The 142,795-nt window shown below is 42.2% G+C and overlaps 4 protein-coding genes and 1 long non-coding RNA gene across 16 annotated transcripts; 3 read left to right on the forward strand and 2 right to left on the reverse strand.

Moving 5' to 3' along the window:
- Positions 1–16,223: 16,223 nt before the first annotated feature.
- On the forward strand, positions 16,224–62,085 carry MYH15 (myosin heavy chain 15; the record flags this gene model as incomplete). 6 transcript variants are annotated; one of them, XM_082304112.1, is made up of 42 exons in its annotated part: positions 16,224–16,314; positions 17,409–17,512; positions 18,043–18,186; positions 19,923–20,079; positions 21,544–21,571; positions 22,452–22,545; positions 23,935–23,955; positions 24,557–24,649; positions 25,749–25,812; positions 25,906–26,004; positions 27,927–28,030; positions 28,465–28,603; positions 29,185–29,303; positions 30,387–30,536; positions 31,581–31,751; positions 32,780–32,959; positions 34,251–34,383; positions 36,201–36,268; positions 37,688–37,775; positions 38,006–38,123; positions 38,415–38,538; positions 39,226–39,362; positions 39,730–39,985; positions 40,349–40,591; positions 41,194–41,370; positions 41,898–42,043; positions 42,649–42,739; positions 43,716–44,105; positions 45,092–45,218; positions 46,334–46,452; positions 46,900–47,096; positions 48,091–48,440; positions 49,004–49,128; positions 51,463–51,578; positions 53,297–53,489; positions 54,204–54,407; positions 55,903–56,028; positions 57,445–57,615; positions 58,122–58,226; positions 59,343–59,438; positions 59,965–60,102; positions 62,068–62,085. In XM_082304112.1, the coding sequence occupies 42 exons, from the start codon at positions 16,224–16,226 to the stop codon at positions 62,083–62,085; spliced, it is 5,814 nt and encodes a 1,937-aa protein (XP_082160238.1). The 6 variants fall into 6 exon arrangements, with proteins under 6 accessions (XP_082160238.1, XP_082160239.1, XP_082160234.1 ...); XM_082304113.1 differs by having other exon boundaries at positions 23,938–23,955; XM_082304108.1 differs by lacking the exon at positions 62,068–62,085 and having other exon boundaries at positions 22,452–22,548; positions 59,965–60,141.
- On the reverse strand, positions 60,322–75,673 carry HHLA2 (HHLA2 member of B7 family). Of its 4 annotated transcripts, none has more exons than XM_082304115.1 (8): positions 74,316–75,673; positions 72,905–72,995; positions 71,439–71,535; positions 69,953–70,273; positions 69,227–69,487; positions 67,058–67,348; positions 64,374–64,456; positions 60,325–63,084 (listed from the first exon to the last, which is right to left on the reverse strand). In XM_082304115.1, the coding sequence occupies exons 3-8, from the start codon at positions 71,500–71,502 to the stop codon at positions 63,058–63,060; spliced, it is 1,047 nt and encodes a 348-aa protein (XP_082160241.1). In that variant the 5' UTR covers positions 71,503–71,535; positions 72,905–72,995; positions 74,316–75,673; the 3' UTR covers positions 60,325–63,057. The 4 variants fall into 4 exon arrangements, 1 of the variants encoding a protein (XP_082160241.1); XR_014227426.1 differs by having other exon boundaries at positions 63,073–63,084; positions 66,940–67,348; XR_014227424.1 differs by having other exon boundaries at positions 60,322–63,084; positions 64,374–67,348.
- A 220-nt stretch (positions 75,674–75,893) lies between these two features.
- IFT57 (intraflagellar transport 57) lies at positions 75,894–105,499 on the forward strand. 4 transcript variants are annotated; one of them, XR_014227456.1, is made up of 13 exons: positions 75,894–76,114; positions 79,373–79,535; positions 80,622–80,740; positions 81,693–81,783; positions 85,147–85,215; positions 85,766–85,888; positions 89,970–90,041; positions 90,653–90,784; positions 91,725–91,787; positions 93,640–93,706; positions 94,915–95,078; positions 104,601–104,839; positions 104,953–105,498. XR_014227456.1 is itself a non-coding variant. In XM_082304456.1 (13 exons), exons 1-12 carry the CDS (start codon positions 75,900–75,902, stop codon positions 104,751–104,753), a joined length of 1,431 nt encoding a protein of 476 aa, XP_082160582.1. In that variant the 5' UTR covers positions 75,894–75,899; the 3' UTR covers positions 104,754–104,785; positions 104,953–105,499. The 4 variants fall into 4 exon arrangements, 3 of the variants coding, with proteins under 3 accessions (XP_082160582.1, XP_082160581.1, XP_082160583.1); XM_082304456.1 differs by having other exon boundaries at positions 104,601–104,785; positions 104,953–105,499; XM_082304455.1 differs by having other exon boundaries at positions 104,601–105,499.
- LOC309586853 lies at positions 99,541–104,573 on the reverse strand. Its single transcript, XR_014227457.1, has 3 exons — positions 102,720–104,573; positions 100,011–100,229; positions 99,541–99,659 (listed from the first exon to the last, which is right to left on the reverse strand). It is a non-coding gene; the product is annotated as an uncharacterized lncRNA (long non-coding RNA).
- Positions 105,500–112,743: 7,244 nt separating the features above from the next.
- CD47 (CD47 molecule) lies at positions 112,744–136,457 on the forward strand. Its single transcript, XM_082331807.1, is given in 12 exon segments — positions 112,744–112,889; positions 116,436–116,786; positions 118,147–118,194; positions 120,473–120,562; positions 123,823–123,924; positions 124,317–124,409; positions 124,971–125,066; positions 126,875–126,967; positions 128,486–128,517; positions 130,874–130,898; positions 134,054–134,079; positions 134,081–136,457. Coding segments are annotated over 12 exon segments (1,035 nt in total). The 5' UTR covers positions 112,744–112,843; the 3' UTR covers positions 134,114–136,457.
- Positions 136,458–142,795: the final 6,338 nt, after the last annotated feature.

A 142,795-nucleotide genomic window follows, 5' to 3' on the forward strand; every position in this document is an offset into this window, starting at 1 on the left:
AAAAGGATATTTTGTTGTTGTTGTTGTTGTTGGATAGTTACACTGATGCCTTACAACTTAGGGATAAGCTAAGGGGTTCAGTGGGCTACTGATGCCAGTCGGGTTCTGGTAACTTCTGCACTTGTGCATAGCCGAAGGTAAAGTTAAGCTCAGCAATTTAGGTCAAACCTGTTTTACTGCTGTCCAAAATAAGTTGCTTTCCACAGTTCATGCACATGGCCAGCTTCCCTTTCATTCGATAAGGTACTGTGTAACAATTAAAATTATCGTGATAGCTTTGAGCTTTTTCTTAGTCCCTACGTATTATTCCTCTGTGCAAAGGTCTCTGTAATCTCTGTAGCACTTTCTGGGGAAGGAGGCAGGATTTTCCCTTCTTCCAGGAGTAGTCTAAGCTACCATCTGAATCATTAATTTTATAGATAAACACCACTATTTATTATAAAGGGCTCAACAACTAAGGTAGTACTTGCTGCATGCCCTTTTGGGGTAATCTTTGCCGCTCAGCTCAGTTCTTCACAGTACACGTATACTTCCTTCTTTACCTTCTTTCTTTGTTTTCGTCTCCATAAAGGGCAAGAAAGGATGTGTTTATTTTTACCCATTTAGAAAGGGATAAATCTTAGGTCAGGGCTGGGACTTGAGTTCAGCACTTGGGTAGCAACACTTACAAAGGCTGATCCAGACACGTGAAATTGGATTTTGTTATCTTGTGTTAAAGGCTCTGGCATGCTTGTATCTTTAAAACATTGAAAGCTAGATGTCCTCAGATTCAAGATCCTTTAGGCAGGCAAAATGCTGACGTGAATGCTGGCTACAAACTTATTTTGCTGTGGAACTCCATGAACTCATTGAAAATGGTTTTCCAACACCTTAAAACTATTAGTACTTTGACTGGGAAATTTGTTTGGAGGTATTACTGCACATTGATGTTGCATTTTTTAGCAAAGAGAATATTGGCTGGTTTATACAGACTCAAGTGGGTCGATAAGTGGGTAACAGATGCATGTGACATGCTGGAAAACCACTTACAGAACAATAGCCAAGGTCACTCCATGTCACTTCTGCAGCGTGTGGCAGAACTGCGGAGCCAGGTCTCCCTCACCTACTCTTCCAACCAGGAGAAATGTAAACTCCTCTTCACAGATCCCTGCATAAATAGACTGACTTCAGAAGAGAAGGAAAGCTCAGTGGCAGGAGCTGGTTACTATGGCTATATGCATTACTCACTCTAAATGGAGAAATCAAGCCAACAATCGCTGTATACATTAACTATATTTGTATATGAAGGAAGCTCGTTGCCAGCAGCTGTGTGAAGGTGTCATGCTGAAAATCCAACTTTGTTCATGCCAGTCAAGGACTTAATGACTTTCATGCATTTAAAGCAGCGCATACTGAAAGCAGCAAAATTTATGCACTGTGGGATCGGGTCATTTGGCCTCCTTAAGCCCTTCTTTTGCTCTATGCAAAAGTGACCTCAGTTTCCTCGCCTCTGTGCCCCTAGTGATCACAGAACAGCTCAGGCTGGAAGGGACCTCAAAAGATCATCTGGTCCAACATTTTGTGGGAAAGGGAGCCTAGATAAGATTATCTAGCACCCTGTCCAATTGCATCTTGAAACCCTCCAGTGATGGGGGCTCTACCCTGTCCCTGGGGACGTTGTTTCCCTAGGGTGGAAACAGCACATCATGATGCTGGCTTGGAAATTATGGAGGTGCTAGTTGGCCCAGGCTCTGGTGTACAGAATATGAGAAAAACAACTTCTGCCCATGTTGGCTTCAGAGTCCAGCTTCTGGCCAGCTACTGACTTGTAGGACTGTCACCAGAGTCACTTTTCCTTTGTCAAATGTTATTGGAATTGATCAGTGAGGACAAAAGTAACTGTGGGTGTGGAGAGATCTATAACACAGCCACATGCCCTATTTTCATTGGCTACAAACTTAAAGTAAAATATTTTATCTTTCCTTTTTAAAGTTATCCACTGAAGCTAGTGTTTCTGGGGGCTACCTAGCAAATACAGTTCCTTTATTTTGTTGCAAGGTGGCTGTCAGTGCTGGGCGTTGGTTTCCCCCTTTATACAATGCCGCGCAAACAGGTAAGTGTTTAGTGGGCGAGGAGGATTAAGCCAAGGCTGTTACCACCAAAGGCTCTGGCTAAAGCTCTTGTTTCTGTCTCCAGTGCCTAGATTTTCATGCAAGTGGGAGCAGTGGACTTGGGTATTCTCAAGAGACAATTTGTAGCTTAGAGCCCAAACTGACGGAGCACTTCTATTACCTGCTGTCAGTTGCGGTTCCACTGTTAAAGCTGAAGAGGTTTTTACACTTAAATTAGGGGCTGAATCTTTAATCTGAACAGAAAATTGAGCATGTTTTCTGCAGACGTAAAGGCTTGCCTTTTGAAAACGGACTAGATTGTTGCAATCTGCAAATCTTTTAATTAGCCTGAGTTCAAACTAATTAAAAACTGTCACTTAAAATAACTAAGCATTTGCAGGTTTTACTGAGTTCTGAATGGTCTTAATAGAATAAAATGGACACTTGGAACTTTCCATATAATTAAAAATAATTGAAATCTTTTGCCTGCATGTATATGAAGAAATCAGCTAATAATTAAGCCAAGTTTTTAGCAATGGCTGTATTTAATGCTACATATAGAGTACAGCCAGGCTAAAAATTCTTAAATAGGTCCACCGTGATATCAGAGATAATGCAACTTATTACCAGTCTTCTGCAGATAATTCACAGGCAAGCACTTTGCTGGCTGAAATGCCACTCTTACGGGGGAGACAGGGCACACGCAGAGTTTCACTGGTGGATTAAGCGTGCCACTTAGCTTTAGTCTTTAAAGGTTGAATGACTTAATGGTTGAGTGGCTTGCATATTTCTGCTTGAAATGTCCCCCATACCACTGAAACCTTGCCTGCTGGTGGGGATGAGGGAGAACCACAGAGAACACCAGAAGTCTGGTGCTGGCAGGACTCGGAAAGTAGGGTCTTCACACCATTTCTTTGTGGGTCTCTTCACTTAAAAAAAAAAAAAAAAGCCCCAAGCCAGTTCTACTGCAAATCAAAAGCCAAACCTGTGAGTGGAATGTGCTGCTCCAGTCGTGCAAAATAGGTGCAAGCCTCTTCAGAGGACTGACAACCACTGGTTGTCTTATGCTTCTCCAGTAGCTCTGCCCTTAAAAATAGCACTCTGCTCTTTGGCACTCTGCTCCTCCAGAAGGCCAGAAATCTTGTGCGGGAGCCCCAGCTGGTGCTCCTCGCTCAGTCTCCACGTAGTCATTTTGAGTTGGGAACTTCCTGAAGGGGAGAAAAGAAAAAAAGCCGGATAAAATGAATGAATGCTAGTGATTACTCATTCAATGAATTCAGAAAGGTGGAATCAGCTTTAAAAAAAGCTTGTAGGAATACAAACACTCAGATGCCTTAGTCACAGTCTGTCCGCACTACACAGCAACATGAAGACTTTTTGAACTCCCTAAGTATATGTGTCATATTTTAATTTAGTTGTGTTTCTTTTCTTCTAATCTCTTAATTTCCTGGATCAGTGATGCTTGGTTGGAGGCTAATGGCAGCATCATTGTCATTCCTAACTGTAATTCTGTCCTTAATATGTATTTTTCTTTAAATCGAATACATAAGTACTGGGCTGGATTTACTTAGACTGGTGGATCAGAAACACTGTTGGTGCAGGAGGATGGTATATCTTCTGTGTATTTGCATTTTTAATACTAATGATCTGTTCCTATCATCAGTGTATGCAGAATTTTCAGCTTTTTCAGCTTTTCTTTTATTTAAGAACCCTAATCCTTTGTGGCTAGGAAGAGACTCTCTTAGAAAGTGCTGGATTCCTTTTTTGGTATTTCAGATCTCTAAAGAAATTCTGATAGACACGACAAGTGCGGAATCTTGAGAATGATGAATGAGATGTCAGCGCTTAATGTGTTTTGTCAGGTTGTAAAAACATCCAAGGTGATGCGTCCATCCTGTTGTTTCAAGGAGGGGTTCATTTTGGGGAGGAAGGGGCTGTCTTTGAAAACAGTAATGAATAAAGGAGGAGTAAGATTGAAACAATATCTGCTAATTATTCGTTCTTGCTTATATATGGTTGTCTTTTGTTTTGTAAATGCAGAGCCACAAGCGATGAGCTCTCCAGATGCTCTTCTGCCATGCGCTTCCCCCAAGTCCAAAAAGAGAATGGTGTGGAGGGAGATTGCAGGCCGGCTGCTAGCTCATCTTGTCCGTAGTCGAGGGCAGGGAGAGAAAGGAGGTGATGCTAAGGAAAACTAAATGATATGAGTATGTTAAGGCATGGTTGAATGATTGTCTTTTGACTTGCTCCTTGAATGCGCGCCGTTACAAGCAGCCTTCACGGCTGGCTGAGGTCCTTACACTTGCCCTCGCACACATGCACTCTCCTCGCTCAGCCCGTCGCTGCTGAGCTGGACAGTGGAATTCGGACACAAACCCTATCCAGTGCAAAAATACCTTTCCTTTGCTAGTGCCTTTTCACTTCTGGTTCTGATAAGAGCGGTGGGAGACACTTAATGGAGATAGCTGGATTAAGGCGGGCATTGCTGACTCCCAGAGCTTGGCTATTGTGAAGGGACTTGGAGGGCCCTTTTTCCATGTTATAACTTTATCAGTGATGTGGTGTCAGAGGCCTGGAGCTCAGCTCAGCAGAGCCCCGTGTGACATGTCACACATTGTTACTGCTAACAAACAGGCTGTGGTATGGGGAACAGGAAGAGAGTGGAAGTTTTCATTTCATTAGTCCTTTTGCAACCTCCTTTCCATAATCTGTACAAAAGCACTCATTCATACTTTTTTTTAACGCTCACTAAAACACATCTTGAAGCTGTAGTCTGAAGGACCGTGTCCTTTCTGGTTAAGGGAGTATTGGGTGGGTTTTTTTCTTTGAACTTTATGCATACACTGTCATCAAAGCAGTAAGACTTGTCTGCATTGCATGGGTATGGGATAGAATTGGTGCCTGCTGTTGGATTCAGTCTTAAATGGTGTTTGGTTTATTATTTCTGGGGAATGGATCTATACGTCTGCTTTCCAATTCTTTCTCTCATTGAAATAAATTCTACTGACTGGTCTCGTACTCCAGTTTGCATGCTTTTTTCATGCCAAGGCACAGACTCTCTGTAGAAAACTGTTAGTAGTTCAGGTGTATTCAGGAGAGTTTTCTGATTGCTGGAAGTAGCTAAAATTCAAGTCTGTGTGTCCAATGAAGAGTAAGCCAAATTTCTCTGAGATGTAACTTGAAACAAAATGGGTATTGCTATTATCTTTTAATGTATCTACCCATTCTGTTTTGAACAATAGTGCCACTTAGTGCTATTGCTCCTTACACTTTCAGTATCCAAAGTCTGCCCCTCTTGTTCTTGATTCAGAATAAACTGATCAGGCAAGAACAACTTGCCGTTAGTTTTTACACGGGTAAACTTCCTGCTTTTTAAACCCAGTAAACATGAAAGAGATGACTCATCTGGTGAGAAACCCATCTCCCTATGGAGAAGAGTGGGACTTGCTTCGAGGGTACTGTCAAATTCTTACAGCCCTATTGCCCGGTGTTTTTTCCTGGTGCAAGAGCATGATCATGAACAGACTGCTTAGTCTCTCTGCTTTGAAGGTAATCAGCTTTGTAACTCCACACAGAGAAAGCAGTGGGAATTAAATGCCTCACTGTTTATATGGGTTGCCTCAATCAACTTCCCTTTCCTACAAAGGTGTCAGTGATTTCTGTATCATCACAGTGATTTTTTTAATTTCGATATTTTTTTTTTTTTTTTTCCTGAGGATGGATACATTGCAGATATTGAAGTATGAAGGGGTGTCAGTAATGGATGAATGTAGATATCCAGACCATGCTGGCAACGCAATGGAAATCATCTGCACTTAAGCTCTGCAATTCCTTCTCTGTGGTTCTGGTGCACATTTGGGTGTTGATGGGAGGGGAGATTTTTCTGCTCCGGAAAATCCCTGTTCATCAGCTGCAATACAAGAAGGAGGACCAGAGTTTCCACCAGGACCAGTATATCTTGAAAGGCAAGAGGCAGAATAATCCAACTTAAAAAATAAAGCTTCCTTTTCTTTTTTTCCATAGCATATTTTCATACCCCAAAACAGCCCATATTTTTGTCAAAGTTCTGTGTTAAATTTTGCAGCTAAGCCTTCTGCTGTAATTTGGATTCTCTGAAAAACACCAGTGATGACTTAAAAAAAAATGGTATACATCTTTCTATAGCTATATAAATAAAAATGTTATTTTGTTGTCCTGCAGGAGTTATTGTTAGGATCCCATTCCCTCCTCTAGCAGAGGCAAGGCACAGGCACCGGACCTGCAGAACAGCATCTAGAGAGGTGAGATGAATAACCATCTGCATCCACAGGGCAGTACAGCAACGGCTCTTCAATCAAGGCTATTCCAAAATGCTCTTTTGGTGAATAGGTCTGAACAGATGGAGCTGCTGGTGAGAAGTTCCTGTGGGACAGGCTGGATAGATCAGAACCTGAGGTTCTCTGTTGGGTGAGTTTTGATGAAAATTTAACAAGTTACTCAACTGGGCTGGTGGTCCTGTCAAATGAGCTGTTTGGTATTTTCATGCCACTAAGCTACTGGGATTTAAAGTGAGGCTTCAGAGGCCCCCACTGAGGTAGGGCATATTTCCCGTTCTTGCTCAGTGTTTCTAGAGCAATCTAGCTTTGCGTCATCATACCAGGTGCGTTGTTGCTTTACTTCTTTCCCTTTTCTTTTCTAGACCATTATGTGAGGCCGAAGTGCCTAAGACTGTGTATGTGGCAGGTACTTTGGCTTTGCGCAATAAGCCTCAAGCATATAATCAGATTTTTTTTCTCCCCATTTCCTTAATTTTTTTTCTGTAAAGACAAAATGTGTATTTCAATTACAAAAATAAAAAAGATATTTAAAATCAATTCTGTTACAACAGGATTAGCTGCTGCTGGGGAGCTGGTGTGACTCTAAAGGGAGTTATGCGTGTAACCTCACTGGAAATCTCAGCTGCTGTGTGCTGTTGTGGCAAAGCCGGTCCTCCTCTGCAAAGGCAATGCCCAGCTGATCTCGGTGGTGGTCTCTCAGTGGGTTTTGGTCTAGACGCAAAGTGCAGCTTCTCCCCAAAGGGTTCTCTGGGTTTTTCTGGGTGGCCCAGCATGGCCTTTTCTCATGTGGCCTCCCTGACCCTCTCTCCTGTAACTCTTGGTATCTCAGCACTCCCGCCTCTGCCCTTCCCAAACAGTGCTGAAGCAGTGGGACTCTGCAGCATCCCGCCGTGCTGCAGCTCACCCCTTTCCGATACCGCCCTGCCATGCCTTCTCAGAAACTAATCTGGGGTTAGACATGATGTGCTCATTAAGCAAAATAGAAATGCACTGTGCAGAAAAGAGGCTGAGCCTAAAGTGCTGCAGGGGTTTTGCTGGTGGCAGGATTTCAGCTCTAGCGTCAGCCTCTGTGTCTTGCTGGTGCTGAGCCTGGGTAGCTGGAGCCTGGCGTAGTGAAAGGGGGGAGTGCAGCGGTGGTGGAGTCCACCATGGTTTGGCTGTGGTACAGAGCCAATTCGCAGGATCAGTTCAGCAGGTCTCCGAGGGAAAAAGTTCATTTTAGCTTGTATTAAGCTGTAAGCATGGAGCATCATAGCTGGGAAGAGAGAGGTTGGAAAATAAATTTGTTTTCACATATATAAATCTATATATATGTGTATGTATATATATGTGTTTAGATATAAACACAGACATATAAATATATATGTGTGTGTTTGCATATATATATATATATACATACACTTATATGCACACACCAGCCAGTTGCTCCAGAACATTGCTGCTGGAGAGAAGGATGTCATGTCCATTTTTGGAGGTGTTTAAATTCAACTGACAAGAAGCATCAAGTCATTAGACCATGTGAGAAGCACAGGCTTGTGCTTTTTCGGGCTCATGGCAGAAAGTTATACCTCTGGAAACAGATCCATCCCCTCCATCCCCCCCCCCCCCCCCCCCCCCCCCCCAAAAAAAAAAAAAAAAACGGGGTTTTTATTTTCAAAGAGCTTCGCTGATTGAGTTTTCTGGTGGAGGTCACCAGCTCGGCGTAGCCATGCTTGGAAAGAAACAGCGTCTTGTCTTTGCTTACGGAATGTAAATGCTGAAAAACTCATACAGTCTGCTTCGTGCAGTGCCTTCTTGCTATTTAGCATCGTGCCAATCACATCAGGTTTATTCTGTTGGCACTTGCAATGTTAATAAAGCATCCCCATGTGGCAATTATTTCACCAATTAAACTGTTGCTGCATTATTTAGCATAGTTTGCAGTTGGCATAAAGTAAATGCAAGATAGCAAACAGTCCTTGACAGAAAGTCGAGTTATGACTCAGAGTTACAGAAGAAAAGATTGAAAAATCACTTGTGTCTAAAAAGGCATGAGTATTTTCCTTCCTTTCCCCCTCACTTCCTCAGAAAATAAACCTCCACAGCAGCAAAACCAGGCCATCAGCAAGGGCTGTACCCACCTCTGCCCGTACCTGAAAGGCAGGCTCTGAATCCTTGAAGCTGAAATGTAAAAAAGGCAAAGAAAGGCAAGTCGTCTTGCAGGAGCTTGGCACCGGGAGCTTGAATACGTTGTGGCTGAAGGCCTAGGAGTATTTTAGGGCAGTGCTGCCTATTGAAATGGAAATGTGGTTTTTAGGCTGCTTGAGCAGAGAGAGTGCATCATAGTCACAGGCTGAAGTAGGGGTAATGAAGTACCCTGCCTTTGAAGCCAGATTGTGTAATACGAACCCTAGAGAGACGTTTTCGGGATTTTTTTTTTTTTTTTTTTTCTTCTCTGCATTGATCAGGGCTAAAATACTTCTGACTATTAGCTTCAGAAGGGCATAATAGAATTGGTGAATGGGCTGTGGTAATTCTAATGATGTGCTGTGCAAATAAATGCTTAGTTAATGAATACTGAAAAGATTAACCTGAACTACTTACATGCATTATTAGGGCTTTTAACTCCCTGCCTTCACCCAGTGGTTATGGATAATGTAGAGCAATTGGGGGGGAGGGGGGGGGGAACCCAAAACTTGCTAATGGCAATTAGGATATGTGAAAGCTGGGAAAAGGATGCACAGCAATTCTGAAACCATGCCATTACATACTCTCTGACCTGACGGGTAGGGTGGGATGCTCCAGATTATTGGAGACTGAAAAGTTTTCACAGAGGGAATGGGGGAATGTCAGCTTTTGGAGAGAGAAGAGTGAGAAGGCACATGACAAAAACCTTCTTTCCCTTCCCCGGTACATCTCCAGAGCTGAAAAGCTAAGACCATTTATTTAATTAGGCTCACTTTTTACTGTTGAAAACAGTGAAACCTTCCTATTTTTCTTAGGGCTGTGAGTCGTTTGAGATAGATTGATTTATCAGCGCTGTTAATCTGCTCTCAAAACGCTGTCAGTCTCGCTCCCAGAAGCCGAGCTCTCACATTAAAACTCTGACCTATTTAAACGTTCTTAAGATACCATAATGATCGAATGTCAGCAGGGGAGAGGCAGCAATGACAGCTCTGAAATGTTTATTATCCTAGCCCAGGTTAGGAGGGGAGCGTGCCGAGGCAGCCCGGAGCTCCGTGCTTGGCATGGGATGAGAGGCAGGGGCCTGCTGGCAGCCTGGCTGAGGGACGGACGCTGCTGTGCGCTACCGAGCTAGGAAGATTGGCTACTCTCTCTTGTGGTTTCGTGCGTTAATTCTCTGTAGTCACTGGTGATTTCAAGCTGTTCAAAGCGGGAAGAGGTATTGTGTTTCAGGGGTCTGCATACTGATAGTAACAGATCATGGATTTCAGTGGCTTAAAAAGCACTTAAAACATTTTTGGTGGCTTAGAAATTATTTCCCCAGGCATGTTTGGATGAAAGCAGATGCTTTCCATAGAGAAATTTAAATTTCCTTTATACTATCACACCACACGGTACCTATCAGCAAAGAATTAATTGGAGGAAACGATGTAAAATGATGATTCTGAAAGGAGCGTGAACAGAAGCTCCCGATACCTCTTCAGGTTGAAGATGCTTGTGTCTGCTGCCTGGCCGTGTGCACTGCAGCAGGGGGAGCACAAAGGCTTGCAGAAACCTGCAAATCTCCAGTTCTAATAATGTGAACCTAGCTGTCATAAACACGCTTTAAATGTACTGGTTAGTGCCAATTTTCTCATCCTTTAGAGATGTAGCAGAGTACAACTATTTTTAAAGCTAAGCTTCTCTCCCCCTCGAATTTCTCTTTGGGGCATCAACGGCTTGAAGAATTAAACCATAATTCTTCACAAGAGAAAATACATCCACTCATACAGAACGGGCCTGGATTTGCTGCTGGGTATGATGTTAGCATTTTTCTTCTGCTGAAACTATTCCCACGTGGATGACCTGTTTCTTTCAAAGAGCATCCGACTAGATCATTTTGGCTCTTTCCCATTTGTCCTTTAAACGGAGACTGCAACAGCAGCAAGGACCAGTGACCAAAAAAACCCCGAGGTAAATAATAGATTCTTAATCTCTTTAGATATAGTCACTTAGATGCATCTCGCAGAGGGATAGTCTTTCTGCTTGCTTATGGAGCAGTCCAGACGACTCGGAAGACGCTTTCTCCAAGCATCTGTATCTTGAACTAGTGGCCTTCTATCTCATCGATTTTGCTTTTCGGGAGTGCCAGGTTACTACATTTTATTAAGAGTAGTCTAAAGGTCAGCTTTTGTCAAAACACAGCTGGCTGGTCGATCTTTTTTTCTAAGAAAATAGAGAGGGTTCATAACTGGGCTTTTACGGATCCCAGATGCCAACTTTTCTATATAAGACCACAATATTGACGCTATCTGTGTCTAGAGCTGATAAACGTTATTGCATTCCTTTCCAATATGTAATGTTATTAAAAATAGGTTAGTCACAAGGGCTTCTTATCAAAGTCCCTTGTTTCCCTAGAAACAGTGACCAGCATTAACCTTTCTAAAAGTAGCCCCTGCAAGAGACAAATGTCTTCGGTTGCCACTGTTGTTACAAATTTAATCTAGGGGAAATGTACTGCAAATCCTGGTTCATATTAAGACAAAGCAAATAGACCCCAGAAAGGCAGGAATAACATGTGCAATACCAATGCACATCAGGCTAGCAAGGAAAATAAATTGATCATGTTTGAACCAGTGCTGGCTGTGTCTCTTTCTAAGTGACACAAGCACTGAAATTGCATTTGCATCAGCTACGGAAACAGTTGTTTGCAGCCCCAAAAAAGAAAAGGGAGGCGTGGGAGCAAGATTTTAGTGTTCGTGCAGGACTGATGAAAGCTGAATGTTTGCAGAACAGAAAAAATGTAAGTGATAACAGAGTATTTGTAAAAAGATGCCTTCCAAGCAAAGTAAGTGGTAATGGGAATATTGTGTTTAGAAGTAAAGCTACTGGCAATGTGAGAAAGGAGCAGGAGGGAGAGAGTATCAGTGCATTATACCCTCATGGCATGAAATAATCATAGTCTCAGTCTTCACAGCAGATTGACAGCATCCATAACTGCTGTTAATCTGATACATAACTGATGCATGCAATTTACCTTGTTTCAAATTACGTGATCAGGAGCATCTGCTTCAGCTTTACACAATCACTCACTGTTCAACTAAGCAGCTGAGATCACTAGCTCTATTTTCTTTTTTGCCAAATGTAAAGCAAAAAGGTGATGAGTTAGATCTGACTTCACATACATCCATGTTGCGGGGCACCAAGCACCTCTGAAGCAGCAGGCTGGAAGGGGTGGAAAGCGATTCTGGTTTAAGGAAAGAAGTGAGAAGAGCCAGTCAAGTGCTGGAGCGTGACACACACTACTCATTTTCAGCTCAGGCGCAGGCTCCTTTCACAGATGTATCCAGACCAGGACTGAAAGCCTCACCCCTAGCTTTAGCAGAGGGCCCTCTCCTCAATTTAAGCCTATCTGGAGGTGGGCATGTCTCTAGCAAAGCAGTAGTGATTCTCTGTCTCTTGGTTGCATTCCGCAAATGCTAAAAATACCAGGTCACTAAAGCACTTGGATCCTCAGAGCTGCCACATCAATCTCCTGTCTTTGAGCCTATTACTTCCATAAATTCCTCCATTTCTTAAAAACCTACTTTTGTCTGTACAACCTGTCACTGTCCAGTCATCAGGACTGGACATCAGTCTGCTTTAAAAATAGCAGACTCAGTATGCAAACATTTTTCTTCTTGCCTGGTCACAAACCAAACCACTTGCTCCTGCGGGTATCTAAGAATTCGATGAAGCTGTGGATAAACTCCCTCCTTGATCCCCCTTGTTTCCTTGGAATTGAGTTTTCTAAAGCCCTAATATATTGTCTTCCCTTGTTGCCAACAAGCATTATCCACAATATTTATTTTCCTTTGTGCTTTTATATTCAGTTTATGCTAGAACCGAAGGAAACCTATATATTTACCCATGCTGGTAAAAGCAAGTCAATCTGGATGTGTCAGTTGTTCTGCTATTATGGGTTGAAGTGAAATGAGACCGGAGTTACTTATGGCACTTGTTTTATAGGAAAAATTAGTTTACAATAAGAAGGCCAAACATTGCCTAAACTTGGTCTCATAAATGGGTTTTCTGAAGCAAAGCACTCACTAAAATTGATGCCTACTTTGTTCATTATCTGTGATTCACTTTCCAGGCAGAATCAATATGTTCAATTTCTTCACTGTCTTGCCTTGCTCATAAACTGGGGAATAAATACCTGTGTATCCCAAGCCTGAGCCTATAGGCTTGTCTTTTACCCTCTGGGGCCCAAGAAAGGGATTTAAGGTGCTTGACTGGGATGTGAGAAGTCACATCCTAGCTTCGTTGCTTGAAGGCAAGTTGGTTCACATAACCAAATTCACTTTAAAATCACTTGTACCTTGCGCAAGAAGCTTTGATTTTTACCTTCTAGGGGAGTTACATCTGAATAGTCTTAATTTCCACCTCACCCCCCACAAGCCCATGCTAATTAAGTTCTGAGGCACTTGGAAAAGCAATGCTTGTCCCTGTGAAAACACAGAGGCAGGAAAAGCTTCTTCCATGAAGTCATGGAGCAAGAATGGTGTGGCGAGGGGCGGCTGGCGAGGAGAGCCGCTCCCCGCTGACATTCCTGCCCCCCCTTCGCCAGGGCGCAGCCACACGTGTCCCCTCATTGTCTCCTCACCAGGGATCTGGCAGACAAATATAGGCATGGAGGAAAACTGCTGATGCCTTTAAACAGTTATCACCAGTGACCTTGAGATAGGGGCATATAAAGTCTGGACTAGGCGGAGTCGTGACACTTTCTGTGTGCTCTGCAGGGTGAGTACCAACCTCTCTCACTTCTAAATGCGGGTAGCCAGCTGTGCTCTAACACTGTGCCGTGGTTTTGATGTGACTAAGGTTTTCATGTGGCTTAAGGTTTTAGCAGTAATATCACTAAACATACAGCATTATGTTAGTCATCCTAGGATGCTGCTTGAATGCTGGACGGCAAATACATATTTCTTCTCTAACATCAGCGCATTCATTTAGCCAGCTAGAATAACCACTTAGGAAACCGTCAGGTCCCTTGTAATTATGTGTCTGGGTGGACTGATTAGCCAGTACCTGCAAGTCATATTTTCTGTCTTCTCTATCATCTGCAAGAGGTGATGACTTATATAATTTGCAATTTTAAGCAGCTTGTTGGTCCAAGGAGTTCTTCAGTCCAACCTGAGTTACAACCCTTGGAGAATTTCTGGGTTCCCTTTCAAAGACAGGCGATGCCTGCTGTCGTTGCTGTTGTGGACGGGCTGTTAGCACTACAGTAGCTCTTCCAACAATATTGGCTTTCTACAGGGTGTAGGTGTTTTCAAGGATCTTCCAAAGTTCATATACAAGGGCCACCTCTTTTTGTTGTTAGCTAGAACGGACTGAAAGGAAAGCAAACATCTTTAGCTCTGTCATGTCTTTCCTCACTATACTGCCTTTTAAAAATAATCCTATGACCATAAACCAAACAACATTTCCAATTTCTCACAGCTGGCAACGGATTTGCCCGAGTTCTCTGCACCCACAAGGTGTGCACTGCCTGGGCTCCAACCTCTGTCGTAACTCCAAGCACATGAGACTGCTGAAGAAAAAGGGATACTCTCCCAGCTGCTGTAGTGCTTCTTTACACCATAACATGTTTGCCATAGTGGCTGGCCCTGAGTATATATGAAAAAAATAAAATGAGAAGGTGATAGCTGAGCGACTGTCCCTAAGAGGTCTGCAAATGGAGCTAGGTTGCACAGAAGTGGTTTAGATTACCTTAGTGTATATTAGGACTTGTGAGAATCTGTCCTGAGTCCTAGAGATTAACACTGGAGTGGCTCCTCTGGCATTTGCATGTTTAATGTGAAATGACACTTACATGCTCTAACGCTGTTCTGTTTAAATGTATGAACTGATGTAATTTCATTGCTCCACTAGAGCTAAGATACACTCCCCATGGGAGAGAGACTTTGCCATGCTGGTTTTGAGTTGTGCCTCCAGTTGGGAACTTTGATCAGCTCAGACAATGTTAAAATAATTGGTGATAGTTGTGCTTATGTAGGCCCTTAATCTTTAAAAGGAAAAAAGTTAAGGCTAGTTCTGAGGAAGAAAGTTTTTGCTCTACAGCAACAAGACAGAAGGTCTCAAGCTTGTACTGCAGCAGCGGGAGAGGGCTGAATGTAAAACGTTTGGCAGCTCTGCTGTCTTAGGGCTTTACATTCCCTGGGAGGAATGTGTTGAAAAAAAAAAAACACTGCCTTGGTTGATGAAGAGTTTTTATCCCTATCAGATTTTGTTAGAAAGAAATTGAATTAAATTTTGAAAGACTACAGTGTCTGTCTTGATAGAGCTCTTGAAAATTTGTCCAGCTGCTCCAGATATTGCACAGTAAATAAAATAAGGGAAGAGGTAATATCTGAGGGTTACTTGTACAGCTTCAAATAATAATCAAATGGTGTCTTGACTTCAAAGAAAAAAAAAAATCTGAAATTCTTAAATTGTGTGTGTGTTTGTGTGTACACCTTTTAGCAGTGGAACTTCTTTTAGATGTTCTCTGGACAGCACCCTGAGTATTTTACACACATATGTGTCTGTGTGTAAGTATTTGTGTGTGTGTATAAAAAAAATTAAATAAAAACATATCTGTACAATCACTTTAGAGAGTACCTAACAATCAAATTAATTGCTTGGCAGTACAAACCCAGCAAATTGGTCTCACTTACACCCATGTCCCCTGCCCTTTCTTTCATGATAAAAGGCTTCTAAACACCGTGGCCTTGTCATTTGAGAAAATAAGTGTATGTATTAAGGTGGACTAATAAGCTCAAATCAGTCTAAAAAACTGTGAAGCCCTTGCACCAATACTGCAGATAGATACACTTGCCCTCTGCTGTGCCTTGCAGCAGGGGGATACCCAAGCTGATGAAATTGGAGGTACCAGCAACTTGGGAACCTGCACCAGCACAGGACCTCCCCGTGCCGTGTTAGTCCTGGTTTTTCTAACATGCTAACTTGTGCGATCAGAGGAGCGTGCTGCAGGTCGCAGAGCTGTTTTCAGCTCCAGTGCTGGCTTTCTCCAGCATGAGCGTGGGCATACATCCCCGGAGCTGCACCAAGCGTGTAACGCACACCCTTGCAGCAGTTCTCAGTTGGCAGCAGTGAAGTCTTGCTCCATGATTCCCAGAAAACGCCTGCCTGAGACGATGCTTGAAGTGGCCGAGTGGCACAGCCCCTGGCAGATGTGCTGGAGAGCATGCGCCTGCTCCAGGCAAATTTGAAAGGGGCCAGACCAGGCCTCTGCTAAGTGGTTTTTAAAATCGCAGCTTCAAGTGGTACGTTTTATCTCCTGCTCTTAAGCACCATTTGTGCCACAAAGAAGAGATTAAATTCTCCTGTGGAGATAACTGTGACCCACGTGGAGGTTTTGAACCACACAGGATCTGGCTGGCTTTAAATGAGCTGAGCCAGCGAAGTATTTAACTAAGGGTGCAGTATAGCCCCAAATCTGTGTTAGGTATTTGTGTTTCAAATTAATCATCACTTTGAGCAGCCACCTGCCACATTGTGCTGAGTGTTTTGTATTGCCTCAGATCATCTGCAAAATATTTTTTTTTCTCTCCCCCGCCCCCGCTTCTTTGGTAGACCAGGTCCCTTTTTTTCCCCTCTTTGAACTGTGCCACCTTGAACCCTTGCCAAGATGATGGACATGTCGGAATTCGGGGAGGCTGCTCCCTTCCTCCGAAAGAGCGAGAAGGAGTTGATGATGGCACAGACCGTCGCCTTCGATGGTGAGTTGCAGTACCCTTTATGCTGCCAGTGGCCAGTTAAGAGGGATAAGGGTTACATCCAAGTGTAGTTTTGGGAATGCAGAACAAAGCAGGATGCAAAGCCTCCGTTGCTGCTGCTGTTTGAGGTAGCTGGTTCAACCAAGTTCTGGTTTCTTTATTCTGCAAAGCTGTTAAAAACCCAAAGGTAATACTAAATAGAAATAATCTATCAATTTACGGTAAGTAAATAATTAAATGGATTTAGAAGCAAAGTGTATTTGTACTGCTCTGCTAAAGGGGGGGAATCACTTCTTTGTCCGTTTGAAAGAAAAACACCACACATTGATATTCCTGCGATGACAGAGATTCTGCGGCGTGATTTAATGTCTCATTATGTTGTACCTGTACGTCTGTTTGATTTGCAGGCTGTATGGCAATCTAATGTTAGCTTTTAGTTTCCCATAAATTTTTTTCTCATGAAATGGATTTATATGAGCCCTGAGGCGTAGTAGTAAGTATAAACACACCAATAACCACAGCATTTCGCTATTCAGAACAGTTGCTGTAACTGAAGACCTAGTCTAGTGCAGCTACTCCAAACTCTAAAAAGCTGCATACATAACTCAATGTGAGTTATTAATATTGCTGTTTTTCAAGACAAACCTCAGAAGAATGTGCAGGAATAAGGTTAAATCTGATAGCTGGCAGGCAAATAATGTGGGCTGAATTCCTCGCTCAGATCGCAATTTTCTGTGTGACTTTTTAGCAAACGCCTTAATTTGGGCTTGGATCTCAGTTCCTCCATCTGCATACTGGTCATAATGATTATGGATTTCCCGTGGAGGCTGAGGCTTAGCCAGCATTTGTGGAATATTTTGACACCTTGTGCTGGAAGGATCTAGAGGAAGCCAAGTGGTAGTTTCAAAGGGGAGACAACATTTGGGAGCCCTACACCTTCTGCTTTGGCAGGCAGCTCTCCAGCATTGCCATCTGCTGCGGTCCCAGAGGTTTTGTGTCACTTGTGCAGAAAAAGTAACCCAGCAATCTTGCTTAGCTAGGCATGGTGTTACTCTTCAATGCAAGGCTGTGAACCCTCAGTCTCCTTAATTTCACAGGGAAGAAGAAATGTTGGGTTCCCGATGAAAAGAAAGCTTACGTTGAAGCTGAAATTACAGAAACCAGCGGTGGCAAAGTGACCGTGGAGACAACAGATGGAAGGGTACAAAACTGGTTTTGTCTGATCCATGACTAACAAGGCTGGAGCAGCAAGCTCCAGAAATTACCTGTCCTAGTTTAAGCTCAGTTGCCTGTTTCATGAAATGGGCTGCGAATGAGAAGCCCTAGTAACTGATGTCATATCAGAATGACACATGAAAAACCACCAAGGGAAAAACAGCAATGCGGTGGTGGGCGAGCGACCATCAGCCACTGCACAGCAGCGGGCCGTCTGTGAGCAGAGGAGTGCATCCAGCCAGTTCTGGTTTGGAGCCCAGAGGTAAAAGTCCAGGCCGTAGCAAAATCCCATGGCTCCTTTCGCAGCCCTACCACAGCGCTCCTTTCTTTTATCATCTCAGCCTTCCCCCGTTCTTCTGATACCTGTGAAAACAAACAGTATTATGCACATAGGCTGGGTTTGAGCTGAAGGACTTCTCTCTTCGAGGGAAAAAAAATATGTTCTCCTATAAGGTGTGTGAAGCAACAGAAAATCCCAGTGTTTTCCAGTGTTGCCATACTTATTTGTCTTTGCAGACCATGACTATAAAAGAAGATGACGTGCAGTCAATGAACCCTCCCAAATTTGACATGATCGAGGACATGGCCATGCTGACCCATCTGAATGAGGCATCTGTGTTGTACAATCTGAGAAAGCGCTACAGCAACTGGATGATCTATGTAAGGGTCATTCCAAGGGTATATTTAGATATCAGCATTTCAAGTGCAGATTTCATGTTTGAACATGTTGTGTTCTTCATATTCAGTTTACATCTTCAATAGTCACAAAACTGAGGGTCTTGCTCATCTCTTCAGAAAAGAAGTTGCTTGGAGCTGGCTTGTGTCTGAATACAGACAAAACTGAATGAATAAGATGATAGTGTCTAGTTCTTTGGTTTTGCTTGCTTGCTTGCCTAGGAGAGGGGTGTCACGGGATGTATTTTCAGCAATCAAGGCATTGGGGAGACCTAGTTTATTTTTCCTCTTCTAATATTAATCCATGTCAATGCTAGCCATGGAGATTTCCTTGTTAAGAAACGATGCCTCAAGCTTAGAGCACACACATAACTTCTCTTAAGTATGAGCCTTTCTATCTTTAGTTCAGTAATTTTATTCCCTTCATTTTCAGTGATGACATCTGCCTTGTTTCGCTCTGGCCTTTTCCCTTGCTCTGTATCTTCCCCATGACATCATTAACATAATTTCTGTCAGCACCAGAACAAGCTGCAGTAGCATCTAATTTTATGAAGCCAAACTTTTGCTCTCAGTTTGCTGCATTCAGTTGTGTCTGAAATCAGTCAGGGGAATCTATACATTTTCTAGCCAATCCCTGTTCTGGTTTGTGGTGTTCATCAGAGGATCGAATCCTACTTTTTCCCATTTAAATTCTGATTGTTAAACATTTTCTGCATTTCTCTAATAACCCCTGTATGGACATGTATGGCCTAAAGCATAGCTTTGCTTGCAGATCAGTATAGGTAGAAAATTAAATTTGTCATCTTGACTTAATCCATTTACTGGTTGGGGTTTTTCTTTTCCTTGTAGAAAATAGGACTGAGGACTCATGCCAAGGCCATTCTGGAACAGGTCCTAATGCTATTTTTAGGGAAAGACACCTGGATTTCACCTGAAACTTTTAGAATGTAATTGAGCTCATTAATCTAGGTGCACATAGAGCTTGTGCCCGTATAACAACTGGATTTCTTTGAAGATTTTTGCTTCAACCTGGACTAAGTACCTGAAGAGTTACCAGCTAACACCACTTCCCTGGGGTTACAAGTGAAAACTCATTCTTCCTCAGAACGATCAGGCCCCAGCTAACTGATGTAGATAGCCCAAAGAGCTACTATAAAGATAGATTTTTACCAACTGTGTTTCTCCAAAAGCTGAAAAAAGCTCCACAGCTTTGGGGAATAACACTATGAAGTTGTTTTTTCTTTGATCACCCATCAGAAATTGCCCCAAGGTGCTCACATCAAATTAATAATGGGAGATTGTTTCTCCTCCTAAGAATGGAGTTCGAACAGGAAAGCTGTAACTTCTTTCCTTCGTAATGAATGTTTTCAAGAGGAAACAACTCTCGTGGGGTAGCAAGGCAGAAAATCAGACGTAGGTCTATTTGCTGCTCCTTCGTTTTGCTGAAGGGACTGTTCCTGTTTCTGGTTGTCATCTTGAAAATACTTTTCCCCCTTTGGAAAACTGTTTAATATCTGTAGTTTTGATATCAATTGTGAATAGGAAGTCACTTAGCAGACCAGTAGCTTTAGAAATTCAGATCAAAGGCTGAAATTCAAGTCAGAATTCAAACTCAAATCAGAAGCTGGCAACCCCAGGTCCTGCTTGATTAACTAGGACTTTTTTTTTTTTTTCTTATTTCTTGAGTGGTTTTTTCACTCTTGTTTTGTGTTCTTCTCTAGACCTATTCTGGTTTATTCTGTGTGACCATAAATCCCTACAAGTGGTTGCCTGTCTACAAGTCAGAGGTCGTTGCTGCATACAAAGGCAAAAGGCGCTCAGAGGCTCCTCCTCACATCTTCTCGATTGCTGATAACGCGTACCACGACATGCTGCGTAGTAAGTGGCACTGTTTGCTTTCAAATTTGGTTTTGCTTTTTTTAGCCAATATGACTGGTATCAGGTGGAAGTTTGTGAGAGCTTTTGTAGTGTGCAACAAATATGCAAATACTCTACAAGCAACAGGGGCTTGGCAGTCTGCGTCAATGTTTGGGGGGTTTTTTGTTTGTTTTCGTTTGTTTTGTTTGTTTTTTTTTAAACTCCCCTGACTGTCCCTGTGGTACTTCTGGGAAGAGTAAGCTCTGTATATGGGTTATCTGTAAGGTACACAAATTTAGCTGTCTGAACTGGGTGAATCCGCCAGTTTGTAACAGAAATGGGGCCATCCCCCAAAGGTCTGTAAGTATTTTCCCAACCTCAAAAATAAACTTACTGTCAGTTTATGCTCAGTATTCTAACCCTTACAAGATGTATGCACTCAAAGGTTAGTGAAGGCCAGCTATCTAGGGTGCTGTGTGCACATCACTTGCACAAACCTGCCGTGGGTCAGTGTTGCACTGACTGCCGCGGGTCTGGATGCCAACCCTGCGGCAACAAACTCCAGATTTTCCTGTGAAATTTTCTCACCCTGACCCTCAAATTACCAGAAAAAAAGAGTTTATCAGCAGAGGGCAGCAGGGATGTGCTCACACCAGGTCCTGCGAGGTGGCAGGGTAAATCCCAAAGAGACTTGGTGGGAACACATCCTGCCGTAACTAGTTTTAATAAAATGGAAAGTGCCACAGCTGTGAGGGGACGGAAGGTGCTGGGCAGAGGGGATGTGTGTGTGGCTTCAAAGAGATGCTCTTTTATCAGGTAAGAGTGAAATACGTCAAGGCTGCCCAATATGTAGGCTGTCGTGATGACTGGAATTAAAAAAGAAAAGAGGAATTTAGGCTCAACGACTTGGGAAGCTGCTATGATTTAGCATTTGCTGCTTGGTTAATAACATATTAAGGTTGCAAAGTGTTCTAATAAATGCTTATTTCTGGTCAGACCATTAACAGTGGGGACGCTATAAAACTTCATTCCAGCAGCACGGCCAACAGAAGAAGAGTGCATAAGCATAGTAAGGAACAGCCTGTGAACAAACAGCAGAATTACTTGCATTGGTCTAGTATTTCAAGAGCAGAAGAGTCAGATGTGAGCAAAGACGTACTCAGGAGTAAGAAAAGAAACATTTTGATAACAAGAAATTACTTTCTTTATTATAGTTTCCCAGACACAGGGGAATGTGCATAACTGACAGGTCTTTAATATCGACTTGAACAAAACACGAGAGGAAGATTCAGGGCAGGGCTAGAACCTGCACTGCTGGAGGTCAGAGTAGGGGATACTAGTTTTTATCTTTCCATCTCTGCTTCATGTGATTCTCTCCTGTCCTTGCAGGACTGATTCTGGAATAGTTGGTACTCATTTGCAATTATAATAAGTAATTTGTACAGCCTACTAAGTTTGTCTCTCTTCCTCCCCACCCCCCCACAGATCGGGAGAATCAGTCTATGCTGATCACGTAAGTGCTTCTTTTTTAACTAATTTGAGACTCTGTTGCTGTGAAAAACTTAGAAGAACAAAATCCTACTGAAATACAAGTTGACCCTTGAAAGCTCAGCTAAATTGCCTGGAACTTGATCCAAGCCAAGTAATTGGGAATTTGGCCATCTGATGGCTGCCTTGAACCCCACGGGAAAGGAGTAGCTAAGGGTTTGATGGAGGCTGGCCTATTTCTGATCCCCATCTGGTGTTCATTCCAAGTAGGCATGAAAACAACTCAGCAGGCAGTTGAAGAAGCTTCTTCTGGGGTTAGCCTTACTGTGGCTGCCCTCTTTGGACACAGAAGACTCCTTCTTTTTAATGTGGTTGCTCTTGCTGCAAATTATATTTAAGAATGCTGTGTAGACACATCGAAAGGGAGGGAAATGACCAAGGCAGAAAAGAAGAGGCATGTCATTTACTGGCAAGCATGAAAGATGGAGAGTTGGGTGTCTCTCTACACAGTTCACATGCACTCCTGCGTAATGCTGGCAAATTACTGCAGCTTTTCTGTACGCTTTCTAACTCATTAGCTGTATATAGGTATACCTCTGATCCTCAGTCTGGATGTTTGTAATAAAACTTCATGCCCCTAAGGAAGCTCAGTGTACCGTGGGTTTGTACTAGATTTCTGAGCCCAGTCACATGAAGAATTAGTTGCTGCTATCATTGGCATTCACCTCTTCATTCAGTCAATTTAATGTGATTTCCACTGAAATGGCCAAACAACAGCAGAAATCAGAGTCAGTGATTCTGAGAACAGCCTGTGTGCTGGGGGGAGCTGGCAGGACAGGAGGAGGGTGAAAGGACGAGTTACAGCTGTTTGAGCAATACCTATGCTATCTTCCTCCTTCCTTTAGCGGAGAATCCGGTGCTGGCAAGACTGTCAACACGAAACGTGTCATCCAGTACTTTGCCACAGTGGCAGCCCTGGGGGAACCTGGTAAAAAGAGCGTAAGTCTGCTGGTGGCTGTTTCATTTCAGGCTCCCAAGGTTTTTCTGCTGTGTACAACTAACCTCACAAGTCTGCATCCCGAACACTAGACCATGTGCTAGACCTCAACAGGCATAGTTAAGAAAAGAAACTGCTGGGAAAAGATACTGATGCTTCTACATGGCGTCACTGAGAGCATGCTGTTCTGAAGGTGGAAAGGCAATGCTCACCTGAACTTGCCATGCTCCAGATGGAGCAGCAAAACCACTCCTGGTTCTGAACAGCTGCTTGTTGCTGCTGCTTTTTTCTAGGAGTTTGTTTTCATGTGTGTTAAAGACATTTCTGATCATGTAAAAGCTGGTCAAAAGACGGGGAGACTGTGAAGATTAAGAAATTTGATATTTTTTTTTCCCCATGGAAAATAGTCTTCAAAGGGGCTAGGATTGTAATTTCTCATCAAAACGTCTATTTTGTTGAAAGCTTTTTTGTCCACAAAAAAGGAATGTTTTGACAAAAGATTTTTTCAATCAGCTTTTCTGTATTTCTCTTTGGATAAGTGCTGTTCTGCTTATAAGTGCTCTCTAAGGTTGCAGTGAATACTGTATTCATGCTGCTTTTTATCTTGTGTTGCTATGAGCTTATTCACTACAAGCTTCATTGCACTTGAAGACTCAACACTCTTCTGTGGTGAATTAACTGATTCCTATGAACTGTATTTATAAGGTCAAAATTTCAGCTAGGCTTGGATTCTGTACACATAACTCACGTCACCAAAATCTAACATACATTCACCTGAGGCCTGCAAGGCTCTCTTAACAAATGATTGAGTAGTCCAGAGCCAGCTTTCTGCCTGCAATAAGCTTGGTGCTCATAGTGGCATCTGAAATCTGGTGTGCTCATGGAACAATTGTGCAAATAACAAATATTGCAGCTGCAAGATATTCCACATAATTTATCAACTCAGGCTGCATTTTATTTTCATTATTATCACCCCTTCTTTTCAAATAATCCAAGAGTTCAAGTGCAGCACGATCTAATTGTCTAAAACTTGTCTGTTTACATTTACATCCTTTTATTCTAACCACCTGGCAATAGTCTTCTCTGTCCAGTTAGTTAGCCTTTTAGTTCATTGTGGAACATCTACAGAGCAAAACCAGGTAGATGTTTGGAGCGGGGGTTAAAACAAGAAGCTGGGTAGGAACAGCACTTGGCTATTTTGTGATGTATGGTGAACACAAAGTAACGGTCACACGTGGTTTTTGAAGGAAGGCTTCAAAAAGTCCTGCTTGTGTGTTGGTGCCCACTAGACATCTAACCTTGCTAATCTTTATCTTTTGTGATGTTCTTCCTGTTAGTACTCACATTGTCTCTTTTTTTTTTTTCCCTCCATTGTGTTTCTCTTTTGACAGCAACCAGCTACCAAAACTGGGGTAAGTCATCAGCTTTGCTATTTTCTTTTCCACATAAAAATGGTACTGGGCTCTATCAGTCTGTGTCACGAGCCTCCGCATTTCACTTTGCATGGTTCCCCCAGTGAAGGATCCCTAGAGCCCAGGCAGTTAAAGTAGTTTGTTTCAGCAAACTGAAATTCGTGGAGTGACAGTTTATGCTTTTCTCATCTCCAAAAATCCCAAATATTACAAGCTCCGAGTGCTTTCAAATCTAATGCATTTTAGTTCTTGTCACTGTCTTCAATAGTCCCTCTCCTACATTCACTTGGATGTCCCCACATGCTTCACAGTGCATGGGAAGAAATGGTGATTTCTTTCGTATGTAGATGGCATAAAATATCAAATCTACAAAGCAAAACAGTAGAGAGCAGCAGAATGTTTGAAGCCTTTTAAGCACTCACAATTGACTGACGATCTTGCTGTTATGCCATTCACACTGTGCCACCCCTAGGGTGGAGCTAAATCACTTTGCTATGGAGGCTTCTCTCTATAAGTGAATGCATGGCTGAGTTATATTTGACAGCTGAGTTTGGTTTGTGGCCTGTAGGTTTCTCAATAGTATTTCAACCTTGATTTCCAGGGTACCTTGGAGGATCAAATCATTCAAGCAAATCCAGCCCTAGAAGCTTTTGGAAATGCCAAAACCCTGAGAAACGACAACTCCTCACGTTTTGTAAGTCTGTAACATAACGTAATGATGTCCTCTTCAACAACGGCCAGTTAATAACATCTCTGTAATAATCCCTTCATAAGTTGCTTCTTATTTTGTCCACTAAAATGGTTGGATTTCCACACAGTGGAAGAATAACAAAGTAGGATATAACCAGGAAAAACTACTGGAAGGACTAAAGATGAACAGAAACAAAGAAAGATCCACCCTGAATAATTGTTTCTGCAGAGCCACACATGCAGCAGTACTCCTACCTTTGACCCATACTGTCTACCTTTTTGGCTGAGTAAGCTGCCCCTGCTTGTCCCTCAGTGCTGACATGACCGTGGGCCTCTCCTCATTTCCATTAGGTTTACAGGAGAGCAATCCCCTTTGGAGCTCTGCCCCTGCCACATCTGGTTGATGTTGTCTCAGAGTTCCAAAAGGAATAACACGAGGATGACAGCCTGAGTCTATAGCCCATGCTTCCCTAACAAATCCAGTTAAAAATGAAATTGGAAGGGGTGGAGAGGGTCAGAGGTTGTAAGTATCTGTGGAAAGCTGCACAATTGTATAAGGAGTTTGTCAGCTGGAATGGAAATTAATCATTTTAAAAAGTGGATGTGTTTGAATATGATAAATTAAATGAAAACTACTCAATTTTTATGAATTTTGGGGGATGAATATGCAAATTTAATGGACAAAACAGTGTAAAATCACAGCACCCTTCTGACATAGGTAGTTGCATATAAGTTAGGACTGCAAATGAGGAGTCAAAAAAGAAGCCTGTGTGTCTTATGCGCAAGCTTATTGCTCTGAATCCTGCATTACAGTAAACCTGCATCATGAAACTGGAAACTACGCGCATTCCCGTATCTTAGCCTGGCAGATAAATACACTGTTATCCTTTCCCCACAAGCTGATTACATAGCTGTAAGTAATTTAGGCTTGGAAAAGTGTAATATCATTGTTTGGTATTTCTCATTGAAAATCTGCCTGTGCAAAGCCAAGGAGTTAGCATAAACTGATTCTTTGGGCCAAATGATTGCCTTCAAACAGCATCCTTTGTTTCTCTCTGTGTATACCATATGCACTAATTAGAATATTCTTCTGTGTGAATTAGGGTAAATTTATCCGAATCCATTTTGGAACCACAGGCAAGCTGTCATCTGCTGATATTGAGATTTGTAAGCAGCAAACTCTCTCCTTTTAAAAAAATACAATTGCTCATCTGAAAGCTTGGAGAGCCTTTCTCACTATATTTTCCTTTGTGCGACCAGATTTATTGGAGAAATCTCGAGTGATTTTCCAGCAACCAGGCGAAAGAGACTATCACATCTTCTACCAAATCCTGTCAGGAAAGAAACCAGAGTTACTGGGTAAGCATTACGTGAATCCACAGCTTTTAAGAACCACCCTTCAGCTGAGTAGACAGTGGCTGTGGAGGGGGCAAACCCATGTGCAGAAAGGCCCTTACGCTTCCACTTGATGAAACTGAACTTCCACTGTAAAATACACTCTTTTAAAGATGACGTTCCAATGGCAGCAACAGAGACCATTTTTCCGTCATATACTGATGCAGGTACCCTATAAAGTGAAGTGATATTACAGATTAATCTACAAGGAATGAGACTCAGACAGGACTTTTAAAATGTAGCGTTATAAAGGCAAAAAATGTCACATTGAATTTGTGTAATCCAAAGTCTCAAAACATCTGGAAAATGCTATGCCTCCAAAAGCATTTGTGGTGATAAAACTTTAATTATCCAGATTTTCACATATGAGATTTGCTTATAAGTCCATGAAGAAAAGCTAGTTTCCTCTTTCTGCCCCAAGTGCCAAAACTGGCATCCTAGCATGTTGTGTAGCAAGAGAGAATATGCAAAGCTGCCTGCTGCTGATTATATGGCAATTGCCCCTTCCAAGCTTCCCCTGGGTGAATGTGGTCCCATAGACCTGCTAGAGAAGAGCGGAGAGCAGATGAGGTGTCTCTGCTCCCATCTCCTCACGCTTTGAATAAAACCTTTACTAGTTATTTAAGTGATATGGTTTGCTGACTTTAATTTGTGCTCTGAAGGAACACATTTTATAAAATAAATTGAAAAGTCACTTTATTGCTCCACTAAACTCCTACTAAGCCATAGCAATCATAATCTGTTTTGAAGTCTTATTATCCTGACAGTGCGTGGTCAAGTCCCTAACCCTCTTAGCTTTTACGTGGCCTAATTAATGATGATTACGGGAAAGATTTCAAGGAAGCATTGCACGGAGATTACTGTGTGAATCCCTGTGCTGGGAAAATATGGTCTTTCTCATAAACTGTCTGTCTGTGTACTCTACAACAGCACACGCCTTTCTGGCCAGCAGGAGCATGTCTGCAGGCTCTTGAAGAGGCTGAAACCAGTGGGGAGTTCTGTTTTGTAGACAAGGAATGTATGCATTTGTATATAAACACATACATATCTAAATATAGATAAGTACAAATATAGATAAGTATAAATATAGAAAAATACAAATGTAGTTAAATGAATACATAACATAGTGACTACATAGCAAAGTGATAGACTTATAGAAAATATGATTTTTTTATACACATATATTGATAGATGTATATATATTTACATACGCACATATTTAGACATGTAGGTGTGTATGTATATAAAAGATTGAAATCTAGACCAAACCTTGGTCTGCTGCATGTGGGTGAAACTTTCTGTTGATATGGGGAAGCAGGACTCTCCCTGTAGTTCTGGAGACAGCTAGTTTTCTAGAAAACAACTCTATATTTTTGGGTTTTGATGTGAAGGAAAAGGAAAGAGGAGAGAAAAAAATAGCCATATTCAGACTTTTGAGCCAAGTGTCTTCTGCAAAGAGTCCTGGAAGTCACTATTTTGTGAGTCTGTTATAAAAGAGGGGAACCATGCCCATTGTCCCTGTCTTAGACCATACTAAAATCTTTTTCTCCTCTGTACTTAGATGGGATTTTTACACCTACAGGCATGCAAGACAGAAAGTAGGGCTATACGGGAAATTATGAATTCAGTATACTGCAAAACATGCTTAATAGAGTGTATGGAGTATTCCCATATTCTTTTTATTCAGACTTTCTCTAAATCTTGATCTTCAGACTGGAATAGTAGAATGAAAGCATTGGTTGCTGCCCTGCAGTTGTAAAAAAACAGAAAACAACTTTATACACAGTTGTGCAGAGACAAATGTATGTCAGAGTCGATCTTTCGATCTCTATTTTTTTGGGATATCTGAATGGATGGCAGTTTTGACCTTGGCAGTTCTTTTACAGATATGCTACTGGTATCTACCAACCCATATGACTACCACTTTTGCTCACAAGGAGTAGTTACAGTGGACAACTTGGATGATGGAGAAGAATTGATGGCAACAGATGTAAGCCTGTATTGATTTGACTTTGTGCTTCATAGATTAGGTGCATGTGGGGAGGAAAAGTGCTGGCAGGAGCCTAACTTCAGTCACTGAAACTATTGGACTAAAGTGAAAGCAGTAATGGGTCTTAATTGCATTCATATTATGAAGCATGAGGCCTGATAAACTATTATACTTTTGAATCTGGCCTTGCTCCATGTAATGCCCATGGGCACAATGTTCTTATAATTTTGATATATATAATGCTAGATAAAGGGAGCTCTCCTCCTGCTCCCCAGCCACTGCTGGGTCTTCAGGGTGTTCCAGTGGCTGCTTTGTGAGATAACACTCCTTGGCAGGTTAGTAATATCTGCCATGCAAAGGTAGATTGCGGGGCTGCAAAATGCCATTGCTTTTGAATAGGGAAGTGAAAAAATATCTGTGTTTCCTTTTTACAGCAAGCCATGGACATCTTGGGATTTGTGCCCGATGAGAAATATGGTTCCTACAAGCTCACAGGTGCCATCATGCACTTTGGGAACATGAAATTCAAACAAAGACCCAGAGAAGAGCAGGCAGAGGCTGATGGCACTGAAAGTAAGAATAACACCTAAAATTACTCCTTACTTTCAAAAGTCTGGCATGTATCATGCACTGTGTTGAGAAAGAAGCAGCCTGTTTGCTTTGATCTTGCACACTTGCAGCTCCTGCTCAGCCAAGAGTGCTCTGCTTTATTTGTAGCAGTGGCTTGTTCAGTGGTGGGTAACCTTACTTAGTAGAAGGTGAACAGACACAGTCAGAGTAACCCAATGAAATTTGAACAAAATGGTTGTAAAAAGTTGTTGGCTTAGCTTTCTATTTCATGTCTTCAGGTCTTGCTTCTTTACTTCCTCTTGCACCTGAAACTGTCTATAACCAGTGTGGAGATATGTTCTTTTCCCTATACCTGAAGAGTTTCTCAAGTGTGATTCTTGCAGCAATCAGGGTCTAAGGTAGTTAGATGACCTTCTCCACCACAAGGGAGAGTACAGGCACACCTAACACAAAACATTAAAAGAGCAAGGTCTTTATCCAGTTTCTCTTTGGAAGTGGATGTACTTAATACTTTTTTTTTCTTGGCTAGACATGTTTCCATGTAGAAGTTCAAAGCCAATTGAAACCTTTTTTCTCTTGATCAGGTGCTGACAAAGCTGCCTACCTAATGGGAATCAACTCCTCCGATTTGGTTAAGGGTTTATTGCACCCTAGAGTCAAAGTTGGCAATGAGTATGTGACCAAAGGTCAAAGTGTTGAACAGGTAAGGAGAAGCTTTCAGGGTATTTGGATACCTGTCCCACAAGCCTTGAGGATTCATCTGTAACATCCCAGGGAGACAGCTGCTAGAAATATTAACATGTTCCTCTAGTACCTGTTCTCATTTTATATTCCCAAACTTGGGGGACTAGACAGTGAAAGTGCAGGAAACTCGTGAAGAGATGGACAAAGGAATAGTGGCTGGCACTGCCTTTGATAGGATTGTTTTTCTGATGTGTTAGTAGCAGCCACTCAAGGAAACCAGGTGCAGTAAAAACACATGGGGATTGATATCTAATTCTGGATGAGAATAGTTATCTAGAAGAGTTGAGCCATGGATTATTTATTCACTCATCACTCATTCATTATTCATGTAATTGTAAGCTCTGTGTGACCTCAATCAGCTAAAGGCAATATCCACTTAAAGGTATCTCTTAATTTAGCAAACAAAAGTCCTTGGGTTAGCACTGCTGCAGCTGTCGCAGTATTGTAGAAGATGCTGCAGCATTTTGGCTACAATGAAAATTGTTATTTGAAGGCAGGCTGTGGTACAGGCTCAGAAACTAGAAAACTGCTGGAAAGAGGTCTGTCCTATCAGTGTAGTTGCACATAGGCTAAAGAAGAGACTCGACAGACTTCTCCTATCACTTGCTTATGCCATAGCATTTCTCAAAAATTAGAAGTAAATGGCAATGAGAAACTTGAGCACAGACTTCCCTTATTCTAGCAGTAGCTCTGGACATCATGGCTGGCATCCAGCCCATGAGCTTTCTCGTTCCTAACTTCCACAGCAATGTAAGGGATTAAAACTTTTGCAATTTGCTGTCCAGCTGTTTCCCCAAGAGGTACTTTACTAGCACTTTATGTACGTGTTAGTATACATACATAACAATGATTTGAAGAAAAGTCAGCATAGATAATGGGAGAAACTGTGTATTGTATTAAGTATGCCTTGGCGATTATAAGAACCATTGTGAAATTTCCTTTAAACTGTAAGTAGGGATTGAAACAGGCTACTGCACTGAAACCCTTGTGTTCCACAGTGAATTCTGTTCCACACAGTGGTATTCTGAAACATATATTTTAGGTTTTGTATGCTGTTGGAGCCTTATCTAAGGCAGTGTATGATCGAATGTTCAAATGGCTGGTGGTCCGTATCAACAAGACCTTGGACACTAAGCTGCCAAGACAGTTCTTCATTGGAGTTCTGGATATTGCCGGGTTTGAAATCTTTGATGTGAGTATTAATGTGTGAGGACTTGGTGGAAGGACATAAAAGACACCGAGTGATAGCTCTTGGGTGGGCATTTCTTTTTCTAAGTGAACAGAAGGCAAAGTGCTGAGAAAGCCATCAAGCAAATAGTGTATATGATTTTACAAGGTTTTTCCATAAATAGATATAGAAAACACTCAGCATTTAGCACAGCTGGACATGGTGGTAGTTCCTGGGGAGGAAGAGGGTGGCAACCTTTAGCAAAGACAACATCTCACGTGCTTTGGGCTGTGTTTTAGGAGAATGTATTGTTACCACTCTTTCTCTTTGAGAGAAAGCATCTTTTATAGGGTATGATATTTCTTTGTCGTTGTACCTCAATATAAGAAATATATCTTCATCTCGATATAAGAAAGAAATTTTTTTACAGTGAGAACAATCATTCACTGGAGCAACCTCCCCACGGACTTGGTAGAGTCCCCATCACTGGAGGTTTTCAAGATGTGATTGGGCAGGGTGCTAGACAATCTCATCTAGGCTCCCTCTCCCACAAAAGGTTGGACCAGCTGATCTTGTGAGGTCCCTTCCAACCTGGGCTGTTCTGTGATTCTATCATCGTTGTAAACAAGTGTATGTGAGAAAAGCACGTCACAACTTCTGTTTCTCATAATCCATTCCTGAAGATGAGTGCTTAATGCTGTTGCTGCTATGTGTTGCTCTCCATACGCAGCAGAGCAAAGAGCTCATTGACTCTGTTTTATGGGACTGGTGTGGCATGCTGCTGAAGGAAAAGCACATGCATGCTGAGAGACCTGCACAAGTCTGGGCATCCTCACTCTCCGGAGGACAGCACATTCCAGCTCAAACCATTCTATGATTCTATGAGGCAGCCAGCAGCTTGCTACAGAACTCCCCCCTCCTTTGCCTTCGGTGTTATGCTCAGTAGTTTCTTGAGCAGTTACTGTTTAGAAGGGTTTAGATATAAACAGTTTCCTCCTTGCTGTTCCACCAAGCCCTTACCATAGTTAACTGTGGTGCAAATGCTTCTTTTTTTATCTCCTTCTGCAGTTTAACAGCTTTGAGCAACTCTGCATCAATTACACTAATGAGAAACTGCAACAGTTTTTCAATCATCACATGTTTGTCCTGGAGCAAGAAGAGTATAAGAAGGAAGGCATTGAATGGGTATTCATTGATTTTGGCATGGACCTGCAGGCCTGCATTGATCTAATTGAGAAGGTATGTACAGGAGTGCTAAGGCGTATTTACTGAATTGGTTTTATTCATGATGCTCCCCTGGAGACATCCTCAAGTCCCAGTGAACAGAGTAGGATAAGCAGCAAGACAAATTTCTTGCCTTTCTACATGCAATACAGAATTAAAGAAAAATTAATATTTGCAGCATTTGTGGCTACTTGGCCTGACCTCCGTAAGTTTGCCGTACAGAGGCAACAGTAACCACAAGCTGTAACTGTTAATTTGTATGGCTGTATAATCTTCCTTCGTTTTTACTTTTGTCCTTCTCTGTCCCTACTGTTCTTCCATTTACTTTGTTCCACATATGCTTAACATCAAACATACTTGTCAGCTTTTCAGTGCAAATGTTATGCCTCAGCTGCGTGCCCTGTACCTCTCCCTGTGAGGCTCCTGTTTCTTACATTACATGTTCCCTCTCACCGCTTCCCCAGCATGGGATGCACCTTTCCTTTTCTCTTCTTTGTGAGTATAATGTGGTCCTGGTGGGGACAGCTGTCCCTTGCTGTATCTCTCTTTCTGCCATGTCTTATGGCATGGCATCTAACCCTGCTGATCTGTGAGGAAAAATGAAATTTTGAGTTTGCATTAGCAGGACCTTTGGAACAGCTGGAGTAGAAAGGCTGATTATTAAGTGCTTTTCTACTTGATCACTTTCTTCTCCAGGGGTAGGATATCTGCACACGATCCTAGTCCCTCAAACGATCTGTCCAGCGCTAGGAAGTTAGTTCATCTTTTCCTGAGACATGAATAATAAAATGCTAGTTGGTCCAACTGCCTTGAAACGTAAATCAAACCCTTTCTGGAAGCCATCATAAAGCCTCCTAAGGCAGAAGTGACATATTGAATAGTCAAAGGTGTGGTTACTATTTTAACAGAACAAAGGCTTCCTCCTCAGAACAAGAAGAAATTTTGCAGGCTTAAAATTCCATCAGATCAAACTTAAAGGCTGCACAGCTACTGAAAGCAGGCAGCCTAAGCGCTTTCCAACAAAGATGTTCTTAAATCCACAGCCACTGGGAATCCTGTCCATCCTTGAAGAAGAATGTATGTTCCCAAAAGCTACGGATATGACATTTAAAGCCAAACTCTATGACAATCATCTTGGCAAGTCACCTAACTTCCAGAAGCCCAGGCCTGATAAGAAAAGGAAATATGAAGCTCACTTTGAACTTCTTCATTATGCCGGTGCAGTAAGTTCCTCTGCTGGCGGGTAGACTTCGTTTTAAAGGTCTTCCTGGTGGGGTTCGGCCCACAGCGCACAGCAAGGGAGGGTGGGAAGGATGAAGAGGGGAAGAAAGGAACAGTGAGGAGTAAAAGCAGACATCTACTCTCTCTGCACAGGTATTGCAACACAGTAAGATGCCACCAGGCTCCAAGACATCTGGTCCTTGGATACACAAATAAAACAAAACAAACTGAGGAAGGCTAACAGTGCTTTTGCTGAAAATATGCCTTGCCTTGCCTTTGTCACTTTTCCTAAAATCAGATTCGGACTCGTGATTAAACAGCAGCAGCATCTAACTTTCCATCTTGGTTCCCCATACAAATGAACTGAAGAATTTCTGCCTAACTTCAGGGATGCTTAAAAAAAAAAGATTTAACATCACTTTTTACTCACATTAGAACCAGTGTGTCAAAGTAGCCAAGGGCAATGTGGTTAATTCTGTGAAAGTTGAGTTAACAGGTCCGCTGATGATGGAGTGAACTGGAATACAGTCCAGTACTGTGATACCTGAGCCAAAACTTGTCCAGTTTCAAAGCTCTGTTTTCAGACCAGACGGGCAAAAAGAATTTGAGAGGGACACAGGAAATTTTTTATCAAACTAGAGTTGATATGAAGCCTCAGCACAGCAGAGCTGGAACCTACCTGATGCTGTTAATTTCAAATTACAATTTAACATTAAGCTAATTTTCTATTTATTAAGAGAAATAATGTCCATCTTGCTCTTTATGTGTAGTTGTTAATGTATTCAGCAAAGTAAATTAGAATTTCTATCCCCTTGTGGTACGAATAATGGAACATATTTTTCCACTAAACAGAGCTGTAGCAAAGACCAAGAGTTAGATTTTTAATCATTAAATTTCTGTTAGAAAATCTTGGTTATTCCAGTGTAGCATTTTGTTGTGAAGTGAAATTATTATTTGCGCATTTTATAGTTGAGCAGTTAATAGTAGGGTTCCTGGAACACTGATGATGTGGCATCTCTACAGCCAGCCGCATGGAGTCCATGAGAAGATGTAGGGACCAGATAGTTTGGAAGGGGTATGTGGGATTCAGATGGTTATCATTAGAAAGAGAGATCTGGGAATTAGGAAGCAGAGAATTGGAGGGAAAGTGATGAAAAATTGGGTGGCTGGTACTGCTCTGAGAGCAGCACTTCACAAAAGGTCATTGGTTTCAAGCCAAACCATAAAGAACTACTGGCTGCTCTGAAGGGGAACATTTGCAACCTCTGGTTTGTTTTCAATGTCTTGCTGTAGGTTCCCTATAACATTATTGGGTGGCTTGAGAAGAACAAAGACCCACTTAATGAAACTGTAGTAGGTATTTTCCAAAAATCATCCAACAAACTCCTGGCAAGCTTGTTTGAAAGCTACGTTGGTGCTGACAGCGGTAAGCAGAATCAGTTTAACATGGGTTTTCTTTCATTGCTGGGATGTATGCTTGGGAACGAATTTAAGAAACAAACCAATTCTCTCAACTGCAATTGACTCAATGCTAAATGGGGCAGTGACTAATTATTTAGATGCACACAGCATCTGTAGGAGTTTGCCGGTTATACCAAGGAGGCCATTAACTCAGCTAGTTTGAATGTGTAATACCTCTGAGCAATTTTGGCAAGGAAATCTGTGTGTTGTGAACACTCCAGTGGGATTTTGAGCATGCAAGTGTTCAGATATGCAAGCAAGTGTTGCATAAAAAATTTTGTACATAAATGCCTATGAACAAGAACAGCTCGCTCTTCCCACGCTGTAGTCCTCCTTGCTAGCCACCCTGAATTAAATAATACAAAGTTTAAGAGAGTGTTTTGGAATATTTTGTTGGATTAGTGGCAAGTAGACACTGAAGCTTCCTGAACACCATTCCACATTGGCCAAAGTAGAAGATTTTGCCAATGCATCTTGCTTTTTGGTTGCTGTTGGGTTTTTTGTTTGACAAGACTAATGTATGTCTGGGAACATATTTAAGCTGTATGCATTACACAGAATTCTCTTATTTGTAAGAAGACAAGTAGCGAGCATCCAAAAAATTGATCGTAAGTAAATACGACTGGCATTCATTACAAAGATGTAGCTCTTATGTCCTGAAGTTGCAATCACTTACAGCCTATTTATTAGTAACCTAATTTCTACAGATGTTGTCATGAATCATAAGACACTTTCTGAGGAAGCGAGCAGGCTGCAGGCTTCATAATGTGAATAAGAGACGGAGCTGAATGTAAATAACAAAAATCCTGCCACTAGCAAATTCTTGCAAGTTACTAACTGCCTGTTTGCCTGTGGATATTCCTCTCTGTCAGAACACTACCTTGCTTTTCCTCAGTGTCAGGAGAGAAGAACAGCCTGTCCAGATTAGCCTCTTCCATTCTCAGCAGTGTCACTTTCAAAAGGGGGAAAGGCTGTGGATAATAGCATCAAGCACATTGCACTCTTCACTTCTCCTTTTATGTTGACTGTTGTTGACAGGTGACAGAATGCCAGACCTCCTGGGAATGATCTAATGGTCCAGTGTCTAGAAAGCTACAGCAATTGATGTACATTTTTGGGTCATGTTTGGCTCTTGTGAAACTTCCTAAAGGTCATGTCGGAAACTAGCGATCCTTTGGAGTATCTGAGTGATTTTGACTCTGAAGCTTTAAGCAAAATTCAGGGGATGCGAAGCTACTATATCTAAAATTACAAATATTCATTTCCCTCTATTCTAGACAAAAGTTACTTGCACAAGTTCAGTGTCTGCATAGCAGACACGTGAGAATCAGTGTTTATACAGTACAATATGCGGTATAAATTTTCCATAAGCATTACTTTTCTTTAGCTTTTTCTTTTTCTACATTGTCTCACCCTATAGGCTTTTTAATGAACTACAAACTACTCTATTTTGTTAAAAGTTCTTTTTCTGCCTTATTCATATTTATGGACTTTCTGCATAACAAGTGATGCTGTCTAGATCTGAAATGCAAATGCAATCCAGAAAGCTTACAGTGGTCTTCGACAAAAATCCTGAGCATGGACAGATTGCTGCAAACTTGTGATACGTCACACTTGATGTTCAGAAGTTTTTGTGTAATGTTTGAGCCATCAAGTCATTAGCTATGCCTTTCATTCAAAGGAAACTGTACTATTAGAACAGTTTGCCTGTCTCCCATGCCCTGCCTGCACCCCTTACTGAGATACAGATTGTGATTTTTATTTATTTCATTTTTTTCTTAGCTGACCAGGGTGGAGAAAAGAAACGCAAGAAAGGTGCTTCTTTTCAAACCGTGTCCTCATTGCACAAGGTTTGTTTACCTCTTCCCACCTGATGGTTTGAGTTAAGACAATACATTGAAGAGGAATGTTAGGGATTGTAATGGACAAAAAAGTCAAAATCCAACATCAGAATTTGATTCGGGGCCTGGGTTATTGACCTGGGTTAGGTGAATACATTAAAACTGCATGTGTGAGGGGCTGCTCCATTTTATCTTCTTTTAGCATTCAGGCGATTAAGTGTTTTTTATTCTATTTGAGAAAGTATCACAAAATGTTGCGAACAACCTTTATTGCTTATTTTGTGGCTTATAGCTTCATGCATGTCTTTGGAACAGGAACTGATTACAAGTAATTTGCTAGTCCCTCTCTGATTACTGTTTGTAACTGGATCCTAGAGTTAGAGCAGTCACGGAAAACAAAAGTTGTTAAATAGAGTGGCATGTAGCCTCTTTTTCCCCCGAGTAATTCCCTCCTACTGGGACTGGCATGTGCTCCTGGTGGAAGCTGTCACTAGGATCATGCCTGGGGAAAAATGGGGCCTGTAATTTACCATTAATACCATTTCTTATGGGTAACATTAAGGAAGCTGTAATGTAGGTAAACCTCAGGAGGAAGTAGTTATCTCCCACTAGTCATGTCATTTTATCTCCTTTGGAGGTACTCCTCATGAAGGGAAATCATGGGAAATCAAAACCTGTATTTTACCAGCTGAAGTGTAAAGATAGCTGAAGAATCACTCAGACAGTAATTTAATAATCCACAAATACTTCCCAGCACACAAGGAACTGCTAAGTACCCAGCTCAGGTTGGCTCATTTATCATCCTGGCTGGTGTATGAGAAATTTTCAGTTTGAACAGTTGTGCTGATGACATTATATTCCAGCTCTAATGGTCTCTATTTTCTGCATACTAGACAAAACACTTTCTGCAGAGCTTGGTAATCACTGGTAGGCACTGAATGGTTGGCTTCTTCTGAGCTAGCTTGCTGCCTGCCTGGGAGATGTCTGATTAAGATCAATAAAGGGAAAGTTTGGCCAGGAGGACAAAAACCTAGCTTTTGTGAGGAACAGGTAGCAAAGGTGAACTGTTCTCACCGAGTGGGGAAGTAACTAGGCAAAATTGCAGTAGGCTTTACAGAAATGCTCTGCAGGGTGATACTGCATCTTGCCTGCTGCTCATCTTGTTTCTGACATTTCTGGTGTTGTAAGTAAAACATGTGTCTTCTTAAGTCTTTGCTAAAACTGATGTGGATTCCTATAATAAAGTTAATTCATGCTTTGGTTTATTTGAACACATTTCTCTGTAATAATTTTGGTAAGCTTATAATTTTGTTGGAGACTATTTAGAGAGATGACCTTAATAAACTTAACCAATAAGCTGAAGAAATAAGTGATTGGAATTCCATTAAACCACTAAAGCTAATTGTGTTTTTAATATGTCTGTTCTAGGAAAATTTAAATAAGCTGATGACTAACCTAAAATCTACAGCCCCTCACTTTGTACGATGCATTATCCCCAATGAGTCAAAAACTCCAGGTATGGAAAACATAACAGTCTTAAAAATTTAGTATATTTGAACTATGTCATTACAACACTTGCTTCCACATCACCAGATTGTACTTAAATACTGTTTGTGTTGCTCACCTTATCCAGTGGTGTTGCTCTTTGAAGAGATAACACCTCACATTTTCCAATTCCCTCGGCAAAATGAAGATTAAGTCCTATGGAGAAGCTCCATTTAATTTAGCCTTGTTTTTCCCCTGTAGGTGAAATGGATGCTTTCCTTGTCTTGCATCAGCTCCGCTGTAATGGTGTCCTGGAAGGCATCCGCATTTGCCGTAAGGGTTTCCCAAACAGAGTACTTTATGCTGACTTTAAACAAAGGTAATGCAGAGTTGTGTTGTCTCCTGTCCTAACCCATCCATCAAAATAAGCAAAGCACGTCTTCTAATTTTTATTTGAGGTATTTTATTCCATTCAAGTTTATTTTCCATTCAGTTTGCCTAAACATGGAAGGCAGAATTCTGCTCTTGCTTGTGTCTGTGTAGATGGAAAGTAGGAAATTACCCTAGGTGATTTTTTTTTTTTTTTAAGTTTTGGGAGAAGAAGGGGGGATTAAAAAAAAAAAAACAGAATCTAGGCCAATTTTACTCATTGCTCATCCGTTATTAACAGGTACCGCATTCTGAATCCGGGCGCAATCCCAGAGGATAAGTTTGTGGATAGCAGAAAAGCTGCTGAAAAACTGCTGGCATCTTTAGATGTTGACCATAACCAATATCGTTTTGGACACACCAAGGTAACGAGAAAAGAACATCACTGCTTATGTAAAGAGAAAAGTGATGGATCTAATATTTAATTTGCAGAATAGGACATTATGCAATTTCTGGTGGTGGCAATTAATGAAGAGTTAATAATACAAGGAACCAGCAATACAGCAGCAAAGTGATATTGATTTTTAAGCTGTGCTAAAGGAATTTTATTTCTCTGGCTCAAGCTCCCGGAAAGCTTTTATTACAGCAACACTACAAGCGGACACAGCAGCAGCTGATGCTCCATGCCCCCCAGTAAAACAATAGCTTATTTAATATAATATAGGTACACTCAGACATATATGGACCACAAGATCAGCTGCAGCTTTTGAAATGAGGCCATGCGCAATTATGACATGGTCCCATTAGCAGGGATGTCTGTGAGCTGGGAGCTGTGGTTCAGCAGACCTGCTATGAACCCTGCCACAGCTGAAAAATACTGTGGCAATAAAATGGTTTGGCCTATTCAAAACTGGTGAGATGAGACCTGTCTTAAAACAACTTTGGAACTCTACAGTGGAGTCCCTGATGCAAGTAGTATTTGGCCCTCTATACTCTTTTACTTTATAATGTGTCAATAAAAATGCCATTCTTCTGAACAATTTCAATAAGGTCTGCATAACTCTGGAATAACATCATTCGTTATGGTGAAATGACATTTGTGCACGTACCAGGTGTTCTTCAAGGCTGGTCTCTTGGGCCATCTAGAAGAAATGAGGGATGAGAGACTTGCAAAAATCTTAACAATGATCCAGGCAAGAGCACGCGGCAGACTGATGCGGATTGAGTTTCAGAAGATAGTGGAGCGCAGGTATGAAGGCATCCCCTTAATCTTAGCAGATAATAGTCATTACCATTCAATTATATGTTGAGCAGAGCCATTATTACAGTTCCTAAGGTTATAGCTATCGCTAAATTAAAGGTTTAAGGTAGATGTATGATGAAAACAATAGCAACTGTATATTTGTTGCCTGCGGCTCTGGTAAAAATCAGATTTGGAAATTTTTCGTGTCCCTGACAATCAAAAGATATGGAGGAATTTTCTTCTTGGAACCTAGTACAATTTCCTAATATTACTGAGAACAAAACCATAAAACTGACTGAGAATGAAAAACATTCTCACTTTCTCAATTCAGGCTAAGCTTTGGGGAATTTTGTTTGTTTTCTTATGAAACCAGGGATGCCCTTCTTGTAATTCAGTGGAACATCCGCGCTTTTATGGCTGTGAAGAACTGGCCCTGGATGAAGCTTTTCTTTAAGATCAAACCTCTTCTGAAGTCTGCAGAAACTGAAAAAGAGATGGCCAATATGAAGGAAGAGTTCTTGAAACTGAAGGAGGCCCTGGAAAAATCTGAAGCCAGGAGAAAGGAACTTGAAGAAAAGCAAGTCTCTTTAGTTCAAGAAAAAAATGATTTGCTTCTCCAGCTCCAAGCTGTGAGTAGACACATATAGTCATATATTTATTAGATATTCTTTGAAACTCAAAGGCTTACAAACCAGAATGTTAGTGCAATTCAACTAAAATAAGCTGTTGGTCTTGTCAGAGTCTTGCAAAAAATTAGAGCAGATAGATAGAAATTCTCATGTTCTAGCATATAACCAGGTGGGCTAGCAATGCAAACCTTACAGGTTCTGTCCAAGGCAATGTCTGTGGCAGTTAGTTATGGAAGTAGTCTTATATGTGACCAGTCATTCTCACTACTGTCTCATCCTGCTCCGTTAATTACTTGGGGGGGACGAGTGAGGAAATAAAAAGGCCAGGCAGTCATTGCTGTCCTCTTCCTTGTGCCACACCAGGAGCAAGACACTCTGGCAGACGCTGAGGAACGATGCGATTTGTTGATTAAATCCAAGATTCAGCTGGAGGCCAAAGTAAAAGAACTGACAGAGCGGGTTGAGGACGAGGAAGAGATGAATTCTGAGCTGACTTCTAAGAAGAGAAAACTGGAAGATGAGTGCTCTGAGCTCAAGAAGGATATTGATGATCTTGAAATAACACTTGCAAAAGTAGAGAAAGAGAAGCATGCTACTGAAAACAAGGTACCTTTAGAACTTCACCATGTACTCAAAATAGGCTGGGCATGGATTACCTTTATGACAAGAGCTACTGGTCTTCTGATGGTTTTACACTCTGTAACACAGGCCATACTGAAGGATCAGTATATACAGTTATTTGACCTTATGAGGGAAAAAGTGTTAACTCTGAGCCTAAGTTTCCCTTTTTCTGAAGTTAGTTTTGCTGCAATTCAGCTAAAGAGTTATGTCCAGTTTGGGCATTTTTAAGTAAACAGTTTTCTGCCGTAACCATGAGTTCTTCCGGCTCTTCTTCTTAGAGCCTGTAAATGTACAGCTGATCTCCTGCTTCTCCCAGAGAGAATCAGAAGCTGGAGTTCACCACAATGAGAGTGACACTGAAAAGAATTTAGTACATTTGAAAGAATGTACTAAACCCACAACAAGACCTGGCACACATTGGCTCCCTTGGTGGCAATTTCACTCAAAAAGCCACAAGGGGTTGCAGGGGGAGAGATCCCTTTCTTTCCATTGTCTTCCTGCATACAAGTTCAGTACAGTCATTTGAGCCAGGCTATGATAATCCCTTGCTTCAAAGTCCTACAAATACATCATCTTCTCTCACACAGGTCAAAAATCTGACAGAAGAAATGGCAACTCTTGATGAGAATATCAGCAAACTTACTAAGGAGAAAAAGTCCCTGCAGGAAGCTCATCAGCAAGTTCTGGATGACCTACAAGCAGAGGAGGACAAGGTCAACACACTGAGCAAAGCTAAAGTGAAACTGGAACAGCAAGTGGATGATGTAAGCTGGCTCTGCCTTCATGTTTTCCCAGGCTTGTTTGTCTACCACTTACAGTTTCATGAGTCCGAAATGTTGCAAATCTTTGAAATGTATTCCTGTCCTTTTAGAAATGATTGTGCATTTAGACATGCAGCCCTTGTTGTAGTGTCTGTAAAAGGTATAATTACAGGAATGCTATAAAAACTTATCTGTGTAGTTCAGCCTTTGAAAGGAGTGTGATAACAAGGGAAAATCCACTGCATTTGCATTTGCAGTGCAACTGGCATGAAGTCAAACAGAATTTTGCTACTAAGAGAACTGTAATGCTTGCACAAATGTAAGGCGTGGACTAACCCTTATGTTATATTTCTTTAGCCCATATGTCCACTGACTGCTAGAAAACAAAAAATGTAAAATAGGATGCTTGTACTTAAGTACTTCTGCTTCGCCACTTGCTAGAGCTCAGCACAAACCTGGGCTTAGCATACATCCGGCTGTTGTAAACCATCTGTGTTCAATATATTTAATAAGTGACTTTGTTCCCAAAGCTTGAGGGCTCACTTGAACAAGAGAAGAAAGTGAGGATGGATCTAGAAAGGGCAAAACGCAAACTGGAAGGTGATTTGAAGCTGACCCAGGAGAGTGTCATGGACTTGGAGAACGATAAGCTGCAGATGGAAGAAAAGCTAAAAAAGTAAGAAACTGATTCTGTTGTAGAAAATAAAGCAGCACAGTTACCACTGTAATTTCAGAGCCTCCAGGTGTGTCATCCTGCTCTGATGGTGGCTAAAATGAAATTCCATAACAGAGGAGAGAGTATGTAGCCAAGGAGGGAGGGAAAATCACACTTACTTGTGCACGGTATGCCTAAAACATTAGAATTCATTACACTTTCCAGCATTTAAAAAACAAACAAACAAACAAAAAGTATTTATGTTTTTCATTGCTTAGTGGAGAAAGCTGAAGGAAGTCTCTAAAGTTGTTCATCCTAACTAGCTATGACAGTATTGTTGAAAGACCTGACTCTGTTAAATATGTTTTTGCATTGAGTCTGAAAATAACATCACTTTTGTATGACACAAAGAACCAGAAATATAATTGCACAAATGCATGCAGAGTCTTGACTTGGAAACCACTGCTCAAAGGAAGATGTGTTTTCATGCAAATAGCAATACATGAGGATTAGTTTCATTTTTAGATACATTAGAAGTTTTATTGAACAACTTTTTTAAAATTGCAAAAACCTAGCTTGAAGCTACAGAGAAAATTGTCACAGTAGGATTTTTCTTTCTGTGGCAGGAAAGAATTTGAAATGAGCCAGCTGAATTCCAAGATGGAAGATGAACAAGCTATAGTGATGCAGCTGCAGAAGAAGATCAAGGAGCTGCAGGTCAGCTTGCTTCTTTCTCATGTATCTTAGCATGAGTTTCTCTTTGTGCCTCACTGAAGGGCTTTGCAGAGATTTTTCATGGCTAGCTGCAGCTTAGCTTTGAGACTGAAAGTGGTGCAACTCTGTAGCTTCCCAGACTGATCCCTTTTTCCCTCAGGATGCTCACTCTTCCCAGTATCAGGACATATGACCACAGAATGCTAGTGGTTTCAGGCAAGGCAGAAATGCTCTGGAGTTTTGTTTTAAGTAAATAATATTGTTCCAAACCGTGGAGCTGAGGGTAGATGCTGGGGAGGATTTCAGCAGTGATAAGCATGGATTTGAAATTTAAGGGAAGGGCTCAAATGTACAGGAAATTTTCAACAGAAATGAAAAGGCCAAAGAAAGTCAGCACAGTCCAAACAAAATGTCTTGACCCAAAATATCAGCTCTGCTTTTTTGTAAATAAAGAATATTTGTATAACTTCGATGTGAAGTGTAGATTGGTCAAAATAACTGTTTCATAAAAAAGACTGTCCCAATGAATATTTGTTATTCATGCAATTCTACACACTGCTCTATTTGAAATCCCGTCTTAACACTCCTACAGAGAAGTTACTTCAGTCACAGAGTTCTTAAAATGGGCACAGAGTCCCTCCTCTTCAATGACAATTTGTTGCTGCTACTTCTACTGTCAAGTAACTTCTCTCATGTACTTCAGCTGAATGTCAAGTACATGAGTATAAGTTCAATGCACTTGACCTAAATGTCTTGAACTAGAGCTTGGAGAGCACTCTACTGTGAGAAGGATGTAATTCATCATTCTTACTCTAGCTCAAGATCTGATTTATTGGCACAAACGGGCAAGTTTCTGTGCTTCCACCTGTGTTGTAAAGTGTGAGCTGGCAGAGGGTTTAACAATTTGTAAGGTTCTTCAAGGTATTCCAATGGGAATCATCATGAAGGTGACCCAAAGGTGCTCATGTCTCTTTGGTAGGCTCGTATAGAAGAATTAGAAGAGGAGCTGGAAGCAGAAAGAGCTGCTCGAGCCAAGGTGGAAAAGCAGAGATCAGATTTGGCCCGAGAGCTGGAGGAATTAAGTGAGCGACTTGAGGAGGCTGGGGGAGCCACAGCTGCCCAGCTGGAGATGAACAAGAAACGTGAGGCAGAGTTCCTGAAGCTGCGGCGGGACCTCGAGGAGGCCACACTGCACTATGAAGCCACAGCTTCCACCCTGAGGAAGAAGCACGCAGACAGCGTGGCTGAGTTGGGGGAGCAACTGGACAACCTGCAGCGGGTCAAGCAGAAACTGGAAAAGGAGAAAAGCGAGCTGAAGATGGAAGTGGATGATCTATCATCCAACATGGAGCAGATGGTCAAGGGAAAAGTAAGGGTCCTGAGGTTTCCCAAGCCCCCAGAGGTCATCTGTAGCTAAGGCTGGTCTGAAGGTTTCCCAGGACACCTGGTAGGGCTGAAGTGTTTTAGAAGGTGGTGTCTTGCAATCTGAGAGTACTTATGTGCGTGGTGTCCCCCCTTCCCCAGTGGATAGTATAACCCTTCTTACCTGGAGATGGGACAGCAATTAAGATGGCCTGTCTAAAACATATTGTGCATCCCCAGTCACAGGCATATTTTTTATCTGTATATCTCGGAGCACAAAACTGTGTCACTGAAATTGTGCTCCCCCAGGCTGGTGATCACTGGGGTGATGCCATCCAAGACTGGATATCTCCCATCCTAAGCAGGGTCCTCTCAGATCCTGCCCTTGTTTCACAGTTTTGACCCATGTTAGCAAGGAGTGCAAAGCAAAGGCTTGCATGACCATCACATGTGTTTTTATTTCCTATGGCTGAATTATAGATTTGGTTTCCTGAGTAGATAATCTTGGTAGCTTTCAGAGCACTCTAAAGAGTGCTTTCAGTGCAAGTGAAAAAAAGAAATTTCAGTATTCTGAGAGTTAGAAAGCTGTCATCAAACTCAATTTATGATAAATGGCAATTAAAGCAGAATCAGTAGAGCAATTTCCATTGGAGGTGATTTTCCCATCTAGCAATTATGAGGAGGCTTATGCCTGAACTTCATAGGCGTGTGATTGCTTTTGAAGTTCTTGCAGAGTCTTTTTACGCTGCTGCTTTAGTTCAGAACACAGATCAGGGAAAACAAATGGGGAAGGAGGTCTGATGGGGTGATCCCTAGCCTGGGACTGTAGACACACGGCTACTATTCCCCACTTTACAGCTGTGGTATTTGTGTCTTTGCTATCTGCCATTTCTCTGAAAGGCAAACAAAAAAAGGACACATGGAAGGCTGCTGCTTCCAAATGGCTGCCTGGAGGCTACAGCTTTGTATGTCTTGTCTCCTGATTCCCATTAGGCAAATGCAGAGAAACTTTGTCGCACTTATGAAGACCATCTGAACGAGACAAAAACTAAACTGGACGAAATGACTCGCCTCATGAATGACCTCACTACTCAGAAGACAAAACTCCAGAGTGAGAATGGTATGTGCATGTTCAGCCTAAAATACGTTACTGGGGAAATAATTTATCAAGTGTGTCTCAGCCCTATGCCAGTGAGATGTATTGTGCAATGGCATCTGCTTGAAGGTGGCTGGATTAGGATTGCTAAATGAAGCAGTGGCTTTGCATCTTTTGACTTTCCTGTCTTCAATATTTTTATAACCTTGGCGGCGGGGAATAACCTTGCCTTCGACTGCCTTTTAAAACAAACCTATAACCATATTTACCAGCATACTGTGCTACCGTCTCATGAGCTGAAATGGATGTGCTGGCTAGGTACCCAGTCTCAGGAACAGGGACATGTACATCTATCTTGCCGTGCTAGAGGGAAGATGAAGGAGTTGGCATACTGCTGCTGTCTGTGTGAATACCATCTTCCTCAGCATGACCTTGGGCATTGCACTCTAGAAGACACTCACATCCGACCAAAAATACCACCTGTCCTCTAAGTGCTTATTACCTTTTTTAGCCAGAGCAGTGCTATTTAATCTCTGCGTCCTCATCAGATATCACTGCTCTGTGTATTTTCGAAGACGCATTTTCCATTTCCTGTCTGTTTTCATGTTAGTTCTATGTACTATGAGGCTGTGGTTTCCACCCTGTGGTGACGCCCTTCTTGTGATAAATGAAGCTTTCCTTATGTATCCCTCTGTTCTGTATGCTGGTCGTTGAGAGGTTCTCAGGGTGCTTTGGACCCCCCTGAAGTCTATGGAAAGCCAACATAAAGTAGTGAAGAAAAGTATAAACAAAACCAGCTACAACTGCACGTGAAAGTAAGCATCAGTCTAGTCTGATCCATGAGCTGAACTAAAATTAATGAATCAAGGTATTTGCAGTACAAATAATAATAAAAAAAAAACCAACACAAAACCAACAAAAAAACCCAAACAAACAAGTACCTAAGGAAAACTATCCCAGTGAAGTGTCTGATAGTTACAGCTTTGGAAGAAGCTTCACAAGAGGTCAGACACAATCACTGTTAGTTCTTTTCCTCAGCAGAAGTGTAAGGTGGGATTTTGATTTTGGCTGGGACTTTGTAATTTCCTGGTCTTACCCTTTTTTTTTTTGTTTGTTTCTTTGGTTAAATCCTATGGCAGGTGAATTTATAAGACAACTTGAAGAGAAGGAGTCACTGATAAGTCAGCTGTCCCGGGGGAAAACATCATTTACACAACAGATTGAAGAACTTAGGAGACAGCTAGAAGAGGAAACCAAGGTAATGCTTTGACTGTGTCCCATTCATTGAGATGGAACAGGGAAAACTGTTCATGTTCATCTGTAGCCTGGATAAAAGTTGAAATGAGACATAGGAATGAGAATGCTTCCTGGTAATTGTACTAAGTGTCTGCCCCTGACTGAGGCAAGTCACAGGAGAAGAGTTTGGGAAAATAATCAGCATCCATAATTGCTAAATAAGATCTTGCATCTTAAAAGTTTGGATGCTTCTCCAAAGGTGTTAGATTATCTTCAGTCTTGATAGCTTACTCAGCATGTCACCAGTTAGGGATGACTTCAAACACTTCTTACCTCACTTGATCTGGATCGTCAAGACCAGAGGCAAACAGAAAAAAAGGCTTAAGCCTCCATTTGAATTTCTAGGGGCTGTTTGTTTGGGTTTTTCTGTAGGTAACCCTGCAATGTTGTGACCTTTATATTCCTGCAGTCCAAAAATGCCCTGGCTCACGCCCTGCAAGCGGCCAGGCACGACTGTGATCTCTTGCGGGAGCAGTATGAGGAGGAGCAAGAAGCCAAGGCAGAGCTGCAGCGGGCTCTCTCCAAGGGAAATGCAGAAGTGGCACAGTGGAGAACAAAGTATGAGACCGATGCCATTCAGAGAACTGAGGAGCTGGAAGATGCTAAGTAAGTGGGTTATGCGGGCTTCATCGTGCCCTTGCCTGGGAGGACCGTGCTCCCTGGGTCTTGTTATGGCACTAAGGAAATAGGACAATCTGGTTGGAAAAAGCCCTCTGGCTCATTGTTGTCATTTGTGGCTCTCCTTCTGTTCCTTTCATTGCTTGAGCAGGTCAATGTTTCTGTTGAGTCCTTGTCCACGGGGTAATGGATATGGATACTGGGGTTTATTTAAGAACTAACAAGATTAGATTACCCTACTTGGTTATCTCGCACACTCACTTGCTTTGCCCCGGCCCGGTGCTACGTTCCCTAGGTCTTGACTTGCCTTCCCAGCAGGGAGATGATGGCTGCTCCAGGAAGGTAAGGCAGAAAGTCATGTTGGCTCATGCTGTGCAGCCGGTCACAGTTACCAGTCTCAGGTGTTATTGGGCAAGGTCTCTGAGTGCCTCCAGCATCTGCCTTCCGTGTATCTCTGATCTGCAGAATCTTCCCCCATTTCCAGTAGATTTTCTCTATCTAGCATCTTCACTTTCTTCTTTCTGGGCCCTCCTTTCTTTCCGGGATGTATTCTTCTTGCCGGGACTCCCAGCCCCCTGTTTTCCCAATCTAAATAGTTTCATGTCCCTTAATTGGAGGAACATGACACTTTCATTTAGACCAGGTGTTACCAAAATTTACAACCAGCCTGTCCTGGTTCCAGCTAGTGAGTCGCAGACTGCTGCTTGAGAGTTCAAAATTTCAATTTCAAATATTCGCACACAGGCACAAAATTATCTGCCACATGTCAGCATTCATAATTTAAGCTGTTTCTTTGTTTATCATAAAAATATATGATATCCCTTCTCTTCAGAGGCTTGATTTCCCCCTCCCTTCCCCTTGCTCCCCCCCCAATTTTCCCTTTCAAAACTGATTTATTGAGATACTGGTTTGGTGTTAGTTTTTCTGGATAACATGGCAGCAATGGCTCTCAGTCATTTCACTGTCTCTTCCCACCTGGTAGGAAAAAGCTTGCTGCTCGCCTGCAAGAAGCTGAGGAAGCAATTGAGGCGGCCAATGCCAAGTGCTCATCTCTGGAGAAGACAAAGCACAGGCTGCAGAACGAGCTGGAAGACATGATGATTGACCTGGAGAAGGCCAACTCAGCAGCTGCCTCCCTGGACAAAAAGCAGCGTGGGTTTGACAAGATCATCAATGACTGGAAGCAGAAGTACGAAGAGTCACAGGCTGAGCTGGAGGCTTCCCAGAAGGAGGCCCGTGGCCTCAGCACTGAGCTCTTCAAGCTGAAGAATGCCTACGAGGAGACGCTGGACCATCTGGAGACGTTGAAACGGGAAAACAAGAACCTCCAAGGTAGGCTTCATTCAGGCCTCATGTCCAGTGCGAGAGCCACACCAGTGGACAGCCAGAGGGATGCAGATGCACTGTAACAGCTGTGGGGAAAGGCATTTATCTCATCCTTGAGACTGGCTTTTTCTTTTTGTGTTTGGAGACACTGATTGATGCTGCCAATGAAGGTTTGAAACATAGAAATTGGTAGGGCCAGAGGAGAGCAGGCTTCCTTTTGCTCACCTGTCCATGAAGCTCACTGGCAGAGGTGCCAGTCTCAGGCAAGGAACAGAAAGATGACAGAAGCGCAGCGGACGAAGCCGAGATAGCTCCCAAAGCAGAGCACGGTGTTGCTAGCCTGCAGGTGACAGATAAAAACTAAACCACTATAACTACTTCAAAAAGCATTTACAAGAAAGTCTGTGCCGTCAGGTTGATCAGGTAAAAAAAGTTGCTGTAATCGAAAGTAAGGCAGCGCTTGTGTACACAGTAGTAGTTTGAGGCACAGGTCCTGTATTCACGCCCTGTGAATTTTAGTATGTTTGGGTCACTCTGATCACTAAATCCGTCAATCTTTTTTGTTTCAGAGGAGATTTCTGACCTGACCAATCAGATCAGTGAAGGAAACAAGAGCCTTCATGAAATAGAAAAAATCAAGAAACAGGTTGAACAAGAGAAGTCAGAAGTTCAGCTGGCTCTGGAAGAAGCAGAGGTAAGGAAAGAAAGCTCAAGCGAAGAGGAAAGGGTGTCTTTATCACAATTTTCCTTCCTTTTTCACCCTCTCAGCAACACAGCCAATGTGTTAATTGTTAGTAAGTGCAACCTCTCTGCACCCAGTTCCTCCGGCCTTGCTAGCCAGTGTTTTCAAGTGACTAGTGACTTTTGGAGATGTCAGGTCTAAGATCATCAAGTGGAGGCCCTTTCAAAGGAGGTGCCTTGTAGGTTTTGGTTTTTTGTGGTTTGTTTTTTTTTTTTTTTTCACTTTCAGAAATCTCAGAAATCTTCTGCTCACCTCCTGAAAATCCAGTCCTTCTCACTCGCTTCTGCATAGAATATTTCAGTCTTCCAGGAAACAGGAACTGCTGATAATTATGGTCTTACTTTATCAGATATTTCTAGTGCCTAGTTTCCAAAAACAAACTGATCATTTCCTCTTTTTGAGAATAAGACAAACTTCCTGATGACTTTGAATTGTATAAGGTCTCAGACATTGTGTTGGATATTGCAGCCTGCTTAAAAAAATGGTAGCAGTCTCAGAAACCAAATGAAAACAGGCCATTTGGAAAATCTTTGACTCCCAAGGAGTTTGGTAAAGACACTTAGCATCACTGCATTAATTTCTACAGTGACAAGTATGCACGTACCCAAGAGGGTTGCCTCATCCCAGTTTCCAGAAACAAACCCACAATACAGAACAAGCCGATTGCAAATCCTGATTATTCACTTAAAGGGCTGGGTTGTCAGGTTTTTTTAAAGTTTGGTGCATTGCAGAACTAGGAAGGGGTGTAGGTGTTGCTGGCTAGAAGCAACACAGCACATAGCAAGGGATTTTTAATGAAGGCTGCATTTCTTTTGAATTGTACTCTGAATAGTATCTGCTAAAACAAATGTCACCCAGTGACAGGGATCTGTTAATACCTTAAATGCTGTGCGACTTCTTTTGTCTGTTACAGGATGCTTTATACTTTGCAGGGATTTCACAGCCAAACAAACAGGTGTCATAATCAGAGCAGAGGAAAGATCATGTCTTTCTACCACAGCTCTGAGATGTGGAGAGTGATTACATGCTCTGTCAATAAACTTCTCTTACTAGAAAGAATACATCGGTTCTTGAGGGATCTAAGGGGCACACTTTACTTTACTGGACTGTGTGAAATAGCTTCCTAAAACTCAGTGAAATTAGGAACTAACGAAAGTAAAGTGGTGATGTATTTTAATTGTGAAAGAAATGTTTTAATACAGATTTTCTCCCTTCCATGTGAGTTTGGGTCTCTGGCAGTCACAATGGTGACAGGGTACTCCTGCGTGCTGTTCCCATTAATACGTTGTGGCTCCTTGGTGTGATGTGTGCATCCAACTGACCTGTAGCTGCTGCATGATGGCCAGAGATTAGCAAAGATTTGCACCGCTTTCTCTTCAGAACCTCCATTCTGTTTCCATCATCTCTCGAGGGAAGCAAAGCTAAGCCTGTGCAATTCTACCCTTCAGAGAGCACCTCCAAAATATATGGTGTTCAGTTCTGTTTCCCCTCCCTGTGCAATGCGAGCAACAAGGAGTCAGAATGGCACAGAGCCTGGTTTATGCAAGACCCAGAAGTCAGAGGCCCTCTTATTTCACTGTGGGCTGTTGTCAGCTTAGTTCTTGACTTCCATATATGAGAGAAATGTAAGAACAAAGACACAGGAACAAATCTCCCTTGTGTCATAGAGTTGTCTTCATGTTAATTGGAAAGAGCGGACAGAGTATTTTTGCATTTTGTCATATAGAGCTGATGTCTGTTATTTCTTTCCTTGAAGTCATATTGCCTAATAAGGTTGTATAAATGGGAGGCTTTCAACACTTCATGATTTGGAGAGATCATGAAGAGAGAGAGAAAGATTTGTGAGCTGGGGGATGTGTGGACCCCTTCACCCTCCCAACAACAATCTTGCTTTAGCTTTTGCCTATCCCTTACAAGTCCGTGAATTTCTGGAGGGTGTCTGTTCAGGGGTGCGGAGCAGGGAACGTCTGTTGATATCAAAACCACACAGGCATGGCCTAAGGTATTTTTTTTTGTGAGCCGTGGCCTGTTTGACAATTTGTCCTCTGAGGAGCTTGCTGCTCAGTTTTCCAGCTGCCACGTTGCATTAAAAGGCAAATAAATGCATTGTTTTGCCCTGTAAGCCGCTCATGTCCTTGCCTAGAGAGAGAGGCAGGGAGGAAACAGTGCTATTGGGAACAGGAAGAAAAGTGTGAAGGGATCATCTTTGTGCACCAGTTTGTGATTTGAAAAAATAAAAAAAATAGCGACTCCTGGCCTGCAAGCTCTTGGTGCTTTTTATTTCAGGGAGCTTTGGAGCATGAAGAAAGTAAGACCCTTCGTTTTCAGCTTGAACTTTCTCAGGTTAAAGCAGAGTTTGAAAGGAAGCTGACAGAAAAGGAGGAAGAAATGGAAAACATAAGGTACTGTGCAGGAAGCAGCATGGTTTTTTAAGGGGAAAATCTCAAAAGACCAGAAATATTCTCAAGACCCAAGCCAGTCAAATGCACCACAGGTAGTTGTGCCAGCACAAGCAGATACTGTCCATACTAGAAACAAAGACAGCTCTGTTTATTTCCCAAAAGGCAGTCTTACCACATTACCATTTCTTAGTTCAAATATTCCTGTCTGTTCAGCCTCTGCCAGCATACACGTAAGCCCGTCATGCATACCACATCGCAGCCGTAACACAACTGACTGGCATAACCAAAGTCGCAGCAGACCAAGGGCCACTAAGTCTATATGTTTACAGTATGGAGACAAGTATGTCTAGAGAGCTGCCTTCTCCTAATCCTCTAGGATGGTGGCCTCCCAAGGGGAACCACAGGCAAAATCAGCAGTACTGCCTCAGTGGCGCCCAAACCTATGTTATCTGAAGACAATCTTTACCTCTGCCTTTAGTTAATTTATGCAGTTATAGCTACACTGATTGTGGGAGGATGTGAGGAGCTTGCTGTTATGTGTACACCATTTGGTGTCAACTATGTCATTGTTTGTTGGTAGGGAAGGGGAAGTTCAAGGCTCACCTTGGCCAAGGCAGATACAAGGACTGATTGTTTAAAAAACAAATAATGTTTCAGCCCTTTCAGATACTATCTTCTAATGTCCTGCAGATGTCTAGATTACAGAGATCTCAGGACACGCTATCCTAAACAATGCTTTCTGCCTCAGCTTTGTTATGAACGTTTTGCTGCTAAGTCGTTCAGCAGTCATATCTAGGGCACAGTTCAGTATCTTGCTGAAGCAATAAGGCCCTCAAGGTTTTCCTTGTTGACTCGGTTCCCAGGACTCCTATGCTTTCAGCAGAACTTGGCCAGCAGCAATAGAAATGTTTCCCTGTGTGAGTCATATTCCATGCTTTGAGTTACCTTCTGGTTGTAAGAGAGCAAAACTTTCGTTGTAGGACTTGACTGTTAGAGAGTCAAGAAAATTAAGCACCTGTCTGTATCTGTTTTGCCATCTTTAAATTGGCACTAAGCTGCCTTTCACAGGGGGACCAGGCTGTTAATTAGGATGGGCTTAATCTCTCCTAACTTTAGATGTCCATAACACAGATTTCTCTTCCTGAATTATTCCCCTTATAATTGAGCATAAGAAATGTGTTTCAACATCTACTCTAAGACACAATAAATTGTAGCTTACACATGCCATTTACTATAAAGAGCGCCTAGAGTAATTGGTTTAGAATGTAGCAGCCTACCTTCAGTTTGATTAATCCCCTCCACTAATGCTTTCATAAAAAGGCTGAGATATAAAACATCCCAGTAAATGATTCAGTCAATGTCTTGGTTACTGCTAAGCTTGAAATGCTACTTGTTAGGTTCAAACCTGTACTTGCTTGAGTTCACAAGAGATCTGAGAGAACTCCTTGCTCCAATAATGCCAAAGGAAACGTGGGAGAAGGATGCTATAGGTGCTTACAGATCAGGAGTTAGCTGAGGGTGTGAAGCACACCAGCCAGTTAGATGGAAGCGAGGCACTAGAAACCTGTGCTATGTATGTCATTCAGAAATATACTACTTCAAGAAATGAGACACTTTCAGAAAGTGAAGTACTGTTGCATGTAGTTCTACATTCCTGTGCGGAGAGGAAAATTACTCCATTCACCCTTCATGTCCTTTTTACGTTATTCTGTAATCAGGAGAAATCAGCAACGCGCCATAGATTCGCTGCAGTCGACCCTTGATTCTGAAGCCCGGAGCAGAAATGAGGCCATCCGGCTCAAGAAGAAGATGGAAGGGGACCTCAACGAGATGGAAATCCAGCTCAGCCATGCTAACAGGCATGCTGCAGAAGCAACAAAGTCAGCACGTGTCTTGCAGACACAAATAAAGGTACTCTGAGAGCTGCCAGTCCCAAGCACCCAATGGCAGGTGCAGCCTATGTTTCGTTAGCACAAAGCAAAACAGCAATGGTGATGGTAATTAATGGAGAAGCTACTCCCAACAATGTGCAGGGAAAGCCCTTAGTGATCACATCTGGCGTAAGAGAATACTGAAATGTGGATTTCTTCCAAGACTTGCATACAAGCTGGTTGAAATCCAGTCATAAAACCCTTGCTGGCTACAGCCTCCTGCAGGGGCAGAAAGCTACAACATGAGAAACTGAAAATCTATGATCTTCTTGTGAGCTTGCAAGTCCTTTAAAAGTGGAGAACAAGTCAGTTGGCTGGAGTACAAGGAGTGTGTGTATATTCAGCTTTATAGTTTGCGTCAACATTTGTAATAGCTTAAAAAAAAAGAAAAAAAAGTGCTTTGCTGAGACACCTCTTAAGTCATCACCTCTCCCACGCCTAAGCAGCTAGTTCTGCCTCAGGCAGAACTGCCAACTCTGACAGATTTGAACACACAGGTTTTTCCCCCGTTGCACCACACATCACAAAAGCTACTCGGCTTTCAGTGTGGAGGAAGCATTTCTCCAGTAAGGAAGCACTGACATTCTTGAGGTAGGCCCCATGAAACCTCTGCAATCTGGGGTCCTCTTTTGTAAGCACAGCAGCTTGAAATGGAGTTGCACTGGTAAAAAAACCCAAACGTGTTTTGTTACAGGAGCTTCAGGTGCAGCTGGATGACTCAGGACACATGAATGAAGATCTGAAGGAGCAGCTGGCGGTCTCTGACAGGAGGAACAATCTTCTCCAGTCAGAGCTGGATGAGCTGAGGGCTTTGCTGGACCAGACTGAACGGGCGAGGAAGCTGGCAGAGCATGAACTGCTGGAAGCCACTGAACGTGTGAACCTGCTTCACACTCAGGTTGGCTTTTTCTGTGCTCTTTCCCTCACTGGGATAAACTGAGCCTTGTCTATTAAGCACTGATACTGTTTGTCCATAGCCTTCATAAGTCAGACACACCTTGCTCTCCTTCAAGGGAGAAAATGAGGGAGAGGAATTTAGTCACTCTGTAGATATGCCAGCTCACTCCCTTCAAGTTAGCTGGAATTGATGACTCAGCCAACTGCTTTAAGCAGTTTCCAGAAAAAGCAATGATGGAAGATAACGAGTAAACTTTATTTCTTTCCTCCTTCAGTGCTGTAAAACCAGTTTCCTGCTTTAGTTAAGCCATGTCTGGGATGGGTGCAGCATTTCTTTGGAGAAGTGAGCTTCAGGGTGTTGATGTTACTTAGCAATGAAAACTGCAGAGGCTGGGTTCTAACAATAGGTGTATTGTGCAGGGCAGGAGACTACCACGTCGCAGGTCTTCATTAATATAGGCCTTTGGACTTTGTCACGGCTGACATTACAGTTTTTACAGGGCCATGGAGAGGCATGCCCTGACGCGCCAGCATTTTTGCTACAAAACCAGAGCTTCCCTCCGCCAAATAATTAATGGTCAGAAGGAAATGAAAATGTGTTACAGGCTGGCAACATTTTGCAATGTTTCCTCCAGCCCACAATGCCATGGGACTTCTGTTTTAATCACCTCATTGACTAACTGATAATGGATCGTTAGTTTTCAAAAATGAACTGTCTTCCTCATTCTTTTATTTCAGCCCCTTGCTTATTATTTTATCTAAACCAAAACCTGAATATTTACACCTTTGAGAGTATTCTTAATATTTACTCAGTCTGAAGCTAAGCTACGTAGTAAAGGCCAGCCCTTACCATGTACCTGAGTCTCCCTTCTCAAATCATAGAATGGTTAAGGTTGGAAAAGACCCTTAAGATCATCAAGTCCAACTGTTAACCTATCACTGCCAAGTCCATCACTAAACCATGTCCTCAAGCACCACATCTACCCGTCTTTTAAATGCCTCCAGGGATGGGGACTCCACCACTTCCCTGGGCAGCCTGTGCCAGTGCCTGACTGCCCTTTCGGTGAAGACATTTTTCCAAATACCCAACCTAAACCTCCCCTGGTGCAACTTGAGGCCATTTCCTCTTGTTCTATCACTTGTCACTTGGGAGAAGAGACCGACCCCCACCTCACTACAGCCTCCTTTCAGGTAGCTGTAGAGAGCAATAAGGTCTCCCCTCAGCCTCCTCTTCTCCAGACTGAACAACCCCAGCTCCCTCAGCTATCTTCTCATAAGACTTGTGCTCCAGACCCCTCACCAGCTTCATTGCCCTTCTTTGGATGTGCTTCAGCACCTCGATGTCCTTCTTGTAGTGAGGGGACCTCTACATCTCTGTGTAATCCAGGAGTTGCAAAAATCAGTAAGCCTTGGTGTGCTGTAGTATTTAGAGAAATTGTGTCTCTAATCTCTTTTCCTCCTTTTCCACTGTTCCTTTGGGGAAAACTTAATAAAAGAACACAAGCCTGATCAATCAAAAGAAGAAGCTGGAGGGTGACATTTCCCAGATGCAGAATGAAGTGGAGGAATCAATCCAGGAGTGCCGGAATGCAGAGGAAAAAGCCAAGAAAGCAATCACAGATGTAAGTAGGCTGGTTCCTTGCTCACTTCTTTTTCTGCAGCGCAATGTCTTAGGACAACCAAGTAAGTATTTCCCAGGTCACCATTTCTGTGCTTGTTACAAAGCTCATACATCCAAAGTGCTCCACAGTTATCTTGAGGTAACTGATGAAACTACAAAATAAAACAGGCTAGAGGTAAAAAGAGAGGAAGGACTTCTTCCTGATTTTTGGGGGTTGATTTGGGGGGGTTTTGTTGTTTTTTTTTTTCCCCCCAAGAACACAGTTTCCAGTGACCTCAAAGTCTCAGGTCATGTCACCTTTGAATCAGGTAAATCATACACCTGGATAGGCTAAACAAGTTCAGACTGAACTAACACTAGCTTGTCTCCTGGTGCACACAGGATCTGATGTGAGAAACAAAATTACTGAATCACAAACGAGGTACCCTAGAACTAGGTGTCTACTGGAAAAACATGAGGCCTAAGATCCCAGGAGGAGAGACGGAGTGCATTCTTCCTCTAGGGAAGACATAATTTGGGCAGATACAGTTTAATTTCCCACAGACCTGGAGAAATCCATGTCTTCAGAGTTCAGCTGACGTATCGCATCATACTGACAGACAAAATGAAAGTTAGAACTGGAGGTTTCTGTGAGTTGCATGTCTAGAGTGCCTGGTCAAAGCTATTCCTGTGCCATGGTCTTTACTGCTTCTCAGCTGACAGCACTATTACTGCCTGTCAGAGAGAAGATGGTGATTGTCCTTGATTCGGCTCCAGCCTGGATTGCAATGACTGCTGTCTTCCGATGACTGCTCAGTGATGGGTACAAAATCTGTAAATGGCTCTTGGTGGCAGGCACAAACATCAAAGCAGGAATGAGCTAATTGGCACCCTTGTTACTTGTCTTACAGAATGGCCAGGGACTATGTAAGATGTTGAAATTGAGATTCCTATCTCAGCACAGACTGCAGAAACTGGCCTGCTGTTACAGCCGCTCGGGCAGCTCTCGTCTATGGCTGTGCAGGGAAATTTGTCTGCCAGTTGTTTTAATCTACTACCTTTCAAGAGCTCCAAACACCAAGATTAGATTTTGAATAAGCTGTAGGTAAAATGTCTGTAGTGAATGGCACAAACTTACTTGTAGGCATTATAAATGAGGACATCATATAGCACAGATACTAAAATTAAAGAAAAAGGTGGGGTGCAAATCTTAAATCACAGCATTAGAATATGGAGGGGAAAAAAAGGCCTCCAAGGCTATTCGGTCTTTGTGTTTTCTCTGTCCAGGCAAGATAGGCACACACGAGAGATTCTCTGGAGCTTTAGGTACAGTGAATGATCCAAGTAGTGGATAATCCAAGATCGATCTCCCATCATTTCTTCTGAGACATAATTCAATAGCATAAGAGAGCTGCTGTAAAATGTGGTTCTTTTTCAGGCAGCAATGATGGCTGAGGAGCTTAAAAAGGAGCAGGATACTAGTGCTCACTTGGAGAGAATGAAGAAGAACATGGAACAAACCATTAAAGACCTCCAGAAGCGATTGGATGAAGCAGAACAAATAGCCCTGAAAGGTGGCAAGAAGCAGATCCAGAAGCTAGAATCCAGGGTGAGTTTGTGATCCAGCTTCAGACCACTGCCTCCTGCTTGCAGAACTGGGAGCGGGTAGGTGCCCTAGGGCTGCCTGGTGAGTTCATAGAGGCCAATAAGGGACACTATGAATGCTTTCCTCTGTTTCACAAAATGCAGGTGAGCAGTTCTTGGAGGCACGCTTCCCCTTCATCATCCAGCTACAATGAGCTGTTGTAGCACAGCAGATGACCAAACCCTTGATTAAAAAAATAATCAAAAAAAACCCAATGTCTAAAACTAGGAAAAGCCTCTGCAATGCTTGCTTCAGTTAAACTTTTTTGGCCTTTGCATATGTCTGCACCTTTGCTGGTGCGGTTTAAATACATTTATGAAAAAGCAGAATGGAAAGGTGACATTTTGATCTGTTCCTGAAGTTTGACTCCATGGAGATGCTGAGAAAATAAGCGTTTCTTGAACTGTGAACCAAATTATCTGCTGCTTTATATACGTAGCATAATGGCAAGGGTTTTTCCTTTTTTGCAGGTTCGTGAGCTCGAGAATGAACTCGAGACTGAACTCCGTCGCAATTCAGATGCCCAAAAAGGAGCCCGCAAGTTTGAGAGGCGCATAAAAGAGCTGACTTACCAGGTATGCTGAGGACTGTAGTAACCACTAGGTCCCTGGAAAGAAATGCATTCTCCCAGTGTCATAAGTTGCCTCAGTGTTTCAGTGAAGGATGAAGGACGAAGGATGGCATTACCCAGAGCTTTCTGATTGTAGGAAGCTTTAGGGATAGGAGGAACATCTCCCTAGGGCTACCATCATCTTGCTTGCCTCATTGTAACTAATGTTAGAAAGCCTCTATTGCTGGGATTTGGATGGTTTTAGCACAATATTAATACAGAGCAGGCTTAGATGACCATTCACACTGCAAGAGAAGAAAGAGCCCAGCTGTCTCTCAGCTGTGCTGATGTTGTGAAAAAGAGCCAGAAGGATTCAGTTGACTCTAACAACGCATCACTTAGTGTAGGGTTGCGCAGTCCCAGGGCTCTGTCCCCTGTTGCTGAGCAGCAAGGCCTAGTGGTGAGCCTCCCACAGGTTTGCCGACAGCTGCTGTTGCTGCTTGCCTTTCAAAAAAGGTCTTCAGCACAGAGCACTGATCCTTTTGCTTTCAACAGCATTCTTAAGAAGGTAATCCCATCCATCTGCTTTAGGAGATTATTTAGCCTCCTACGTGTTGTTTTACTCTGACTTTTGTACGCAGAGGCTGAAGGTTGTTTTCTTAGAATACAGTGCTCTGGCACAGGCAGACAGAATTAGCTGGTCCTTCTGCTTCTGGACTGTGGCAGCTTAAACCTGGCTCCTTTTACCAGAAATGCCTCCAAAGTAGATTTTTAAACATGGAATTTACATATATTTTAGGCCCACCCATAGGTCTGTTTCACTACATAATGACACGCCCTATAATGACAAGAGTGCTCCTCATCCCTGAGCAAGGAACTCTGTGTGTGTGTTTATGTGTATACTTCTGAAAGTGCGTGCACATATATGTGTATATGTATATATATTTACATATATATATATAAAAATGGGGAGGGCACTCTCTTTCAGTCCTCAGCCTCCAGGTTGATCACAATATGGCTTGTTTGCATTTTGAATTATATGTTTCTAAAATGATATCTATGGCAGCCATACCCATTTCATTGTGGGAGATGCTTTAGGCCTTTTCACACTGTCAACCCAATTAATGGTGTTCTGATGCAGTCAGAAGAAGATAAGAAGAATCTGGCCAGGATGCAGGATCTGATTGACAAGCTGCAATTAAAAGTGAAGAGCTACAAGCACCAAGCAGAGGAAGCTGTAAGTAACTACTTGGGCCTTTTTACCTTTGAGAAATGTATTGTCCTAAACCCACATCTTTAATCCACAGAGGCTTTTAGTACAAATACACATTTTGTGTGTGTATTAATATTTGTATTTATATTCATATTCATATAAACCCTGTAGGTATAAATGTATTTATAATATATACAAAATAAAATACATAGCATATGTGTTGGTTATATTTAAGAAAAGGTATTCCATTTTCTCTTAAGGTTGCAGTGTAATTTGGAAGGGAAGGGGGGAAGGGAAGGAACAGGAGAGACTTTTTTCCCCCCTAGTCCTTCAGGAGGCACGTTGGGAACCTCCCAGTTCACTTAACATGGAGAGTGCCACTGGAAACATCAACTCTGTAAAACAACAATCTCTCTCGGTTCTCCGGGAGGCAAGTGGTTGCCATACAGCTGTTACCCAGTCATGCTGAGCACTTCCCACCCCACTTGAAATGGAAAGCTTTGTTTCACGTGGACAGGAGGAAATCAGCTGCACTGCTTTCTCTCACCAGGAAGCTCAAGCCAATCTGTACCTTTCAAAGTACAGAAAACAGCAACATGATCTGGATGATGCTGAAGAACGGGCTGAAATAGCTGAGTCTCAGGTTAATAAGCTGAGGAGCAAGTCAAGAGATATCAGCATGAAAAAGGTATGGTTATACCCTATGGGGTAAATGTGACTGTTTAATACACGGTAGTGGATGCTGTGTATGCGGGAAGATCTGTTACATCTCTTAAAGTAGCATGGACTAGAATAAACTCTTGTTTACTACTATGTTTTTTAGTTTCAGTCTACTCTTTATTTTAACATTTATTTTATTTAACATTTATTTTAACATTAACAGTCTACTCTTTATTTTAACATCCTTTAGGACAGCAATCTGGTGCTTAGGCAAAATGAATTCTCTGTTCTCTTGATGTTGTCATTTAACCTCTGTGCTCAGCAGCCAGAAGTTTCCGGAAATGGTGATTTTGGTTTGGTTGGTTTTTTTGGTTTTTTTTTTTTTTTTTTTTGCAAAGGCTATTAAAAAGCTCCATCTTTTTCTCCCTCTGATGATGTAGATTTCTATGTATGTAATACAGCCTGGGCATTACTGCACTAGCAAAGGGCCAGATATTTTAACATTGCTCTTTCAATAACTTATATTGATTTGAAGAGCTGGATGAAAAGAAAATATTAGTGATTAGTCACTTAGGTGCTGGTAAGTCATTAGTAATTAGAAAGATACTTGTGGTGTTTTGCACTTGAGCAGAATGGTAGTAGAATAATATTGAGGAAACTAAAAGGTGCCCAAGAACTTGGTCGGGAACTGAAAGCAAACCTTTGCTTATCTCTCCTTGCCTTGTGGCAACCAGGGCAAGTAAGAGTGGGGTTACTTGTAGGATTGATAGAGAGAGGAGCTGGGTCATTGCTTCATCTATTTCATTCGCAAGTGAAACATAAACTGCCACGCTTAATGTCATATAAGTTTTATGGAGGTGACAGCTCCTGAATCAAGATGGAGGGAAAAAAAAAAAACTTTCTGTATAATTTTGGTATTTTTATCTTATTTCATCCCAACACCTTCCCTATCTCTTCTGTATCCACCATTCTGTGGGAGGAAACACTCAAATTTCTGCTTTTATATTGGACTAATAAAGTCACCTTTGACTGATATAAATGACTGTAGCTCCACCGTCTAGAGCAGAGCTACATTAAAACTGCATGAAGATCTGATCTCTCACACACTTATGTCTGATGGAAGCAGTACTGTAACTGAAGCTCAAAGTAAGTTTTGCAGCTTTTAAGAGTAAAAAATTCCCACATATTTTTCTTTAAATTATTCCAGCCCTACAAAAAAAATGAAAATTCGTATAAGTTCACAAAGCCACGGCATCACACAGACACTAAAATAGGTTAACCATGAAAGTAATGTATTTTTTTAAATACTGTTGAGAGTGCCGTTTATTCCCTGTATCTTATTAGTACCCTCTTTCTGCCTCAAATATGCAAAGTTACAGAAAAGTGGATGCCTGATTTTATTAGTCAGATGCTAGTTTGCCAACACCAATTCCAGCTCTGGCTTATAGCAGAATATTGCGCTGTCAGAAGATGAGCTCAACAGTACACGCAGAGGTGTCCTCTCCACAAAAAGGGCCTGTGGCAATAATGGCAACGGCTGCCAGGAAACACGTCCAGGCAGCAAGTGCTATCCCAAAAGTCATGGCGCATCTCCTTTGGGGAGCAAAAGGCATCGGGGAGACTACTTTAATCGTGTAGCATTAGAAATACCTTGTCTGCTGCTACTAGTACCCATGTTCCTGGAAACTCTGGGAAGCGTGTGTGATTCAGAACGAACACCACCATCTGTTGAAACGGGGTTGTATAGAAATCATCCGCTGTCACAGGGCTATATACTCCAGCATGAGGACAAGAAACCTGTGGTGTTAGCTGAAGTAAGACGGCAAAGGTTGGCTAGATTGGTGCTAGTCTATTTCAGATAAGAACTGGTAATACCAGGGAGCCATTCACCATTAGTGAAGAGACCCTTTTGTCATTTACTTGTGAACTTACTCTAAAACCCCCTCAACACTTCCATTTTTAACAGCTGTATACTATCTCAATTGCATTTCAGGTTCATGAAGAGGAGTAAGTACAGTTCAAGCTGACAGATATGAGAAGATGCTTGATGTAATCAGGCACAACTGAAAGCAGATGTAGAAAAAAATAAGCACTTATAGAAATAAACATCAAGTGAAAATCCAAAGAGACCGTATAGTGTATTTCATTCATTTCTTTGTGTTTCTCTTTTGCCAAGCCCCAGGGATCAATAAAAGATTACATCTTGCCAACAGCCCACTTCATTATGTTGGAACAAATCCTAATTGTCAGATCTCTGACAAAATCAAAACCAAGGGCAAATCCAGTCACGCTTCACAGCCTCATGTATTGCATGTGCAGATTGTTAAAGCAGCACAGATTAAACCTGCGCAGGGGGGCAGCCCCTAAAGCTGAGATAACCCAGCTTCCATCTGTCCTGCCAGTCGGAGTCTGTATGAGTTTTGTAGGAGAGCAGAAAGTAAACTTTTTCACATGAAGAGTCAGTTTAGAAGCTTCCACTGCTACGAGCCAAAGGACTTTTGTTCGCCAGCTGCAGGAGAGACACAGAGGAGATGCTGTGGAGAGACATGTCCCATCAGCACTGCCTGTGGCCCAGAAATAGGGTGTTCTCTTGGATCTTTTCCACTTTTAAACAGGGAAGTTGTCTTTGCTTGAAATTAAAATACCACATGAACTGCAAAATAGTAAGCCCTCTCTTTCCCTCATACTGAAAAAAAAAATTCCCTCAAAACTTAATCTTCTGTGGAAACGTTTTCATTGTCCCTTTAGGATACCCAAGTTCCAATTTTTCACGCCGACTCCTCACATACGAGTCTCAGTTGGCTTTTTTTTTTTTTTTCTGTCAGTTCTGCTGCTTGTTGCTGTTGCTCAGACAACCACGTTCCCAGGTGGCTCTTAGTGTAACTCAACAGGGAAGGTGAAGGAAGGCTTTGTTCTTTTCAGCAGCAATCTCAGTAGCGTCCGTGTGTGCAGGGGGGGATTTTCTTCCGGTATGTCAAGGTGCTCATATGATTCCTCTTCTTCGGTATTTCTAGTCAAAACAGAAATGTTTGTAAGAACTACTGATGTGTAAAATTAATCCTCTAGTGGGAAGAGAACAAGGCACCCTCACTATAGATACAAGTCAGTATTTTCCATTTTAACATTAGCTGAGCAAAATAAACATCCACGTAACAGTGCAGAAACATTCCTGTTTCTTCCATCTAGTCCTCCATCAATGTAACTGGAGCTGAGTTAACCTGTAAACTGTTCCACTTTGTGTGATTAGGATATGTTAAAGGTCTCAACAGTTCCCAATATAAATGAATCTTGCTTAAATTCTTACACTATCATCTCTAAAGCATGTTAGCGTTAAAATTGACTAATAAGAAGCATGCAAGTGACTCTCTAAGTGAGAGAAAAATGAAAAAAGACTGAGACTCAATCATTTTGGAGTTGTCTTTCTGGTATGTTCTTGTTGAACCTCATGGTAACCATTGCAAAACGTCTCCTGAAGCTTACCAAATTCAGGCTGTGACAAAATCTTAAGGCCCAGGGGGTCTGAAGGTACGTCTCTCCATGGATAGGGCTGTACAGTCAGGCACAGAAACATGAAACCCTAAGGACTAAGAGCTAAAGCTCATTTTTTAAGGATACCCACCACAAATGCAGAGGAAGGAGACAGAATACTATAAGACAGAGCCAGCCTATTACAAATGCACAAGAATAAAATGCATCTACTTGAAGATGCTGTACCCTAGTAGACAGGAGAGATGTATAGAGAGATGAGATCGGGGACCATATGGTTATAACAGTCTCCTAAACAAAGCAAGTAGTATAATTTTTCACACTGAAGTGTTTGGTGAGCTTTGATGTTGGATATAATTGAAATAGCAATTTGAGCCTTAATGAAGACTAGGTATGTGCATTCTTTGAGGGACTCCACGGTTTGGTTTGGGGTTTTTTTGGTCTTAAACACAAGTGAGAGAAAATAAACCAGTTTGATTGTTTTTAAAGCAAGTTATCAGAAAGTATTTGTGAAGGGTAACCAACTTTTTCATCTTTTTATAGAGCACAGGAGAGCATCTGGTCAAGGGAAGGTCATGTTAATATTGTTACAACCAAAATACTATTGCACAGATGTACCAAAGAGGGCCTTCTGGACATAGTAAGAATGAGCACAATTTATTTATGCTGAGACTTATCATCCTACATATTGTCAGTCTTTTTTTGTATGCTTGAACCCATGAAAATCAAATTTCTGTTTTGGTCAAACATTCAAGGTCTGGATTTAAGCTTAATAATACCTTTAAAAATAAATCCCCTAACAATTGTACATACCTTGATCCCGAAGACGGAACAGACTCCTAGCAGCACCAGTATAGTCACTCCTGCCACAATTGCCCAGGTGTTACCTGAACTTTCTTTAAAAATACAAATTCCAAAAAGTTTAACAGAAGTACTTTGTACCGCAAATTAATGTTCGCTATTGTTCACTAAGTATATCAAAGCTATGATTTTGCTCTTATTAATAACCTAAAAGTTATGATTTAGGGAGAATGTCTCCGTTTCTTTTTAATGTTACTAATACAACAATGTTCAAGTTACTTGACCCATACTATAAGACTTTAAAGTGATACTTTAATGACTTAAGTGTGAATAGCTGAAAGCAGCTTATTTTACTTAATTATACTGATACAAAATTCCACGTGTGCTCATGTAATGCGATTTGACGACTTCTTAATACCAGTCCCACTTACAAACAATCAGCTGCCCAGTACGGCAGGTGCTGCCTCCAGGCACAGTGCTCAGCACCATTAACGGTACTGCTGATTTCCAGTAGAACAACTCAGTAAGCGTTATCCAGCCGGGACCACAGATTTCATTATTTCCGTGGTGAAATCTTTCCAACTTTCATCTAAAACATTTCCCAACTTGGTGATGCAACCATGCAATCCAGCTGGGCACAAGAGGCAGCAGATCCTCAAGTGGGTGGTAACAACGGATTCCACGGGAGATAAGAGCCCGTCTAGCAGAGGTTGGTCCTGCACGGCACCAAGTGTCTCGTTACGCCAGCCAATTTCAACAACGTGAGAACACTCAGACCTGGAGGACTCATTCCTTTCAGTACAGTTCTTCTGCTTCAGGCTTCCTTTCCACTGTTGCGTCTTGTCCAAAGAATTTGAAAAATTCCACGCTCCTCTGGAAACTCCCTACAGCTGTCTAGCAAACAGTTCAAAAATGAGAACTGCCAAAACAGAGCATTTAATCTAGTCATCGTCTTTAGCTTGGCTCTGTCCCCACGTGCAGACCTGTATTTACATCTCATCAGTTCCTTTGGTAGAGCAGCTTTAAGCTGCGACCTTTCTTTACACAGGAGAAGGCCTTCAAAATGATTGCAAATTCACCTCACCTTTCCCCTTCAAAGTCTCCTTTCCAGGGGCACTTGGAAATCTTTCTGACGGTTGAGCAGCTGCTGTGCTATGACCACGATCCAACGTACTGACCTAGCTCGTTCCCTTACGCCCTGCTGTCTCTATCTGCTTTCAGCCTGTGCTGCCACGAAGATGCTAACCTCTCTGGTAAGTGTCTTCTCCGTTCTGTGTAATGTCTTTCTGGTCCACGAGTAGGAAAATTCTGTGAGCGGCACAGTAATTTAGCCACTAAAGAGGGGACGTGTATCACCTACGGGTATTGTAAGATCCACCTGCAGAGAGCAGCTAGAGCAAGGTGCTTGTAGAGGATGACCCAGATCATATTTGGACTGAACAGGGCGCGTGTCAGTCTCCAGTAAACGTACAGGGAGACTGATGGACTTTTGCGCACAAGTTAGGAGCATTAGTTAAGCGAGTAACTCCTTGGGGATTTTCAGTGCTCTCCGCTTCAGAGGCACAATATTAGACTTACAGGATAAGGAAGATCATATGCTGGAATTTGAGCTGCAAGGAAATGCGGTTGTCCGACTTAACCATTTTCTTTAATCTAACTCCCCTCCTACAGACTGCATATAGCCGCCGCCATTTAAAACACACCCTACGTGAAGCTTTCAGACTGAAACTAAGCTATCATAGGGGAGGGGGGAGAAAGGAAGACAAAAATATGCAGTTGTTATCACTTATTCTAGCCCCTTTTCTGCTATGTTGCCTCTATTTTTCATGTCCTACTGGCTTGTTTGAAGTTCTCTTCTTAAAAAAAAAAAAAACTACAAATGAGGTGCCCTATATTCGTTCTCAGTCTTTTAGGCGATTGAATTTAATTGTGTAAAATGCCTATGTGCTACTGTTTGTTTGAATGGTTTTTTTTATTTTTTTCTCCTCCCTTTGGACTGAGATTTGAGGAGGCTGCATCCCAAACAGCATACTATGGTTGAACAAATCTCTAATTTTAGAAAGCTGGAGTAAATTTTTGTAACCTTTGGTAAGAGTTTCCAATAGACAGAAAAGTTAACCTGTAAGTCTTCCTGAAACTGGAGACAATGAAATAACTGTAACTAAGACTTCACAGCTGGCAATTTACTACAGTTCATAAAAACGCAGGCAGGCATGCATACAAACATACATATCCCCAGGTCTAAAAAGGCCTGCTGTGTGGAATTAAAGCTTTGAAAAGAACAACTGTGCACCCTCCTCAACAAGGTTTCTTCTGCAGGCACATTTACACCACATCTCTGGGCTTCCCTTCCTCTCCTTGCTACCTTTAAAGACCGTGTCTGCTATCAGCGGAGCATTTAGGACATGATTCTGAGAGTTTCCCTGCGCCCTCACCTCTGAGGGCAGCCACCAATTTTGAGATCTTTGCCACAGCAAGCTGCTAATTGAAGAAAAGAATCTTCAAGTCTTTAAATAAATACATCTTAGGTAACCTTTTTTCCCTGGGACAATAATAACAGAATCTCTCTTCTACCCACCTGTATTTATTACACAAGCTGATTTTTCTCAATATTTTCTGGATTTCTGATCGACCCTTTGGCTCCGCATTCCCCTCACCGGTCCCCATCCTCCGAAATGGAAAGAGCAGCAACTTACCAACTCGCAAAGTTCTCACAGTAAGTTTTGTGTAGTGAGGTGTCGAAATATTACACAGATATTCTCCACTGTCATTTGCAGTCAGATCATGCAACATCAGTGAAAAGTCACTTTGGTTAATCTGGGCTCGAGGCTGGTAAGAGTGAGATGTACCGTTGAAGGAGGCTAGGACCGAGATCACAGCATTTCTGTTTAATGTCCAGACAACACTGAAACCTTCGGTGTTTGCAGTGTTATTGCTGTATTCGCAAGGAATTGCAGTGCTATTTCCTTCCACATTGGACAGTTGGTCTGAAACAGATCATTGACAAACCCTCTGCAATTTTTTTCTGGAAAATACTGTGAAGGTTATTTAGACATTTTCTGATTTTTTTTTCTGAAGTCTGATGCTACTGTGGACAAATATAAAACCATATTTCACTATTTTGATGTCATATTCAAGCATCACAGTATGCTTCTAGAAGCATCTGAAGATTTTAAAAGCAAACCTATCTTACATTAAAAAATAATATTATCTAATTGGTATTAGCTATACTTATGAAAATTATTGTGTTTTCATTTCCCTATTTCTCCTCTAACTGGGGGGCTCATTAATAAAAGTGATTCAGCCTAGTCTAAGTTACTGTGTAAAGTAGCATGAAATTCCACATGATTGGAGCAGAGAGAAAATGCAACTAATCAGATGCCTGCACGTTTAAAGCAAAAGGGTAAAACTGTTACAACATCATTTAATTAAAAGAATAAAAAGATTGTATTTAGTTAGAAAGAACTTTCAGCTATGGTGGACCTAAGTACTTTCCCTGTCTGTGTGGAACGCTTACAATTAATGAATAGCTTCAAAAAAAAGGAAGGGGAAGGAAAGAGCAGGTAAGTGGAACTAATAGCTAATGTATAAAATACTAATATAAGAAAAATTAATATCATAGCACAACTATCAATTTGACAGCAGGGATTTGCCGCAAAGGAAGGAAAACCAGAGGAGGCTGTGGTGGCGGGCAGTCTGCTGGAGAGGAAACTAATATGTTATTTTGACGTGGTATAACCACGCTGGGCTTCTGTTTGCGGGGCTGAATGAACAGAGGTGTGGGGCTGAAAACCATCAGGACAAAACAAAATAAAACTGTACCCCACGCTGCTATTCTGTAAGGAAAAGGAAAGCAGTCTATTTTCAAAACGTTCCAGTGAGAGGATAGACAGATGCAAACAAAAGCGTACTGAAATGTACTTTTTTCTCTTGTGGATCGGAAGGATAGATTAACAAAATAGACGCTTAGAGTGCATTTGTAACCGACTATGATGCCATACTTGAAACCTTCCATATTGTAAGCTATTGTATGCAAATTAGAAACTGCACTCTTGTTCTGAGGCATAGGCAGCGGATTCAGAACTGAGAGCATCTGGGTAAACTTTAGGGGCAAATCAGGGCGATGGAAGCAGCCATGCACATCTCACAGGGGAACTGCTCTTGCATTGCTCTTGAAATGCAAAGTGGAAACTAAGAAACAGAAGAGATGGAAAAGTACCAGTTATTTACTTGAACTGAATCTCCAGTGAAATTCGGGAGGAGGACAAAAGCGAGAGTTGAAATTTCACAGCCCTGTTTTTCCTTAACTAACAAAATGAGCTGCTGTTTGCTCAAATGCAAGCTTGCTGCTCTCCACTCCCACGCACCCCCAGCCTCAACCTGGGCACCTGAGAATGCACTTGCAGAGAAGCACGATGAAAGCATCAAACGGTACTGAAAAAACTCTCGCAGAAGGTGGGGAACGGACTGAGTAAGGAGCATATGCATCTACAGCAGCAGGCAAACTTTCCCCTCCCTCATATAACCCACAGGTTCACTAAGGTTTCCATGTATTTTGGCTGAGTTCATTTTTTTCTTGATAGAGTGTAAAGTTAGATTATTATGCACGTCTTGAAACATGAAATTGATATGGAAAAAATGTTCAGAGTAAAGCTACCTTACAGAAGCGTGAGCTACCTCCTCTTATGCCTACTTCTTGGACAGATGCTGCCTTATAACAGACGAGTTTCAGAGAGGAAGGCGCATCCTTTTGCACCATCCTATACCCATGTTGCCCCACTGCAGAAATACTGTATTTAATTTGGCTCTGAAACCAGCTGTGACATTCAGTAACGCTGCAGGAAGAGACTTCCATTCATTCCTACCTTGCATCTTCCATTCAGCAGCCCACTCTTCATAAGGGAGATGAATATGGCAGGAGTAAGGATCAGCTGTGTTTGTAATGTGCTGGTCACTTCTCAGAGAATAGAGAACTCCATCCCTGGTTTCATGCCGACCTGTTTCTGGGATGGATGTGTTGCCTTGTACCCAAGATATACGTGGTGCTGGGTAAGTGAGAAAGGCATAGCACTTCAGCATCCTTTCTGTGTCTGTCTTTTGGTATTCCAGTGCATAATAAGAGGAAACTGTAGGTTAAAAAAAAAAAAAAAAATCAATCCTACTACTTTCAAAATCCTTTTTAACTTGAAGTGATTGGTCTTTTGAAACAACATTGGGGAGAATAAACATAGCTGAGAAGAAAATTTAACCTGTTTGATTTCAGAAGAAAGCACAGCATTACTTACTGTCAGTGCCAGGGTCTGTACCGTTCCGAGGAGCCACACAATGTTTTAAAACTCAAGTACACTACCTAGTTACCCTTTAGAAATCACAGTGCAGTAGGTTATGAGAACAAGTGCTGCAGTGAAATTTGTCAACTCATTACAACATTTCACCAGAGAAAATGAATTGCCTGATAATACCATCAGGCCCAAAAGGCGCTCTGTTGGGTCAGAGGATTTTGATTCCATGTAAGAAATAACACGAGAAAATCTGTTGGTGTAATCCCATTTCCATTGGTGTGATCCAGGCATTTTTGATGTCTTACTGACCTCTTACACGCAGCGTGACTTCCACTTCTGTTTTAGTTAGCTGTGTTCCCACATAGCAATTATAAGAGCCCTCATCAGTCACGGTCAAGTTACTCAGTTTCAAGGAGGCATTTCCACTAGGAATGTTCTCATGGAAAAGGTGTGTTCTGTGTCTGTAATCTGGGTCTTGTCTTTCCAGCTGATCGCTCTGGTAGTAGTAGCTGTGCACATTTTTGTCCCCTTTCTTCCAGTAAATTACTTCATCATTCCCAGGTGGGAAATGACAAGGGAGGATGCAATCCTTGGAAAACAGCCCCGTCACTGTTTCCTGCTTTGTACAACCTAAAGCCCATAAGTATAAATGAATAAGTTAAATCTAGTCTACAAGCATATTTCTGCCCCGCCCTATCCCTGACAAAACAATGCTCCGGCAAGGCAGCACATCCCTACCGAGCGTGCCAGCAGCTCTTTCACAGCTATTCTGTAGCGTGAGTCTCTGGGACAGCAACGGTCTTCATTCCTTTAATCAATATTATAATGCAGAGCTCTGGTCTTTGAACTTATAATCAGTTTAAGTAGATATCCTGAGTAAGCACCTATGTATTCAAATCAGCACACTGCCATCTTAGCACCTGGGCTTTGAATGTGTTTCCAAAACCACCGCCTTCAACCTCAAAACCTTTTGAGCTGCAGCTTGCTACTCGCTCAAACGTCCATAGTGCTGCCATGTTGCAATGACCTGGGTTACCAATAACCTCACGTAGTGCCAAGCCGTTGTACCACCACAGAAAACAAGGACCCGATGGTACAACCATCCAGGAAGGACAGAACTTCTTGAAACAGCTTCACCACCACAGATAGCGTCAGGGAGCTCTGTCCCAGCCCCCGGAGGTAATTAAGGTGTGGATTCCTCAAAACTAATTCACACAAGTGGTAGCATCTGATTGCTGTTAACATTTAATTTAGGCCTCGCTGGCATAAAAGAACAATTTAAAATTAATCTTTTTAAAAACCAACTGCATTAACTTAGCATTGTCGTATGGACGTTCTTGGCAAGGTCAGACAACCTGTTAGGCTGGTAGCGAGTGTCCCACTGCAGCTGTCTTCTTGGAAATTTTGATGCCCTCTGCAGCTCAGCCGGCAGGGCAATCCGGATGGCTTTTCCTCAGCCACCTCACTGCAAAGTCAACCAACGTGCTTCAAACCATTTTCAGTACGAACTGACAACTAGTGCCTGCCGAGCAGTCGCACGACACGCTCCACCAGCCGAGCCATGGGGCAGAAACGTGGGCAGGTAACAGTTAGGGTGCTCCATGTGCTCGATGGCCATGGCCATCTGTCCAGCCATCTTCCAAACAGTCATCTTTTGCTTTGGCAGTATTTTACATTACCCCAAATCAATTCTTTACCATTAATAAAGTGTTTTAATTAATTAATTCCCCCTATTAAAAATGAGTAAAAATTGTCAACTTTATTATTTTTCATAAACGATAGAGCTAAAACCTACCCCAAAGTGTGGCACCTATGTGAAATAAATAGATGAGAAGAGATGGTATTTTGTGTCCCTTCATGTCTTCTTTGGCTCACAGTAGACTCACGTCAAACTGACAACATAAAAGGACGGGAGAAAACCTGTTTAAATGCAGGTAAAAGACGTACCCTAATTATATCATTTCCTTTGTACAGCTTATTAAGGACTGTAGGCCTTTGTATCGTGTTTGTTGCTTGCAACAGTCTTGGCCCAGATTTTTGGCCTTAAGGTCGTTATATACTACCATACATTTAATAATGGTTGAGGCCCTCTCATTGCCATGTAATCCTTTGCAGATTGATACTTTCTGTTTATTTTTAATAAATAGGAAGTGTTTACCCTGAGTGTTCTTACAAGGCTAGGCAACATTAATCTTATTCATTCATGAATAAGGACGCTGAGGAAAAACTGTCAAGTAAAATTTCCAAAAAGATATAAGACGTCCCTTGTCAAGCCAGATTTTTTCTGCTTCCTAAAATGTATTTCTGATTACTGCAACATTTGACTTTCTGAGGTGGGAAATTTGCCTGCATTTGCAAATATTGCAAATATAAAGAACTTTTCACACTTTACTCTCCACCAGATCAAAAGGGCACCAGCTGAACTTCCAAAAACGTGTCTATGGATGTCTAGGGTAGGAATGCAAAGGAGAAGGAGGTTCTCCCATCACATCTTCTGGTTTGTCAGTTAAATAACAATGAACTGGAAGCTCTTGTGCACAACGAAAAAAAGAATAACCTTACTGTAACTGACAGACCGTATTCTTCCTCCACCCAGGCACACTGTTCTAAAATATAGTGTACTGCAGTGGAGAAATTACCTCATGAATCAAATAGCTTGGAAAGAGTCTAAAGAGCTTCCCCTAGTCCCTCTCCTCTCCGCAAGGGACAGCTATGGGTACCATTCCTGACTTACCCAGGGCACAGGTTTAGCCATGCTTGCTAGCCACTTCTTTTAATACTAATGAATATTTTGACTGGTGTGTGTCACTGTATTTCTGGTGGATGTGAATCCTGCGTCCCAAGGATTTTTGTATGTTATTTCCTTTGTAAAGCTAGTGTGATTATTTTATGTATTCTCACTTTTCTATTAGGGAAAAAACCCAACAGAGGGACACCAAAATATTAACCTTGAGACAGATACGATGCAAGAGTAAAAGAAACACATGATACATATTTTTGTTCCGTGTTAGCAGCAATTGCCAGTGTCTGCCGCCTTTTCCTCCTTGCCTTGGCAAGTGGTGGACATCATGTTTTATTGGATTTTTTGCTCATTTGTCCATCACTTCCAACTTGATTAATACAATATATTGTGCTTGATGTTTGAATTTCAGAAACCGCAACCAATGCTAAATTTCCCTTAGTGAGTGATCTGCCACGTTTAATAGACAGCCTGTGCCGTTTGGCAGTGACGCTCTGAGAGTAACGTGGTTCCAACAGTACCTCTGCGATGCCTTTGGGGGTTGCATCACGGACCGAAGCCTGGACAGCGCAGGCTGCCTCGCATCTTCTAGCTGTACTCCATAACGCCATACTGAAATACAGAACTATAACTGGTTACTTGAAAATTTTCATGTTCAGTGCAAATCTTAGCTTTGGATCTTCCCGCTGTAGTGTGTTGAGAAAAATGTTTGTTGGTCTGTAGAAAAACCTGAGGAGTGCAGGCTCTGGCTGGTCTTTTTAGCATGTCTGGGGTCTTACAGACATAAAGTATATGTCTGCTGATAGTTAAGAGTCACACTGCAAAGCACGGAATAAACATGCTTTTCCTGTTTGTTACAGACCTAAATGGCATGACCAAGAAATCACACCCTAAGGCTTTGTAGTGAAATACCAATATGAAATTATTTATACAGACAGCGTACAACTAGAATTAAGATCACCACAGTCACATCAGCTACCGACGCTCTAGTTTTCGGGAGACTCACTTCATACAGAACCACCACAGGCTCAACTGGGCAGCAGAGCAGCTCAGCCAGGGTTTCTGAGAGCAAGGCAAGGCACTAAAATGCATCTTCCAAGACATATAGCGAAGTCGAGCACTGAACACCTCAGACAGTGGCAGGGGCAACGCTGCACTTGCTTTGGCTTTTGCTTTTTGCTTTTTTTTCATTTGGAAATGAACATCAGATGGCACATGCTTTCTTTTTCTCTTATTAGACCAAATCACATGTCCTACATAATCTTTGAACTTTGCATTCGATCTGAGCCCTGATCCGAGCACTCCCCTAGCATACAGGCATTGGGATCAACCTCTGCTCAGTGAACTTTCCTCTGTGGCCCACTTTGAGAGCAGCCATGCATATTGTAGTATTCTCCTAACCCTGTCAAACAAAAGTTATTTATTCCGTAGTAAAAAGGATTCTGAGTAATTCCTTTTCAAGGTAACTTAGCAGCACGTTTCAAGCACACACACACTTACGATGACTGGAAATGCCTGAAGATTTCAAGTTTTCCCAACAAGCAAACAAGAAAAACAAATGCATAAAGTTCTAAAAAAGCCATGTTAATCACGTACTGCTAAAATCTCGTGCTAGCCACAATGATACTAGCTTTCCAGAATTTCCCCACTGAATCTTCAGGAGGATTTTTCTGTAGTAGAAAAGAGAATTAATTCTCTGCCTCCCCCCAGTGAAACCTTTATGACTTAAATGCTAACTCAATACTTCAGTTGTTGAGAAATACTCCCAAAGGAAGAAGGTTCCCACATTCTAAACATCCAAAATTATCTTAGGAAGTAGACTAAAAATACTGTGTTTTACCTCAATATACACATATCATATTCCCCACCTCCCCCACCCTACGCACTTATAACACCGTAGAGCTGTTATGAGAATGTCAGGGGTTTTTTTACCTCTTCTGATTTCACAAGTAGCCAAGAAATTCAGAGTCGTCTTCTTTCAGGTGTTTCTTGCAGGCAGGGTTTATATATATATATGTATATATATAAAAATAAAACAAATATACAGCTCTCCTGACGCCAAGGAACTTTTCCTCTTCCCTGCTACTTTTACAGCCACACCTACACATACCAGAGTGCAAGTATTTCATTGTCAGCAAGTTCCTTCCTGTTCCACAAATGAAAGCAGTTGTTTCCATAGTGTGAACCATGTTTCTATACAAGTGAAGCTTCCATACCTTTTGCATTCACTTTGCCCTCTTTGGGCTTAAAAAGCTTTTTCTCTTAACCATTTATTTTGCCTGGCTTTGTTGAACAAACTCTTCAATGATAACTCCTGCAAGTTGTGACCGAGTAACAGAAGAAATCAGTTATTGTCAGAAATGTGATTTCTACAGCAGTGGTGATTCCACTTGGGGATTGTGCTTGGGCGTTACGAGAGCATAACCACCACAGCTACAGTAGAGACTGGCAACTCTCTTACTAAGGCAGAGCGTAGGAACGTGATGCAGGGAGCAAGGTAAATGCTGTACGGGCACAGGACAAAAAGAACGTAAGATACAAATTATCACGACGCTCTTCTCAGAAAGCTGGTAATCTGAAACAAGAACAGTAGGTGCCTTGGGCTGTCTGCAGGGTTAGGTAATTATTTTCTAATAATATTTCTCTAGTGCTTCATTTTCTCTGGACAGTTCAAGCCTTGCATGTGCTATTTGGTTTCCAGTAGAAGAAACTGACAGAACGACTCCCGTATTTTAGGGAGGAGGGCTTACCAAAAAAACAAAATAAATGCAGGAAGAAGCGTAAGGAAGCAGTGTCTGTCCTCAAAGATCCCAGCTGGTGGTAGCAGCACGCAGGTGAGGTGTCTCTCCCGCATTCCTGGGAGGACCAGCTTTCCCACCTGCTCTCCTCCCCACTTACCTGATCTCCAGTCAACGCCTCTGCTCTCAACACTTACTTTTCCATACATCCAACTGTAAACTATTGCACCTCAGGCCATGAGCTTTGCTATCAGCAGGCAGAGTTGCTGCCTCGCCTCAGCCTGCATGGCCTAACGTGTTCACAGCTTAGTATTAAATCGGGTAAATGTTTAACCGAGGAACCAACGCAAAAGCCCGGTGCTTACAGACGCAAGCCCAAGGTTGAGCCACCCGTCAGACAGACAAGAGCAGCAAAGCTTTAAGAAATACATCCCCCGCCTGCGGAAGGGTGATCGCGGGCCGGGCCGCGCACCGTCAGGCAGTATGGAAGGAGACACCCCTGCCCGCGCGGGGCTCGGCCCCCGGAGCAAAACAACAACGCCATCTTGCCCCCCACAGCGCGGCCCGCCGTCTCCATGGTTACTGAGCGGAAGGGAGCGGTGATTGGATGTTGATCCGGCATGCCTCGTCGCCATTGGTGGCTCGCTCTGGACAGGCGGGGCTTCTTGGCGCCCTGGACGCGTGTGATTGGGGCAGGAGGTGGGTCTCGAGGCCGAGGCAGGCGGGGATTGGTAGGGCCGGTTGCCACGGTTACGGGCGGCGGCGGCGGGGCTCCAAGATGGCGGAGGAGGCCGCGGGAGGCGGCGGGAGCCGGCGTGGGGAGCGGGACCGGGACCGGGACCGGGAGCGGGACGAGGAGGGGGCGGCGGCGGAGCGGGGCCCGGGCGCGGCCTATCATACGTTCGTGCTGATGGAGGACCTGCTGGACAAGCTGAAGCTGCTGAGCTACGAGGAGGAGGCGCTGAGGCGCCACAACATGCGGCCGCTGTCCAGGTGCCCCTCGCCCGCTCCCCCGGGCGGCCTCGCCCGCAAGGCGTCGGCGTGGCTGTGGGCGGGGGGCCGGCGGGAGGAAGCCCCACGCGTGAGGGTGGGCAGCTGCCGCGGCCGCAGGCAGCGCGGCCAGCCCGGCACCGCTCTCGGGTGACAAGATGCCTGGGTCAAGTGAAAACCCGTCAGCTTCACAGCTTCCCCTGTGGCTTTGCAGCTTTCCAAACGCGAATTCCCTCTATAGGCTGAGATGCGATCAGTAAATAGTCACTTGACCTTCCCTGCCCCCGAGGCATGTAACTTGAGCTTCAGTATTTGCATGCCAGTGTATCTGCAAAAGATAATTGTGCCCTAAATGAATTTCTTGTATTCAGGTCAACTGTTGGGGGGGGAATGTATGTGTAAGGGGGCTTAGAGCCATTGTTTTTAAGTCTGTTTTTTCATATCTGATGCATATTAGTTTCATATGTAACAAATTTTTTTTTTTTTTTTAAATTACGGTGGGAGACAGGAAGCTTGGGAAATGGGACAGATGCGCTCCCAACATCCACCCACCCAATTAACTTTCAAATCCATCCATCAGTTTCAACCAGGTTGCACGGCAGCATATCACACAGTTAAGCTTTCTATACGCGACAGGTTGATAGGGGGAAAAAACATAGTCCAAATTGTTCTCTTGTTGGGAGGGAGGCTCAAGTATGAGCTCAGTGGCTGTAAGCTGGTTTTAGCCAGCTGTTGAACCATCAGTATATTTGGAGCAAGGAAGCAAACCTTTGTCCACCTTAGCGAGCAGCCATGTCTGAAAGGGGAAGAGTTTGGTTCCGAGTATCCAGTGTGCCCACGATTTATATGTGGTCTGATTTTATGGACTGAATTCTCGATAGGACCACATCTTTTAATTTAGTGTGATCCAAAGTAGATGCAGTTTGTGTACCTTGCTCTCTGAAGTGACCCAAAGCACAGTAGGTGAGGATGGGTGGAAGTCTCGCTTCAAAAACATGCTCCTGATCTGAGCTTACACACTGATTTAGGTACACCAGCCTCTTGCCACTCTTCAGGAATGTAGGAAGGGGAAGGGGCTTGGGGAACTTTGGAGCAAAAGGAGCTGGACACATTGCTGCTGTCAGGAAGAATATTTGGGGATGTTAAGAAGAGAACAGGAGGTGACATTACTGTGGTATAATGGCATGGATGAGAACAATATGCAGAAAGAGGACACATCTCTTTAGGCAATGAGGCTTCAGTAAATTTGTTCTCCTCTCCTCAAGGAAATGCCATTCAAGTTTTCATGCGGTCACTTGATGCAAAGTTTATTTATGTATTTTTAAAGAGGCATAATCATATGCCCAAATACAGATAACTTACTTTGTGCTATTTGTCTCAAATCCCTTTAATGGAGAGCAATATGCACTTCTAAAGTATTTTTCAATGTGTGCTAAAGTAGATAAAAGATGAGACAAATCCACCCTGGCTTCCAGTGTCTTGGGTAAAGGTATAAAGCTTTAGCAATGGATCATTTTAATTTTGTTTTTGAGTTAGGCTGTTTGCTGTGTGATGTTGACAGTAGTTATCAATCACTTTTGCTAATCTATTCAGAGGATGTTTTTCAAACTTAAATTTTGTCTTGCACTGTAAATCACTTGCCCTGTGAAAAATGCCTGAGATTTAGCAAAATCTTAGCTCATTCATGGCCTACAAGTTATTGGCAATTGTGGATCTTTGACTTTTGATTCTTTTGAGCTTTTAAGTATTTTATGTTATGCAAGGTACATTTGAATGAATCCATTGCATAGGCTCTTAATTAGTCAGTGGTGGTATTTTATAGAATCATTCAGGTTGGAAAAGACCTTTAAGATCATCAAGTCCAACTGTTAACCTGTCACTGCCAAGTCCACCACTAAACCCTGTCCCTAAGGACCACATCTACCTGTCTTTTAAATACCTCCAGGGATGGGGACTCCACCACTTCCCTGGGCAGCCTGTTCCAGTGCCTGACTGCCCACTCAGTGAAGACATTTTTCCTAATATCCAACCTAAACCTCCCCTGGTGCAACTTGAGGCCGTTTCCTCTTGTCCTATTGCTCGTCACTTGGGAGAAGAGACCGACCCCCACTCGCTACAACCTCCTTTCAGGTAGTTGTAGGGAGCAATAAGGTCTCCCCTCAGCCTCCTCTTCTCCAGGCTAAACAGCCCCAGCTCCCTCAGCTGTCTTCTCATAAGACTTGTGCTCTACACCCTTCACCAGCTTCGTTGGTGATGCTCTTCTCTGGACACGCTCCAGCACCTCGATGACCTTCCTGTAGTGAGGGGCCCAAAACTGAACACAGGATTCGAGGTGCGGCCTCACCAGTGCCGAGTACAGGGGGACGATCACTGCCCTGGTCCTGCTGGCCACACTATTTCTGATACTAGCCAGGATGGCCTTCTTGGCCACCTGGGCACACTACTGGCTCATGTTCAGCTGGCTGTCGACCAGTGCCCCTGGGTCCTTTTCCATCAGGCAGCTCTCCAGCCACTCCTCCCCAAGCCTGTAGCGTTGCATGGGGTTGTTGTGACCCAAGTGCAGGACCTGGCACTTGGCCTTTTTGAACCTCATACAGTTGGCCCCGGCCCATCGATCCAGCCTGTCCAGGTCCCTCTCTAGGGCCTTCCTACCCTCCAGCAGATCAATGCTCCTGCCCAGCTTGGTGTCATCTGCAAACTTACTGAGGGTGCACTCGATCCCCTCGTCCAGATCATTGATAAAGATATTAAACAGAACCGGCCCCAATACTGGGGAACCCCATTTGTGACTGGCCAACAACTGGATTTAACTCCATTCACCACATGGTGAATTATGAAGTGGTGGGATGAATTCTGCATCCCGAAAATTAAATGGGAACAGAATTGAGCTCATCATGATTGAGACTGCTCAGGTAAATAAGAGGAGTAACTTCGGTTTACGTGGGACTGTTAATTTGGTGGTGTTTAACTGAAGCTGTGTAATCCTGCTGGCAGGAGAGAGGAGTACCCAGTTTCCATTTGATTCCTTGGAATTCTAATGTTGATTAATAGCTTACTCAAAGCGGGAAACAGATGAGCTACATGTGGGAAACTTAGTCTACTGTGGTTATGTGTGAAACTAGACATCCTGAATTTAGTTCAGATGGATCACTCATTGAGAAAGTCAGTTAAAGAAACTGCTTTCTAGCCTGTGCTGCCCGGTAATGCTGTAAGAGCTTCAGGAGCTCAAAATATTTACCATTTTTTCCCCTTTTTAAACAGGCACTACTTTGCACTGCCCACTAATCCCGGTGAGCAGTTCTTTATGTTTTGCACACTTGCCGCTTGGCTGATCACTAAAGCGGGACGTCCCTTCGAACAGCCACAAGAATACGATGACCCCAATGCAATAATATCAAATGTACTCTCGGAAGTGCGATCATTTGTAAGTGTTGAACATGCTTTTCTCCCAAAGGTATTTCAAGCACGTGCATCACCTTCAGAAATAACAGTAATAACACACTTTCGCTGCTGTCTGATTATGTTCACAAAGACTAGACAGATTTTCCTATCTATAAGTTTGTACTATGTTAATTAGTTAATTGGAAGTTTATACTGCGTGTACCTACTTGCTAACTTTTTGGCGCTACAAAAATGGTTTTACAATATTATATATGTTTCCAATTAGTTTTGTTCCACAATCTGTAAAATTGATTAGATCAGGCTTACTTCGTATAGTGCCACATATGTTGCTTATTTATAGTAGTATAATTTACAAAGATTTTATCTTGAAAGTTTATACAGTGCTTGTGATCCTGCTGCTGCCAAAGTCAATGGTATAATTCATAGTGAAGGAGATGGTTTAGAATTGTGTTCATGTTTTCTTCATTTTTTTTTTGTTAAGGAGTAAAAGGTTGCATAAACTTCCAGGAACTATTGGGATTTTTTTCAATATTAAAAAAATAAACCAACAAAGTTCAGCAGAGCGTATCAACTTATGGGAAGTATGAACTATGGAAGATTATACTGTGGTACAGCTGTGAATGATGTTAAGAATGCTGTTCTTTAGAGGAGTTACTTGATAAAAAACTAAGATATTTATTCTGTAGGACAGCAATAAACAAAAATAAAATATTTTATAAATAAAATCTGGAACAAACAAGGCAATGTTGAAAAGCTGGTGGTTAAGTCTCAGTACCTGAGTTCCTCCATAGCTGTTCTTGCCTTGCCAGCATGTCACTTGTCTGCTTGACCATCTAGCTCCCTTGCGGCTTCTGACTCTTCTGCTCCCTGTGAGTATCCTCTTACCAGGTGCCTTAAGATTTCTACACTGCATCTGTTCCTTGGGTGGTTCTGTTTTCCCTTCTGTTGCCTGACTGGAGTTGCACAGGGGAAGAATATGAATTAACATTGGTAAAATCTTCATACACAATGGACACTTTAGTTTTAGCATAGTAAATCTTGTTACCTCCCTGAGAGGAAACTCGATTGATGGGTAGTCATTAGTAATTAGTCTCTCTCTCTATTTTAGGGAAGGCCTGTGGATTTTCCTCCCTCGAAATTAAAGGCAGGTTATGGAGAGCAAGCATGCTATGTTCTTGATTGTTTAGCTGAAGAAGCCTTGAAATACACTGGCTTTAGCTGGAAAAGGTATAGTATGCTTTTAAGCATCCTCCCTTATGCATTGTTTTCCAGTAAACAAATGTAAGTTGTAATTGTAAAGACGAAACATAGTAATTACCAAAAATGTTTTACTTGATGTTTCATGAGATGCAAAATTCAACTAGGTTGAAGCAGTGGGACAGATTAATTCCTAATGCAATTCCATACGATTTAGTCTATTACCAGCAAGAATGAATTTGGGCCATTAATAGACTTAGCTAATTAATAAAGATTTGACTGATGACCTCTTTTTGGTCATTTTCCTATCCATAACTGCTTGTTAATCTGACAGTTGAGTTGAAACATATTAATATTCTTTTAAGTCCTATCAATCAATCTTGACCTCTTCAGTTGGAGGTATGCACAGTATGTGATCACATTACAAGTACTTACAGTATATAGAGTAACTTTGAGTATTTAATCTGAAGGAAATCTTAGGAGAAATTAGATGACAGATAATTTCAAGTATATGAAAATTTGTTTAAAAGTGCTCTTTATTTCATTCCTTCTCTCTGATGAGTTTTGAAATGCATATAGCGAAGTAATTTCTACCTTGGAAATATTTTACTGTTACCTCTATTTTGTACACAATTTCCACTGTAGCTGAAAATGAATCTGTGGTGACTTGCACTTAACTTTTAAGAAGTTAGACCAAAAGAGAAAATGGCTCAGAATTTACTCCCCAGATGTCTTTGCAGCATGAATGTACTGTACTGCTTGGCATACTAACTAACCCTCACTTTTAAGACAGTCCAAGATAAACAAAGACTTTTAAGGGTGAGCTTTAATTTTATTTGTTTAAGTGTGTGAGACACTGTCAAGTCGTATTCCACATCATCCATGCTTCTTGTGAAATGTTTTGTTTGCTGAGGAGCAATTCACGGAGGTATTTCCAATGTACTGTGTTTAAAAGCTCTGCTGTTCTTTGAACTAATTTCAGGCCAGCCTATCCAACAGAAGAGCTAGAAGAAGAAGAAGTAACAGAAGATGATGCAGAATTAACACTTAATAAACTGGAAGAGGATGTTGTGGTAGGTTTACCTAACTGGATTTGATTATATCAGTATTGGTCAGCTATGAGGAAATTTTTCTCACTGTTCATTTTGTTTGGCTTTATTTAACAAGTCTTTTATATTGGCGGTTCCATTGCCCTTATTTCCTGCATATTCTTTCCTGCATTGTCAGCTTCTCCGCAGAGTTTTTTGTTTCCTTTCAGATAAGGTTGTTATCTCTTTGGGACAGAGCTTATGTTCTTATGTGCATTTCTAGTTAATGTAAAGTGAAGTGGAATCTAACCATACATTACAATTGCATGGATTCAGAATGGTTTGTTTTCTGCTGATACAAGCTGTTGATGTTAAACAGAACTTCAGTCCCTGTTTACAGAATTGGCTAATATTTGGTTAAAATTTCCCCAGCGCTTAATTAATAGAGTACTCGTCATTGTAACTCAGATTTCACTGCAAATAGGAAACGGTAACTTTGGTACTTAGTTGATCTTAAGATTTGGGAACAGGGTAGATGGAAAAGAACAACTGGAAACCAAGCATTTGTTTAAAAACACCAGCGAAGACCTAAATGAAGGTTACAGAATTGTTTCTGTAGAGGAAGGTCACGGCAGCTCATCGCTATATATTCCACAAATGAAATGGTAATATCCAATCATCCATTCTGACTTCAGAATAAGTCTTTCTGCTTTGAAATATCTTTTACCAACAAGATGGCAATGTTTGAGGATGAACTGTTTCACAGGGACATGGTTTAGTGGTGGACTTGGCAGTGCTACGTTAATGGTTGGACTTGATCTTAAAGGTCTTTTCCAACCTCAACGATTCTATGATTTATTCCTGCTTTTTAACTACAGTAATTACAGTGAAGTTGTCGTGTCTATGAAACAGCCTATGGAATACACCTGTAAGTTCAAATATGCTTTTAGGACTTACTGATGGATGGATGTTGAACAGAAGTTGTTTCTTGCTGATTGACTTTCTCAGAAGATTATTTTTATGAGAGCTGGGGTCTCACTGTTATCTGGTAGCATAATGTTATCACAAGCCATTGTCATTTTCACAGGCCTCTGTCAGTCTCCTCGAAGTGAGTCTTTTTACTGCTGACTTAAAAAAGATTTTTCTGGAGAGGGAAGTTAGTGGAAGACAAAGTGAAAATTACAAAAAGAAACTAGTTTCACATCCAATTTTTCCAAAAGCTGATGATTCTGTGCAAAACAAATGTAGATCAAAACCAAAATATTGACAGCTGTGAGTCTGGAAGTGTTCATTTGCTGGGTCAGTAAATTACTTGAGGAGAAGAGAGTTTTCTGAAGTGTTAAGGGCTAGCAATACTGGATAGAAAATGCCACAACTGTCCCATTTTTGTGTTCACATTTTTCAAGTGCTTGAAAAAATTTAAAGTCATAAAAGTTGGAAATAGAGTGCCAGTAATGTTATCATATGGTTCTGATCATAGTCCCAATTTATATGCCACAATAGTCCACTAGAACATAGCAGTTGAAAAGTTTGCTTCTCTTCTTTCTCTTCTCACAGTTTTCCTAAGTATTGTGTTATTTTTTCTGATTTTTATTAGACAAGAAAAATTCCAAACTTCTATTCTTAAATTTCATACAATATGCAAACATTGTGATGTGGCTGGCTGGTTGCATTTTTACCAGCTTTGAAGTCTCCACAGAAAAAGTCTTGAATAATTCTGAGAACAATAAGAGACATCCTGTACTGCATGTTTGACCAGCCTCAGAAATGTAAGCTGTTGGCTAAAAGGTTTAAATATGAAAATAGTCAGCTGTCTGCTCTTTTCTGTCTCGTTAAGGTCTAAGCTGTTAAATTGGGAAATGGGGAGGAAACAGTTAGCTAAAGCACAGTTGAAACCCTTCACAGACCCTCTGGATTTGCTCTCAGGTAGTATCTGAGGCCATGATTTTCACAACTAACATGTTTTATTAGCTCTTCTGAGTTCGTTTGTTAATAAAACCATTGAGCTAGGTTTATACCAAGCAGATAAGCATATTTTTAGAGCCCCTAATGGTTCTACAGGGATTAATTATATGCTGATGTAATTTTTTTTCCCCAGTCCATTGTTGCTGCCAATACATTGATATGTCCACGATGTATTAACTATATCCATAATTTAATTTAGCAGTATTTCCAGTAGTTAAATGCTAATGATGAGGTTCATTGATTGTGCTTCTGGTTTTGATTCTTCTGAATAAAATTGATGAGGCTGACAGAGACAAGCCTAGTTCTGTAAATCTTGGGGAATTAGGTGAACAGCAGCCAGCAAGGCTGGCTGTATAAGGAAATCTACACAGTTTGGTTCCTCAGTTCTGATAACTAGTCGTCGTCTTGTCATGGTAGTGTTGTAATATGTTCTTCCAAGTGCTGTACTAATACATGTTGTCCGTTTAGCAAAAGATGGTCCCAATCTAGTCACCATTAATTTCTTGCAAGTATTCAGGGGGCTAGGGGCCAAACAGAAGAAAATAAAGTGGTCCCTGTTAGTTAAAAACTAGGTAAGGTACAGGAATAAGCTCCCATGTTTTCACTGAGTCTTGAAGCCTTCTACACTAAGACCTGTGTTATTGCAGCATTCATGATTTGTCTAGAAAGGAGGTGAATGATGAAATTTGACTTTGGTGGAAAAGATGGCTAACAGAAGAGCTACAGAAGGACAAGGTGTATAAGGGTGAAGTGTATGGGTGATAAAATGGCAGGTGAAATTCAGTACAGATAAATGGAGGGTAACGCATGGCAAAAGCATCTTTGCCTTATGCGGTGATGGGTTCTGAGCTGATCATGATCACTGAGGAATGCAATTTCGAGACTATGATAGATAATGCTATAAAACCATCAGCCCAGTGCGTAGTGTCATGGGCAAGAAAACAAATCAATTGCCTCAATTTGTATTGTATCATTCTGCACACTTTTAAAATGTGGCATCATTCTGTAGCTCCAAATCTGTAGTGCAAACAGCTTGAAAACTGTGTTCAGGTCCGGTTGTGGTTTGTTTTTTGGTTTGGTTTGGTTTTATTTTTAATGCAAAGCTTTAGGAAACACGTAAGAAGTTACAGTTACCATACAACTATTGATAATGGCCCATTTGATGTGAGAGGGCTTAGGTTTGGGGTTTTTTTTAGTTAGTTGGTTTAGTTTTTAAATACCATGGCACCCTGAGGGAAATGTGGGGTAGCTTTCATCTTTCACCTTGCCCCAGATATTGTGTCTCCTCATAAGATTTTCAGTAAATACAAGCTCCATTATCATAAACTCTCTGTGTCAGAAATTTGGAATTTAATACTCCTTGTCCTGTGCTCCTGCAAAATAAAATTATGGAGAAAGATTGTGCAGTACTTACTGAAGTCTTACTTTGCAACTTTCCTTAAGGAAGAAGAGTCGGACAATGAAGAAAATTTTATTGACCTGAATGTTCTAAAGGCACAAACGTACAGATCGGTAAGTTGTTACCCATCAATCCTCTCTTGAGAGATTTTTACATCTGTAGCAGCAATTTACTTCTGCTGGATTGAAGTGTGAAACTCCTTATATAGTCTAAACTTGAAAAAACATCCCCATTGAAATGAATCGGCTTATTTTAAAAGAATAATGTACATCCAGTTTCTAAACTGTTATCACTGCAAGGTTGCTGGAAACGTTTGCAAGAAATTTTTGCAGAGATTTTTAGGGAAACACGGTATTAGTTTCTTGAATGTATTTTAATTTCCCCCCCCTTGCTATTTCTGGAATGTATTATAACTTCTTATTATATACATTTTATTCTTTTCAGTTCTAAATATGATGAGAAGATATATTTATTTTAATTCCTCGTCCTTATGAATTCAAAGAAAGCCATTAAAGAGATCTGTTATATCGGTAGTCTAGATCGTTCTGGATATAAACTTTTTTCTGACTATGAACAGTGTAAGCCATTGTAACATGATTTCTAACAGTTCTCACTGTGCGTAATGATGACATTTTGTATATAAACTTTGTGATTTTTACACAGGACATGAGCAACTCTGCAAAGCAAGAAGAGATTTTACAGTCCACAACAGATGCAGCAGAGTGGAATCTGGAAGTGGAACGTGTGCTTCCACAGCTGAAAGTTACGGTCAGGACTGACAATAAGGTATGTGAGAACGGCTTTGCATGTGTACACATGGTGATTAAAGTGTTATTTCAGTCAGTGTTGTTTACTTTCCATTTACAACTTTTTTTTTTTTGTCTTGCCAAGAATTGTGAATAATGGGCTCTCCAACACTATCTTGTCTGAATCTTTGTCATTTACTTTGACCCTAGAAGCAATAATTTTCAGGTTTGTTTTCCAATATTATAGAAGAGTAATTTTTTCTGCTACTGACAGGGCACCTTATTTCCATATACTTATTTCCATATATTTATTCAGTGGAAACTTCTTAAATCGTTAAACATTTTCAATGTATTCATACTTCTGAAAAATTATACCCTTAGTTTAGCAGCTATTAAAACATCTTCCTGGAAGAGAGCTGAGGAACTTCTTATCTTTCAACTGTTCAATATGTCAACCACAGGAAAGGCTGATTGCATGGAATTCATCTTGCTGAACTTTAAATGGCAATAAAGTAGGTCTGTACCTCTGATCTAGTCATCATGGGCTCTTCTTATGTTTAGCAAAAAGAAGTGAGTACTTTTTCAACTGATTTTACTTACCTATCCAGATAACTACCTCAAGATGAAATTCATCATTTCTTAGAAATGAGTATTTCTCTCCATCATCTATTCCAAGGAGTCTAGAATGAGCAGCTTAGAAGTAGACATCTATCTTCGGCAAGTCAAAGTCCAAACCTAGGACCTATTCCTGGCGTTGCCATAAACATTCTTTCTAGGAGCTTGTATAGCACACACAGATCAGTGCAGTATTGAAATTGCTCATTTGTTGTGACCCAGCTAGTTGGGGTGTTGGAGCAATCTGTAGCAGTGATACAGAATTCAATGAAAGATAATTATCTTCCCCAAAATAGGCTAAGCTCTCATCTGTCTGTTGAATTGCTTGCCTGTCTTATGCTATACTGCATTCTTCTATGCGAAGAATTGCCTGGTTTGAGCCACCTTTCTCTGATCCTTGGCAAGCCCATCTGTTACAGAGAACATCATGCTTGATTCTCACGCTAAGAAATTAAAACTTAATAAAGACATACATGGAAAATTAAAGCCACTGTAAGAACTAAGGTTTACTAGATTCCAGTTTAATGCACCATCTCTTGGCTTTAAGGAATATGTCAAAATGAACATGAAAAGAGGATTCTTCTCTTTCTAGCTTCTGTGCTATCATGCTTTCAGAAATAACTGGAGAGAAGCATTTGGTGTTTTTTCATTCTACAAGAAAAGCATCATGTTCTGTTTCCTACACAGTGCATGTATACATAGTACCAGGAGAGGGTTAATGGTTTAATCAGTGGCATTAGAAACTAGAGGTTATTTGTAAAGTCCTGGGCAGGGGTGGGAGACGTGGGGGTGGGGGTGTTTGTTGTTTTTATTTAAACTCCAAAGTTTGACACATTGTGAACAATTGTCACCAGACCAACAAAAGATCTTGAGTCTGCTGCAAACTTAAACCCCGACATACAACATAAGCACATTTTCTCTACGGGCCTTTGTTTCGTCCTGGAAGAGAATAGTGGGCAGCAGCAAAATTGTAGACAGCAGGTGAGCCTCATGGGCTGAACAGCTGTTGGAGATGCTCGGCAGTGCTCTTCTCAGACAGTGAGACAGAGGCACCAGTCCTTTGGTAGTTCTGTGCATGCCCCATGCAGGGGGATAGCCTCGCTTCAAACCAGTGGAACTGCCTGTGATTGAAGGATGGCACGTGTTTAAGTGTGAAGCTGTTTTAAGCCAGGATTTGTTTTGTGCCTGTTATGAGACATTAGAAGTGGCTGTATCCTCCAGGAGCTCCAGGATTGGGAATTCCTCTTGCTCAGGTGCTGCAGTCCAGCCCCGTGTGTCTGGGGACCTGCGGGTCCCCATCCCAGACTGATGGACGCAGCTGCTGCTTCTTGTTTGCAGGTTCAGAAGCATGTATCCCACAGACACCGGGGACCCTGACGTGGCCAGCTACACAAACTGCCATAAACAAGGCCCTGTCTTCAACAGCACTTGTAGGAGTCCTGTAAAATACAAGTATAGACAGCCAGGCCCGCTTCCTCCTCTTCAGCTAATTAAGATTGGAGTTCAGTAGTGAAAGCGCACACTGCCTTCTCTCTAGATTCACAAGCACGTGTGCGTTCATGGATCCCTCAACTATCGGCATGGTCCTTCTGTCTGTCTGATCCCCCTGCCTGGATGCTGGGCCTTCTTAACTGCTCTTCTACTTGCCAGCTTGTCCAGCTTGACGCTTGCCAGCAAACAGATGCATGCACTCAGGCGCTTGTCTTAAAGGCACTCGACATTTGTGGGTCCCCCTGAATACCCGCGTATACCCTCTGCTTGCCTCACACCCAGGCCTGGACCCGGGGCCTGCTACAGCCTGGGACACCTGCAGCCCTGGTCTGATTCCAACGGCTGCCCCGTATCCCCTCTCACCAGCAGCTGGCACTTCGGCCTTGCAGCACTCCTGTGAGATTGCACAGAAAGATAATTAAAAAACAATTTAATAAGAAGACAGGACAGACTGCAGTGATCCGGCTCAGGGCTCAGTCAGACAAGTGGACTGACTGGCAACAGTTTACACATGACCAGCCCCTCTTATACCCCTCTCTGTTCCCCACTTTGTTCCTCCCCAGTCCCTTTCCCCTGCACATTGGTTAATCGGTTTGCATAGTTGCACCAGCCTTCCTCCCGAATATCCAGAACCCCCAGGTTTGCATTCTTACCAGTTGCAAGGGCCAGGCTGACCTTCTTTGAAGTGATGCTTGCAGTTTCTAGATAGCCCACCAGCTAGTGTGACTGATGAGGTTTTTTTCTTGTCCTTGTCTCCCTCAGTGTTTGTCTGACAGGTCTGTGTCTCTGTAGGTTTTGGTTTTTCCCTCCCCCTTTTCCTTATCATCCCATTTTTCCAACCTAAATGATTCTATGATTTTGACAAGGTCATCAATCAGATAATTGTACTGATACAAACATTCTCACACTTCACATGCCCTTATCCATTAGTATAACTGGCCAGGTTTGTTTCATGTTACTGCCTCCACTATTGTTTGTCGGTCAGGTTTGTGCCTCTCTGTTTTGCTTATCATACTTTTTGACAAGGTCCTTAATCAGATAATCTTACTGAAGCAAACACTGTCGCCTTCCATGTATCCTTACAGTACCTATTTTACAAGAAAGTCTTCTAAGGTTTGATTTCAAGTGATAAAGATTTATTAACATCACTTTTTTTTTTTTTTAACATCTAGACCAGTACAGTGCCAAAACCTTAAAAATCTTAAAAATATTTTGTAGCGTGTTCAGAAACACAGGACTGAAATAGCAGTAATTCTGCAGTGCTGCTACTCTGCTTCATTTTGAACTTACAGTCTGTCTGCAGCTGTGCTTTGGGTCTGGGATATGTAAAAAGTTTGCATTGATAAGGAAAATCTTGTGATAAAGCTTGGGAACTGGAACTGATTTTTAAGTAAAAGGTGCCTACCTATCAGATTAAAACAGCACCTTTTCCCATCGTCCATCCCTGAGTCCATGTATGTTTCCTATAACCTAGAAGCTGTGAATAATTTTCCCCCTTCTAATTTTGTCTCACTATCAAAACCAAGTTTAGGTATTTCTGCCTCTTTCATTTCTTTCCGTTCTTCTCCTGATAATAGTAAGGGCTAAGTAGAAAGGGAGGATCCGATAGTCTGGAACTGGTAGGTGCTGGGCATTTGAAGCACTCATTTTGTCTAAGAATAAGCTGAGTTAGTGCAGCTATAATCAACAATATTCAGTACTTGTGCCCAGAGGGGTTTCTAGCAGAAATAGTTCCATGAAGATCAAAGAGACTCTAAAAGCGTAGCTACTGTGGTTTCAGTGAGGATGTCAATGTTTGTTTATGGATCTGAGTGTCACATGTGACATTTAGGAGATTTATAAATTGTGTCACATTAAGCAAGTGCCTCTGGATATGAACATGGCAGTGGCAAAACGATACACGGTAGTAGTATAAAAGAGAACTGACCCTGCCTTGCATACCAGCCTTTGTTTAGTAACCAGAGAAAGACAAAAGTTGTATTTACCTATGCTTTACTTTGTGGCATCTTTTTTAGGATTGGAGGATTCATGTTGATCAAATGCATCAGCATAAGGATGGAATTGAATCTTCTTTGAAAGAAACTAGGGTATGTCTTGTATGTACAGAATATTTCACTGATCTGTCAGCATTTTTGTTTTCTGTTTTATTTGATATACGTTAAGAACTAAATTGATTTTTTTTCCCCTTCATTTTATTTGTGCTAATGCTGTAAAGCTAAAAAGGGAAATATACGATAATGATGATTAGGGACAGTGGGACTGGCAAAATATCTTGTGGGAAAGAGTTGTGTATGTGAGGATTAATAGGGATATTAGGGTTCATTAACGTATGCATTACCATAAGTACATTCTGACTACAGAAGGCAAAGTACAATAATACCATAATACAATCTGAAAATAAGTGCTGATAAAAGAACCAAAATGCTGTCAAATACTGTTGTTAGGGTAACTTATGGACATTGACATTGGTAATTAATTGAGGGGGGGGAGAGTGATGGAAGCAGTAAAGCTTGAAATACGTGGAGGTGGGTAGAGCAGAACACATTAGGAATAATTTTTTGTTGGCTAAATACAGCATTTCTGTACAATTTGTCTCTCTCACTTGTAGGCTTCCATAGCCTTTCTTAATTACAGCACCGTTTTAATACTTTTTGCATATTATCTGTACACTGTCAACACACAGAATATGACTTTCTAGGGTTACCTTGACAAACTCCATAATGAAATCAGCAGGACATTGGAAAAGATCAATAGCAGGGAAAAGTACATCAACAATCAGTTGGAGCACTTGGTTCAAGAGTACCGTTCAGCACAAGCCTCGCTGAGTGAGGTAAGGCACTGATCTTTTGTTGTTGCCTTCTCTAGTATTACCTTGCTATTAAGTGAAGGTGAAAGCAAAGAAGACTCAGAGGAGTTATCTGTGAATTCTGCTGTTGGATATAAAGCAGGGGAAATGCTGATTGGCTGTCAAATTATATAGTTTTTAAGCTAAATTAGCAATTTTTTCTTCAACTGTTCTACAGGGAACAGTAAATGCTTTTTGCCTGAATATTATGTAAATCTGTTGCCAGTCTTGAGCAGCTAGTAAATTGCTAGTTCTGCTTTCCCTGTGGAGTTCACACATCTGTGATGAGTGGAAAAACTACAGTCTCAGTCCAGCACTCATCTCTTATATTGATTACTTGTGCTAACATGCACAAAGTGCTCTGATGACTTCTTGGCTTCATTTAGTTTTTATGCCAATAGAGTGCTGTTTGAGAAGCTTTTTGATCCCCTAATTAGGAGGCCTGTATAAGCTGCCATTTGGCTAGCCCTCCTATTTGTGGGCATGATGTTAAAATAAGGCTAACAGGATTTGACCTCTGTGCTTTCTGTTTACCTTACTGTTAAACCTTAAGAAACTTCGAGACAGTAATTTACTGTTGACAAAGAAGTATTCTGGGTTTCAGGATTCAATTCCATCTGCATTCTGGCAAATTTTCTTTATGTTTATTTCCTCATGTAAATGATTAGAAAACATACTTCTTATTGTGTATGTATTAGGGCTATTACAATTTTTAAAACTACTTTAAATTTTTGAATAATAGTCATTACAGGGGCTGATGTTTCAAGCCTGTCCTCATATATGTAGGGCTGTAAACATCATTGGGACTTTGTGGGAGAGTTTCTGGAGTTGGGACGTGTGAGAGCAAGTTTGGGTGTTCTCTCTGAGCTATCTGCATACGTCTCTTCAGCTTTGTCATTACAGCAAAAAACATGTTTCTTTCCAGGCTAAAGAGAAGTACCAGGAGGGAAGTGGAGGAGTAACTGAAAGAATTAGAGTGCTTTCTGAGGTAAACCACATCTTCACATCATTTCTTTTCCTTATTTTAAAACAATCTTCAGAGAGTTGGCATTTAGCATTTGCAGTTTTATGAGCCCCGTTCTTTCTGATTTGTTCTCATGTTAAAGACTAATCTGGTTGTTTAGTGGAGGCGATCTAGTTCAGTCCCTAAATTTTAAACCCAGGCTGCTGCTGATTTTTAACTTGTGAATTTGGGCAAACTATTGTGAGCTCTTAATTTCCCCAGTTTGTAAAAGAGGGTAAATGTTCTGTATTTTATAATCTGTGTCCTAGAATTATTGACGATTAATCAAGTCATGTCCATAAATTCTTTGGAAGAAGAAAAGCTCAACTCATTTTTAGTTAAAATTAACGATATGAAATTTTCATCTTTCGAGCACTTAAAAGCAATATTTGACTAAATAGTAACTTTTCCATACCACTCAAATTATCTTAATACCTAAAACTGTTTTTCTGATTTTTTTTTTTTTCTTTAAATCAGTGCTCTGACAAATTTAAAGAAAAATCCCCAGACTCCTAACTGCCTCAACACATTGAGTGTTTCAGGGCATTCCATTTAGAATTACTGCCTGATTTTCAAATATTTGAACCCTTTGTCCAATTCAGATTTTTTTTTTTTAATGGCTCTCTTGTTTGGGTTTGAAAAACCCACTTTATTTATTGGATGATAAAGTATCTGGAATAGTCACATAAAATAGATCACACCATAGAAACGTGCTGGAAATTGCACAACAAGTTTGAGACGTTCTAGAATAGAATGGAATACTTCAGTTGGCAGGGACCTACAATGATCATTTAGTCCAACTGCAGTAGGTAACACAGCAGTCCAACGAGAGTTTTCTACCAAAGATTTCTGAGTGTATGGATTTTGCAGAATTACAGCTTCTTTGTATTTCACTCTCAAGGAAGTAAGTTTGAAAAAGATCACTTTACGATGACTTCAGATTTATGTATTTGTGCTTTGGAAGTTATTGACTGGTTAGTAATGATGAATATATTACTACTTGGCAGCCTTCAAACTATGTAGATGCAGTGATGCATATCTGAGATAAACTAGCCACATTGGCTGTTAATACTGATCTGCTTTCAAGCATGCAATCAAATCTCAGCCCACTTACCGATACCAGTACCACTGTAGGTATGCATTAACAATGCAGCGATGTTTCTTTTTTGTTACTGAAAAGGCTTATTGAAGCCTTAATGAAGGGCCATTTTTATATTGTAGACAAAAATACTAAATTATTACCTAGACTGTACCATAGAATCGCATATTTGCTTTTTCTTCATTATCTACAATGCCAAACTGGTCGATAGCCAGTGCTGAAATGCACTTTTATTGTTCGTACATGCATTTTACATACCTGTACCCATGCCAGTGCCAGCAGGCTTGACTGCTGCACCATCTTTTGCTGCAGTGCTGTTTCTCAGGTTTCCACCATCACCTACTGAAGTCCTGACACTTCCAGAAGGGCAGCTGGCTGGCATGGTCATTTGGTGAATCTTGGTCTGCAGGGTTATTGGTTCCTACATTCCATCCAGCACCATCCTGCAACACTTACACTCTTGTTTTTATTGTTTTGGAATGTGCAAATTCTTAATAACACCATGCTGTTTGGCCAACTTGTTACTCTTTTTGCTGTAATTTTTACAATGTTAATTTATTTACAGTTAAATTAAAATTTTCTTAATGTTTGAAAAAAAAGTTCCTCTGTATACAACAACTAAGACAGATTAGATCATTTTTTTAACTAATGCAGTTATTCAGCAGAGAATTTTTTTTGTTTTCTTTTTTTAACTTGACATTCATCTGGTTTAATTAAGAAAAAAATATCTATTTTAAGATTACAGAAGTATTAGAGAAAGTAAAGCAGGAAACAGAAGAGAAAGGAAGCAGTATGACTGATGGTGGTGAGTACATTTTTTCCTCAAACCAAACACCTGTTTCCTCAGTGATAGGTACATAATTTGTCCTTTATTAAAAAAAAATAAAACAAGACCAGAATGAGTGACTAGTCTAAAATATCAATATTAAAATTTTAAAAGGTGTCTAAGAAAATCAGGAGTCTAAACCTCTTTGAAAAGGTTACATAAGTCTGCAGAATTCCAGGATTTCCCCCTTTGGTAAATTATTTGTAAAAATCTGAAAAAAAAAGAGTTTTGTCTCTGCTTTGAATAGTTATCAACTCACTGGAAGAAATTTAGCACATTACAGGTTCAAGCCCTTTTACTCTGAAATAGAGGCGGTAGCTCTTGGATTCCCTAAGGCTGGCTGGAGTCTGTGAGAAAATTAATTTTGGTATTTTGGTGTTTGGACTTTTTTAATATTTAAAACTACATACCTATTTGAATTAGTTTGTCTCAGACTCAGGATTTGGTGGTTTGAGATTTTTCCTGATAAATGCATTCTGTTGCAAATGTAGAAGGAGTACGTATGCAGAAATAAATTGATGCATGTTACAGTAGGACTAAATATGCAAGCTGTATCCATATTTAACTGTAACCATTACAGCTAATTTACTTAAGTAGTTGTAAGTATTATTGTATGAATAAATTTTGTGCACCCTTGCTTCACTGTGAAGGAGCTATTCGCGTACTCCAAGCACCTTTTCAGTATTATGGCATGGCCAAGGGTCAGGATAAACTCTAGAGCCCAGAATTATAAGGAGCAATAGGATGAAGCAGCAGCATCCCTAGGGTGATATTAGTGGGAAGTGAGGGATTAGGAACAAAGTATGGCGCACAAAACATTTTAATAGCTTTTCATAGGTAAGATGACGTCCTGCTGAAGGTGTCTTCAGTTCTCTACCAAACCCCAAGTCAGCTATTGGGATGAGGCTTTCAGCTGAGCAAAACACATCATTGACAAACCTATCTTAATGTTGATGCACATCTTTATACAGATCTTAGCTGTCAAGAAGACAGCAAAATTGTCATCGCCTATTTCTGTCTTTAAAGTGTCTTGCATGTTAAAAATGATGTATCAGTACAATCAAGTCTTTAGAGTAGAACGCCCTTTTGTTCATTCAACTCTTCAATTTTAAGGAGTGAATTATAGAAAATAATGTTTTTGTGTTAAGTAGCTGACACAGAGTTGCACTGTATCTTTTTTTGAACAGCTCCTCTAGTGAAGATTAAACAGGCCTTAACAAAACTGAAGCAAGAAACCATTCAGATGGACATTCAAATTGGTGTAATGGAACACACATTACTCCAATCAAAGCTGAAAGAGAAATCCAATATGACTAGAGATATGCATGCAACAATGATTCCAGAAGCCACAGTAGGTGCCTATTAAAATTGTTTGGAGCTGACTTGGTTTGCCCAAAATACTGTTTTCTACCATTTGCTTTTTTGTTAATTTAGATGCTCCTTTTTGTTGGGGGAGGGGGGCATTAATTTTTCTTTTTTGTTTTTAAGAAGATGCTTGTCATACACTTTTAAGAAGTAACATGCGCACTTTGGACTCAGCATGGAGTCATGTTTAGTTTTGTGCTGTAAAGATATACTGCAGATCCCTTCCAGATATACTAATAAATTCTTATTAATGAACATGTCTCTTCTTCATTGGAGAATGTTATGTAGCGTGAAAGTCTACAGAATGATACTGACAGCCTGTAATCTTGATATTCTGCAGTGCTGAAAGACAATTGCTTGCAAAGGACTTGAAATGAATTTTAAATGTCTATTATTGCCATTTACATATATATAGTATAAAATCTTTAATTGCTGATGTTGAAATAATACAGCATTATCCTTTCTAAAAGACTGGGTCAAAATTGATTTCAGCTGCAAGTAAAAGTAAATTGTTGCTTCCACTTTATGAATTACACAAAAAACTAATGTTGTAATAGTTGCAGTAACGCTGGCGTGCTCCTAGGGCAACCCTACACAAATTTGTGAATGGACAACCACCGAATTCCTCACTATCCTTTTTTTTTTTTTTTTTTTTGCCATTTTTTTTGAGTGATTCTTTAGACAGACTGGTATGGATGAGTTTTGTAACTATTTTTATTTCTACATTGCCTGTAACAGAAGCAACGATAACGAAATCTATACAAGAACAGAGAATGTGAAAAGTATTGTTTGGAAATTACTTTTGGCTTTCTAATGTTTTTTTCTTGTGTCATCACTGGTTCAGAGTCACTTTATATTAGCATTGGGTCAACAGCTGCTTTCATTTATAGCATGTAGTAGAACCCCGTGGACATCATTTGGATTATTCTTGTTTTCTGTTCTTGTGTCAGAACACCTACTTTTGATCTCCGTTGAGAAAAAATGTTGCCAAATCTAGTTGTGTAATACGGAACGAGAAGAAAAATGTAGGAGGAAGGGGTTGGAAATGTAATGGCAACAGGGAGCTCCCTTTTTGTCTCAGTAAATGTTTAGGTAGGGGGTGATTCTAGACATTATAGGTAATGAAGGAGTGTGAAACAACAACATAACCTTATTAAAGTACTAGTGCATCCTTTTGGTTACCATTGTTCATAAGCCATGGACAGTATTGGTACAATTCCAGTGGTATTAAAATCCTCCCCTAACTTCTGTAGGTAATTCCATTCATCTTACAATTAATTTCTCTCACTTAAAGGTGAGTAGTATTCTGCAGAATCAGTGGATCAATTCCGTGTCCGAAAGTCAAGACGCTTGACGCAGTCAGTGCCATAAGCCAGTTTCTTAATGTTGTTGTGCTTCAGTATTTCATTTGCCAAAAAGAAAAAGCCCTAAACCCATCAGATTTTAGTAAGTGAAAAGCTCTATGTAAATGCCAATTATCATAATTTACCTGTGCAAGCAACTGCTGAAAATCTCTATGAATCACACTGGAAATCAGTTTGCAACTTCTTTTGCTGCCTACCTATATCCTCCCACATTCAGCTTAAATTAGAAGAGTTATTATTCACGTTCCCTTTGTTAGGTGGTGTTGCTACTGCATATTTACTTTAACAGTAGGTTTACTTCAACTTAAGATAAAAGCAATCTCCTTCTGCATTGCCTGCAAAGCAGCTCGCTGACACTTTCGGGTTGCAAATGTTGTGCTGTGTAAATGCTGTTTATGTAAATACTTTCCCTGAGAAACTCCTCCTTCATGCTAATACAACAAACAAAATGAATCAAAAACTTTCGCTGATAAATCGAGCCTCTTATTCTATTAGAAGTGAATCTGTTGAGACAAGCATGGTCAGAAACCCTCTAATGTGGTATAAAAATCTCCAGGAGAAAAGCTAGTATCCTTTGTGCCAAAGTAGTTCTAAAATAGTGTGCTAATTATATGCAATTAATCTACATTATTTGTCATGGTACTGTCTGAAACTGCATTAATCTAAGCAGGACACTTTCGTTGTCTCAAGAGTGATACGTGTCCCTCAATTGTCATCTGGCAAAGAGTGGCATTTGCCCATTTAGACAGTAAAACCACTTGACCCTGCGTTGAAAGCAGTCTTACTGATCCAGCCAGCAGCCACGCCACCTTCCTTAAACGCACGAGGAGAGCAACGAGGTCTGTCACAAGCAGCCTGAAAGGCTGTTCTAAAAAAGCAATTATCTATGTAATTATTCCACTGCTGGATCAATGCAGGAAGCAGAAGCCACATTAAAATTAAATCACTTGATTCACGTTGTTTCATACATTGCTCATAATCTAATGCGATGTCAGAACTGAAGACCAACAAAGCGAAGGTGTCCCTAAGTTAGCAGGCTGCACGTGAAGCTGTGCCGTGCTAGAAAACAGTCTCTCTTCTTCTGAAGAACACTGGGGGCAGAAGGACTATTAATAAGAGTTAACTTTTATGTGCAGCTCTCTTCTCCCAAGGGCCTTTACCGTTTTCACTCCGTTGAAATACGCCAGCATGGAGGCACGGTGTCACTGTTAGATGTCATCTAGAAGCCAAATAGAAGCTAGCTGTAGACAGACCCAGAAGTAGCACAGAGGGACAAACAAGGAGTTTCATTTGCTGAATCTGGCCAGAGAAGCCATGGGTTTCGTCCTTGCTGTGAGGACTGCAATAGTTCAGTCTCATACGTGGCCCCAGGGAGAGCTGAGACTTGGCTCTTGGAAACGCGTGGCTGAGGAAGGCTCAGCAGCAGCCAGCTCACTCTCCTGCCTGTACTCCCCAAAGCTCCAGGAAAGGAACACTAGCAACGTCTTACTTCTTAGGGCGTCTGCAGCTCTGAAATCCCTCTGAACCCTGTAATATGACTCAATGTCCTGTTGCCCTGGGCTATCTTATCTCTGGGCTAGGATGTAATGGATGCAAGTGCCCTGCTAGGAACTGGAAGTAGTCTTAGTGTTCGCTGCCATACTAGAGGTGCTGTTTACGGGCCATTTAGGATGTCTGAGAGTGATGTTATATTTATTAAAGTAAGAGGGTAATGTGTGTAACATTCCAATCCCCATTCCCTTCTAATGTCAGCAGACAGTGTGATTTGCTGAATATTATGTGCTGTGCTGGTAAAAAGTGCAAAGTAAGGGGCTGGATGTTTACCTCTTAATCCAATCCTTGCATTGAGAACCTTCTGTGGAGTTAATGACTTACTACTGAAATTGCAAGAGCTTAATAGTGGCTTTCAATCCTACGCCAAGAATTTGGTTTTTTGGTAATGACACAAGTTAATCATTTGAACTTGCATCAGTGGGTACTGTGCAGGAAGGTGAACCAGCAGTTCACGTGAATTTGAGAAACCACCAACTGTTACAAACAACTCCCAGATCGGGTCAAAATATTCTCACTCTTTTCTGCAGATGTCATTAAAGGCCTTCCCCTCTTCCCCCACCTGAAAGAGGAACTTCAGGGAAAATTCTTCCTTGAAAAGCAAAACAAATGCCCACCTACTATCAAACATTGCTGCTTTTTTTGGAGCATAGCTCTGCTGTGCGCCATGACATACAAAAAAATCACTGTATTGCTAACTGTAAGTTACAGTAAGAGCAATTAAGTCATCTCTGCATGACCTATAAAAAAGACTAGGCATAAATGATGAGCCTGTATGTGAACATTTCCAGCTTCTGAGCTCTTTGAATTTTGCATCCAAATTTTGCAGCCTGGGCTTCTCTCCAAGTTTGACGCGTGTTAATTAAAAAAAGAAGAAATCAGTGTGATGCTGTTTCTTTTCACGCTGGCTCTCAGCCCGCTCCCCGAGCGTCAGGGCTGCAGCGTGCCTCCAGAAGGCAGCTGCGCGTGCACGGGCGCAGGCGCTGCGCGCCCCCCGCCTCTCCTTTGGCCGAAACCAGCAGCAGGCTTCGGCAGCGTAACAACGTGGCTGCGAATGCCCTGTCCCCGCTCCCACAGTGTCACTGCTTTCTGCTTTCACGTTGATGTATTAACGTTTTAGGAAATGGCTGGGTGTTTTCTGACAAAGGCTTGAACTAAAACTTGGGAAATGACATCAGAGCTTAAGTGAAGAGAGGATATGAGCACCAGCTTTTCTGCACAAATACTGTTCATAGGTGGGGAGTTCCCACAGGAGGCTCTGAGATTGCAAAAGTTATTTTTGCCTGCCATTTCCTCCTCGCGATGTATCTCTCACTTCAGCAAACACCATTACCAGGGCACGCTCGGGTATTAGCTAATACTTAACTATTGCTCCAGGGCTTGGTGTTGCTGGAAATGTCTGTCTGTCAGCCTCCTAGTAACAGCCCTACCATTTTGCAAACAATTATTCCCAGTCAACACTGGTATGAGCAGGGTTGAGAGCTTTTTATTGAGAGTAAATAACAATTTGAATAATGCTAGCCTTTCACTTGCTGGCTAGTTTTTCTCGGTTCTTTTTCTTTCCTGGTCTTCAGTAATTAAGAGTGGTTGTATCTCAGTACTCCATCCCAGAAGTGGCTGAGACATGCTAGTCACTCACATGTCTTGGCTACCTGTTGTAAAAATCAACAAAGATTAATATTTTAAGGTCAGAAGTACAGAATAATTATTTCTAATAATGTTCCTTGATGACTCACTAATTGCAATTGTTCACTCAAAATATTTTCCTGTTTCTGTGGCTTTCAAAGGATGGCAATACTTCAGATGACGTCTTAGCATTATTCAGTAGTAACATGAAGAATTAAACTGTGGGTTGTAGGCATCCCCTGGGCCAAAAGCTTCCCATCCCTCCTCTAGTTTTAGGGCTGAGGTTTCTCACTGTATCTTGGGAGGGGGGCTCTTGTAAGGTTTTCGTGAGTTCTCTCTATCCTTCTCTCAACGTTGCTGGTCCATGAGCACGTTACCTCCTTTCAAAGAATCCGCTTGGGAAAGAATACAAGCCAGTAGTCAGGCCGAGGGAGACAGGCCGTTTGTGAAATTTTGCTGGAAGCTAGTGCCGAAAAACGGTGCAGAAGGTTTCAAGAGGTTTGACAGCATCTGTTGAGCGTTGTTTCCTTTGCTACAGGAAGCACACAAGTTCCCAGCGTGATGGCAGGAGGGATTTCTGGCGAGTTTGACAAATGCTATGAAACAACAGTAGAAACAATGAAAACTGGGATCTTAAGAGTGTCATTAATTTTGTACTAATCTGTCTAGCAGCCATTTCACTACAGCCTTCTGTAGAGTGCCCATATTATGAGCTCAAGTAAAACATACTTGAAGATTTTCATCATCTTCAGCTGTATCATACTGGCAATAAAAAATATTGTTCTGAGAAGACTTTGTTCCTGGGGCAGAAAGGTATACACTAGGTGCAGCAGGTTTGGAGAGGTTTTTTTGCTATAAGTACTCCAGTACTCTGACATTTCTGTTTGAATAAGAATGTATTTGATACTGTTTGGGTTTGTGAGATCTCTATTGAAAAACAGAATTGCAGGTAACTGTGTTAGAGATGATAAACAATTGAAAGTCAATTACATTTTCTCTCAGTTGTGAACAGGATTGATGTACAGGTAACAAGTTCAAACATAGAATGAAAACGCTTCCTTTAAAAAGTTCTTCCATATTATCTTTGCTTAAATACAGAAAACATGCCTTCACTTAGTTATATTCCCTTCATTGCTTCTAGTTAGTCCTCATCCCTCTCAGGTGCACAGCTTACTCCTTTGTGATGATGCTTCCCTCCAAATACTTGAAAGTTGACCTGAATATAAATGATGCAGTCAGTCTGAGCTTCTGCTAACCTGGGTGGAAACTACGCGTGCGCGCTCCGCAGAGACGCACCAGGTAAGCGGCCGCTGCCGGCAGGCCTGCGGACATCATTTCATCATTTCAGCGTGGCTGTCGAGAGGGGACAGAAGCAGAAGCAAGCAGCTGGCCCCACCTGCCCTCTCACAGAAGCCTTAGCTTCTCTAGAGAGCATTTAAGAAAACCCTGTAGGAGGCTGTAGAAGGCCTGGTAGACTGAATTTGCTATTACAGCTACGTATGGAAGGAAGGCGAACACCACAGTGCTTGCCACCCTTCTGCTAAAAGCAGCTAATCAAAACTCAGTGTCTCATTGATTGCTCTAATCAGGGGGAGGAGAAAGTGGTGATGAAGCCAGGTGGTAACTTCTGTGCCCAGAACGAATCAAACAAAAAGCAGAAATTAAAACACACAAGCTGCTCCCAAATTCAAGGCTTCTCCTGGTAGACTTGATCTCTTGGCTTGTCCTTGGGGTCAGGCTAAATGTTCTTCTGAGTCAGGATTAGCCTTCCTACCTCACCTGTTTTTTTCAGTTCTTCACCACCTCTCTCTTCATACGCTGTAACCTTTATGCCTAAAGCCTCAGAACTCTGGATGGATCTGCTTCTCTCTTTGTCTGGAGGAAAGACACCTTTGTGTTGAAGCTTTCAAAACCCCTTATATTTCAACCGCCTGCTTCTGCAAAGAAACTTCCTTCCTATCTGCATCTTTAAGAGCTGTATTGATACCCAGAGTTTCAAAGCAGCTTAACTTGACCTTTATCAGCAGAAGGTTTGGCTAGGAGGAGGGAACCTTCCATTTGTGAAAAAAAGATGTTCTGTACAGGGGTGGAAGAAAAGGAGAAGTGCGAGAAGATACAGCCGCAGGATGTAGCCTTTGGAAAGCTATAATATTCCCTGTGGGACCCAGATATTTATCCTGTGGCCACATATTGTGGGGTGTCTCTGAACACCTGAATTTGCCTTCCCTGATTTTAGCAGAGTGACCCCAACATAAAGCTTCCAGAATATAGCAATGAGCAGGACCCCCAGCATACAGAAAGATCTCTCACTGCACAACAGTAAACTAAGTCTGCATCGGAGAAGAAGCATGGCATTTAGTTTTCAGTTACTTGGCGTACAAAATACCAGTGTATCAGAGTGAGGGACCTTCTGACAAGCAGAAGATAGAGCTTTGCTGTGGTGCAGAAAATGCAACAACAGTAAAGGGCTATGAAGGCTTTTTATGACGCTCCATTTTACATTTCATCCCAGAGAATGCTGATACCTCCTTTTCACTGTCTTAAGTGTGCTAGCTCCATTATACAGATCCTGATCTTTAAACCGTGCTTTGGCAAATGTATCCTTTGTGGCACTTCTGTCATCGATTATGCTTTACTCAGTGCCATAATTGTTTACAACACGCCACAGTCTTCCACGGGGTGAAAACACATTTATTACAGACAATGGTGCCAGTGCTGATCTGTTCTTATTGGCCCTTTGAAAACAAAAGCCAGACAAAAAGGCATCTGTTTTCAGCGGCGGGTCAGGTTCGTACTGGAAGTCACTTCTTGGTGCTTTTCACCCTGTGCTGGAATACAGCTGCCAGCGCTCGGGGTCCCCGTTCACTCAGGGCTGCCTCCCGGGAAGAGGTGTCGTGGTGGACTCGGTTTGGGGCCAATTCTAGCACTGACCTCGCCGTTCACAAGCCGTGCAGCCAAGTTTTCACACTGAGTCATTAGAGCCCTACAAATGGTTTATAGAGTTAAACCAGCCAAGAGTGTCAAAATCAGTCATATTTTGCAAGTGACAGCTGCTATTTTGAGTGACTGTTTTGCATTACGCTTACCGGGACACTCGGGAAGCAGTGGTGTTTAAGCTTTCCTGCTGATCTCCGTTCCCACCCCGTGACCAGCTAGGGCAGTTCTATCACTCGTATCGCTGAGCCGCACCTTGCTCTTCCCCAGAAATCATATTTCTGGGCGTACACGTCACCCTGCCAGGAGGAAGTGACTGCGGGTTTCTAATGAAAAGTTGCTTCAGGGAAAGAAGGGAGGGCATCGCTCTCCGTGGCCAGCCCGGATCGCAGACCACATACCCAGTGCCTCTGCCTCAGAGAGAGCTGAAAACACAACCGAGACCCTATGGGCATCTGCAACAGTACCGGCGTGCAGAGTGAAGAAAGGCAAGGTTAAGGACATCGCCGCCGTGATCACTCCCATGGAGAACGGACTCGGAGGACAAAAGCTGGTGAACACGAGGGAACAATTGGATATTCCCATGCAGAGAAGCAATCCCAGAAAAGAAACAGGAAGGCTGCAGCATGGGAAAAGTCATCAGTAGCTGGATGAGGCTGTTTCTGCGATGTAATGGGGCAGAAGGTAGCTGCAATTGCATAGGAAGCCAGCAAGGGAGCAAAAGCACTGGAGCAAGTATATTTGCTGTGGGAGTGAACAGCAACAGAAAAGCACAGTCGATAGGAAAAAGGAGCAGCTCGCTTAAAGGAAGAGGGAAAAAGAGGCATTGAGGGTGGGAAGAACAGGCTGGCATGAAACTAGAGTTCACTACAGCCTTAACGTAAGCTAACACAAGGCACTGTAGGTTCCCCCCAGCATACGTGCACACACAAACACCCCAAACAAACAAACAAACCAACCTTACGTTTGCCAGAACTACCTTTGGTGTCCAAAAGCCACAAGAAGAAATCAAAGGAAACAAGGAGAGGTGAAAAAACAGGGGGAAGTCAAAAGGTTAGGTGAGGACGGAGGCTGAGCGACTTCAGAAACAGATACACAAGCAAAGGAAATTATAAATAGGAGGAAGGGGGAGGAGGAGGAGGAAGGCAGAGCCCAGTATGCTGAATATGCTGAAATAATGCTGGGCTTTGCATAGACCTCCTTTGTTAGCAGCTCTTCCAGTTCTGGTCCCTGAATAGCTAGGGCTGTTCCAGCGGTTCTGCAGGGAGATACTCCGTTATCTGCTGCAGCCACAAACAGTTAAGCACAGTGTAAACTGTTGCAGGAGTACTAGCAAGACCCCACTTCTAACAGCTACAGGTCAATAAAATTGTCCTTGTTTGGCTACTACCTTGAGAAGAAAGCGTAAAAAATTTCTTACAGTAACGCTTTCCAGGGCACGATGTCTCTTGCTTTTCTTTTCCTCCCTCTTTGGAGATGAACTGCATTTATCTGCTGTTACTCGGTAGACAAGCAGAATTTCATTCTTGAGTGTTTTATGTCCAGTGTAATTTTTACAAGCAAGAGGGAAATTTCAAACAAAACTAAAGCCATTTTACAGGTTTTCCAGTTCACCAGTGGTGTTCCTGTGCACTCCAGTGGAGTTCCTGTTGAACACTTCCTTTTTTTTTCCAGTTTGCAAGTGCAAATTTGGTGTCAAAGGGCAGAACCCACAATTACAATTTCAGGCAGGTTTAAAAGCAGTTATATTTAAATAAAATTTAGTGGGAAAAAACATCCATTGGAGACCTGCTCCTTGAGGAGAGCCATAAGCTAAATTTAAAGTTGCCTCATACAACTCAGAAAATAATTTCTTTCTAGTTTCTTCTTTGTCCCTACTCCAAACTGAACACTTGTGATGACGAGCTGGTTGAACACTCCTGTGTAACCACATTCAGGTGGAAAAAATGCCCACATGATGAGGCCTAAATGCTTAACAAGCCAGTTGCAGAGTTCAAGCTGGGGTTCAGCTGGAGTGTTGCTTGTGTTCCTAGCATCCTGCCCCAGAGCTGCAGACCAGCCGTGTGTCTCCATGCCCTGGGCCAGGGCCAGCCTGCCTGGGAAGACTCCTGGCTCTACGGAGATCCACCAAGCTGGAGACGGCAATGACTTGTGGACTGCCTACGTTGGCTCTGAAAGCCTCGTAAGCCCCAGCTTTAACAGCCGCTCGGCCGGACAGGTAGGCGTTGGGATGAAGCCTGCCTGGAGATGCAACACTCCGCCGGCAGTCACGGTAGGAAAAAACAAGCGTACAGCCCTGGGACTTCAGCTTTACTGCTAGCTTAAGCTGATCTAACAAGAAGCTGCTGTGGGTAGGTTCAGTTGCCCATTTTGTTTCCTCATCAGCACCTTTCTGCCACTTCGCCCGCACGAGTTGCCAATGGCCAGCAGTGCGATGCACCGGAACAGCTCACCGATCGGCCTGAAAACTAATCCTGGTGGAGCCCGCGCTGCCCGCCTGCCCCGCGCAGTCCGCTCCGCAGCCCCTTGGGAAGGCACAGAATGGCAAACAGAGGAAGGCACGGGGGAGGTTTTTGCTGGCGATCCACAATTAAACCAGCTTCAGCTGGTGGTCCGGCAGCAGCCTACGAGGCCAGAGCCTGTGATTCCCCACTAGCCATTACTGGCTCCTACCAGTACTGAAGAGTTTCATCAAGCAGGCAGGTCAACAGTACATAATAACTAAAACCAAAATACTCTGCTAATTATTCTAGTACTTAGTGTTTCTTACATTTGAATTTGATCTTGAAAATTAAATGATTAAATGATCCTACCTCCACCTCGCAAAAGCTTTTAATTTCAAGGGAGAATAGATTCCTTGCCCCCCCCGCCCCCGGGCTCTCTTGAATATCATTTTGAAACAGACGTTCATGGCTAAATGAAACATTGGACAAGAGAATGGCAGAATGCCAGCCACTTTATCTCATAATATTATAATAATAAAGATCTCATATAATATTATTACCCTTTTATACTCGTTTTGGCCTTTTCCCTGTTGGCTCAGAACATCTCCTTTGTGGTTCACTGATTTTATTCTTAATAATAGCATTACCCTGAAACACAGGCTAGACTGCGGCTCATGCACATAACCATACAAGAAGACAGAGAGAGCAATCGCATTCACTCACGGTGCTTTTCAGTGTAGTATCTTGTCTTCAGGGGAAGTTGCACCTCCTCTCTCTCTCTCTCTCTCCATTGTGGGCTCTAATATACACAGAAACCAGGAGCTCAGGGAGTCTGAGCTAAAAAAGACTGGAGACTGAGGAAGCAAGAAAGCAAGGACTACCGCGTACGTTTGCCCTCTTCCCCAGGGATCCACGTCTGGGCGCGGTCATGACAGGACACGGGGCTAAATTGCTCTTAGGGCAGACCCAGCACAGCCAGTTTCATGTATTACACAGCACCCGAGTTTGGCTCTGGGAAGCGGTAAGAATTAAAACCTGAATCGCATGGAATGTTTGCCATCAACTGAAGCTTTGTGATTAGCAAATTACGCACCATCACAAATCATACCGTGCATTCGCTGCGGAAACATTCCTGTCGGTTCCGTTTCCCTGTTCGGGCAGCTGTACGTGCTATTCATAATGCTGTATAGAAATGGCATACATGACATTACATGCACATAAAAATTCCTGTAAAAAAATGAAACACTTGCTAATCTTGTGGGGACATTGTGCTAAAAGTGGTGTATCCATCAAAAGAAAACCAAATTCCATTTCATGCAAGCTCATCAAGAAAACATACACAATATGCAACCATTTCACAGCTGCCAAAAGAGATCAGTCTACTTTCTTTTTTGAGCTAGCGGGGGAAATCTAACCAGGCAAAGCTGTTGGGAGCCAAGACTATTAAAAAAAAAAAAAAGTAGAAACCATCCACAATTTTATCCGAAGGCAGAAGAGTTTGTCAGTGAAATGCACGCGCTGGGCCAAGTGAAGTAGCGGCGACATTGATGTGGCTGCACAGGAGGCATGTCAGTTAGTGAATTTGTTGGAGGGTTGTTTGTAATCCTGGGAACTCGAGCTACAGAAAACACTTTGTGCAGTTCTGTTTCTGGTACTCCTCTGTACTTACCTCTCCCATCCTCCCTGCCTCCGTCCCCTTCTCAGCCCTCCCCCACACAACAACTGGTTGCATGCTAACAATATTTCTCTTGTGCCTATGCAAATACCGTTAGATCCAAGCATATCCCATGGAGTTTGAGGTTATCATCTGTTCGCATGTACTGAGCAGTCAACAACTTCCACAGGACAACCATTCCCCTCACCCAGCTTTCATTTTCTTAAAAATATCTCAGGAATGGTTATGAATTGTTTAAATGTTTTAGATTAGGACCAAGAGAAGCCCTCCCACTCACCTCCCAACCGCCCCCAACCCACGTGCCGTTAGAAACCCATTCGGCCCAAAGAGAGGCCAGATGTTAAAATCATTTGGAAAAAAATGAGCTTTTGGACTGTGGGCAGGGTGGCTGGATTATTCTGCCCTGCTGGAGAATGAGAACCGCCGGTTCCCTACACGTAGCAGCTAAACCAAGACGGAGGGAGGACAAGGGCTGCACACAAAAGATGTCTCCAGGAGACTTCGTGCCTCGGGGATACACCTAGGAATCAAAGCTTTTCCTCTCTCTGGGAGAGGGCAATTAATGACTTACTCCTGGAACAAGTGATCCATGTCCAGCTTTGGATCCCAGTGCAAGTAGCCCTTATAGACGCTACCGGGATATGCCTACATTCTTCTGTTGGTGGTGCAGTCACTTTTCAGGCCCACGTGGCTTCCAGTCACTTAATTTACCTCTTGGGACCTCAGTCACCGCCTCTGAACGGGGTGATGTGGCCCGAGCTAGGTATTCCTCAGATGAAAGAAGTGGTACTATTATAATTACTGCAGTACCATCCTGCTGCAAATGGACTGCTTGTGCTCGGTTACCTACCACAGATTTAATCCGGGAGCAAAACAGGCTTCTCCCTGTGTTTTTCACAGCCTGGCTCTTCAGAGGAAGGCCCTTTGTTCCCAGCTAGGATGATAAATGGGTTTTAGCTGTATTTTCTCAGAGGGAAGCTTATGTGATTGTGCTGTCTGTCATCTGTCTACGCCGATAAGTTTTTAACTGCCACAGCCAATTATAATTATTTCCAGAGAAAAAAATCGCTAGAGGCAGACATCTCCATGATAATTATGTTTCTATGGATTTTGCAAAAGACAGCAGCAGACTGGGTTGGGGCTAGGGAGGAGGAGGGAGAGGACAGAGCGCGAGACCACACGGAGAGCGCTGCCATGTCCAGGAAACCTGGGAGGCCTCGGCCGATCCTCAGCCCGCCCCGGCCGAAGGCAGCCAGTCAGCCCGCAGGCGCCGAGAGGCAGTCGGCACGGCCGTCTCTCCGAAGGGCTCACGGTACGCGCTGCCTCTTGCCCGTGGGTGTTATTTCATAGGGGACATCGCTGCGGCCGCAGCTGCTGCGGCGCAGAGGGGGAGCAGGCACAGACCTCCTTTCTGCCGGCTGTGATGGAGGGAAAAGATTTTGTTGTTTGGATGCCGGCAGTGGCACTATTTTGCCCTGGGCCTGTACTTGCAGGTTGCAAAGCTTGGATGGTGGCTGGGCTGGTAGGGGCCCCCAGGGAGGAGGGACTGGCTAAGTGCAAGGCATGGCTACGGTACGCTCCATGCTGTAACTACCTGAACATAACAACGGGCACCTTGCTAACTAACAAGTACTTGCAACGTGGGGGGCAACGTGTTCTCGCTGCTCAGAGACCTGCCAATACGCTAACGAAAGCGGCTAAGGCCAGGTTTCTAAATGTACTTAAGTGACTGAGCCAAGATATTTGCGAGCCTAATTCTCAAAAGGGATTCTGACTTCTACTGCATGGGAAGTCATATTTTTACACAGCTTTGAAGCTGTGAACCTTTCTTAAATATTTTAGAACTGACCCACTCTCTGAGCGAATCTTGACTGAGATGAGAGGTTTCTGGAACTGCCCTTGAGAACCGAGTAGAAAGTGACAGTTTTTGTTTAACTGAACCATCCCCTGGAATCAAACCTATTGTTTCACCATTACAGAACTTTCTTGGATGGGGCACAATGCCTCGGGTGAAAGCAGATCACCATCTTCACCCCCTAAATACCACAACATATCATTTCTATAAGCTGGTTGATAATCCAATCCAGTTCTCCCGGACTCGTTGAAGTGGAGAGCATCCGCAGCCACCCGGCTGTCTCAGGCAGCGGCCCGTAGCGGGTGCTCAGTGACCTCAACTGCAAACCTCCCGCGCTCAGGAGCCCTCCTGGCAGGAGTGCGTTTCACAGGCCGAGTTTTCACTCACGAAAGGGATGAGTTGCCCGATGGTTCCCAGCAGCTACAGCGGCAGGGGAATAGAGAACGCAAAATAAAAACAGAAATGCAAAAAAAAAAAAATGCATCCAAATACAGAACATGAGTAGAAAGAGAGTAAGTAAGTGAGGAAGGGGAGGGGGAAGCGTGAGAGAAACACTATTTCCCTAAAACAGATAGTTTTGAAATGGAGGAACTATGACTGCATTTTAGCTCTATCAAACCACTGTCAAAGGTTAGCACTTTTTCACAGCACTGCTTTTTTTTTGACTAGGTCTCCAGCAACTATTACTCAAAGTTAATTCCGGCTTTGGTCTTTGGGAACTTTTTTAATGTGCTAGTGCTTAGAAGTCCATTAATATTTACAAATGGCACTTGAATCCCATTTTTACTCTCTTGCCCAGGCAGGATCTCTCATAAGAAGAAAACGTTGTTGCTTTTCTTTTCCTTTTTTTCTTTTCCTTTTTTTTTTTTTTTAGAACTACAGTAAGTTCAGGGTTGAGCCTGTTCTAAAAATGTCATATTCTATAGAGCTGGGATGTACAGCTTTGGTAGCCTGCCTATGCCCCCGAGACAGGTCTGAGAGTTAGATCTTCGGCCTGGAGAAATGGATACAGAGTCTATTCTCAGCTCTGCCACTGGCTAATTATGCAGCCTTAGTCAGTTCATTTAACCTTGGCATGCCTCAGTTTCCAGATCAAAAAAGAAAGGGTTAACAGGCTCCTTTGCGAATGCTTTGCGGTGCTTGAGGGAGAACAAGGTATTACCCGTTACGTTGCTGCCGCGCTGCGACTTCTGGGTACAGATGGTTTCTGTGAGGGCTACGATACGTACGTCGAGTGAGTCCTGGAACGCGGATGGAAGTCTGGCCACTGCATTTCTTGCTGAGGGACACAGCTCTCACAGGCAGTTTGACAGATCACAGCTACAGGCACTCTCTGCTTTAGGCGTGCAGGCTTTTATGCCACTCTTCAGCACCTTCCTGCCAGCCACGGCAGTCGCTGCCTCCTCTGCGTTGGCTTGGGGGTGTGATTCACGCCTGCTGCAGCCTCACTTTTGCTGACCACAAATAATGATCAATAGCGCTTCAAAGAGCAGTAAACCAGTATAAAATGGCAGATCAGTGCCTAGTAGTGGTAATAAAATACTTGCCTAATTTAAAGACCCCAAAGCGTGCCTTGGAAGTCATGAATGAGGGACTCATGCACAGTTTTCAAAATATATGACCTATTGCTTTTGGAGCACTTAGACCCCAATATGCAAGGCAGAGATGGGTCTGTCCTTTTCACAGCTTCCGACATGTGTTTCTGTGCAAGCTTCTAGAGCGTGCACGCACTGGGTGAAGGGAGACACACAGTACTGCAGGGCAAAGAGAGAGGGAAATGGTCATGGGGATGTTAGAAAAAGCGGTTAAAAGCACGCAGCTATTCCAGCAGGGTTTGCTTTGCATATCTGGCTCAGAAAGGAAAGCAGAACCTTTCTCTCAGTAGGAATCAGAAGCATCAGAACTGCCTTGCGCTGCCCAGTCCTGCTTCCTGAAACCATCAGCAAGCAGAGGCACTGCAGAGCTTTCTCAGCAGCACAAGGCAGAGCATTACAAGGCAAAGTATTGCAGATGCACACCTAGCTAGATGGCACAGCCCCCCCTGAACAAACCAGGGAAACTGCATGCACACGGAGTTATCTTTCGGGGATTTGTGAAGCCCGTTTCAGTAGTATAGGAGACAGCGCCTGACACGCAGCAACACTCTCTCACGCAAGACTCCTGGCTGTATGAGATTTCCCATGTGCGCTGTTTTGCTTTTAGGCTAGCGTGGGTGTGTTACGTGCTACCTTAGCAACAGCGACAAATGCATGCCGCAGCTGTAGCCTTCTCCTCTTTGCAGCAGCAGAGCACCCCCAGTTTCGTTGCAGACAACAAGATGTGCAGCTCTCCAGGGAGCTGACCCTGTCCTCTCCAGGGAGCTGACCCTGTCCCCCAGCGCCGCAGGTTCTCAGCGCGCTGGCACTCAGTCTGGGCACAGATGCGTGAGCTGCAACTGAAGCAGACGTGTCTTCCCTACTGCCCTCCGCTCCAGTGCGTTTCTTCTGGCCTCCAGAGAACATCGCCTGAATCAGCCTGGCAGGAGCAGGATCAGCCGCTTCACGCCAGCCCCCTCCCTCGTTTCTGGAGTCAGATGGCTCCCACTGCTCAAGGCTTTTCGCTGAACTTGAATGCTGGAGGGGTGTCCGAGTGCTTTGTAAATACACAGAGAAAACAAATGCCGTAGTCAAGGCATCGGTATCCATTAATCACTTACGGAGGGCTGAGGAAGGATTTAAGAGAAGTCTCACAAAGTGAGGGTGTGGGGGGAAGAACCACCCAAGCCAATATTAATGTTGCAACTAAAAAAAAATAAAGGTAGTAAAACCATGTGAGACATAAAAAATATGGAAATTCAGTTTCTTGCACAATTTTGATTCTGCCCTGGGTTTCATCCTCTGTTGAACTTTGGGACTTGTAAAAACATGTTTTTTATATATATAGATATATAGATGCACATACATCTGTGCGTGTGTTCCCCAAATATATTTAACAGTCCTTTTTTTAATGCTTCACCAACACATATGCCTGACAACAAAGTATGCATTTAGGGTGCAAGTATTTATAGATACAAAATTCTGAGACAATTCTACCATTAAAAAAAAAAAAGTCCTAAAGAGGGCTACTTCTGGAGGAAAAAAAAAAAAACATTTGTTGGAACATTGCCGAAATCGTCAAATGTGTATTACTCCCCACGTAGGAAGGAGGAAAAGAGGGCATTTATCCTCTCGCTTTCAATTGCAGGGCAACAACAGATCGCTTACATGTTCTTCTGTGTTTTGTGCTGTCTTTAAGAACTTTGGACTTCAGTTGTACGTAGAGTGCTGCCAGCCCGATAACCCACCGGCAGGCCAAGAGCCGGGGGCCGGCTGCTGGCCCCGCAGCCTCCCGCGGCCGCTGAGAGCCGGGGCGGGCAGCGGGACGGCGCCGCCGGCAGCCCCTGCCCCGGGCAGGTTTGCCCCGGGCAAGGGCAGGCTTTCCAAGGGGCTTTTAACGACCGGAGGCACCCCGCTTCCCCGCCCCGGGTTATTCACCAGCGCAAAGTCAGGTGATTAACGGGAAAGGGAGGTGGAAGCCGACGCTGCCGCCGTCCGCGCCGCCCCCCGCCGCGGGGCCGCGGCCCGTCCCGCCCCCGCGTCGGGCGGGGGGGCGCAGGGGGGCGGGTGTGTTTAAGCGCTGCGGGCGTGGGGCGATGCCCCCCTGCAGGGAGCCGTGACCGCCTTCAAAACAGATGCGGCCACCGGGGAGCGGGAGCCGCCCTGCCAGCGCTTCCCCTTTTGCTGGACTCGGCGCCTTCCCCCTCGCCGCCCCGGCCATGTTAGTCAGCCGTTTTATTCAGCCGTTACGGCAAACACCACCTTCGGCTCTGTGCATGCCGAGAAAAACAAGCGCCATGACCCGCGAGCTCAAGCCGTCACGGAAAATACGCCCCGATAATTACTTAAGACGCGAGCTTTGTTGAGGCTATTCCCGCGGGCTGGCTCGGTCTCCCCGGGAGAGTGCAGGGAGCGGGGCCGGGTCCCGGCCCGTGGCGCCCAGCCTGCCCCGGCGGACCCCCCGCCCGGCCGGCACCGGCGGCCCGGCCTGAGGCGCCCAACGGCCGCCCGCGAGCAGCGCCCTCCGCCGCCGCGCGGCGGCGGCGCGGAGCAGGGGCGCGCGTCACCACGCCCGCGCCAGCCAATCAGCGGCGGGACGGCGCCCCCTCCTCCCCCGCGCGTCGCGCACCGCCCCGCCCCCTGCGCGGCGCCGCCCGCCCGCCCGCTGCGGCGACCGGCTCCGGAGGCCGTCGGGCTGCCTGGCAGCGTTCCCCGCCGCCGCTCCGCCATGTGGCTGCTGGCCGCTTGGGTGCTGCTCAGCGCCGTGGGCGCCGGTGAGTTCTCTCTCCCTGCCGCGGCGGCCCCGGAAGAGGCGCCGGGGCTGGAGGGGGGTGAGGGCAGGGAGGCAGGGCCGCCTCCCCCGGTAGGCGCAGCCGTTGGGCGCGCGGGAAAGGGAGGGGCGGGTGTCGCCCTGGCGGCGGGCCGCGGGGGGAGGACGGGGACGAGGGGCGGCCGCTCCCGCCGGGCCAGCGGAGCGGAGCGGCAGACGCCCGCCCTGCCGCCGCGGTGGCGGGGCGGGGTGCAGCTCTTCCGCTCGGCGTGGAGGCTGGCATCGCCCCTGCCTGGAGCTCCCGGCTGTCGCCGGTGGCCGCCCAGCAGCCACGGTGGTAGCCGGCGTGTGCGGGGCTGCCGTCCGCTTAGCTGTAGCTCGCCATCCGTTGCGGGGCGGGGGGGTGTCCTCCAGCCTTACCGCCTCCCTCGTCCTCCCCGGGCCCGGGGGTGGGTTGCTTCTTGCAGAAGCTGCGGGGGAGAGGAGGGACGCCGTGAGCAGCGCAGAGCTCCTCGTCTGCTTGTGCCGAGTAGCGTTAGGGAGGCTTGGCTTAGCGTGCTCTTGTAGAAATAACGATGATCAAACTGGTCGTCTCCTGTAGAGTTTCTAGGGTTGACGGCATTTCTTGATCTTAAAGTTTGGGCGTCCTTGGTGATACCACTGAGATCTCGCAATCTAACTTCTTATTTTTCTGTGCCTCAGGAAGAAACTCGGTGGGGGGAGGGAGAGTTAAAAAAAATTGCAACACTTTCATTGAGGTGCAAATGCTAGATTGTTCTTCTGCACATCTAGACCTGCACGTTTAAAGCTAGTATCTAAATTCATGTTTGGGTTCCTGAGTTAGCATTAGACTGGCTTAAATGCTGAGTGCCCTAGTCAGTGAGAAATGCAGGTGTCCATCAGGTGCAACCACCAAGCTTAGCCAATGTTGACATGATGTGCAGTATTCCCGAATTTGCACTGCATGTATCCTTTGAAACAACCTTTCAGTGGCAGCTTCACGACTGCATATTCTTCCGAAGCTGCCCCCCCCAACTGCTTGGTATACGGCTCTAAAATTGTCACCTTTATGTGCCACCTCTAAGCTGATAATCCACGAGAAAGTTTGAAGCTAGGAGCCCACCTAAGTAGTCCACTGCGTGCAGGATTTGGGAACTGTTGACGAAGGGGTTTGATGACTGTCTCATATCACAACAAGAATGTTGGAAGTTGATAATGGAAATATCCGTAGTCAGCATTCAGGTTCCCTTTAGTGAGGTAGCCACCATGCAGCCCCTTCTACTAAAGCAGTCAGATCTTCAGAGGACAAAACCCGCAAATATTTGTCTGTGTGCTTCTGCTGGTGCCTGCCTGCAGCCTGCTTGTTATTTCCCCAGCACTCTGCTGGTGGAGCAGCTCACATGAGTACTTCTTAATTGGCTTCAGGCAAAATATGCCAGCTCTCATAGACTACACACCAGCAAACCGGTGGAATCGGTAATTTACAGCTCCCTGCCATTCTGTGCTGATGTTAGTGAGAAATCGTGATCAATTTGTTTAAATTCCTTCAAGATGGTTGTTTTTTATCTGCTTTGGTAAATATTTGGAAGTATAATTGCTTCCTTTAGTTGAAAATCACCTTTCGCAGTGGTGGGGCCAGCGGAGAATAAATTCTTCCTACAAAGTGTAAATGTGCTAGCTCTAAAGGAGGAAAAAAAGTAAAAACAAAAAAAACCAGCAACCCTACACTCAGGAACCTTTTATCATGAGGTAGTGTCAAAATAAAACAGATGTGAAAATTATTTCAGGAAGAACCACTGAAGCACTACAGCTTTTATTTTTCATTAGTGCATAGTTTTGGGTTTGGGTACAGCTTCCATTTGTTCTGCTTTTGTTACTTTTATTTTTTGAGGTACAGTTTAAAAAGTGCAACACAGTGAGTAAACCAGAGGATAATTCTTCATTGTTAAGTGCTGTCATGCATAATGCATATTCAGTCAGTTTATTATAAGCTTTTGGTATTCAGTAGTAATCCAGTGACTTGGGTGAGAATATTAAATCAGTGCTTCAAGGATCACTGTTTTTTAAATTTGATCCGAGACTGTTAGTTTGAAAAAATTGAGCTACTGCAAATAGTGACACAGCTGTTATTGATTTTTTTTTTTCTGCTCCCCCCCCCCCCCCCCCTTATTGAATTTAGTCATCAATATCACAATTCTGAGCTGGTTTAGACATGTGAAGATCAGTAGTTCCTCTGAAGTCACTGGAGCTACTCCAGTTTGTAAGTCTGTGTGCTTACAGTATTAGGGGTTGTGATCTTGTTTTACAGTACATATCTTTTCCCATATTTGGTTTTATCAAGTGGATATAGTCAAGCATTTTGAATGATTAATACCACTGGGACTTTGGGGAGACATAACTATTAGGACAGCTGTTAAATGAAGTTGTAATTTCACACAAACGAGGAAAAATATAGAAAATACAGGATTCAAAACCTTCATATTTTGCAGTCAAATTAGTTTCATTAACCTCTTTCTTCTGGTTCTTGGTGTAATTGAAATACTGATGTTATAATTTTTGGTATTCTCAAGAACTGATGAATGGGTCTTCATTTCAGATAAAATCTCAGCATAGGATTTACGTCTTTCTTGAAACAGTGGTCAGTCAGTACTATTTTAGAACTGTGGTGCAATGTGGGAGAGAAATGATAAAAACCAGCAGTGATAAAGTAATCCCGTGTGATGGTGATTTTTCATTACCTGCATTGAACGCTATTGTTAGTAGCATTAATCACAACGATTTATAATACAGGGCGTTGTTACAAATTCTCCATTTTCAATTCTATTGTGCATACACTCAAATACTAAGTATGTAATAGTCTTATTTAATATATGGTATTGTGTGCGCACCTCCTCCATCGGAAAGGAAAAGAGAATTTGCAAGAAACGATCTAAACCTATGGGCATTTGGCTCCACCTTCAGAGATCAGAAGGAACAAATGACAAACCTTTGTTGACTAAGCTGCCTCGCCTGCCTTCTCTCAGAAGTGTAAAAGTAGATTTCCCCCCACGCCCCCCAATAAACTGTGAAGGATGCTTGTGTGGAGCTGATGCCTGGACCTCCGTTTTTAGATACCTTTGTGATCAGCAGAAAAATTTGAACATCAGTGGGACAACCTCTGGATAGTTATGTGTATGCTTTGCAGAAACCAGGTCTTAATGCAGTATTTCTGCATATGGCATTTTAGGGGAAGCGTCCAGGTAAGTGTCAGCCCAAAGTTTTATTGAAGTTTTATTACTCTTTTTTTTTTTAAATTCATGATAGGTTATGTTATCTGTACATTAAATGAATGTGAGAATGGCTACGTGTCTGTAGAGGGGCTGTGGTAAAATCGTAATAATGCTTTTTTTTTCTTTCTTTTGTTACTCCCTTAAAGCATGGTTCTCTTTTTGTCATTTCACAGGAGAGTTTGTTTTGTTTTCCCAAGTCACACGTTGTAATGCTTTTTTCTTTCTTCTCTTCTATATTAAGAAATAATTCTGAGTGTGTCAATTTTCATTTTTCTTTATAGGTTCTGCCCAGTTGATATTTAATGTGACAGACGTTGTTGAAAGAACTGTCTGTAATAAAACTGTCATTCTACCTTGCCATGTGATTAATCTAAAGGAGAACAATTCAAATGTCATGTTTGTTACGTGGAAAAAACAAGGAAAAAGAATTTTTTCTTTTCATGGAGCAAGTCAGGAGTTTTTCAGAGATGAAACGGTTCCATCAGCTAAGTTAGTATCTCAGGCGGATTTACCCAAGGGTGATGCCTCTCTAATGCTTGACAGTGCACAAGCAGATGTTGGAAATTACAGTTGTGAAGTAACAGAATCAAGCAGAGAAGGAGAAACAAGAGTTGAACTTAGAAACCGCTCAGGTGAGTTGCCTGCAATTGTTTTAGAACCTCTTGGGAGAGAAAACAAGCAAAAATCTTACAAGAAAGGGAAAAATAATGAATATGACAAGGTATTACTTTAAATTAAAAGTATAAAAAATGTAGCCCCCAGGCCTTCTAACTTGAATGCTAATATGAGTTATTTCAGATTAAGTTATAGGGGAGTGCTTCTGTGGGAAAGATCTGAACACATTTTTTCATTCCATAATAATGTCTGAAGATCACTTGTCTAACATAGTAAAATCTAGATTATATAGTTGGTGATTTTTTCAGCACCCTCATGTTACTGCATTACATACTGAAACATATTCTTAATATCTTTGCAATGCTGAGATGTATACATCCATCACAGTGGCTGCAGAGATCTTTTCTTTGAAGAATGGCATCTTGCAATCTTTAGCTCTGCTGGAAAAAATTACAGGTAGAACTAACAGAAATTCTGTATGAGAGCTCTAAAACTTGATCTGAAGGTATGCAGTTTTCCAGTGAGGCTGGAAATGCTACTGCGAGATGGTAACTGGTTACAGTTGCCTAGCATTAAATGTCATCTTCAGAAGACGATGTTTAAAATAATGGTGACTAAGCGATGAATTTCTCATTTAGTGAGCCATTTTACCATATCTTGTCAGGCGCAGCTCATGTGCTCTAGCACCTCAGCTATTGAATAATGGGGTCCGCTGTACATGCGTGTGCAGTCTGTCTAGTGCTCTGCAGAGGTGGCAGTTTCACTGAACGTATGTGTGTATTATTTATCTGTTCTGCACGGGAGACTTGCTCCTTGCTTCTGGAGAGTTTCTCAGAAGCACTGAATATTACATATGCTCAGCACATGGAGTCTTACCTGTGCACTGTAGAATTGTCCTGGGATGTTTTTGCTATTAGTTTTTGTATTTGTCATTAAAATATTTATGAAATTCAAACAGATGTTACTTGTGTCCTGCTGCAAATGTCTGTGTAATTCACAGTTGGGTCTAATTATTGAGTTAACCATATACGCTGCAAAACAAATGTGATCCTGAAATGGACTGAGAGGGGCACAGCCACTGAAAGTGCGAGGATGCTACAAAATCGTTCGGTTCTTAGAACACTGCAAAAACAGGGGAAGAGGTATAGGCAGTTTCCTGCCGTCTGTTGTAGCTTCTTACTTAAACTTTTTGGACTGTTTTTGCCATTCAGTCTTAAGCTCTAGAAGAGGAAACAAGGCTTGAGGATGTAGTAGAATCAAGTCTGATTTGAAAGTTTTATTGTTTTATTTTTACTTTCTCTGTGTTTAGAATTTTGAAAGCGATATAAAGACTACAAAGCAGGAAACTGATATAATTTTTCTAATTTCATTTTCTAGTTGTCAGTTGCGGCGAGGAAAGTACCCCAACACCAAAGGAAAAATGTGGTTGGTGAATTTATAGTTGCGAGGTCACATTAGGTTTGAGAGTACATGCTACAAAATGTAAAACTTAGTCTTATGTTTGAGGGTTTAGCTGAAGGTAAAACAGTCACTTGTTCTCTCTTTAAATTCTTCTGCATAATTTCTTGTTATTTCTTCCTCAGTGTTCTAGCGAGACTCTAGAGATAATAAGCTAATAGAGGAAGGTGTAGCAAGTGAGTTTTGAAAAGGGTTAGTGAATAATGGAAATCCTGTACCAGTCTTCATGCTGTCATTTCTGAGCAATGGATTCATGCTGCCACTATTAATATGTTCCAATTGATGCTTTTACAAAGATAGGCTTATGAGAGCCAACCATTCTCCATCTCACTTTACAGAATTCCTGGATTCACATAGGAAGTGGATAGCAGAGTGAGCAAGACTTACATGCTAGTGCCCTTGTCTTGGGGCACACTCTCCTGATCAGTTATCTTCACAGGAGAGTGACTGTAAAGTTTCCCCTTTTTTCTTTTCTTTCCTTTTCCTCTCTTCCTCTTTTCCTCCCCTCGTTTTCTCTTTTCCCCTTTTCCTCTCCTCGTTTTGTCCTTTCCCCTTTTCTCCCCCCTCTCCCCCCCCCATTTACTTTCCCCCTCCCTCTCCCCACTCTCTCCCCATGTCTGGAAGTCTCTCTTGTTAGTTTGGAACCGACTTCCTTATCTTGGCTCTCAAAATAATACTTTTTGCCAGGAGTTTACTTTATTGCTATGAAGCACCAGAGTAAGGGAAATGTATTACCAGGAAAATGTGTTCAGCTGTTTCTCTTAGTTGTATGTTGCATGTACCACCAGTATTGCAAGCATTTCCATACAATAAGCGCTTTGGGACTCTGAGGCTGGACCATACGTGGTTCCATGTTGCATGCTGAAGTCCTAGCAGATACCAGGCTTCATGGCTGCTTTTTTTCTATTTGTAATACCTGCTGGTGTCACCTGGAAATGCTGCAGAGGAAGCGAAGCTGCTTTTCAGTCTCTGCTTACAGATACTTTCAATTCATTAATAATTCTCAGTTACATTGAACACCATAAATGGGATTTGCCTGTAAGTTTTGGCTAATCTAGAGAATAGCAACTGTGCATTGAAGTTATTGTTCAATATTAGTTACTTTTTTGAAAATGCAAATGAAGCAAAAAGCCTTCCTTTAAACAGTTAATTAAATTAGGCTTCTTTTGGTGATAAGGAAGTTGGCAGATATTCCTCCGTTTCTCTGCCTTTAGTATATTTTGTGATTGCCTTGTATTTATGTTGTATCTTCTTCTGTGACCCCTTGCATGGGGAGGGGAGGGGAGAGGGAGGAGGGGAATTTGTGAATTGAAAACTGTCCTCAAGGTGTTTACTTGGCATTGAAAGTTATGAGGTATTGCTACTTAATTCCATGTTTCTGGGGCTGCAGATACAGCTTTTAAATATGGAGAGTAAGTGCAAGGAGTATGCATCTAAATGAAGATTAGAAATTTCTTTGGAAGCAAGCATGCAGGCAGAGGAACAGTAGCAAGTATAATGTAAGAAACGGAGACTTTGGACTCCACTGAGTGAGTCTAAATGGAATTATGAGCAGAGATGCAAGCATCAACTGCATTTTGCGGTTCAGTGATGTTTTCAGAATTTTATGTTGGAAGGTGGCTTACATGGTCTTACAGCACAAGTGACTGAACAGCCGAAGGCGTCCAAGATGCAGGGGAAAAAAAGCTAAATGGATGATGGTGGGAAGACCTAAAGGAAAACGTGTGATTTCTAAAATTAACAAAGCAGTATTTTGCTCTCACTTAGGTTAGCTCCCATATTCCTTATCACACATCTGGATTTCTTCAGGAATTACAGCAGCTGGAGGTAGAATAGAATAGCTGGGGAAGCATCAAATTGTACTTTTATATCTTCCCCAGCTTCCCTGCTTAGCCTAAATACACCATTTTTCTGATCTACTGTGCTGTTTGTAGTTCTACAAGCTAACTAGCTTGTACTGCCAGACAATAGCATAAAGATATCCTCTGCTGCAGTGGAGGTTATGACCTCCAGTTTGGAAATGTTAGGGTAACGAGAAATACTGAAAAAATAGGTTGTCACGCACAAGATCAGAGTGAAAAATGCATAGGTAGAAGTCTTAGCTTTCTTAGCCTGTTATAACTCTTAACACTGTTACATACAGCAATGAGCAATCTACAGCATAGCCTGAAAGGAGCAATAAATGTAAAGCTAATAAGCTCAGTTTTTGTTTTCTTCCTACCATTTTTCTTTGTTTATTCTCTAGGATCATGGTTTATTCTGGTGGAAAGGGCTATCATCATTGCGTTGCTGTTCTTAGTTATTATTTTGTGTTCAGCTCAGTTAAGTGTGATTGGTAAGTATTGACTCTTTAATTCTTTGCAATTATTGATTTGTCCTAAAATCACTTGCTTGCATAAAGGCATCTGTGCAAGATGAAATATGGTACTTACGTCTAAAAGATGTCTGGTAGAATTGATCCAGATAATACAGAGAGGGGTGGTATGTCTGCTTTGTCACATAACATGGTGTTTGGTTTGCCCTGGAATCCTCTCCTGATCATCCACACTGTGTTACTTAAGTTCATTTTTGGGCTTTCTTTTGGCATGAATCAGCTAACACGACAAGGGAGTTAACTCATATACAGTTCTCAAGATAGTTCCTAATAAACACTGTTACTTAGAGGCTTGGTCAATAAGAGTGCACCAAGCTATGCTCTTTTGTGCTACATAGTCTTCCATTTCCTTTTCAGTGAGCCTTGCACTCTTTCAGGACACGTAGCATGCGTTTTTGGCATTAGGCTACGAAAACACTAGTCTGGCATAGCATTTGCAGAGTTTGGGACCTTTGAACTGAAACCAAACATGACCTCATCAAAAAGCTGTGTGTTTTGGGGCTTCAGCATGCCACGTGGTGTCCCGGTCACGCGGTGTGGACGTGGGCGCTGTGTTGAAGGGGGTCTAGCCCTAAGCCGTGGGATCTGGGCCAGTCTGCTCTATTTGCTTGGAGGCCAGGTGTTGCTTCCTGGGGTTAAGATTTTTAGCGGCTGTATGTCTTTGTAGACAAAGGTATGACGTGCAGCCTAAAGGGTCTGTGCTTAGAGCTAGTCTGCCATGTGGCGATGTTTCTGCTGCCAGTACTATTGCAAATGATGTGAGCTTCTTTTGCATGTGTGTAATTTTTGTGGGGTATAATTGATAATGTCTACTGTTACTGGTTAGGACAAGGAAGCTTTTCTTCACTGTTGGTTCACCATGACATGGAGTCATTAGAAACAGAAACATGTTTCATTTTATGGTCATAAAATCAATATTAGAGAAAGATGGTGCTCTCTCCTTAATGTAAAATTGTTCATTAGTCTTTTAGCACTGGCTGAGTTATAATTTAACACTGACATCAATGATTTTGTTAAAATGTTTTCAGAGGCAATACGTTCACCACTGTCAGACATCCTCAGATCTTCTTTATACACTGGTGTCCAACGTGTGCAATGTAGCGTGTGCTTCATGTCCTAGTCTTTCAGATGGTTCCCTGTGGTGCAATTTGCTACATCAGTCTTTGAGTTTTTTTCAGCCTTTTTCAATTTGTAGACTTCTGAAAAATAAAAAAAAAAAATAAAAGATTTCTGTTTGGGGTCGAGTTCATAAGAAATGGAAAGAAATCGCTCTCGGTGATTTATAGTAATCACATACATATTGAGCCATCTGTATATAATTTCCTTTATTACCTTTTGACAAACCTCTGAAAGTGGTATGTGACTCTTCAAAGGTCCATCCGTGGTCAGAGGTTGACAACTAATACATATTTTAAAAATTATTTTATTTCCATAGTGTTAGATTCCTGATTTTCATGATTGTTTATAATGGTTTAGGAGTCTCTGATTTGTTCTGGTATGTTCAGGAATTGTCATTCCGTCCATTCATTGCAGCATTTTTAGCATTTTGATAGGAAAGTAATAATTGACCTGAAATAAGCATGGCTATGTCCATGGAGAAGCACTGTCATTTTACAGGAGTAAGTTGAGCCTGCTTGGATTTTATTGCATCAGTGCACTTTATTGTGGATTCTGTGACCACTCTGGGGAAAAGTAATCATGCTACCTCTAACTTAATAAATGTGGGTGTACTGACTGTTTGGGGTTTTTTTGTTTTCTTTTGTTTTGGTTTTCTTTTTTCCGTTCTTTGATTTGCATTGGTTTAGTTAACCTGTGAATCCAGGAATGCTACAGTATACCTTTAAATAGTTCATTAAACTGGGCTTGATTTTTCTGTGTAACACTTGGGATATATATGTTTTCTTGGGTTTGTGTTTTATGGGGGGGGGGGTGTTTTTTGGGTGGGTGGGTGGGTTGATTGGTTTGGGGTGGGGTTTTTTGGTTTTTCTGCTTGCAGGATTGGCTTTTAGGATTTAAGTATAGCATATCCGTTATTTATTTTTGCCTTTGTGTCTTGCTTTCCTTATTTAGCATATTTATAATATGAAAAAAATGTGAATTTCCAGTACAGATATGCAAGAAGTTTTTACTATTACTACTATTCCAAATAAGTTTTTGGTTTAAATGACAGTAGTACTTGGGAGTATGACTGGGGTCCTGTTGTGTTAGACAGTGTGACTATAATGAAAGATAGAGTTTTAATTACAAGAGAGACTATTCTGTAACCCTTCCATAGATAAGATACTATTAAAGATTTTGTCATATGTACCCTCTAGAATATTTACTGTATCCTCGTGATATATTTTTTGTGCTAACGCTGTGCATGTAAGCGGGATGTTAATTCTGTATGTGCTCCTTGTTTTTCTTTTTGATGTTACTTACAGTATTTGTTTGTTCTCTGTTTGTGACTACCAATTTCAACATATACCAAGATTGTTGGTATATTAATTTTCAAGCTTGGAGCAAGAGCTGCCTTTTTTGTGTCTTAGTTTCAGCAGTGTATAAGGCAGAAACAAACATGGCTTATTATGATGTTGTATTTGTACTGTTCCTTCTTTTCCAAAGACTACTAAAGTGCTGCTGCTTTGAAACCCTCCACTGGAATCAGACATTTCTGAGATGGCAGCTATTTAGCAGTGCAGTTTTACTGAAAATTAGTCTTGTCTATGGTGTCTGAACATGTAGGCCATCCCATGTCTACTCATCCTCAAAGCATTCTGGTGAGATGGGAACATCACCCAGTTCACTTGGGGATGGAGGTGGTACATCTGAGCTCACACAGTGTCACAGTGAAGAGAATTAAACCTGGAATTTCTAAATCCCTGTCTGACACTCACCTGAGTAACAGATTCACTGTAACATTATTTAAATGTCAGTAGTTCATCTGCTTGAATTAACCTGTACCATGTCCCAAAGTGATTTTGATAACATATCACCTGAATTGTATAGAAGGTGGAATTAAGAATTTGACTAAACCACCAGTGCCAGGTTTCATTTATCTGAGTAAGCCATATTAACCATAACAAACAACGAGAACAAATGAAATCTTAGTAATATTTGTAGTTCTAATTTTTAGGTGTTTGTTTCTTTTAGGACAACAGTCATAACATCTGTGTATTTTAGTGAGAGAATCTGTGTGTCTGATTCTTTTCCTCTCTGTCTCTCTTTGTTTTGTCTTCAAGCATTACGATATGAAATTGAACCTCAGAAGAAAATGGGTGTTATTGTAGCAGGTATCATCTTCACAGTTGCTGCTGTTGTAGGCACTGTTCTTTTTGTCCAAGGTAAGCATATTAAAATTGCCTTCCTAGTTTAAGGGAATAAGAGCACAAATTAATCTCTTCCATGCAGTAGTATGGAAATTAGTACCACCTATTAATTGCAATCTACTAATTTTAATATTAAAAAAGTAAATTATAGAATATGACAAAAACAACGTTGTGGTTGTCAGGCCCTCAGATGATCATAGGGAGATACAGGCTCCAAATTTATTTCTATTTTCTGTCCTGCTACCTTGGGTGAATATTAGGGGCTAGGGAGTGACTTCTGGTGCTTCAGTGGGATTTTTTTTCTGAACCCTAAGAACTCGATGATTCTAATAATTTACTTCTGTTGCTTTGTGCTTTTTTCCGATCAAGGATTTCTGTTTTACTAATTTCCATACAAATGTTTGCAGATGGCTATACTGCACAGAATCAAGCTGGTCTTGGCCTAATTGTAGTCCCTGCTGTCATTTTGGTACCGCTTCAATACTTAATGTTTGGAATTGGTGAGTATTTATTTATTCACTAGCTCAAGAACACACAGGTAGAAAAACTGAGCTCCTTCCCCCCCTCGGCATAATCTACATACTATTTTCATTTTTATAAATGGGTGCTATGATAGCATGCTGGGTTCCTGACCTTCCTAGTATTCAAAATAAAATGTTTAACCTGTGTTTGTTTGGCTAAGTTCCTTCAGGGAAGAAGTATAAGTTACCTGCTTGAAAAATGAGATACAGGGTAGGACATCTGAGTGATTCCTACTCTTTCTTCCTGGGTCTTGGGAGTGGGATGAATAACTAACTCAGAATGTACGTGTTTCATTTATTCTACTTACAGTTTATTTATAATTTTATTTATATATACATATATTTTTATATGCGTGTATGTATACATACAAGAGCCCTGAGTGACTTGCAGTGACTCTTGAGTTTTGTTATCAGACTGGCTGGCTAAGCTTGGAATTTAGGAGAATCTGATTTCTACCTTTATGTGAATGACCTACCTTTTGTATCTCTTTAGTTAATCTTTAAAAATTACAATTCTGTTTATCTTTCTGTCTTTCCCAGTTTTCGATAGTCTACCACAAGCAACACTTGCTCTGTTAGGTTTGCAAATTCTTGGATATATAATTGCCGTGGTTGGTTTTGCACTGTGTGTCTCAGGTAAGCAATTTATCTTCTGTAAAAGTGTCTTTTTACTTTTGTCTGTACCTGATGTTTGATTATTCATAACACTAAAATGCTGTGAAAATGGCTTCGCTACATTGAGTGTTAGCAAGTAACTTCTGTGAATGTACTTTAGGACTACCATGTTAGTTTTATCTGGTGAAAGAATAGCCTAAAGGCAGTATTACATATATCAGCTTCATTAGTACGACTATATCCAGCATGACTGCATTCTATGAGCAGTTGCTTTAAAAAAAAAAAAAAAAAAAAAAAAAAAAAAAGTTAATTGTTTTAATTTTGCAACAGGTGGTGCCCTACTGAGTCACCTAAAACCAACATTGACCTTTATTACTGTTATTCTTACTGAGGCCTAGGGTATTTAAACTAGACTTGTATTTAAACTAGAGTCATAATAATTTTTTCATATTCAATGGATAAATCTGAAATTCCTTGTTAATCTCCACTTGCATGTGGCTGATAACAGAGTTGCTTGGAAATGAATACCATTGAAACAGCCTGAGAAGGCAAACGGAGAGACAGTAAACTTGGAAGTGTTCTTGGACTGTTTTAAGTCTGGTTGTTGCTGGCATTCTGTTCCAGCACTGAAAAACAGTCCCAGTTGTAAAGGAACACCAACTGAACACTGCAGACAGCCATACCCCATATCCCTGCCTCTAACCTTCCCTTTGTCCCCTGCCTGCCTTCCCCTCTGCCCACCAGAAAACCACACAGCAGAGAAAAGAGTGAGTTGAGGACTAGGCATCCTTGGCAGCGTATTTAGTAGTAGAATACATACTCGTGTTCATTGGAAGCATTTCATACCCCGATTTATTGTTTCTTAGAGACATTCTTCATTTTAATAGTTTACTTGGTTGGGGATTTAAGAAAAACTCTTTCTCCTTGAAGTGGTTTCTAAAGGGTTGTCTAATCAGGGTGAAATGATAGACCTTTCAGTGGAGTTGTGATTTGAGTTTTATGCTTAGTGTTCAGTATTTACAAAAGTATTTGTGAGGGGCACCCGAGTATTGTCAAATGTAATAGTAAAATAAACTGATGGGAGATTTCTGGTAAAGCATTAATCCTCTAGAGTAATACAAAATGGAGGATGTTTTTATTATGCTCTGAAATGGAAAGTCTCCCTAGTTTGTCAGGGTGATCTTTTCACAGGTCAGATAAGGTAGGTGTTATCTGTATCTCTGGAAGTTTAGCTCAATGACCCTTAAGTGTCAGTAGAAACAGCTCATCCTAGGTTGAGCTCACGGGTGGTTGCAATGACTTCAAGTTCCTGGAAACAAGGATCAGAGAACAAGCAGTTTCTGTAGCGAACTATGGTTAGGTTGTAATAGCCTGTTCCTGCTCTGTGATATCCCTGTAAACATGGAGCACTCCTCTGTGGTGGATTTGCCTCAGAACTACCTTCATATTCTGCTCCCTTCTTCCTTTTTTAACTCTATTTTATTCTGTAAGCTAATGTAATTATAGTTCAAAACAATTGGGGTTGAAGATGTAAGTTTAAATTGAAAATACAATTAATGAAAGAATGTTGTCAGTTGCAGTGAATGACAGTAGAATAGCTAAACTGTAGTAGAATAGTACAGCCAACCAGGATAAATCAGTCAATGCCTCTGTATCGTTAAAGAATGTACGCTGAAAAAGAAAGATGCAGAAAGCTTTGAAAGGGAAATGAATCACATCTGTTTTTATCAGGCTTATTTATTGTAGTATTCAGTTATACCTGAAAAGAAAAGTTTTTGTGCTTTTACTTGTGTCCGATAAAACAGTTTCTTGTATTGTGTTTTTAACAGCCTGTCCTCCGTTACATGGGACTGTTGTGATTGCCGGCTTAGCTATTACAGCTATTATAAATTTGCTTAGCCTGGCTTACGTGTTTATTATGGGTAAGTAGCACCTAATAGTCTGCATTTTTTTTTAGCACTTAAATATTCAGAAGTGCAATTTTCTCTATTGTACTTTTCAGAGGTAGGCATAGCTTATTTGAACGTAAGGTGTGATTTCACAATTACATAGTTTAAAAAAATTACTGAAAAATTGTCTGTGTATATATTGGCTTTGTTTCATAGAAACTGTGGGGAATCTTGAGTAAAGCAGTTTATGGTTTATCATGATAAACTGTCTTGAGATCAACACAGCCAGGTTTCTTTAAGTAAGAGTGTTTCAGCTGTAGGAGAGATGTTGCTGTTTAAGCTCTCCATTTACACAGTTGGCTAGCTGAAGCTTAGAACGAAGAGAGCAAAAGGAGTTCGAGGACTCCATAGAGTGGGTTATGGGATGGTGCAGACAAAAGCTTGTCAGAACATGAATTTAAAGAAGCAAAATCTGCTTAGTGATTTCTACTGATTAGAGGTATGTTAAAATAAGAGCCATTTGAGTGCACACCTTTCGTTTTAGTGAATCCTGCTTTTTCTTATACTTAATTTTAAAAGCCAGGAGCAAAGAATAGCAATACTTTATTTCAGGAACTGGTCTGTGCACCAGATCTCAAAAAGATGAGAGATTTAAATGTATAAAAGCCAGCGAGGCCTGCTGAACAAGCAAAAACCACAGCAATGCTGTGTGATTGGAATATGGTGCAGACATCTCTAAGCTGGCACACCACAGCATGGCATTATGTGGACTTTACAGCTTGGGTCTGAGAGCAGAGTTACTTTGGTTCAAGCTGTGCATGAGGGCTCTTCAAAGAGCTTGTTGGTTTGGATGCAGAGCCATGCAATTGAGGATATACTGCTTCCAGACTCAAGCTGATGTGTATACAGTCAGCGCAGTCCCTAGTCTGCACTCAGCTATGCAGTCTTCCATGTTTAGTATGTGCCCACCATGTGTGGGCACGATCAGAAATGATACACCCTGAGACAGGGAGGATTTCCCTTAACAAAGAAATTAAGGCAGAATGCGTAATATTTGATATCTCAGAGAGAGGACGATGAGCCAAAAATGCAACAGAGGTGAAGCAAGTCTTTTAACAACAGTAAAAGTAATTTTTATTGACTTTGGGCTACTTGTATGTACAACTTTGATGCTGTGTGCTAATGGTCTGCATAAATATTGCATTTGTAGTTTGATTATGCTGACTGAAGAAGTCAAATATGACTGTTGAGGTAGATTCCAGCACACCAAAATAAGCACAAAGAATAGTGTGTAGCATAATTCATTTTTGGAGCTGAATGCATGAGTGAGACAATTCACAGACTGTATGTGATAAGATTATTCAGTTCCTAAACAGAGGAGTGCTTATAGGTTTTAATTATTTGGAGATCATCATATTAAGTAGTTTTGGAGAGGGGAAGCTTCAATTTTGTGTGTTGCTACTCTGTTCCAAGTTTTGTCAGCAGATATTTTTATTCAGTTGATCATGACATTTATTCATCTGCCTGGTCACTTTTTTGTCATTATTTTAGGTTCCAGAATGAAAGATCATCCTCGTCCAGGGGTAAGCTTAAAATTAATAAATTTGGGGTGACTAGATGGCTCAGGGGATTGTAGTGAGATACTGAACCTTTCTTCACTAGTTCGAATTCAGACCAGGTTGGTAGCAAGCAAAAGTTCTGGCTGTGTAACAGATGTCTAATGTTGAGTGAGTTGGTGGTCTTCATTGTCCCTATTGAGTGTGTCTATAGTACTGTAACTGCCACCCCTACCTAACAGCTACTCTGACTGTTGCGCCCAAATGGAGTTTCAGGGCCTGTCACAAAAAGGTGGTGGATGTGAAGGGAAGTTTGGTGTTCTTTTACAATGCATTCTTTCACATGAATTTATAAAGTCCTTTTGCTCACCTTAATGAAAATGCTTTTTCATTAAGGTGAGTGCAGAATACCATTGAATTTTTTCATCTAGGTGGCTTATACCAAAGACTTAGGGTTTTTTCCCATATGTTCTTTTACACCAGAACCCTTTAATATTCTCTTGAATTCCCAGCTATACGAATGCTATAGCCTTGATCTTTTTTTCTTTTCTTATTTTCCTGTGATGCCCCCTAATTTGATGAGACCATCTGAAAGCATAGTATCTGTCTTTAGGTCACACAGAACAAGTAGAAAAGCACTTTGTTTTTTTAAAGAAGGTTTTTCAGTTAGGTGGGGTTTTTTTGAATTCTAGAGTAATCATTCCTAAAACAGTAATTTTCACAGACTTATGCAGTGCTTTCTAGTGATCCATGAATGTGAACTGCATGATTTCTGAAGTTTTGTAGATGCAAGTAAAGAGGCACAACTGTAAAATACCAGTAAAATTTCCTTATAGCAGAGGAACATGGCAAATGCTAAGTCATCCCGTTTCTTGGCTGGCAGCCATCATTTGAGACACATTTCCAGGTCTCCTTTTCAGTCTACAGCCTGAGACTGTTGAAGAAAGATGGTTTCTAACAGTGGGACAGAAGAGCTGACCACAGTTAGGACAACAGATTTTTTTTTTTTTTTTTTTCCTTTGCTTTTTCTCATCCATTTTCATTTTAAGGAATAGTATTTCAGAGGATTGGTCTGTTACTTATGGAAGGAATATAAATGCACAGAGTTTAAAAAAAAAAAAAAAGGAAAAAAGAAAAAGGAGGTTCACAAAATTCATTATGTTATAAAAATGAGCTGAGAAGTGTATTACAGATACACTTCTTTCAAAACACAATCTTGCCTTTATCTAACATGCTCATGTTTACTTGTAGAATGGAAGCAAACAGGACAAGAGGAGATTTTTTTTTTTAACTTAGTTTTTGGTTGTAAATAAGCTTTGAAATAGAAACCAACACGCTAAATAACATCCTTTGTGGAACTTCGTTCTCTTTATAAGCTGCTCACTTTACAAGGTGGTTGTACACTGCAGCAAGGATCTGACAAATAAAGAAATAGCCACAATTATGTAGTGGTGAACACCATGTTACTCTCTGAATTGGAGACAGGAATGAAATCAAAAGAAATTTTTAAAACTTAGGCATCGTTGAAAATCTCAGCCACTAAAAATACAGATTTTGCAGCTGCAGTTAGTGCAGAGTCAGATACAGAGGAATTCAGGTGACAATAATTTGTGCCCATGAACTTACGGAAGTTACGGAAAGACCTAGTGGAAAATCAGTGTGTTAATATGTTGCTCGTTTCCGTTAAGGGCTGTTCAGCAGATATTGCTGTACTTTGAGGCAATAAATAGGTGTGAAATAATTTTGAAAATACACTTTGATTCTGTGTCATCTAAAGACTAGGAAAACTTAATGTTGGTGAAGTGCTTAATTTTGACACTGGGGCACACTTATAAAATGATGCATGATATTTTCTTGAATCTGAGGGGGAAAAGGTGCAAATTTTGAAATCTGCCATCTTAACCAATTACTGATCTTTTTAACATTTCTGTAGACTGCGTGTGTTGTTTCTGATGATTGTCTACCAGACTAAATGCACAACTGTGGTGTATTTCCTTTTGAGGAGATTACACCTGATTGCTTGGCTACTATTTTTTTTTTTTTTTTAAGTCATGCTGCTTTATTACTAACCATTGATCAAATCACAGAAATAATCAGGTTTTAGAGCTTAAAAGTAGTATCTGCATGCCTTTTACTGCCACCTAGAGGTATTTCCTCTGAGGAAAAATTTACAGTGGGGAAAAAAAGAATCTGGAGAATGCAGTTATTGACTGATATAATTTTTTTCAGAACTCTAGTCATTAATTTTATTAATGTTCAGCTTTCTTCATTTTTGTAGAATCACTACTTACTGTATATGTCAATTAGAGTAATTTAACTGTGGCGATCCAAAAGTAAACATGAAGGCTTTTTATACATATATATATTTTTAAATGTTTTGCAGAAAGCTGTAGAAGAACCACTAAATGGTAGGTGATATTCAAGGCTTATCTTCTAATTAAGTGATTAATTATGGAAAAAGGTCAAAAAATAATGGTAGTTCACAATACAACAGCATTGAGGTGGCAGATTGGTATATCAACTTATGTGGCTCTGAGTCAGTAAGAGTTTGATCTCTCGATGAAATTATGCCTGCAGAGAACAGACTGCTTGTTCTACGCTTCTGTGCTTCCTAGCCAGTGGCATTGTTTGACTGTTTTAGGACAAATCTAATATTTCAGGATGTCATATCCACCCTCTTCACTTTGCAAAAAGTCCGGCTTTTAAGAGGAAAAGAGGGACAGGTCTTGAAAGTTGATGTTAATTCTTTTTCATGAGCATTTACCATGGTGGAATACCTATGATTATAGCAAAATCTATCCTTCTCACTCTATTCTTTTGATATTTCTTTGGGTTGGGGAAGCTCTGCTATGGTGTTGGGAAACTCTGATAGCGCTTAAGTTGGGGGAAATTTATGGTGAGAAAGGGATGTCTCTGAAGTTTGGGGGTTTTTTTGCTATTCTGTTCACTAATTGGCATGCTGAGTAGTATAAAGTTCTAACCCGAATTTCAGAATTAATCTGAATGTTAATTATGAAGCATTTCTTGCTGTTTGGCTCATTACTAATCCATTTGCTTGGCTTTTAAAGATGCAAAAGGAGTGATGTTAGAATGATGGTAAGTCCAAGTATATCTTCAGATATTTACTTTAATTAACATGTATTTGGGGATTTTGATATTCAGAGTTACCCAGTGCTAATATGATGAAACTTGGAGGACAGGTTTCAGTGCAGGTGCTGTTCTTACTCAAATTATATTTTACTGAAAAGAAAGAATACATATTTTCTCTATCATGCATAGGGGAAGAATGTATATTTCTAAACAGTGAAGAGGATGAGTCAGAGGGAACTATTAAATAGTATGTTTCTGATCAAACTATTTGACCTTCCACATTTGTATGCTTCCTTTATGCTTATATAGTACATAAGATGCATGGACTGTTTAATTGGTGGTGGGTTGTTGTATTTGGTTTTTGGGGTGGTTTGTTGTTGCTGTTGTTAATATAACTAAGCCTTCTCTACGTATTTAATTGGTGATCTCCCGTGGAAGTTCACAGGAAAGTGGTTTAAAAGTAGACTTCCTCTCCCCGTCCCCCCTTTTAGATATTATTTACATTCTCTGGGTTTTGCTAGATTGTTTGTATTCCAGTCAGATTTCACTCAGTTTATTATTTTTCAGGCTCAGATAGTAGTGTTTAAAAACGAACAGAACTGAAACACATCTTAATAAAATTTAAGAACTGCTTAAATACTTCAAATTATTTTTGACAAACCTGAATTTTGAACTTTAAGATCTAAAGGTGCACTGTGGCTTCTGCCCATTGGTTATGCTTGATGTTTAAAGATCTACCAGATATTGTAAAGAAAGATGTATGCTGCAGTGTCCTGGCTGAACTTAACATTTCTTCCTATTTGAAATGTCCTCAATGCTGGGATTAGTCCTTCTGATTTTGTAATGGCCTGTAAGATTGCAACACCAACTACCTGTAAATAGACTCCTCTTAATATATAATAAGCCATGAAATGAGAGAGACTGTACTAACTTGGCCCAGAATTCCCAGACTGGTACCTAAAGCGGGTAGCCAAGTTTGCAAAGATTCGTGGTTCCTGTAGCTCGTGTCCATCAGAAGAGTAACAGAGTTTGCCTGGCCAGATTGCTTGCTTACTGAAGAGCTTAAATTTTAGATTAGATGCTCGGGTTTGAAAACAAAAACAGTCTTTTATTGATTCTTTTCTATTCAGAAGCTGTACTTCCTTTTCATGGGAGTAGGATAAAAGAGCACTTGTTGATGCTGTTGACACTTCTGTTTCTTCCTGGAAACTGAGAAAGCTTGTCATGAGGTATCACTACACCCTTAGCCTAGTACTCCTGCATCAAAATACAACATTTTGCTAGTCAGGATAAAGAGTGAGGTCACTCTAAATCTGTTAATTCACTTGGAATATTTTTATATCATGCCACTTCTGGAAGGCATGAATTGACAACGTGACAATAAATGAGTTACTAGTTAGCCCTAATTGGAAAAAGGTACGTCACTCGATTTTAAAAACAGGCTTCCTTACAAATACCAGGTACTGCTAGGTTTATGTTACTTATGACTACTACCTGATTCATCCAAATATGTTATAGGATTATTTTCTACACCAATAGGGATAGAAGCACTTTTGCAGTACAAAGGACAGCTGCACTGGTGTCTCCTAAATGCATTGATAAAATGCATACCAGTTAGTATAATCTCAAGTGGGAGGAGGGAAGGTAGGTCCTGCTTCAGAAGTGACTATTGCTTGTTCTTCACAGCAGTGGGTTGAGATCAGGAAACAAACAGATATTTGCCAGTCTTTGGCATTCAAAACTGACCAGAAGGGAGATAATGATGGGATCAATATGGTTACCACATACTGCTGAAGGACAAGTTTAGAGTTCTGCTTGGAGATCCAGTTTTAAATAAGTTGACTGTTTCATCTTGGGTCTCATTTAGGGTTATAAAAACCTGCCTGCTCTTCTAGTGCTGAGGTAGAACTTCCAAAAGCACAGAAATTACTAATTATCTATTTCATTTTGACTTTTAGGGTAGGGTTAGAATTCTGTCCGCTTTTTCTGCCTTAAAAGATGGCTCCTAAAAATAACAGAACGGCTTACAGGTCGAAGGGAAGGGCTCTGACATGCAAGCTGGAGGCAGGAACCTTTTGATCTCTACCTGCTTTCTACGTTAACCTTCCCTTGAAAGTTCATACACACGTTGAAGGCGTGAGTCAGGTGCTGAAGCACGCTAGCTTACAAAATGGCATGTGAAAGTAAACCAGCGCTAGGAGTAAAGACACGACAGGTCAGACAACTAAGGGTGGGAGCCGCTACAGCTTATTTCAGTTCATGAGTCGGAGCTCCAAGACAGTGTTGACTTTTCTGTTGTGGAGAGGCTGAAATATCACTTGCTGTTAGTACCACTTTTTTGCATTATTTGAGTGCTAAGCGTGCTTTCAAAGTTTGAAATAAAAAGAAGTCATTTTTTTAAGCTGTAACTTGAGTAGGCAGCACAAAATGTTGCCAAACAATCTTTTTTTTCTTTTTTTTTTTTATTTCCCAGAACTGAAGAGCTCTGTGATATGTGAAAAAGTACACCGTTGTTGATACACCGTGGCCTTGAAGATGCACTACTCAAAGAGAAGAAATTCAGGAAACTAGTTGTTTTGCATGTGTGGCAAAAGTGCTTTTGATATAAATGATGTAATTTTATAGTCACAGCAGTTGTAGCGAGAAACGTGTGTTTGCCCACATGTGATCTTAATTTTCTTTTGTTATGGTATATATGGGATAGTTGAGGGTGAGACTATAAAAAGCACTGTCCACTACAGGGTCTCCCTGCAGTAATCCTTAGTGGTATCATTTCCAGAAACTATCATTAATCACTGCTTTGATAATGGGCGTGCTCAGCCCAAAGATTGCAATACCATTTAGACTATTGTTTTCTTTATTCGTGTGCATGGGCGAGGTATGGTCATATGTCTGTGATACAAGCAGGAAGCAGAGATTGTGCAAATACATCTTTTCTGACATTCAGCAAAACTTTTATAAAAAAATAAATAAAATGCTTCTACACAAAGTTGCGTAAGTACAAAGTTCACTCCCAGCTCTCCTTAAGTTATTAACTGAGTTCTCCTACTTCCACGGAACAGTAGTATTCTTCTCTATGGATAGTAGTCATGTATGCTCTGGTGGCCGATATTTTAGTCCAGTGAGAGAGTTCTCCGTGCCTCTTCCGTATCCTTTGACAAGAAGCTGCTCAGCTATTGGAGCCTAATTCAGCACTGGAATTACGGAGCACAGCAGCTAGTAATTTTCATGCTGAATGTGGTTCTTGTGTGTGTTCATGTTGTGCCGTGTGTGGTACTGGAAGTAATTTCAGGCTTTCTTTACTCAGTGAATTTGTAAAACTCATGGAGGCTTCATAAAAATAGGAGCTGTCCTATTCAGTGTATTTTTGACAGAGTGTTAGAATCTGTTTTCTTGAAGGGAAAAAGGAGCTATTTCATTTCTGACCCAAGTTTGTGATGCTGCCGTTACGTTACAAATACGTAAAATAGAAAATAAGTAGGAGGAGCTGATGAGAAGTGAGGAGGCTCAATTTCTGTATATATGTGAGTGGTACAGTTAAAAGTCAATTTTCTAGGACTTGCACATTCCATGAGATTTTACCACGTTTTACAACTGTTTTGAGAATTGTTCCAATATAGTTGGCTGCTCTTGGACTTCATGTATACTTTGTAGGAATTTTGACACTGTCTCCTGTTTGTACTAAGGTAATATATTCCAAAGGCACACATGGCTTTCTCCTTCTAACAATTTAAAGCTTTGTTTGGAAAACTGTTGCCAAACAGTAATGTAGTAAAAATCCATGGTTTTAAAGATTCTGAGTAATTTGGCACGGCTCAGAGTTGGATGTTATGAACTAAGGTTCATATCCGTGTTGTGGGCACACGTTGCAGAGATTCACGTCTCTGCGTGTTGAGCTCCAAGTCTCGATGCAGACACCTTGCAACAAGAATTCAACAAACAAAATTGAAGTATCTGATTTTACAATATTTAGTCTCATGAACAGTCCTCTTGCTAGGGCTGCAGGATTGAACCGCTTAAAGCCCTCACTAAAATCAGTGGAACTGGCCACAGGGAAGAGGGTTATTCATATGATAAAACACTTTAAGAAACACATATGGTTTACACTTACTTTCATACCTTCAGGTTTGTCAGTGGGAGTATTCATATATGATTTGAGCTCCTGTATATGAATCTTTTGATACAGGTTTTTCCATAATCACAGCAACCTCTACCTAAAGACGGGAGATGACTCTCCATTAACAATTCAGTGTAAGAATTTACCTGATGAGGTATCATGCAGAGCTCCCTGTTTACAACTAGTGATTCCCTCTGGCAAGTTGAAAGTTGAGCAGCTGAGGAATAACAAACAAACCAGCTCGAATTCTGTTGCGGTATTCTGCCTTAGAAAAACCATTATGTATAATAGCTTTATGTGAACTTCTGTAAAGCAAACTGCAGTAGAGCCTGTTTGTGTCACTGTGGGATGAGGCCGAGCTGCTACGAGGCGTTGCTGAAACATGAGGAGCTCGGTGGCCGTGTGCAGGCTGCAGAATCAATTGCCCCAGAAATGGGAGAAGCCCCCCTTCCTGTTGCGTTAAGGGCTCTGCTCTGGATTTCTTGCGGGTACAAATTTAAAAGCAAGAGTTTAAAAAGTCATTGATATACTGAGCCCTTTCCCACCAGTTGTTTAAAACCAAAGTTGTTCATAACTGTATGCTTCCATTTGTGTGTGTACTTATGTGCGTATATATAAATATAGAGACATTTTAAATATCTATAGATCTATAGTCTTTACCCAACAAAATGTTTTTATTTATGAAATATGATACACTTTTGTAAATATTGTGCTAATATACTTAAAAAATAAAGTCCTTTTAAGTTGTTTTTGTGAGAGATTTTCTTGTTGCTGTCACATTGAACTTCTCTAACTGTCTCCATAAATTCATAGTCATAGCTCTTCTTCTCCCTGCCTTTACACCCTCTCTCCCCCCAGATTACTTACTGCACATACAAGAATGTTCGCAGTGTTACTTAGGCTGCCGCAGATGGTTTTGGTTGGAGATCGTTGTGGGCTTATCCATGGCCGCACGTTTTGAGGTGCTCCAGCATGACCTCGTGCACAGCCACTGATGCTTGAGGGCGTACCTGCTGCAGCACGGACTTATCGGCAGCCACAGATGCTTCGAGGTGTGCCGTCTCCAGCGTGGACTTATCCTTGGGCCGCCGTCCCTTCAGAGGTGCTGCTGCAGTGCAGACATAACCACAGCAGCAGATGCTTCGAGAGGTACCTGCTCTGGCGTGGGCTTATCCACGGCCACAGGTGCTTCGGGGTGGCCCGCTCCCGTGTGGCCTCACCCACAGGTCGCAGTCCCGTCCACTCGAGTTCACACAGGAGTTCCAGCCGGCCCAGCACAGAAACCGTGGCCATGCCTGGCCGTCTGCCAGCCCAGGCGCCCGGCCATTGCTGTTATCACAAGGTTCCCAGGCACAGCAGAGTAAGATGATAAGCAGCGCAGCAAGCAGGGAAAGCAACGAGCAGCCACTAACGAGGACTGGACTCCAATATGCAGTGAGGCAAGCAAGCCCTGCGGCAAACACAGGAGCCTGCCAATTAATAGCTAAACAGCCATACCGGCTATAAATTCTCTTTAGCACGTTCCAGTCAAATCTGTGGTTATCTTGAACCCTTCGAGCCCCACGTTGGGTGCCAAAAAGGACTGTCATGCTTTAACCCCAGCTGGCAATGGAGCACCACCCAGCCGCTCGCTCGCTCCCCCCTGGTGGGATGGGGGAGAATCGGAAGAGTGAAAGTGAGAAAACTCGTGGGTTGAGATAAAGACAGTTTAATAGGGAAAGCAAAAGCCGTGCATGCAAGCAAAGCAAACTGAGGAATTCATTCAGTACTTCCCGTGGCAGGCAGGTGTTCAGCCACCTCCAGGAAAGCAGGGCTCCATCACACGTAGCGGTTACTTGGGAAGATAAAACGCCATCAAGCCGAACATCCCCCCTTCCTTCTTCTTCCCCCAGGTTTCTGTGCTGAGCATGACACCATACGGTGTGGGCTATCCCTTTGGGCAGCTGGGGTCAGCTGTCCCGGCCGTGCCCCCTCCCAGCTCCTTGTGCACCCCCAGCCTCCTCACCACTGGGGTGGGGTGAGAGGCAGAAAAGGCCTTGACTCTGTGTAAGCGCTGCTCAGCAGTAACGAAACCATCCTTGTGTTATCAACACTGCTTCCAGCACAAATCCAAAACATAGCCCCATGGGAGCTGCTATGAAGAAAATTAACTCCATCCCAGCCAAAACCAGCACACATGGGAATCCCAGTCTTCCCTCCTAGAGCAACAGTAACAGCCGTAGGTCTGCAGCCCCCTGGCCACAGCTGGGAAAGTCAAATGCTGCAAAATCTACAAACTAAAATAACTTGCATCTTTTTTCCTCTCTTTTTTTATTTCTGGTCTCAGATGTTTTTGAAAACTCCAGGCTTGTGATAATGGGAATTGCGTGCTCTTTGTATTTCCTCCAGCTTACTTACGGTTCTTCCTTGCAAAAGGCAAATTGTTATCAAGACTGAGTGTAGTACAACTGCTTAACCTCTTCCTAAATTTAAACTACGCTCAGTTCCTGATGTCATATGGCATGTGTGATGCCTAGAGTAATCCCCATTCAGATTTCAGAGGACAGTTGTCGCTCCTGCTGCAGATTACATCTGAGGGGGGGGAGAGGACTGACTTCATCCCGCCGTAGTCATCTGGCAGCTGAACAGCTGAGCGTCAACCCCTCACCAGCCAAAAGAGAGAAAAAGCACATCCACAAGGCAAGATGTCTCGCCTGTTTTAGGATGGGAACGAGTCACCCTTGGGCAAGTTTGTCTTTGAAGTTCATAGCCGAGACGCAGGTGATTACCTTTTGGAAGGACAAGGCCAGGCCAGGTGGTGGCCACCGTCAGGGACAGCCACTAGCTGAATGTCCCAAAAGGGGAATGGCCACTCTGAATTGACTCGTGAGTCTTTTTGCTGGTGGGGCTTTCTTTAAAGCCTCAGTTCCTGGTGTCACATAGCTACGTGGGAATCTCTGCTTTCATTAAAAGAGAGGCCATCCCTCCTGGCCATCAAATCCTTGAAAATGTCAACCTTCCAGTTGCTGCAAACATATATATGTACACACATGCATGCACACCAGCTAGGCAGTATCCTAGTGTAGTTATTTTTAAAGACACCTAACGAGTTCTGGCTGGCCTGGCATGTAATTTCTGAGGTAGCATTTCAAGGGTTGGTATGGTGAGAAGGTATAAGATCAGAGCAGAAGGTCTGGATGGACTTGAGCTCCTCAAACAATGCATTGCCACAGCAGAATGGTCTCCGACATGCTTACACCTCCGGTGGCGTAGGACTTGGAGCTGCACTGATTGACAACTTTTCCATTTTGCAAAGCCACACTACAGCCCCCTTGCTTTATCTCGGCCTGTAGGAGATCTGAGAGATCTGTAAACATGGTAAGCCAGATTGTGAGGATGGATGTTGCTATTCTGAGGGCTAGACCTGCAGGCAAAACCGCCTGTCAAGATGGGACAGACATGACTACAGCTGGGGAAAAATGTGTGAGAAAGGACACCGTGGAGGGGCTGAAACTAAGCTTCATGGAAAGGGGAAAAAAAAAAAACCCGTGTGATTCCTGGGATGGGCAAGGTGTGCATTTGACTGGAAGAAGACTGGGGACTTGGGGACTCATGCATGAGGCCAGACAGGGTTCTGGATCATGAGGACAGGGGGAGCAGTGAAAATCATTTCCATGAGGTGTGTCTGCCCCCCACTATTGCTTTCGTTTGTAGCAGCTGCTTTTTTGGGGAACAGCCTGCAGGACTCTCAAAAAGAGAAGCAAAACACTGTTTTTCCCTGGGAATACCTCTGAAAGCATGCGTATGTCCCATGCCAACCAGGCACACAGCCATCGTCCTGCGAGGAGGAGGAGGATGGCCAGAATTACATTTTAATGACCTGTCCGTGCGTTTCAGAGAGCGGGGCCCATCTTGCCTCCAGAGGCTGTTTGAGGATAATGCTCTTCAAACTGGCGGGGGTTCTCTTATGCAGGGGATTATATCTGCTAAAACAAAGCTAAAAGAGAGCAATTAGGGAAATATGTCATGATTATTCATAAAGGCCAATTAAAAAAATGTTTTTAGTGGCTTAATTCTCCCTTAGCGAGTGTGGTTGTTGGATCCATGCTTTGTTTTGATTCAGATGGTATCTGCAGCAGGGTGAATCACTTGAACTGAAGCCCTGAGCTTTTGAAATACCAACTTTTCTTTAGGGAAACAGAAAAATAGAGCTGGAATTTAAATTCAGCTGATTTAAATAAGCAGTTTAAAAATACCTGCTTAAAAATTCTGGTGTATTTTAACCTCTCAACTTATTAAAGCAAAGAAAAACCAGCTTTGGATAGACCGTTCCAACAAATACGCAGGTCCTTAAACTGCTTTGAAACCTCATGACATTGCCAAACGTAGACTTCGGGGCTGGGAGGCGGGATGAGAAAGTTAGCAGAAGGAAATGTCTACCTTTCTTGAAGTGTGTCTTTTGGTTTTTACACACGACAAACAAGATGTTGAAGGCTTATGAGGTACTGCTTCGGCCCAACCAAGCACAAACCAGGTAAGACTGAGGACCACAAAAGCTTTTAGCGCAAGACCTGGCTTTCCCAGCCTACCCAGGGCCGTGGTCTGGAGGAACCTTCATCTTCGTTCCCTCGGTGCAGGGGATGCTGATGGCATTTTGCCTGCTGGTGTGCTACTGATAAATTAAAAAAATAATTAATATTACGAAAAGATTATTTTTCCCTGACTCAGCAGTGTAACACACCGAAATAAGTCCTGTTCACTCACCTGAGAGGCGAGGTGCAAGAAATGCAGTGCCATCTCTTACGCAGCACCACTATTACGGTACAACAGGTAGACAGCCGGCCTTAAGGTAGTTGTTAATGCTGCCTCGAGCCCTCTCCCCACGCTGTGCTTTTCACTCATTCGTGACACTCAGAGCAGCAAAACACGGGAGGAAAGGGGGTTACTGGCACTGGCCACGCCAGCCAGCGCGCTCCTCCCTCGCTCGCGGGCGATGCAGCCGAGGGCACGCCACGGCTGGCCTCTCCCGCCCCAGCCGCGCGGGACTTGGGCTGGGAGGACTCGAAGCTGCCTTTCTGTTTTATTTTTCTTGTGCAATGCATTGGCGGTGGTGCGGCCCCTGTTGTGCCTGTAGGTACGCAGACACAAGGAGCCCAGTACTCATTCCTGATTTTCTGTATGGCAACCAGTAGTTAGCCCAGTACAAGGAGACAGAGGGACTTTTACCATTGTACTGAGGTATATAAGGTAAGTAAGTTATTAGATATATGCATATACATACGTACATAAATACATATATGTGTATGGTACATACATTACACCATAGAGTAAGTGCACCGTACTCCGTGAATACAGGCGAGGGTAGCCTTACTTTGCAACCAGCGATGGTACATCAGCTTGGAAAGCAAGGAAAGAGATGGCTGATCAGATCTTTTCTTTTTCACTGTACATTTGTTTCACTCCAATAGCTTGCAGGCTTTATTAATAGACTTTATTAAAAGCCTAATCCTTCCGTCCACTTGGCTAATGCCTGAGAAGCCCTGAATGCACAGTCCTGATGGGAAACCTTCAGCAGAAACGAAGAAAGCAAACTTGGCAGCCCAACCAGATATTTTAAGGGCCAAACCTATGTTTTCCCCCCTAGGAGAGCTTCTACCTACAACAACCCATTTATAGAGCTTTCCTTGGCCATCATGGAAAGGTGGAAAGAACTCCTCTGGCAGGCTCCAGTGCATCGGTCACGCTCCTCGCTGTCAGCGCCAGGGGCTTGCAGGCAGGGAGGCGGGAGCTGCTGTCACCCCACCGGTGGCAGACGTCGTCCTGGGTTCCCCGAGCTCTGGCGGGAGCCCGAGGAGGGGTGCCCGGGTGGGGTGTGCGCAGCAGTCGCAGTGCCGGCTCGCTTGGCAGCTGTACCGCAAAGGCTTGGGCAAGGGAAAAGCATCTGCGCTCGCACCGCAGCTGTACCTACTCCCCGTTAGCCATAAAAATTTCGCTATGAGGAACAAGCAATTCGTCAAAACTGGTAAATTAAAAGTGCATCTGCAGATGTAAGTTGTATTTTATTCAAGTCAAAGGCTACCTACTATTGCAACAGCTACGCTGCGTTTGGTAAGCTGCAAGGAAGGTACACAGACATTTTGAAGGTTTCCAGCAGAATGCGAACGCTGCAGAATAATGCAGGCTTTTCTAAGAGGAGTGAAAGCACCTGAGCAGGAGAGGGCAGAGCAGCAGGTATTTGCAAAGGCAGCCCGTGGAAAGGAAGAAGCACAGGCTTGGGGCTGGCCAGTAGCCAAAAACAACAAAAGGAAAGAAGTCAGTGAATTCACAAGGGTAGAAAAGGGGAATTAAGGCACAAAAGCTGTGGCAAAAATAGCCATATCCTATAATTTCCCCCAAATAAAGGAAAATCCAGCGATGCCGCAGAAGTGACCAAAACCAAGAAGCTGAAGCTATTTATGGAAATCCCTGTGCCCTGGGAGTTCGTAAGTGGTGTAACTCCATCCTGAAATACAACGGGTGACAAATCAGCTTCTGACACGTCCCACACCCCATCCTTGCACACACAGACCACCAAGCTGATGCGAGGCTGGGGAAGTGAAACAGCTGAACCTCTTTTATCTTTTAAATGGGATCTGCGAGTGCTCTTTTTTTCCTCCTTTTTTCCTAGATAGGCTCATCACCACGATGTGTCATTTTTTTCTAAATGGCAAACCACGGCTGCTTTTCAGCTAGCTTATAGCAGGGGGAGTATTTTATCTGAGTCACCAGAGCCATCTGGTTTAGACAAATATTTTACTAAATGATCTCTCTTTTGTAGTTAGACAATTTCTTTATTCTCCTGTTTAAGGATCAGTTACGTGAAGAAAAAGGCGGGGTGGCCTCTCACCGCCTCGCCCACCCTCACTCCACGAGCACCTGCTGGCATTAAATATGCCTCATCCGACTTCAACACCACCAAATATTAAAATGGTCTATGGAAAGATTTTTAAAGTTGGGTTGGAACTATGGCTTAAGGTTTAAAAAGAAACATTTTTGGCCCCCGGGGCAGTTGCAAACAACTTCTCTTCAGTTCCCTGCGGACTGCTCAGGAGAGAAGAACATCATGTGGAGGTGAAGGTT

This window comes from Platalea leucorodia, assembly GCF_965183815.1.
Source record: "Platalea leucorodia genome assembly, chromosome: 2".
Classification (NCBI taxonomy): Eukaryota; Metazoa; Chordata; class Aves; order Pelecaniformes; family Threskiornithidae; genus Platalea; species Platalea leucorodia.

What these genes read in the sequence shown, in the direction of transcription:
- HHLA2 (XM_082304115.1), bottom strand. Translation starts at nt 71,502, where the DNA reads ATGAAGGGACACAAAATACCATCTCTTCTCATCTATTTATTTCACATA. An exon ending in AGTCACGCTGCGTGTAAGAG is followed by an intron (nt 69,488 to 69,952) that starts GTCAGTAAGACA and finishes TTTAACCTACAG; the next exon opens with TTTCCTCTTATTATGCACTG. An exon ending in TGCTGAATGGAAGATGCAAG is followed by an intron (nt 67,349 to 69,226) that starts GTAGGAATGAAT and finishes GATCTGTTTCAG; the next exon opens with ACCAACTGTCCAATGTGGAA.
- IFT57 (XM_082304455.1), top strand. Translation starts at nt 75,900, where the DNA reads ATGGCGGAGGAGGCCGCGGGAGGCGGCGGGAGCCGGCGTGGGGAGCGG. An exon ending in AACATGCGGCCGCTGTCCAG is followed by an intron (nt 76,115 to 79,372) that starts GTGCCCCTCGCC and finishes CTTTTTAAACAG; the next exon opens with GCACTACTTTGCACTGCCCA. An exon ending in CTTCTTTGAAAGAAACTAGG is followed by an intron (nt 90,042 to 90,652) that starts GTATGTCTTGTA and finishes ATGACTTTCTAG; the next exon opens with GGTTACCTTGACAAACTCCA.